Below are 112,493 nucleotides of genomic sequence, written 5' to 3'. Positions count from 1 at the left end.
TAAATGTCCGAAAGCATTAAACTCTTGATTAAAAGTGATTATCAAAGATTACCAAAGATGTCAAGTAAGTTAACCTAAGATAGATTGCTACTCTAGGTCTAGATTCAAGAGTTCGTGTCCAAATCATCTTGAATCTCATTGAAAGTATTAAGAACAAGAACAACAACAATATTGAATATAAAATTGCTAGAACCATATATTTAGAGATCAAAATATTACATGTTAGAAAGATCAAGTACCTCTTATCCCAACAAAGGATATTTAGCTACTCATCATCATGGAAGCCTTGCAAGGATGGATTGAAAGAGAAAGATTCATTACAACTTGTGATGTCTCACAAAGGAGGAGGAATCCAACTTCTAAACACTCTCACTCTATATGCTCTTGCCCTATTTCTCCCTATAAAATATCTTACATGTGAAAGCTATGATAACCTAAGAGAGAAACTAAAATAAAACCTAACTCCTCTTCAAAGAATAGCAAGTGGCTATTTATAGAATTCTGCTCTGCCTTAACTCGCCATTGCGAGCAACATCACTCGCAGCTGCGAGTTCAGTTTTTGGACCAATGAGCTTGAGCCACGTCACCTTTTGAGGGGTCAAACCATCCTAACTCGCAATTGCGAGTAAATGAGCTCGCAGTTGCGAGTTGCTCGCATTGGCACTCGCAGTTGCGAGTTGAGTGCGAGTTGCTACTGCCTCCTGGATCAGCTTCTGCCATTTTGCACTTTTTCATGATTTTTGGTCTTTGATCAGTGTCTTGGGGTAAATTCCTGCATAAAAGGATAGAGTAAGATATATAAAGGGTAATAAGGCATTTAACACTTATTTCTCGGCTTTTCCATCAATAACTTGCAAAACAAGTTACAAAAAGTGCTTAAAATATAACAAGAAAGTATCACTTCCTAGCACTTATCAAACTCTCCCCAACTTAACTCTTTGTTTGTCCTCAAACAAAAGATTGAAAATCAAACAAGTTAAAAGAACGAGACACAAGTACAAAAGGCTTTGAACACTTTTTCAGATGAATGATACAAAAATGAATGCGCGGGCAAGTCTAAGTTTCCAACTAATCTAAAATTCTACTAAAAATATGAGATGAGTCCTAAGTGCAAAGTTCATGTCAAATATTTCAAGACAATAATACATTTATTCATGAACCACACCTAACACACTTCTTTGAAAGTAGATAAACAATTGAAATCAAATGAATGAGGGTTAAGAACACACATCCGGCAATCAAGTTAACATTCCAATCAAGTTATGTGTCCATCCAAATATTATTTCAAAAGGCATAAAAACATGGATCAAAAGGTTTTTGAGGGTTATAACTTGGCTTGGCTACAAAAGAAATGTCATATGTGGGGCAATTGAAATCAAAAAGTCTATCAAAGAGGAACATTCCTTGTATCAACCATTAAATTCCACAATCTTCCCTACCAATCATTACAAACCCTTGGTGTTCACACAAGATACACTTTGATCTCGACAACTTATTCTATTTTTAGATTTTTCTATCTTTTTCTCTTTTTCTTTTTCTTTTCATGTACACATTGTTTTCTTTTCTTTTTCTTTTTGTATTTACAACACCATGTTGTCTTGATCAAAGATAAAATTACACCATTGTTCTTGACAAAAGATTTACATCTACCTTCTCTCCCCAACTTGAATCAAATTATACCCTATTTGAATGTTCCCCTACTCTAAGGCAAAAGGGACAAATAGCAATGAAAGTTTAGGGTTCAACAATTAAAAACATATCAGAGTCCTAAAGTGCGTCAAGAATGAACTGGATATTGAAAAATTTAAGGACAAGTTCATCAAGCATTGTGCTTATGAATTGACAGTTCATAATTGATGACTCCGATTCATTTGGCTCAAGTGGGTTAGCAAGTACTCGCTCTTCTCACAAGGTAGGCTATTTGTGGTCAAGTATGTTTCACTCATTAACAAAAATGTGCCTTGATCACTTTCATGCCTTCACACAATTTAAAACAATTATTGGATTTAAAATAACACAATCGAGTTAAACAATGAATCCGGTCTCCTTGCATATAGTACAAACACTTGAGGTTTCCTCACTTTTAGACTAGAACTAAGTGGTTCGCAAATAAAAACATTATTGCGGAGAACTAAATGAAATGAAATTTGCACAAAATACTCGTTCCATATTTGAGTAAAAACCTAGAAAAACTGGAAACTTGTACCTTGACTTTGCGCTTTAATCACAACTATGAATCATTATCAATCATCTGAGAATTGAAAATTAAGCAAGAGTGATACAAAAGAAACTTCCACAATTTTCAAAATAAAACAAAATAAAGTACTTATTTAAACCAAAAGTGCTAACACATAACAAAAATACTAATTAAACGATACTAATTAAAATACGAACATCACGATATTAATTGAAAACGATTGTCACCATACAACAATATCCAAAATACTTAAACAAAGTACTGATAACATAAAATAAAATATGAGTCCATGTGCTAAAATGAAACAAACAACCGAAACAAAATATTGTTCAAAGTAGCAAAAGAGAAAGCATATAAAAGATAAATGAGAAGGTAAGAATTGACTGAAAGCTTGATAATATATCAATAAAAAGAATGAGCTTTCAAGTCTTTTCTTCCTTCTCAACCCTGCATGTCATCATCATCCGACCCATGGTGGGTTGAAGTAGCACTATGCACAAGCTCTAGATCATCCTGCTCATTACCATCACCTACATCTTCCTCCATGTTTGCATCCTCATGACCTATATCTATGATATATAAACACCATTCCCCGGCAACGGCGCCATTTTGATGAAGTAGATTTGCATCAAACAAGATAAGTATTTGTGTATCGTCTCCACAGGGATTAGTGCGATATCAAAGACAGTTTAACATCAAATATCATTCCAAGTATTAAGAGTGCTTGTTTGTTTCAAATGTAACTAGCTAAACTAAGTTGCAAAAGTAAAAGTGGAGATTAATAAGGCTTGAAACTTGTTAGGAGTAGAGTTCCTTAACCAAGCGTCACACGTAACCTAATGATCCATACGAATTCTATCTTTATAACCAATATTATCACAATCATTTCTACAATATCCTTCGTGCCCAAAGCGATATCATTATCTCTAAGGTATCGTTTAAACATTCGTGTCCAAATCCCTTAAACGATCACAAAGACAATCGGATAACTTAATCGACCGTGTCCAGCCTGACTAAATGTCCGAAAGCATTAAACTCTTGATTAAAAGTGATTATCAAAGATTACCAAAGATGTCAAGTAAGTTAACCTAAGATAGATTGCTACTCTAGGTCTAGATTCAAGAGTTCGTGTCCAAATCATCTTGAATCTCATTGAAAGTATTAAGAACAAGAACAACAACAATATTGAATATAAAATTGCTAGAACCATATATTTAGAGATCAAAAGATTACATGTTAGCAAGATCAAGTACCTCTTATCCCAACAAAGGATATTTAGCTACTCATCATCATGGAAGCCTTGCAAGGATGGATTGAAAGAGAAAGATTCATTACAACTTGTGATGTCTCACAAAGGAGGAGGAATCCAACTTCAAAACACTCTCACTCTACACTCTATACACTCTTGCCCTATTTCTCCCTCTAAAATATCTTACATGTGAAAGCTATGAAAACCTAAGAGAGAAACTAAAATAAAACCTAACTCCTCTTCAAAGAATAGCAAGTGGCTATTTATAGAATTCTGCTCTGCCTTAACTCGCCATTCCGAGCTACATCACTCGTAGCTGCGAGTTCAGTTTCTGGACCAATGAGCTTGAGCCACGTCACCTTTTGAGGGGTCAAACCGCCCTAACTCGCAATTGCGAGTAAATGAGCTCGCAGTTGCGAGTTGCTCGCATTGGCACTCGCAGTTGCGAGTTGAGTGCGAGTTGCTACTGCCTCCTGGATCAGCTTCTGCCATTTTGCACTTTTTCATGATTTTTGGTCTTTGATCAGTGTCTTGGGGTAAATTCCTGCATAAAAGGATAGAGTAAGATATATAAAGCGTAACAAGACATTTAACACTTATTTCTCGGCTTGTCCTTCAATAACTTGCAAAACAAGTAACAAAAAGTGCTTAAAATATAACAAGAAAGTATCACTTCCTAGCACTTATCAGTAGTGCCCGTCCAAACGCTAGTATAACATAACATATGATCAATTTCCCCCATTTATATTTGTTAAGGATTTTGACGAAGTTCGGTTCTACCGCTTACAACTTGACCCATCTACATATATTTCTTACTTAAATCGTTGATTATGTACATTTATGCTCATTTATCTTCATTTTGCTAATAAGTTAGTGTTATTTTTTACTTATCTTCCTCTCATTATGTTGTTGTTCTAGGTTAGAATGTTTTTAGTTATTGAACAATTTGAAGCTGAATTCAATATATGAACATGTGGTTGTTAATTGAAATACGAAATATATTGATCAGGTATGTTGTTATTTAAAGTTAGGGTGCTTCAGTTATCTAAATACCAATTACTAGTGTGAAAGTTAGTTTTGTACTTTGTGTTTGACGAAATGCTCGAATGAATAAATAATTTGTGTTGTTAATTGTTGTATATATGGCTGACAATGTTGGTAAGGCGAGACTTGGCAAGATAACCGAGCACAACTTTGTACGTAGAAAACATGTTGCAATTATTCCTCCTCATAAATGGAACCGACGTAGGTGGGATACATGCGACACTAATGAGGTAGTATGGACATGTTTATACCATTATGAGGCATCTCTCTAACGTAGCATAGTTGAATGTATTTTAGGTAGTCCACAAATTCCAAGATTTTTTTGTAGCATGTTACACTTGGAGATATGTGAGGTCTACTTGTGGAGGCTGTTTTATCTTGGTTTTCGGGTTTCAAACATTGATTACGTTTGAACCTTTTTAACCTTTGATATCTCATTTTTTCTTGGGAAGGGAAAAAAATAAGCAAAACCCTTGAGAATCGAGGTCCGGGAGTTGTTTTCGCTACGGGAAGGTGTTGGGCACCCATAACGACTATAGTATCTTATAGGAACCGTCTTTATTTTCTACGCGCGCGCTTTATTTTTAAATGCTATTTTGAAAGTGGTATTTACACGTAAGATTTTACTAAGTCAAGAATTGGAGGGAGAAAAAAGTGTTTGAATTTTTATTTTATTTGAATTGAAGGAATATTGGTTCCTTGCCTACGTACCCTTTTAAGGGATCAAATCCACCGTAGTTCTCTTCCAAAAATGTTTTTGTTTTTGTTGGTTGATTTTAAGTTTGAAAATTGGAATTTTGAAGAATGAGAGAGAGAGGCCTCAAGGGCATAAGATTGTGAAATTGTGAGGTTGGATTAGCTATTTTGCAAAAGAAAGTCTAAGTATGATTAAAATTCATTAAAGTTTTTGTTTAAGAAAATAAAAGGAAAATCAATGGGATTTTGATCCCAAAGTTTATTTAGAAAATGATTTGAGTGATATTGTTCATATTTATTTGAAAAATGATTTTTTGTTAAGTTTCAAATCCTAAACATATGTCTAAAGCATTCAAACCCTAAACATACATCTAAGACATGCATATCCTAATCATACATCTAAAGTATCTATGTGATGTGTGTGCATGTGTCGGTGCTTGTGTCGGTGTACATCATTAGAGTCCATTGTCCTTTACATCATGCCCTAATTACATGTTATGGTCTTGCAAGAATTTAAAATTGCATAAAAGTAAAGTACAAAAATTCCTAAGTGTTACATTCTAATTTTTGCATGAATTTTGAAATAAAGACCAAAAATAGAAGATGGAGGATGAGATGCTTTATGGATGAATGAAACATGAAGTAAAATGGTTAGTAAAAATAAGGCATAAAATGATAGAAAGATAAGCAAGGAAATACTAAACAAAGAATAGCAAAAATAACAAGAATAAAGTGTCAAAGTGTAGTAAAAATTCACCATAACCTCTCAATATGCACATGACCTATAATTCTCCTATCATAACAATTTTCTAAGGCTTCATTGCATTATGAGTGTGAGAATTATAGGGCATATTCAAGTCAAGGATCATGATATATTTTTAGGGACACTTGGCACTTTATTTTCACATACTAACGTTTACATGACTTGTAAAGCAAGAAACTAACAAATTGCATTCACAAACAGTACCCAATAAGCTAGGGACAAACATACCACAAAGTTGATTCATTAAGTATCAATCATCATGAGATCAAGTATTGGAATCAAATTATACAAAAAACTTCACACATGTTGACAAAAAAACCAAAACATCACAAACAAGATCACCTATGTTTTCTATCCATTTTTGACCATGTAGAATCATCACAAAATGTCACACATACTTCAAGAAACACATGGGAATTATTTTTGGCAATTTTCACAAAGTTTTTAATGAAAAAAAAAGAACATATTGAACTAACAAAGGGCACCAATATTTTCACCTATTTCTCAAGTCAACATTGACATATAAAAACATCAAGAACACCTAGAAACATCAAGAAATACACTGGTAATTTTTTGGAATTTTTTGCAAGAAAATTTAAAAAAAACATAAGGGTTCAGATATCAAATATATGGGTGTATATAGCAAAAAACACAGGAAAAACGAAGGAAAGAACCCAAGCCCAAAGGAAAATGGATCCTGGATCATCCAAACGCACCAGGGACGTTGGATTGATCCAGTTCCTGAAACCCTAGATCAGACGGTGCAGACACAAGATTCAGGAGTGAACCAGAGTGGTTCAGGTGAACCGGTCTGGTTCGCACTCCTTTAAATACTTAAGAGGCCGGTCCAATCTCATTCTTTACCCCTCTTTCTCTCTCTTCTCTCATTCTAGTGAGAGAAGCTCTCACTTCTCTCTAAAATTCCGTCGTCTTCTCCGACGAGCACAACGGTGCAGGTACGGTGGCCCGCCGGTGGCGCCGCCGTACCTGAGTGTTTTTCTGAAAATTTTAACACCGTTATCTTCGTCTTTGCCTCCTGTTTATGATTCTAAAACTGATTTTTTGAAACGAGGCTTTGATAGGAGCAAATCTACGCTTGAATCCTTCGGTTTCTAAGTTTTCGAATCTCTTCGTAACTTCTTGAAATGAAACCCTAATCTACACTATTTTCTTTACTGATGATGATTATGAGCCTGGATTTACGAAATAAACGGTGAACCTTTGAAGATTTACATTTTTAGGGTTTCGTTTCGAAGTTTTTCGAATCTTTTCAAAGTTCTTCTTCGATTCACCGTTTATCTGTGTTTGTGGATCTTCGTTGAGCTTTTGCGATGAAAAACGAAGGAGTTTTAAGGAATACCTGGTTTTAATTCGGAGATTCGAACGAAAGATCCTTGTGAGTGCTTCTAGTAAGTTCTTGAACTGAAAATAAATCAGTTATTCTCTTCTTCTTCTTCACTGATGTGATTCTGCTTCGATTCTCTCTTCTTCTCACCTCCCCGAACTGTGATCGTACGAATTCTTCGAATTCGTGCTTGAATTGCAGTTTCTAAAGTTCGATGATGATGATTCAGTGGTGAATATCTGAGAACTGTGAAGAAATTGCTTCAATTCGAACTTAATTGGATTCTGGTAAAGTTAGGGTTTGATGAACGTTCTTCATGTTCTTGGTTATTTCTGGATTTTGATCTAACTGCCAAGAGAGAGAAAGTGGCTACGTGTTTGTATGATGTGGCTTCTGATTATTGATTCATTCTGACACTTGTGATGAGTTGGCTTGTATTTATAGGCCAGCTTGTGATTTCTGATCCAATGAACATACGACACCTGTGCTTGGACTTGAGAAATTCGGCCTTGCTGAGTTTTTGCTTTGGGGACCTCTTTGCAATTCTTGAAAATTTGGGACCAATCTGTAAATTTGAAAAAAAGGACTGGACTGCAAACTTTTGGACTAAAGGACTTAACCGTAAATTGAAAAAAAAACTTAAAGGACTGAAATAAAAGAAATGGACCAAAATGCAAAATAAAAAAGACTTTAGGGACTAAAATGCAATTATTAGGAATTTGAGGACTAAAATGAAAATTACAAATAAAATTGAATTAAAATTGGGAAATGGAAAATAACATAAAGTGAAACCAATAAAAAAAAGGGTTAATTATGTTTCTAGTCCCTATAAAATAGCGACCTTGTAAGTTTAGTCCTTACTTAATTTTAATAGCATTTTTAGTCCCTAATTTTGTTTTTTTGCCCTGAGTATTAGTCCCTACTCAATTCAAATTTGTTTAATTTATGCTTAAACTCTTAAATTTTTGAACAATTTTTTGCACACATGTTTAGAACATTACTAAAAGTTCCTCCACAAAAAATTATCGCAAAATTTGATTTCTACATTCAGATTTTATTACTTTTTATCTTTAACTTTTGTCGTTTTAAAAAATTCATATTTAATTCATTTCATGTCTGAAAATTCTAAATTTTAGTAAACGAACATTTCATAGTGTTCTAATTTTGTCTCAAAAAAATCGTTCAAAAATTTAAGAGTTTCAGGATAATTAATCAAACTTTGTTTTAGCAGGGACTAAAATTATAAGTAATTTGTAATATCCCGCTTAACAGTAACAGAATATTACCCATTAGACGCGTCAGAGGACAAATAATCATGGAAATGTCTATTAATGGCATAAGTCAGGTATGAGCTAGATATCAGAGATTAAGTGTTATAGAACGTCAAGTACGACGGAAGATGTTTTTATGAAATATCAGTCAAGCAGGGGTTTATGTATCAGTGTCAGGTTAAGCGCGACCAAGACGAAGGGCATTTAAGTAAACTCGCACAAGGGAGTATATAAGTGTTTTTGGGGCCAAAATATTCATTTTCCCATTTCACTTCTCTCTCTAGGTTTTGGAAAACCTTTCTCTCCCCCTTCTCTCTAAGAATTGCGCCTCCCTCTCCTCTATAAGTCATCCAAACTTCTTCAATACATGATCAAGCATGGCTTAGCAAGCAAGAAACAAGTAGAGGAAGAGATTAAAGTATGGTTTGGTGAAAAAAGGGCTAAGGATCAAAAGCTAGGGTTTGAGCTTGGAACTTGAGGAATATGCAAGGATCATGTTAGGTGAGTTCCATAGATAGTTTACCTTCCCTTGGTTGTGTAAATTCATGCTAGAAAGTAGTAATTTATGTTTATGAGGGATTTGGAACCCTAATGGACTTTTGATAAATTCTTGTTGATTTGATGTTAAATTGCCATGAAATATGTTTATAAATGTATATATATGTTGCTGGATGTTTTGGTGCATTGCAGGAACCATTAGAATGAGTTTTGGGTCAAAAATTGGAAAATTTGTACCACAGACCCGAAGAGCTACGCTATTAGCGAAATCTACGCTAATAGCGAAATTGACAGGATGAGCCACGCTCCAGGGGCGCTATTAGCGCAGCCCTCTGGACCAGCCAACATGCTTTATGGCTGTTGGCTCAGGGTGGGTCCGTGGTGCATTCCGATGTTTTTCTTTCAACGTTTTACAACTTTATAACCCCAAAACAACATCTAGGCAATGCACATAACATCGAACGATTCTTGAAAAGAAAATCATGGCAATCTTAACATGAGTGGCAAGAGTGATTCAAGAGAGTTTAGCCGAGTTACTCGGGTAGCAAAGAGCTAGGCATGGGATGAAAATAGAGCCTTGACATAGCTTGTCAAGAACTAGAATAGTTAGTAAAGAATAGAATAGAAGGTTAGACATGAGTTGTAAGCTTGATAAGCCGCGAAGTGACATAGAGTTTTCTCTTCGCATAGAAGCTAGAGTGCCATACGAGTGTGGCAAGACGTGAACTGATTAGATATCTCTTCACATAGCAAGTTAAACAAGCATGTAGTTTACCTCTAGTTGGATCGTATAGGCATCCGAGGTAAAAGAGATAGCTAGTATAGATTTAATACTCATGCATATTTATAGACCCAGACTTTAAAGTTAAAGGTGCCATGTCTCTTGTGTCCACACTAGGTTGGCTCAAGAGGTTTCCATTAGGTGAAACGGGGTTAGCCGTAAGGAACCCGCATGTCACTTAGTAAGTAAGATGTAGTGGTCGTGTCTCTTGTGTCCACACTAGGTTGGTTCAAGAGGTTTCCATTAGGTGAAATGGGGTTAGCCGTAAGGATCCCGCACGTCACTGCAGGAGTGCCGTTGGTTATACCTTAGATAGGTTTCCATCGGATAGATAGGGATTGCGCTCGGGGTTACTCCACTCGGGGCTTTCCGTAAAATGAACTCAGATAATGTTTGATTGTTAAACGCTAACTTCATGAATGAATCTGACTGTGCATATTTATTAGATATATTTATGTTATGTCATAGAGCCTTGACGTAGATCGTCAAGAATAGTAGAGCCTTGACGTAGATCGTCAAGAATAGTAGAACATAGACGTAGATCATCAAGAACTAGTATGATAGCAAGATAGAATATGTTGTTAGATACAACATAGCTATGCATAGAGCAAGTATAGATAAAGATATGCCGATGACGATCTTAGGTTTCCCTTAATCGTCCGGTTTAGAATTGTGTCATGATTATAGTATGCTTAGGCCTTGATGCGTAGAGCGTATTCTTGGCATTGCGGTTTTAGATTCCCCTTGACCGCCATGACACGTATAGGAAGTGAAGCCTATAACAAGTGAGATAAGACTACGACGGCCCTAGTATGCACACCGTCTAAGTATGCAAGTCCCCACACACGTATAATCAACCGGCAGGTTGTATTCTAGACACGTGGTGACCGTAGGTTTCCCCTGAGGTTACCTATAGCCTAGGATTTAGGGGAACTCACTGAGACATTATGTCTCATCCCAATCCTTTTTGTTTCAGATAAACAGGTTGGATTAGCAAGCTAGTAGCCGAATGGATGATGCGACAAGTGTTCGTTCGTACCCGCTGCAGGATGAGATGGATATTCGAGGATGTATCTATTATACTTTAGTAAAGTTGAGTTGTATTATTATGTACGAACGCATTTGGTTGTATACATATATATTCATTCGTAGTTGTTTTGTTGTAAATTTTAATGTATCCAGTACTAATCTAACGCACATGCTAGACTTTCTAGATACGTCTAGTATGGGTGTTACATTTGGTATCAGAGCAGGTCGATTCAGATCGTGCCTTGGGTCATTAAGTTACAACAAAGGTAGTGGGACCATTGGGTTCCGGGTAAATGTTCTAGTTGTTGTTGTTAGTTGAGCCTGATCAACTCAATTTAGCATTCGACGATTAGAATGGATGCCTGAGAGCTGAATAGGACCCTGGAGGAACGAAGTATGTGATGAAGATTCACCGGAAGTGTGAATTTAGAAGCAAGAACTCAGAATGAGTATTAGTAAGAAGTTGATCGTGCCAGTAGGTGGCCGGTGAACTAAGCAAGTAAGAAGTATGAATCCTCCGGCAATGTAAGACAATGTTGAGAAGGGTCGTTCCGAAAGTGCTGGGTAAGTTGTTAATGAAACTTCGTATACCCGTAAGTGAAGGATATGGAAATATCTCAGCAGGACCTGAAGCTTCAGTAAGGGTCATAGTTAGAATGGAATTGTATTCCAGAAAGTAAGCGCAAGGCTACAAGATAGAGAGCAGTCGACGTATGTTGACGGAATTAGTGGACTCTCAGGATTAGTGTTATGTTATTGAAGTTACGGACTTGAATGTTCAAAGTGAACAAGGTTCTAGTGTTCGGGAAGCTACGTTAAGCGGTAACGCAGAGAGTAAGCTACTCGTAGTAGAAAAGGATTCAGTGAAAGTTTTAGGTTATCAGGAATGAAGCATCAGTTTCTAAAGTGCCGAGAATTGTATCGAATTAGGTTGATGCTTGCCATGCATATGTAGTAGAATATATTTTAGATTTTGGGAATGACTGATGTGCATTGATTTACTTGAGAAAAAAATATATTTATGCAAAGTATGTTTTGAAAAATTGAGCTGAAGAAACTCATCAATAGCGAACCCGGAGCGAAATTTTCAATTCGTCTCTAGGGAATGCAGTGACTATTGGAGAGTTGTCTTCACCATCTTCTATGCGATGAAAAATTGTTTTTTTTATATTGAGTGACGAATGCATATCACCCCCCTAAAGTTTTCAAAAAGGGAAAAAGGCATGGGCAACCATCAACGAAGATCGATTCGGTTTAACGTGACTTTGGAAGTTAATGTGTCAAGAAATGAGAATGAGTTTGGATCAAGAGTTTAGAGGCACCAATATCTAGAATGGAAGTCACAGATGTGAAGGCATTAAGTAAGGGGTTAAAGTGGTGCAGAGTCATACGAAATCACAAGGATGTTGGATTTCGCGAAGTTATGAGTACCCCTCGAATCTATGTTTTGCTTGATGAACTTGCGAAGGCTCGTTAGGATGCTAAGTTGTAAAGTTTACATGATTTTAGAAAGACATACGCATATGGGTGGTTGAAGTTGACATTTTTGAAATTCAAAATGAAATTTTGTAGGTACCGGTTTGTTACGACTCGCGTAGTTTGGGCTAAACTCACTAGGACTAAGATTTGATGACACATACATGTTATCAACTCGTCCTGGGATTTTAGAGTAACGACTGGGACCTAGATTCAGTATATGTTTTATATAGTTGAAAATCATCAACGTCAATGACCCGTGTGCTAATTTACGAAATTTTATTAGAAAGAAAAAGTAACGAGCAAGCATAGGAAGGATTGAGCAAAACATAGTATGCGAGATACGAAGCTACAATGTTAGATGCATAAGGAAGTATGTCCGAATGCAAGATTAGCCTACCATGGGAGGTTGTAAGAGCATTTCATGGAATAGTAGTTATGTAATTGCAAATATGTGCTCCTTGAGTTAAGTTGCTCAGGAATAAGAATAAGTAAGACATTGATATGTCCAGGGGTAAGTTTCCTTGAGATTCAATCTTACCAGCAAAGAGTAGAACGAGGTTGCAGAGTAGCATGCAACATAGAAGTATCGAACAGAGTTCAAGTAGATATTAATGTAATAATAGAAGAAGAATAAAGTCACTCGTCTCAACGGATCAGAGTATTGGTTGAGGCCAACCGGTGGAAATCAGAGTAGCGCAACGGAAGTTAATTACTTAAGTTGCGAACAGTAGCCATGGAACATGGAAAATTGGTAGTAAGAAACTTCGTGAAGAAGTTCAGGATAGCAATGCAGCTTTAGTGAAAAGTATTATGTGGAAAGCGAGGAGTTCTCGTTATGTAAGTAAGTATAGATGCTTATGCAGCCAGTAATGATTAAAGTAAAAGTTTAAAGAAAGCATCTTCACTCAGGTAAGATGAGAAAGACTAGAGTTAAAACAGATGAATTAATCGAGTTGCCTTTTTGGTGATGTCGAATTCGTAGAAGAGCTGTTGGTTAGTCAGAAAGAGTATGTGCTATGTTAATGGAGTATGATTTATGAGTTATGCCTCACGAAGTACATACCCTCTTATACCATACTTGTTAAATGATAACGATACTTTCTAGAATGGTGTCAAGCCACGATTTTATAACTTTTAAAGATAAGATTGGTATTGAGGAACTTGGGAACGATGTTTATTTTAAAAACATGAAATTTCACATTGTTAAAACTGATGAGATACGTCGTAAGCGAGTAAGCTCACTTAAGACGTACAGACTTCAGGACCAGCTTGTTAGAGACAAGTGTGAAGGAGAGTCATAAAACTTTTTTTTTTCAGATATAGAGACTCGTCCTGTGGTTCTGCAGTACTAGTATAGACTCAGTTTTAAAATGATATTTTTCTAGTCATGTATTTATTCGTTCCAAGAACCTATGTACCAAAGTTTAGAAACTCTTAGAAACAAAAGCTAGAATGAGTATCGTTATTAACTAACAAGCAATGGTGCTAGAAAGTATGCCAATACTAGAAGATACAGTTTTTATGAATGAATGACAAGACCCATGTGATATTAGTGTCATACGGGATGCACAGATTTGTGCTAAGAGTGTTCAATGCAAGTGCAAAAGGACTTAGTAGAAAGTTTCAAGAGTATGTGAACCGCCAGACAGGTTAATAGATTGCCAGATGAATCAGTGTAGTTGAGTTCACTTCTTCATGCCAAGCTAGACAAGTTACCCATGAATTGCAGTACAGGGAGATTACGAAGAGATAGAAAGGTTTCATAAGACTATGATTAGAGATGAGTAGAATCATCAAGATAAGTAGCAACAGTAAGTAGCATAAATCGCAATGTGCGGTAAAACAGATTATGTATGCATGATAAGATGTATACATGGAAGATGTGTTAGACACACGTAAGCACTGCAGGGCAAACCTGGATATCAGTAGAACTCCAGTTTAAAGGCAAATCCTGAGTGATTCAGATAGAGAAAAGTTACGTAGATGCAGAGTTCATGCTAAGCAGAGAAGGAATAGATCCGAGACAAGCAATCCTCTTATAACAAAAGTTAGTTTTAATCACTATGTTCTCAGACAGTTCTGTGATTTTGATAAAGATAGTAAGATTGAAGAGACCATATTCAATCATATGTAGAATAAATAAGAGGAAGAGTTACATGTATTGATAAGGAAAGTATGCTTCGAAACTCTTCAGAGTGAGTTTGATAAGATATTCTATGACTAAAGCCAAAGAAGGCAGGATTTAGATGCAATCATATGTAGATAATTTCTAAATTTCGAGGACGAAATTTTTTTTAAGGGGGGTAGAGTGTAATATCCCGCTTAACAGTAACAGAATATTACCCATTAGACGCGTCAGAGGACAAATAATCATGGAAATGTCTATTAATGGCATAAGTCAGGTATGAGCTAGATATCAGAGATTAAGTGTTATAGAACGTCAAGTACGACGGAAGATGTTTTTATGAAATATCAGTCAAGCAGGGGTTTATGTATCAGTGTCAGGTTAAGCGCGACCAAGACGAAGGGCATTTAAGTAAACTCGCACAAGGGAGTATATAAGTGTTTTTGGGGCCAAAATATTCATTTTCCCATTTCACTTCTCTCTCTAGGTTTTGGAAAACCTTTCTCTCCCCCTTCTCTCTAAGAATTGCGCCTCCCTCTCCTCTATAAGTCATCCAAACTTCTTCAATACATGATCAAGCATGGCTTAGCAAGCAAGAAACAAGTAGAGGAAGAGATTAAAGTATGGTTTGGTGAAAAAAGGGCTAAGGATCAAAAGCTAGGGTTTGAGCTTGGAACTTGAGGAATATGCAAGGATCATGTTAGGTGAGTTCCATAGATAGTTTACCTTCCCTTGGTTGTGTAAATTCATGCTAGAAAGTAGTAATTTATGTTTATGAGGGATTTGGAACCCTAATGGACTTTTGATAAATTCTTGTTGATTTGATGTTAAATTGCCATGAAATATGTTTATAAATGTATATATATGTTGCTGGATGTTTTGGTGCATTGCAGGAACCATTAGAATGAGTTTTGGGTCAAAAATTGGAAAATTTGTACCACAGACCCGAAGAGCTACGCTATTAGCGAAATCTACGCTAATAGCGAAATTGACAGGATGAGCCACGCTCCAGGGGCGCTATTAGCGCAGCCCTCTGGACCAGCCAACATGCTTTATGGCTGTTGGCTCAGGGTGGGTCCGTGGTGCATTCCGATGTTTTTCTTTCAACGTTTTACAACTTTATAACCCCAAAACAACATCTAGGCAATGCACATAACATCGAACGATTCTTGAAAAGAAAATCATGGCAATCTTAACATGAGTGGCAAGAGTGATTCAAGAGAGTTTAGCCGAGTTACTCGGGTAGCAAAGAGCTAGGCATGGGATGAAAATAGAGCCTTGACATAGCTTGTCAAGAACTAGAATAGTTAGTAAAGAATAGAATAGAAGGTTAGACATGAGTTGTAAGCTTGATAAGCCGCGAAGTGACATAGAGTTTTCTCTTCGCATAGAAGCTAGAGTGCCATACGAGTGTGGCAAGACGTGAACTGATTAGATATCTCTTCACATAGCAAGTTAAACAAGCATGTAGTTTACCTCTAGTTGGATCGTATAGGCATCCGAGGTAAAAGAGATAGCTAGTATAGATTTAATACTCATGCATATTTATAGACCCAGACTTTAAAGTTAAAGGTGCCATGTCTCTTGTGTCCACACTAGGTTGGCTCAAGAGGTTTCCATTAGGTGAAACGGGGTTAGCCGTAAGGAACCCGCATGTCACTTAGTAAGTAAGATGTAGTGGTCGTGTCTCTTGTGTCCACACTAGGTTGGTTCAAGAGGTTTCCATTAGGTGAAATGGGGTTAGCCGTAAGGATCCCGCACGTCACTGCAGGAGTGCCGTTGGTTATACCTTAGATAGGTTTCCATCGGATAGATAGGGATTGCGCTCGGGGTTACTCCACTCGGGGCTTTCCGTAAAATGAACTCAGATAATGTTTGATTGTTAAACGCTAACTTCATGAATGAATCTGACTGTGCATATTTATTAGATATATTTATGTTATGTCATAGAGCCTTGACGTAGATCGTCAAGAATAGTAGAGCCTTGACGTAGATCGTCAAGAATAGTAGAACATAGACGTAGATCATCAAGAACTAGTATGATAGCAAGATAGAATATGTTGTTAGATACAACATAGCTATGCATAGAGCAAGTATAGATAAAGATATGCCGATGACGATCTTAGGTTTCCCTTAATCGTCCGGTTTAGAATTGTGTCATGATTATAGTATGCTTAGGCCTTGATGCGTAGAGCGTATTCTTGGCATTGCGGTTTTAGATTCCCCTTGACCGCCATGACACGTATAGGAAGTGAAGCCTATAACAAGTGAGATAAGACTACGACGGCCCTAGTATGCACACCGTCTAAGTATGCAAGTCCCCACACACGTATAATCAACCGGCAGGTTGTATTCTAGACACGTGGTGACCGTAGGTTTCCCCTGAGGTTACCTATAGCCTAGGATTTAGGGGAACTCACTGAGACATTATGTCTCATCCCAATCCTTTTTGTTTCAGATAAACAGGTTGGATTAGCAAGCTAGTAGCCGAATGGATGATGCGACAAGTGTTCGTTCGTACCCGCTGCAGGATGAGATGGATATTCGAGGATGTATCTATTATACTTTAGTAAAGTTGAGTTGTATTATTATGTACGAACGCATTTGGTTGTATACATATATATTCATTCGTAGTTGTTTTGTTGTAAATTTTAATGTATCCAGTACTAATCTAACGCACATGCTAGACTTTCTAGATACGTCTAGTATGGGTGTTACATAATTTTTTTTTATAGGGACTAAAAATGCTATTAAAATTAAGTAAGGACCAAACTTACAAGGTCGCTATTTTATAGGGACTAGAAACATAATTAACCCTAAAAAAAACACAAAATGGACTAAAATGAACCAATTACTTAAATGAGGTACTTCAAAGTAACCTCTATCTGTCAAAATTTTGTGTGAAATGACTAAAATGCCCCTAGGGACTAAAATGACTCAGAATGACTCAAATGCAATTTTAAAATGGTTTTTAACAGGGAATTAGAGCAAGAGTTTATACAAACTAAATGAAAAGACTCAGAGACAAGTTTTAGGGATTTAAACAGAGTTTTAACACAGGAAATTACTAAAATGCCCCTTGGGGCTAAACTGGCTCAAAATGACTTCAAACGCAATTTTTGAAATGGATTTTAACATGAGATTGAAACAAGGACTTATACAAACCAATTGAAAAGACTCAAACAATTTTCAGGAATTAAAATGAGCTTGAATGCAGGAAATGACTAAAATACCTTTTTTCATGAATTTTGCAAATAACTTTGAAGTAAGATGCAGAGAAATATGCAATTGATCAGAGACAAATTCAAATGACTTGAAATGCAAGAAAAGAAGAATTGAGCTAGTATTTTTAGGTCCAAAATTAGGGTATAACAGAGGCACTATGGCAACTTGTACATGGTTCTATTTCTTAGTTTTATAAGGTATTTCATCACAATTTATTGGCTCCAGTCGAGGGAAATCCGTCTAAGCTAGAAAATGTGGAGGTTTTTTATAGAGGACGAGCATGCCAATGATTCTTAAAATATTTTGCAGATATACAAGCTGGTCAGGAACATGGCGTTGGGACTTGGGTGGGATAGAAAACAACACCACTTACAACGATTTATATGGTACTATGCAGCAACTCGCCTATGAAATAGAGTTGGTCACTCAACATCAAATTTCACGAAGGCAAAGGACGTTCCGATAGCTTTGATGACTTTATATGTATTTTTTTTTCAACTTGCTTCTCATGAATGATGTATATTGATATTTCAACATCTAAACAGTTATGACTCTGATGATTTTGATGGCTTTTTATAACCCTGATGACTTTTTATGTTGAATAATTTTAGGGAAAGGTTAACCTGTGCCCTTAGGGCACAAGATAAGGATCTTAAAATATAATTAAACAATAAATATTGTATTGAAAAGATAAATTTTCAAGTTTTTAAGGTTGTAAATGCACAATTTCTAAGATTAAATTTCTTTATTTAGTTTCTTATCTTGTGCCTTTAGGGCACAAGTTAACAAGACCCATAATTTTATAATGGGATTTCAGCCATTTTGTTGGGTATTTGTGTTGGCTGCATTGTTGCTAAAACAAATATCATTGTTCTGTAAGTTGGAACCAATGTTCCAGCATGTGGTTAGGCAGCTCTGTGAGATGTTGGATACAAAGTTCCAACATCCTGGCACGGTTCAGTGTGCCTGGGTTTCTGCCTTATCTGTACGCGCGTATTTTATCGTTTAAGGAAACCATATTTCCTTTACTTACTGACCAAGTAACGCGCATATCTTATAAGAATCAGCTGTGGAATATTACTAAAATAGATATTTTATTTTAGGAAATATTTGTTACGATCAGAAATGTTTCTAAATAGGTTCCGACATATTAGGACTTTCCAGAATTGTTTCTGATTCTGTTTTGCAGGTTTGCTGAACCGATCTGCAAGTTTACTGAAGCCCAATGATTATTTAGCCCAAGCTGCTTCAGTATAAAAGGAAGACTTCAAGACCTAATTGCTCATTCAAGCCGTCATACTAAAAAGTTTAGATCTTTAGGGTTTGAGTCTTCATGTATTCTGTTCTTGTGTCGTTTGTGATGCAAGTCTAGAATCTTTTGTGTGTTCTTTCTAGTGTCATGTTAGATACTTGTTTAGGACTGGTTTTGTGAGTATTGATACTCTTGTGCATCAAACCGAAGTTGTGAAACAAGGTTTGGTTGTTTGTGTTGGAAGGTAACTTCTAATCTTTTGTGTTTGAGGTCTGATAGGTCACTGGGGCATTGACTGACCATTAGGATAGTGAGATGGGATCTCAGATCTAGGAGTTCCTAGGTTGAAGTCTAGACGGGTAGGTCCTAGGTCATATAGTACAAACGACGAGTTTGCTGAGAGCTATTGAATAAAGACTACACTAGTGGATTTCCTTCCTGGCTTGGTAGCCCCTAGATGTAAGCGTGTTGTGCTGAACTGGGTCAACAAACTTCCTGTGTTCTTTACTTTTCTGCACTTTATTTTCTTGTTTTATTTCTGTTTATCACATGATGTTGAAACATTAATCGGAACATCGCAAACGTTAAAACATCTGACAGAACATATTAAAACAAGTGCGCTAGAATTTCACATTTGTTGAATGATTTTTAAATTTAATGTATATAAACATTGTGTTCAAATTTAGTTGGATCAAGTAGAGATTTTATGATATTTTGCATGTTGAATGAATTTTGACCGTTGAATGTTGAAGATGTTGTGTTTGATTATGTTATGACAAAACATTGTATCACAAACCCCTTTTTGGTCTATGTTCAGAACATATCGCTTCCTAACTCTCGATCCAGTATCACTTCCAAACTCCCGATCTTAGATAGGTTCATAACTCCTAAACACCAACGGTCGAGAGTTACGTCCTAACATGGGCATTTTTGGAAATTTAAAGAGTATGTGAGCATTTTAAGGGGCTTATTAAGCAATTTTCCAAAAAAAAGAAGGCCCCATCAACTCAAATCATCAGCTGAATCAAAGGAAAAAAAAACAGCAGCTTGCACTTGACCATTTTATCAGAAACAACAAGATAGAGTCGTCACACTGATCTCAACTCACCGAAAAACGCTGCCGGAGTTGATCCTCAACTGCCGGAAACAGCTAGAAACTCCGCCACAAGGTTTTTCCTTTTCAATTCTTTTCCGATTTGTCACCATGATGCAATTCCACCGCGATTTATATCATAATTGTAACTTTCTCATTCCATGATTTATATCATAAAACTATTTTCATTTTTTAGATCTTGTATGTTGAATTGTATGATTTTCGTTTTTAATTGATCTATAACTTTCGAAAACAACTTATGGTAATTTTCATAAGCTTTTTTCAACTTATTTTCGTAAGTGCCCTTTTAGATTTGACTTATTTTGAGCTTATGCAAAACAGCTTATGGCTTTTATGTGTTATTCATAAGTTTGTCAATGTAGTTTATGAAATAGCATTTTATGAAGATACAATTTCCGTTAGTGAAAACTTATAAATTAACATAAAAGCTTATTTATTTGCATAAGCTAAAAAAATAAGCCAATTGAAATGAACCCTAAGTTCTCCAATATAGCTTATAAGCAAGGTTTTAAATAATGGTCGCGGTTGCGATCGCGGTCGCGTTAAGGTTCTCGCGATTTTGGCTATAACGGACGCTACGATACAAATAACTGTCTTTGGGGTGTGAAATAATTAAAATGTTTCATAAAACTTATTAAAACTATTTATATTATCATATAATAATGTATAATAACTAATATTAATACTTTTTCCATAATTATAACATTCATTTATAAACTTTGTAATGTTTGAAAATTGGTATGCAATGTTTTGTTATAAATAATTTGATGCTCTAAGAAATGCATGATAAAATCAATTCCAAAAATATATGACTTTAAACCTTAGTTGTTTGCACCAATTTTTATGATATTTAATTCTTAGTCTAAAATGTAACTATTCTTTCATTATTGGTTCATGCTCCTTTCATGAAGATATAATATTCATAAACTATTTTATAAATCATATTTGATGATTAAAATTGTTGAATTATGCTTTAAGTTTTCAGAAGACATGTTTAAGAATGCATTTAATATGAATTAGTGTGTTCTAAATTCAAAAAGGAGCTAATGTTGTATAAAGTGGAATTTCTGAATAATATTCCCTAATTTTACATTTATTCTCTAAGATATCTTTATGAATGATAAATGATTCAACATCATTTCGACAAAATTCATTTGTCTGCATTCTTAATGAAATCATTATAATATTCTTAAAATGCATTTCTAAATAAGTTCTTGTTGTAAAATGCAACTTTGATCATTCTTACTTTTAATGGTTCATCTAAACTTTGTTCCTAAGATGAGATATCATGATATGCCTTAGAATTGGATCATAAAAATACTTTAATTATAAAATTTCATAACCGTATAAAATTTGATGATGTTCATAAATTTTGTTCTAGTTTACTCATTAACATATTCATTTCCTGATTCTTAAGTGATATATTTTGAAAATGATTTTTGCAAATATGTTAATATGTATTATGAAAATTTCATTCTCCAAACATGTTTTTAAATGGATCCTAATTTAGGATTTATCTTTGAAAGATTTTCAGAAGAAACACATCATTTGTTCTTGTCCTTTTTATGATGTTGAGAATATTTTCATCACAAAGATCAATTAAAATTTGCATGTATAAGCCTAATGAATTAACACTTGTATAAGTTCATATTTTTTAGGCAAAACTTTAAATGTATATTGATTGCATTATTAATCAATATCTTGTTATGTAAATGTGTTTCTATATCTTTTATAGAAAATGCATCCCTGATCATTAATACTCCAAAACTCCATGAGTTAGTCTCTTAATCATAATGGATGATAGACATGAGATTTAGAACAAGAAAAATGTCAAAATATCATGATTTCGATAATACAATAGTTGTCATATGTTATTCTTACATAGGTATTTTCATGAATTGATTTTTGATGACTTATCTAAAAATCATATTCAATGTATTTCAATATGAATATTTTAATTGAGTTTTATCGTTGATAGGATTTCAACAAAATAAAATAAAATAAAAATCATATTTAACAAGAGAATAATTGTGTGAATTGTTAATAAATTAACAATAAATTCAAAATTGATCTAAAAAGGGATTTACATATTTTGTTCCTAAACTAATATTGAACATGTTCTTAGCATGAATATTTTGTTTAATCATTGTTGAATGTCTACCTTGTTGCACTTGCAAAATTTGGAGACAAAAATAGAGATATAAACATCAATGACATACTAGTATATGTTTGTGCATAAACATGTTGCATGAATACTTCTCTTCAAACTCATCTTATGTGTTTAGAATCTCTTTTAAGCATGAAAACTTGAAAGATAAGTACATATGAGAACTCACACAAGCACACTTACAGATAAGTATAAACACATACTTGATTATGAACATGTGTGTTTTCCAAATTCTAAATACATGTAGTTGATTTCTATTATAATGAGAAAATCATATTGCATATTCATTTAAAGATGTTTACCTATTGAAAATATTTAGAAAAATCTTCAACATGAAAATCTTTGAAGAGAGAAATATTTTTGACATTGTGTCAAATGACTCTGATTTCATCGCTTCCACTAATGAATTATTTTCTCTCGTTTTAAAAAATTGTTGAAAATGATCAATTGATCATAATTGTCATTATTCAAATGATAAACTGAAATGCATATTAATCATGATACATGCTTGATTATGTTTGATAAGAGAATATGTCTTCGCAAGAAAACATGATTCTTATGTGCAATATATTTTTGTTGTTTCTTCCCACAAAAAGGGGGAAATTGTTGAAACAAAAATCTTTTTTGTGAATGTTTTAATGATAACAAACCTTATGGAATAAACACTAAGTTTTATGAATGGTGATCTACTAATGTTTGCACTTAAGTCTTTTCACAAAAGTTGACAAGAAAGAAGTCTCTTACAAGTGCATATATATACTCATTGGAAGAATACCAAAACAGTACTATCACAAGCTCAAAGAAAATATAAAAAGAATATTGTTTGAATCAAATAAGTGTTGATTGAAGATTTAACAAGATGATAAATTTTATGATCAATTGACACATCCTCGTCACTACATGGTTTTCATCAAAGCCTTAAAGATTCGAGGAATAAATGATTAAAATTTGATAGGGAATTATCTTCAAATAGCTTCTAAAAAGAGTTTAAGGTAAAGGTACAAAAGTTTCATTCAAAAGAATGATTGAATGTACCTTCATGATTACATGCATGCCTAAAATAAAACATCTCAAAGATACTCAATGGAAAGAAACATTGTGTGCAATCACCAACATGAACTATGAGATAAATTGCATCATCAACAAAATAATTAAATGTTAATTAACCGAGAATGTATTGTCATCCCATATAGAAGAGAACATTATCAACTCCGATGAAAGAATGTTCTCATGATGAGGATTGATATTACACTAGAAATTATTCTCATCATTTCATCAAAATGATTAGAATCAGCTTTAAAGAGAAATCAATTCATGAATGAATTATTTATTAAGTCATTCATTTATGATATTGATCGGAGAATGATCAAAGAAGACAATTCATGATCATATGCTTTGAGATTCTATCATAAGATACTTATGATGGTCCAAAAATCCTCTATCACTATTCAAGATTTGATTTGGAGAACAGAAATCAATCAAAGGAATTTTGACTTTGAGAAAGGTTTCCCATGTTCCTACAAATATCATTTTGGTCATACAAAATGAAGAAAACATCCTCATTTGATGTTTTAAAAGATAACAAAAATATTACAATTATTATTTTGTTATCTACTTGTGTGTTTTGTGAGAAATGTTTCATGAGAATGTTCTTGTTAAAGAGAAGAACATTCTAAGATTACAAGCGAAGTTGAAAACGTCCTTATCAAAGCAAATAAGCAAAATGACATAAATGAACTTTGTGGTACAAATCCAAGAACAAAATATTCCCTATGTCTCACTAAAAGAAGATACTTTGATATATGACATAAATGGAAAGAATATAACATGATTACATAAAGGCTTTGCATTTAAAGAAATATTGAAAAAGCACGTGCCTTAAAGAAAGAAGAAAAATAGTTTTACAAAGAAAGAATGTTCTTGAGAACATTCTGGTAAAACTACAAAGGGATAAGGATGATGTCATTATGTCCCATCCTTTTAACACAAGATCACAGCTGGATTATTACATCATGTGTTCTTAAAGAAAGAAGAAAAATTGTTTTACAAAGAAAGAATGTTCTTGAGAACATTCTGGTGAAACTACAAAGAGATAAGGATGACATCATTATGTTCCATCCATTTACAACTAATCATAGCTGTATTATTACAACCTCACGTGGGTTGTCTCAAAAGGCTTGGAAAGAAGAGAATGTTCTTCAGAACATTTTCACTTGGAATAACACATTCTTTTGCAACCTTGCGCATCAAGCAACAAAGCAAATGCACATGGGATGTTTTGGAACGTACAAACAACAATTGTATGTTTATGTATATTTCAAGTGAGCTTCAAAGACTCCAACCATCTATAAATATAGCAACATATCAAGGCAATTGGCAAGAGCTTAAAATACAAAAGAATTCAATCTCTCTCTCTCGTGAATATTTTTCATAATTCATATTCAATGTCTTTCAATATGAATATTTTTTCTGGTCCCTTTATTACTTTATTTATTTCAGTCATATATTCCAGAATTCTCTAGTCCTTTTATTTACTTTATTTTTAAATATACAATCTAGAATTCCCTGATCCTTTTATTTTTAATTAACAAATATTTTTATTTGTTTAACTCTTACCAAGAACTTTCTTGAGTATATAAACTTAAGGAATAATTTTTAAAAGGGTCACAATTCAAATCCCCCTTTCCACTATCACCTTCATAATTGTTATTTCCACTTCCTCCAAAGACATAATCAAATAATCCAGAACTTCTTGGTGGTTCTATTTTTGGTAGTCATATGAAGAATTTGTTGATGAGTCATGGTGGTAATTCACCAACAAAATCACAATCACAACAACATATACAATCAAAGTTCTAACATCAACCCAATTTTTTCTCTAAAGTTTCATCTAGTATTTGTTACCTAAATACTCAAATTAAGAGTGTCAATTTAACATTACCTTGAACTTAATAAATAAGAGATTTTTTTTGTTGGTGTCCGGGATTTGAACCCCAGACCTTGCATATATTAGAGTATTACTTTTCCCACCTTATGCCTTTCCTCGCGCGCCCTATTTTTTTTTCAATTTTACCCTCGGGACATTCCGGATTATATAATCCGGAATGCACCAGTGCACAGAACTGAAACAGATTTGCATGTCATTTCTGGTTTTTATCATTTTTTTTCCAATAAATCATTATATATGTTTGTATAAAAGACAATTAACTTAAATATTATATCAAAAAATGATTATATATATATATATATATATATATCATTATACCAAAAAAAGTTGAATTTATATCATTACACATTTCAACTAATGATATACATTTCAACTAAACTAATGATATATATCTAATCTATGGCGCCGAAAGATCAATGAGACTATCATCCACTTCAACCTTCACACCAGGAGCAGGCCCAACACCAACCCTCTCATCAGGATCAAGATTTTCAACAATGTACAATTCTTCATCATCTTCTATGACCGCTACACCCGCCACCCGACTTAGCTCATTATAATCTGCCATCCGGCTGACATATCTATCAGGCCAGGTGTCTGCTTCCTCTCGATGGTATTGTCTCCATAGAGCGGAAGTGGGAGGAATCGGACAACCATCCTTCAATTTCAAGGCCATAAAATGGTTGTCATTCACATATGCCAGACATATCAACGGATCGATAGTTGGAGGCGGCGGTGGACCACATAGAGGGAAAAAGGTTTCTGATTTCCCAATGGACAACACAACAACCGTTTGGCTGAATTTCTGTGCGATGAGGAACCCCATATCCGGCATTGTCATCCATTTATCCGGTGGTGCATTGTCAATACCGGAGTAGGATAGAGTGTCTAAGACCTCGTTATACCGCCTATCATCATTAATCATCCTCCGATAGCGGCCATTTTCTACACCGATAAGCTCTTTGTAAAGGTTGTACCGGACTAATACGTGATCATCAACAGTCAAGTTACGTAGGACCGCAACTGCTCGGAACCCACAATGGCCATCACCGGGTACATCCGTAACCTTTTTAATAAAGCCATGCATCCAAATTGGGATTTGGTCTTTGTGTGGTATGTGGACTTCAACGGGTGTTGGCTTCTTTGGAATTTTTGGAATTAGCTTAGGAGGAGTAGGAGACATGTTGCTTTTCCGTGCACTCTTTCTACTCGTCCTTGTTGACCGTGTCTGTGAACCCTGTGTTTCTTGCTCCTGGGAGTCAACAATCTCCTATAGGGAAGGGGACCGCCTTGTCCATCGAATGTTTTGCTTATCTTTCTTTGGAGCTTCTTTGGTGGTGACCTTATTTGGCGGTGGACGCATAGAGGTGGTTTCCGGTAAAACAAATTGTCGAAATTGTTCTTTTAAATGCACCTTCATGTTGTAATTGGCGTCCTTGAATCGGGCCTACAATGTGTAAAAAACTGTCATTATTGTTGTTGATGGAAAACTGTCATAAAATTGCATTCTGTTACTACTAGTGATACTGTCCGAATTATATATTCTGAATTATATAAGGTAATCCGGATTATAAAATCCAAAACTTCCCGATACACCCTATGAATGAGCCTTAAATGCACTTGTATGGGGCGTAAATGCTACCTCTCCGGATTATATTTTCCGGATCCCATCAATTATGTCCAGATTATATAATCCGGATTGTACCAGTACAGAATACAGAAACAGAAATCCTGGGCAGAACTTAAACAGAGACAGTTTTGAAAAAAAAAATACCTGGAGAATATCCCATTATGGCAATAGAGAGATGTCTTCTTTTTGAAGCTTCGGGTCAACCTCGTACTCGAACCTCAACCTCTTCCAGTGGGTGTGAATTTCTTCCAAATGGATGGCGGTGTTGTTCTTGATCTTCAAAGCTATCATACACGCACACGGTTATCCGTAAGTGATCAAACTCAAACAATCACATCTTGATTTATCCGTACCAATTTCAAGTGCTTTATTGTACTCCACTACGAGATGATGCAAAGCTTCCATTGAAATGTTCCAGATCAACCTAGACCACAACACCTGGTCTTTGAACCGATGTTCAAGCATAATAATGCTCGTCTGAAATGAAGCATGTATTGCGGTATGTTGCAACTCTAGCATGTCATGAACGGATTTCCAGTTTGTGCTTAAATCACCCATACTACTACTCATATACTTTTTCAACCGAGCGTGTTCAGATTCAGCTCTGTTTGTTGTAGTATTCCCCATATGAAGGTTTTTGTCAACCCAAAACCTCACAAACTTCTCCTTAACCGGATCCAAAATTGTTTTTTCAACATATTCCAAAAACTTGGGAAATTTTGCGCATACAACTTTGAACCGGGTCCAATTATCAATATATGCTTCCTCCGTTTCGGAGTCCACAATATCCATCCATGCAGCCATCACAGTCTTCACCACCGAAGCAGGCTTGATCGCTTGCCCATTCTTGCCTTTGAGATCCGTCACTTTGCAATCCAATTTACACTTTGCTCTCACATTTTGTCCAATGTGATATGAGCACAACAAAGTAGTAGCTTTAGGGAAAACCTTTTCCACAGCATTGATCAAAGCATTGTCCCGATTAGTGACAACTACTTTGGGATAAAGATCTTTGGAATGCAACATCTCACGACACCTCTCAAGAGCCCAATAAACATTGTCTTGCCTCTCAGACAGCATATAGGCAAAAGCAATAGAGTATGTTTTCATGGTAGAGGTATTACCGACAAACTCAAGCAATGGAAGACGATACTTGTTTGTCTTGTATGTTGAATCCAACACAAGCACCGTGGAGAACGTGTTAAACAACTTGATAGAATCTGGATGTGCCCAAAAAACATCACTGACTTCATCAGAATCATGATACTTCCTACAATGATAAACGTAACCATTATCAACCAAAGACTTCAAGAGATGTTGCATGTCATTCCTCGTACCCCTAATGGACCGCCTATACCTATAAGTAGCATTATAAACGTGTTTGATGGTAGTTGAAGTGGTACGGTTCCTCTTCTTTAAGTTGGTAAGCATTTGCCTCGAAGGAACGTTTGATTCCACCATCTCTTCAAGGTGAACACGTTCATTTGGGTTTAGAAGACCGGCGGTTTTATGACCTTTCAACACATCTGTCATGCCATGGTTGTGTTTACCATCACCAACTTTGAGGCTCCAATCACCACCAGTCAACAAGTGACCTCTCAGCCTAAATGGACACTCGCATTTAACCGAACCAGCTATCTCACGCCGAATTTTTCTCTTGTACTCGGTGTATGAACCTCCCCTTTCACATATCAAAGTAACAAATGCGTTTCCTCCATTGCCACCGTTATCGGATTTACCAATAACAGTGGAAAAACCAAGCTTCCTAGCTTTCTCCTGAACCCACTCCAACAAATCATTACGTGTTGCAAACCTGTGTTTGGTGGTAAAATGTTCTCGCTGGTCAATACAAACAGCAACAACTAGAGCTGGTACAACATGAGGAATAGGAGGAGGAACATCCTCTACTTTCGGGGGTGGTGGTGGGGGTTTCTCTGATTTGGCATTTCCGGAATCATGTGCATCTTGAAGTAAAAGAAGCGGCAACACAGCATGAGGTTCATTCTCAGGTAGATTATCATTTCGGGGATCAACAGGAACAACCATGACTGAAAACAGTGTGAAGCAGAGTCAGAAAATGAACACAGTTTCTGCACTGGTACAGTCCGGAAAACGTAATCCGGCACACATGAATGCAGTCCGGATTACATATTCTGGAAAAGTACTGCAAAGATCATACAACGTGATCAAATGTTAATCGCCTAAAAATCGACTAGGGAAAGGTTTATATACACATTACCTTTGCATTCAGTCGAAAATAATGATGTTAACACCCCTTGATCGCCAGATTGCTGCTCCAAACCATGATTTCGTCCAAATGGAGTGTTTTTTTAGAGGTGTAGGGAGTGTTTTAGATAAAGGTGGTATGCTTCAGCTAGGTTCTGGAGAACTATATATAACCTAGCTGTCCGGATTACATTTTCCGGAACAAAACAACTACTTTTCCCGCCCGGTTTAAATACAGGGCATGCGGATTCTCTTCTCCGGAATACAATCATTGTGTCCGGATTATGTGTTCCGGATTGTATTCACCCTGACCAAACCCAAGTTACGCAAGTCCCATGGGGTAGGGTGATTTCCTAATTGTTTCGGATTATATGATCCAAATATTTTCCAGAATATATAGTCCGGATAAAGGGTATTTTGGTCAAAACAATAGGGCGCGCGAGAAGGCCATAGGGTGGGAAAAGTAATTCTCCATATATTATGCATTATCCCTACCAACTGAGCTAAACTCACGGGGATACTTAATAAATAAGGGCTTAAATATGCAATTCGTTCTGGTAATTTGGGAGTGTTTTGATTTTCGTCCTTGTAAAAAAAATTAAAAACATCACTGCAAAATTTTGCCACGTGGCATTCCACGTCATTAAAAAATTTTAATTTCTGAAAATAATTTTTTAAAATAAAAAACTGAAAATAAATAAAAAATATAAAAAATTACAATTTTTTTTAAATATGAAGAAAAAATTGGAAATTAGTTTTTTTTTTTAAAATCTGGAAATTAATGTTTGAAAAATAAAATTAAAAATTATATAATCTCAAAATTTTTGAAAATATAATTTTCAGTATTTTCGAAAAAAATGTAATATATAATTTTCAAATTTAAAAAAATTAATTTTTCAAAAATTTAATTTTCAGTTTTTTTCAAATTTTATTCAGATTTTTTTAATTTAAAAAAGGTTTTTATAGAATTTTGAAAACAAATAATTTTTTAATTATGTGGCATGCCACATGGCAAAAGTTGCACAGTCAACAACTGCCACGTGGCCAAAACTATGCCAAATCATAATTGAAGTGGTATCAGGACCTTTTTAAAACAAATTTTTTTTTGCAAGAATGTTTTTAAATATTTTTTTTTACAAGGACAGAAATCTAAACGCGCCTAAATTACAGGGACGAATTGCATATTTAAGACATAAATTAGAGATGAATGCACACTTTTTTTTGTTTGAGTTTAATAAATAAAAATATATGAATAAACAAATAAACCATCTAAAATAATTATTAATTATAATTATTATTAATTTGCTCAAAAAAAAAAAAAAACACAACAAAATGGCACATCGCAAACGGCAAGAAGCAGCAGGAACAAACTGAAATCGCAAACCTGAACAAAGAGAGTGAAGCAGCAAGAAACGGCAACACCAGAATCGCAAATCGCTAGCAGGAAGAGAAGTAAGTAATCGCAAATCGCAAATAAGCGCTTATCAATAAGCGCTTATCATGATAACTGTTTTTTCCAAACAAACCCTATGGTTTGGTGTTGTTTATTTACTATGAATAGTTTATGAGAATTTTGTGTTTGATAGCAGGTGGAAGCAATAAGGAATGGAGTTTATGTGTTTAATTGTGACTTTCACTGTGACTTTGGTGTTTGGGTTTTTCTTTGTAATCTTCATTGAAGCTTATAGAAGAAGAAATAATCATCAGTATGTCCTTATTTGAATCTTATTTAATCGCTTATATGAACTGTTTGATTGTTAGTTTAATGTTGTGATTTCAATTTTTATGAAGGCACATTGAAGTTCCGGCGATTTTTGAGGATCCTAATTCATTGAAACAGGTAAATGATTGATTTTGAGTTTTGGTTTTGATCTTCTGTTGCGACTGAGTATGCTAAATTTTGTGGGAAATTTATATTTGTTTGTTTGGTGAAGGAGAGGAGGGTATTTAAGAGTTCTAATTTAGTGAGATATGTCTAGTCTTATCGACCTTTGGAGTCCGTTTTTTTTTTTCTTCTTTCTTTCTATCCACAACTTAATTTTCTGATGCAAAATTGCGACTTTGTTGCTAGTTGTAATTGTAAAACTTGTAGTCAATGAAGGGTGTGGAGACATGGCCTAACATATGTTTCCCATTGTCGTTTTACCCCGCAGAATCATGCGTATTATATTACAAATTGGTTGATGATAACATCATGACATAGTCGATAAGTTAGAGGAAATTGTTTGAATTATGAAGTTTGGATACTTGTTAGTGTTATTTGTTTGTATAATCTCCGAATATGGCTGGACTCAAAATCTAAATAAAGTACAAATATAAGGTTCATTTATCAAAAAAAATGATATACAGTTCCTAAAGTAGCTGGAAGATATGCTTCATGAGAATGATTAGGGAATGATTCACTTTTATGTCATAAGTTAATGTGCATATCATCAGTGCCACAACAGCTGAAGTTACTGCATCTTGAGTTAATCCATAAATTTAAGTTTTGTGTGGTTCATTTATTTCAATTTTAAACTAGGCTGCAAAGTGAATCTCATCAATCTCCTTTTGCGTCGAGTTTATCATTTATATTACACACCTTGTAACACCATGATTTGCAGTTCTATAGTTTGTGATTGTCTCTAGCAGTAATCTTTATCTTATTGAAATTATTCAAATTTTTCACTGTCTTTCTCTTTTATCTGCAATCTCCACAATATTATTAAGCCAGGGTGGTGGGCATTTCGTGATCTATTCTTAATTTCTACTTTTATAAACTGGTTTTACATTTTAATCCCAATTTCAAGAGGAAGGATGTCATCACTAGTCCATTTCACATAAATCTTTGGACACCTGGCATGCAAGGACATCCCAAATTCAGCACACTGTGCCCTGATATTTTCATACGTGCCTTCATTGTGTATATTAATATAATTTACTCTAAAATGTATAGAAATGTAATGTAATATAATTTTAGTTATCAATTTATCAATCAAGTTAATGCATAACTTTTTGAAGATAGCTCCCAATCATGAACTGGTTTTGACTGATCACTGATTTAATTCTTTTTTCATTTAGGTTCCTTGCCCACATGTTGTTGATCCTGCCTCAAAGTATATCTCTTTGATAATTCCTGCATACAATGAGGAGCATAGGCTTCCAGGTGCCCTTGAGGAAACTATGATGTAAGTCAAAGCACACCATTTTCACCAAGATGAATGCTTTTGCTGTTCATATCAATATGTTAAAATGTTTGATCTCCCCTTCCTAGAAGAAAAAGAAGTTGAAACAGTCACAGTATGTAGCCAACGAAAGGGAAAAACCAAGCTTGTAAAGATTAGTTAAATTTAAATTTCATGCACTTTTCTGTTGGCACCGTTTATTTGAGTAGGACATACTTCATACATAGAGCAGTGGTGTGCGCAGTTGATAGGATGCCCAATAGGCCAGAGGATGTTTAGTGGGCTCAAATTCGAGCGTAAGAAAAAGAGAGGAGAATAGGGGAGAGGTGCCTAGCTGGAAGTTAGTTAGAATATGGAGGAACTATCACTCATGCCATGAATGTTCTGTTACAATTGAGTGGAGAAGCAGAAGATGGTATCTTTCTGTGGATAGCATTTGCTTGATTATCCATTATCCACTGTAGTGAGCTCAGTCTCTTGTTTTTCTTCAAATTACATTACACTTGCATTCAGTTTCCTATACCTGTTCATATTATCTCCTCTGCTCTATACTTAACTGCTGATCTTGCAAAGTAGCATATCATTTATTGTTTAAAGTTGTTACCTTCGGCATAATTTTATTTATGCTTTTGTGTTGTAGTTATCTGCAACATCGTGCTTCAAAGGATCCTTCATTTTCGTACGAGGTACCTCCAGTTCCATTCTCTTTGAATGTTTGTTTAGAATCTGGCTAGCTTATTGTGTTGAGAATATAAATATACTATTTAGAGAAGTAAAGAAAACTATATATTACACCATGTGAAACAGCCTCTATTTCACCCATGAACTTTACTAATGTAAACTGAAATTACACTCTATCCATTAAAATCTTTTGGTCTGATATACTTTATTCTAAATGTGTTTTTACTTTATATCTTTCCGTGGATGCACTCTTTATTCTTTTATCAATGGACACTTGAGCAGGTTGTAATTATTGATGATGGAAGTGTTGATGGGACTAAAAGAGTAGCTTTCGAATTTGTAAGGAAATACACAGTAGACAAAGTAAGGGTCATCCTTCTTGGAAGAAATCATGGCAAGGGAGAAGCAATTAGAAAAGTGAGTCCAATTTAAACTATAATCTTCTAAATTCTACTTTTGCATTGAATGGCTGTGTCACATTATGCTTGTGGATCATTAATTTAGGCTTTCTTCTTTCCTTGAAAGCATGGTTTTACAGGGAATGTTACACTCACGCGGTGAATTACTTCTCATGCTTGACGCAGATGGAGCAACCAAGATCACCGACCTAGAAAAACTTGAAAATCAGGTTACTGGAATGTTATGACGTGCAACTTCTACATATATACAGATATATAACAGTATTTTACTTCATATTTCTAGCCTCAGATATTAATATGCATTATCTACTGTTTTGCTGTCAGATTCTAGCTGTTGCCAAAAAGGATGGAGATTCAAGTGGTAGTGATTCTAGCTTTAGAATATCTGACACCCCTGTTGTTGTATTTGGTTCACGAGCTCATCTAGAGGAGAAAGCTTTGGCTACAGTTAAGCTCGGTCTTCTCCATTCTCTGTGTTATTGTTCCCATGTGTATACATCATAATGGTTGAATAACTTAGCTTAACATCTGCAGAGGAAGTGGTACCGTAATTTTTTGATGAAGGGGTTCCATCTTGTGGTTCTATTGGCTGCTGGTCCTGGAATTCGTGATACACAGGTAATTGCCTACTTCATTAATTTTTGACCTTGCTTTCTGATTTCAGTACCCTGTTATTTAGTGCTTCACTGCTTCCTTGATGCTTTTGCTTGAGCATGTATATTTGATGTTTGGTTTTTATTTTATCTGATATTGACTTTGCACATTCACAGTGTGGTTTCAAGATGTTTACTAGGGCTGCAGCTAGGAAACTTTTTTCGAATGTCCGTTTGAAAAGGTGATTGTTCTTAGCACTCTATAGAATGCAATAATTTCTTAAATTTTCTATGGGAGTTCATATTTTAGAAATACTAGAAAACTGATTTTTCTTACCTTATTTTGTCTTAAATTATTCAGACAATCTTGACCTCTTTGGTGTCATTTTTTGTCACTACTTTTCTGCATCTTTGTGCCATGTCTTATTTGTTGTATCATTAGCTATGCTCCTGTCTATAGGTTCTAATATGGCAATGAAAAATGTATCTGCGGTCCTTTTCCTTTATATACTATATATATGAAAAAAACTGAACTCATGATTCCTTCGCCTAGTCTATATTGGACTTGGACCATAATTATTTGTTTCGAACTATTTGATATTTATTAAAAGACAAGCATTTTTAATCAAGAAAAGAAAGAAAATTTTGAGTTGTCATAATATCTGTCACCATTAAATTTATCTTTGAACCACGTTATGAAAATAGTTTTGAACAGTATTGTTAAATGGACGCATGGCGATGCCATTGCAGAATGGCGTGGCAGATTTTTGACAACCTGTATGTCGTCTTCTCATAGATAGAAAAATAGAAGCTATTCACCTTCCTTTCCTCTATTATTTGTTATAATCTTTCTTGTAAAGCCTGTTAATAATATCGGGTCTATTATGATAAAAGTAGGCTGTTCCATCATCATTTTTCTATAGATTTCTCGCAAAGAATATGAAAGATAGAATATTGTGGAGGAAATCATCTGATCTTGTTTTTTAACTTTTAAGGGATACTCTTCAATCTTTGCTTCTGGAATAGTGTCTTGAACTATAAATTTAAAATGAACAGTGTCTTAATTTTAAGGAAATGATGACTAATTATAGTGATGTGTTTCTAGTTCCATGAAATTAGTGTGTTGTTTTCTGGGAAGATAATTCATGTATGAAGTTTCCTTAGTTGTATATGATTAAATATAACTGTCATGTTTAGCTTCTTCTAGTATACTAAAATTTAGATTATCGAGGAAGCCTGGTCTGAGAATAATGCAATTGACAATTAATGAAAGTAAAATTTAAGTATCTTCTAGAAGATATAAGATATTCAGTTTATGTTTGGAATATTACATTTGTATTTTAGTGGTCAGAAAGACAAGTTGATTTAAGTTAGGGTATTTTTGTTCAATCAAGCTTACTGCTATTTATACCTACCTATTCTGTATGGTCATATGAAAATATGGTGAAAACTTTATACTTAACTGTATTTCTCCGCAGGTGGTGCTTTGATGTTGAATTAGTCTTTTTGTGTAAGTGGTTTCGGATCCCAATTTCAGAGATTTCTGTAATTTGGTCTGAGATCCCGGGATCAAAGGTGAACCTTCTGAGTATACCAAACATGGTGTGGGAGCTTCTGCTCATGTCTGTTGGGTACAGGATCGGTATATGGAGAATTTCTAATTCCACATGAGCTGCAATGATCGATTTTGGGAAGAAAGTTGGCATTTTCATATCCAAATAGTGAGATCATAGTGATACATTTAAAGTTTGTAGGGCTAACCATAACCTTCCGGATTGTGCTGTTCAGATCGGGTCATTGAGGGTTTGGGTTTTTTCATTTTTTACTGTTATTTATACTAGGTAAATGTATTAAACAATCAATAGTTACAATTGACTGAGAAAACCATCTGATCACAAGTTTGTATTTCTTTTCCTATCAAGTTAACATATTCTACAGATAACATTTCATTCTCAGGCCATTTGAAAGAGAATATCTAACTATGGCGAGTTATTTTGTTTCTTTTTAACTCACCATTCATGGCAGTAAATGGTATGGCCGTCTGTAGACTGTTGTAATTCATATTAACTGAGCTGCGTATTGCTTTCATAAAACAATAAGCTGCATGATTATCTACTGGGTTGTTATGCTAATTGTATGATACATATACAATATATTATTGATTTATGGGTTTATGTGTTTTGTCTTGTCATGTTGAACAAGATTATGTACAATACTAATGATTGATTTATTGTTACAACACAATTTCATAGAGTCTTCACATCGTATCTTCAAATCTTGTAGCACTTGTTTGATCCACAATAACTCATAAGTTCATAGTGCCATAGCTCTAAATTATGCCTCAATGCTTGATCAAGCAACTACACTTCTTACTCTTCCAAGCAACAAGGTTCCTACACATGAAATGTCCAATAGCCTAAAGTAATTCTTCTATCACTCATCGAACCTGCATAATCAGAACTAGTTAAGTGTAGAAAAAGGTACAAGATACTAAAATCTTAAGACTCACCATAAGCAAGAACATCAAATAAATTATAAAATGGTCAAACTAAAGTAAACCTCAAAGTAGCATCGACCTTAACTATTTTCTTTCATTGTAGATTTATAGTACAACCTTCACATTGAAGACTGAAGAGTACGTGAGAAGCAGCATCAGTCTCAGTTGCCAATGTTTTCTCATTCTTTTGCCTAAAATTCTTTAGAATCTCCCTTTCGCCTTAGTTCTTCTTCTTTGTTTCAATTTCGTTTTTTCTTGTCAATTTAGGGCAATGTTTAGAATATTCTTTATTTCAATAGTGTTTTATTTTGCTAAAAGAGATTTAGGGTAATGTTTTAATAATACAAGAGCTGTTTTATTTAAATAGATAATAATCTAAACATAACATAACAAGTTTACTTATGTGAAGAATAGCTTGACCAAGAGTTGTTCTACTCAGGAATCGAACTCAGTTTTAGTTCTTCTAAACATTTCGTTCTTGATGGAACTCGTTAACCACTTAAGTCGAATTCCATAGTTAGTCTATATTTACTAATAAAATCTACCTTGACCTGAGCCTCCCAATAGCAAGAGCATTTTTTCAAAGCGACTATATCAAGAGTCAAGACCATATAATATATGAGATATGATATTTGTACAACCATTTTATGACAATTTTTGTGACAACTTTATCTTTAATACTCACCTTATGTTTTTACTTTATCTTTCTATTGCTTTGATTTAAGTTGTCAACCAAATAAATGATTGTTCAAATAACATATCTCATAATATATATGGTGATTTTTGGCATGAAATATGTGTATTCCTATTATACCCTTTTAAAATTTGAATGCAGCAGCAGTATCTATTGGAAGATGAAAGATGAAAGAGTAGAGAATTCAAAAGATGCACACTTTGGAAGTGGTTACGGAAGAGCTAAACCCTAAACAAAACGAAGAAGGAAGAAAAGTGTCAGTTACATTTTTCCTATTTTTTTCTTTGGTTTGTCTAACATGTGCAATTGCACATGTTAAGGCAACTAAAAGTAGTAAGTTTTCATTGAAAACCAACAAATGTTTATTAAAAACCTACATATTTAATATAAAATGCACAAGCTCCAAGTCAAAATTACTGCTTTAAACTTTTTAACATGTGCAAATTTGCACATGATAGAAAAACCTTTTTTTGAAAGGGTTTTGTTTTAGTCTCATAAACAAAACCTAAACATTAGTTTCTTGCTTCTTCTCTTAATATTGACTTGACAACTTCTTTTATTTACTTGAAAGAGATTATGCCAAAAAAAACACACGAAGGACGTGCAGTGGGAATAGACCTTGAAACAACATACTCGTGTGTCGCTGTGTGGCTTGATGATCGCGATAGAGTTGAGATTATTCACAATGATCAAAGGTTGATTGGTGATGCCGCTAAGAATCAAGCCGCCACTAACCCTGAAAATACTGTTTTTGGTAAATTTTTATTTCCATTTGTTCATGTATATTTTTATATGTTGAATTTTTTCAGATGCTAAGAGATTAATCGGCAGGAAGTTTAGTGATGTCGTTGTTCAAAAGGATGTCATGTTGTGGCCATTCAAGGTCATTGCCGGTGTCAATGACAAACCCATGATTAGTGTTAAGTATAAGGGCCAGGAGTAACAACTAAGTGTTGAGGAGGTTTCATCTATGGTCCTCACAAAAATGCGGGAGATTGCAGAGAAATTTTCAGTCTCCCATAAAGAATGCAGTTGTTACTGTGCCTGCTTATTTTTGTGATTCTCAGCGAAAAGCCACCATAGACGCTGGTACCATTGCTGGCCTTAATGTTATACGGATAATCAATGAACCAACTGCTGCTGCCCTTGCATATGGACTTGATAAGAGAACTCAGTTTGTTGGAAAAAAAAATATTTTCGTGTTTGATCTTGGTGGTGGCACTTTTGATGTGTCTATCTTAACAATCAAGGATAAGGTCTTCCAAGTTAAGTCCACTGGCGGAAACACTCACCTTGGAGGAGAGGACTTTGATAACAGAATGGTGAACTACTTTGTAGAAGAGTTCAAGAGGAAACACAAAGTGGATATAATCGGGAATCCTAGAGCTTTGAGGAGGTTAAGAACTGCGTGCGAAAGAGCAAAAAGGGTACTCTCTTTTGCTGTTATCACCACTATTGAAGTCGACTCTTTATTTCAGGGAATTAACTTCTTTTCTTCAATCACTCGTGCCAAGTTTGAGGAAATCAATATGGATATTTTTAAGGAGTGTATGGAGACCGTTGAGAGTTGTCTTACAAGCGCTAAAATGAGCAAGAGTACTATAAATGATGTTGTGCTTGTTGGTGGGTCTTCTAGGATTCCCAAAGTGCAACAACTATTGCAGGAATTTTTCAATGGAAAGGATTTGTGCATGAGTATTAACCCTGATGAGGCTGTTGCTTATGGTGCAGCTGTACAAGCTGCTTTACTTAGTGAGGACTTTAAGAATGTTCCAAACATTGAACTTCGAGATGTTACACCATTGTCTCTTGGTAAGTCAGATGTAGGAGATATTATGAGCGTGATGATTCCTAGAAACACTTGTTACACCGTTGTCTCCTTTCGGTTTTCCCTTTGCTCCTCGCGACTATCCTTTTGATACTATCCTTTTGATATATGTTTTTCTATTGATGAAAATGGTATTTTGACTGTTTCTGCTACAGAGAATTCCACGGGCAATATGAATGAGATTACCATAACCAATTACAAAGAAAGGTTGTGTCTACTGTAAGAAATTGAAAAACTGGTTCAAGAAGCTAAGAGCTACCATGTTGAAGATAAGAAATTCCTAAAGAAGGCTGAACTGTTGAATGCTTTGGATTATTGCGTTTACAAGATGAGAAATGCTCTAAAGCAAACAGATGTTAATTCAAAGCTATCATCTCAAGATAACGACAAGATCAATTCTGCAATTACGATAGCCTCAAGTTTACTTGATAGTAACCAGCAATTGATGTTCTTGAGAGTCAGCTGAAGGAGCTTGAAAGTATGTTTGAATCCATTACGATAGCCAAGAAGGAATAGTTTTTTCTTTCTTATCTTTTTAGTGTTTATTGCTGTTTGTTCTAGTGGTGAATGGAAACTGTCCTATGATTATCAAACCGTGGAGGTTTAATAAAGTTTGCACACCGAATATGTTACAAACATGATTTAGGTATTTCTCGTACCGTTTCAGTTAATTCATGTTTCACTTGTTTAGCTTACAAGTTTTTTTGATTAGTTTCATTCGTTGATTAACTTGTTGTTGGAATTGCGGTACTTGAGCACTCGTCGAAGTTGCATATGTTGGGGACTTTTGTTACCTCCCGTTTCTGTTGTTGTGTGCATGTATCTCTTTAAATGCACGATCAAATTCATGAGCATTATGCATTCTTTTCCCATTTACTTTGACATGACGAATGACTACTTGCTTGTTTGCCTACAATTTAACCAAAAGGGAATTTTGCTGGATCTGATCTTGTTTTGTAGAAATTTTTGGTTCCAAAAGCTAGACTTCAAAACTATAAAAAGTAGTTGGAATTTTGAGTTGCCTTATAATGCCTCGCAATGTATGCTGGTATTCTTCTCTTTTTTAGTCAGAAAAGACTGACACTGCTCTTAACCATTACTTAATCATCTGTTGGATCATCCTAATCAAAAAGTTCAGTATTGTAATTGTCTCCACATTTCAAAACAAAGTCTTCAAACATGCTTAAAAATTGTAAAGGGAATAGTAAATATAACGATTTCCTTCATACATTGAGTCGAAGTGACGTATTGTCGTGTTTCTGTCTAGCTGGATGAACACCATAGAGTGGAGATTATTCACAATGACCAAGGCAACATAACCACACCTTCTGTTGCTTTTACTGATGATCAAAGGTCGATCGGTGATGCTGCTTGGTAGCAAGCTGCAACCAAGCCAAAAACACCATCTTTGGTGTTTTTCATTATACATCCGTTGATTGAGGGAAGAGGTTACCGGGAAGAGGTTACCGACTGTTGGTTCACGAAAATCCTTCCATATTAGTTCCAAACCTGTAAACTTGATGTATAATGAGGGGGGAGGAAATAGAAACAGGTAAAACACCACACTTTGCACTACCACCAAGGGTATGTAGGCAGGGTGGAGCATCCACCTCTCGTGTTAATGATGACAAGTGGAAAGAAAAAATCGAAACATAAATCATGTGCCAAGGAGCGCAAATGGATGAGATGCATGCTATGATTTGGCCATGAGAAACTAACACATCAATGAGAGCCACATCCCTCCTTCCACCGGAATAAATATTTGTTTTCTTCACCGCTTACGAGAGCGAGTGCAAGGCATACTCAACCCCACGTAAACAGAATCTTGTATTGATGAAACTTTGAACACATTACAAACACTTTGAACAGTTTGAACACAATTGAAGCAACACACATTCAACCAAATTCACACACATTCAAACTCACTCATTCTAATATACATTCAATCAAAATAACTCATTGAACACATCAAACCGAATTCATACACATTCGAATTAAAACTCTATCAACATTCAACCAAATATGTGACATGAATACTGATATACATACATCCAGAACATGTTCAAAATAACCAAATTCATACATAATTTGTGACATACATTTTTTTTTTTGAAGAAATAATTTGTCGCATACATGTTGCAGTGTTAAAATACCAATATACATCAAAGTCATTAACCTCTCAGGTGGAAACAATAAAATGCATAAAAAGAAACCTAACTATCGAGTCACGTGGTCTGCATAACCTAAATACGTCTTCCTCCTACGACACTCTCGATATTGGATGACCTACTCCATTTCTTTGGCAATTAGTAACTCTCAAACTTGGCCGATCGGGAGTTACCCCCAAGAAGTTCTAGAGTTACAAACCAATGGGGGTAATTTTGGGATTTTGAGGGGCTATGAGCCATTGAAGGGGCATATCAGAAATATGTCTAGAACAGAATGTTGCTTGGATATATCACGACTGTGTAAGCACATACGAATACGATGTTTTTGTTTTTGTCCTTTGGGGTACTGTTATATGGATAAATTTCTGTTTTTTTTATTTTCCTTTGCTTATGTTATTCAACTGATTTTTCACTCATACAACACAAGATTAACACTTAATTAACCAATTGTTTTTGGTTTCAGAAGTTGATTGTGTAATTCAATAGTAAGAAATAATAAATTTTGCATACATACATATATATATATATATATATATATATATATATATATATATATATATATATATATATATATATATATATATATATATATCAAACGTGGTAATTTGATAATCCCAGTTAATTCATACGCAGAATGAATCAGTCAAAAAATGAACTCATCAAAATATTACCGAAAATAACAGAACAATTTTAAAAAACAACTCCTCATAATCACTCCAACATTTAGAATAATAACATGAACAAAAGATAACAAAAGCAAATAATAATGAATTTAAAGGGTTGCTACAAGTTGCAATGCTTCTGGCTGATTCACAACACTAGTCTTTCCCTTCAATAACCCTCTTTCTCTCAAAACAGTAGAAGCAGCTTAGAAGCACTTTCTGTGGACAATTGATGGACCAGATTCATCATATTCTGCCTTTGCAATCCACATCTGCACTCATAAGAAAAGTTTGTGTCATTACCAATGGAATATATATTGAGTCTGAAATTGTAGGACTTTGTTAATTTAGTTAAATATTTTAGAAAACCTTCTATCATATTAATCCTTTTGGATCAGTCGGCCCACTTTGAATAATTAGCTTAATTATGTTCTTTTAGTTAAGCACTTAACCATATAAGTGCTTGTATATAAGTTATGGCTATAAGAAAGATAAAATAAAGCAAAACTGATTTCATATGAGCTATAAATTGTTCTTCATAAGTTATCCTAGAGAACTTATGGAAATAAGCCAAAAATAGCTTATTAAGTTTTTTCCATAAGTTATCCTAGAGAAATTATGTCAGGTAAGTTCAAACAAGCTAATCAAAACAGACCTTAGTCTCTGAAATTGTCTTAACAAAGACTAATGTGATTGAGAATTTTCAAATTTAGGGATCATTTTATAAATTCCGAGTTTTAGGGGCCTAGTTAGCAATGCCATATAATAACATTATATATAGAGAAAGAGATAAACAAGAAAGGAACAAAACAAACCTGCTGGAAGGTGCTAAGAGATGCCAAGATGGAACCTCCAATCCAGACACTGTATTTTCTCTCAGGTGGTGCAACCACCTTGATCTTCATGCTACTTGGGGCCAAAGCAGAAATTTCCTTGCTCATTCTGTCAGCAATGCCTGGGAACATGGTTGTTCCTCCTGAAAGCACAATGTTACCGTACAAGTCTTTCCTGATATCAACATCGCACTTCATGATGGAGTTGTATGTGGTCTCGTGAATGCCTGCTGCTTCCATTCCTATCATAGATGGTTGGAACAGGACCTCCGGACATCTGAAACGCTCGTCTCCGATGGTGATCACCTGTCCATCAGGCAATTCGTAGCTCTTCTCGACGGATGAGCTGGTCCTGGCTGTCTCGAGCTCTTGCTCATAGTCAAGGGCAATGTATGAAAGCTTTTCTTTCACGTCACGAACAATTTCTCGCTCTGCTGAGGTGGTAAAAGAATAACCACGTTCAGTCAAAATCTTCATCAAGAAATCGGTAAGATCGCGACCAGCCAGATCAAGACGAAGGATGGCATGTGGAAGGGCATAACCCTCGTAGATAGGGACAGTATGGCTGACACCATCACCAGAATCCAACACAATACCTGCATAGAGACAGAAAACATATAAACGTCAAAAAGTTCATCACATGACATATGGCAGATTTAAGACAGTTTTTCACAATCACAGCTTCCGAATAAATCCTACTTCTCACAGAAGCTACTTCTTCCCATTCATCTTAACAGTCAGTGAAACAGCACAATATAAAGCAAAACAATTTAGGACCCATTTACTTCCTAACAACATTTTCATTTTCAAGTTTTACTTAGTATGTCTGTGGCTAGAATGACATTTGGTTGTAGATTTTCCTCTTCAATTATGATAGAGAATATGAAAGCTAACACTAGAGAGAATGCATTTTGGAAACATTGAAAACAATATTTTCAAATTTTACAGAATTTTAAAAAATATTCAATCTATTTTGAAAATGCATTTTAAAAAAATTTCATACCCACATAATAAAAAATCTAATCAAGCAGTTAAAAAATGACTTACCGGTGGTACGACCACTGGCGTACAGTGAAAGAACGGCCTGAATAGCAACATACATAGCAGGGGTATTAAAAGTCTCAAACATGATTTGAGTCATCTTCTCACGATTGGCCTTAGGGTTGAGAGGAGCCTCAGTTAAAAGCACTGGGTGTTCTTCTGGGGCAACACGAAGCTCATTGTAGAAGGTGTGATGCCAGATCTTTTCCATGTCGTCCCAGTTGCTAACAATTCCATGTTCAATGGGGTATTTAAGAGTCAAAATACCCCTCTTAGACTGTGCCTCATCACCAACATATGCATCTTTTTGACCCATGCCAACCATCACACCAGTGTGACGAGGACGACCTACAATGCTGGGAAACACAGCACGAGGGGCATCATCTCCAGCAAATCCAGCCTGAAAAGATAAATCAGAATCCATTTTCTCAAACTCAATTAGGTAATATAAATATTTATAAATTTCAATAAAACCAACTAAAGTACTGCATTATGATATGTTTCTAAGAAAACTTAATGCTATCAACCATGGTTATCAAATCGAGAATCAAATCTTATTATAAATTGTAAGTTACATTACTACTGAAAGTATGATATTTCTAAGTAAAAACAATTGACCTAACAAAATTATAAGCTAATATATCATACATAAACTTCAAAATAATTTAAGATTCAAGTCATAAATCAAATGACAAATCGCTGACTACCCAAAGTTGACAAAAACAAAAGGTGGGTTGGATACACTAAGTTTAGGTAATAATTCATTGGAATGAATCGAGATTCTTCATAGAGATACGATTCACATGTGTTATAAGATACTGATAACCATGCCAAAAACTATAAGATCATTTCTGTACCTTAACCATTCCAGTTCCATTGTCACAAACAAGAGGTTGAATATCCTCCGCGTCTGCCATCGTCTACTATCTACAGGATAAATGAAAATTAGTTAGTAGAAGTGTGCTGTTTCCATAAACAAGGCCAACTAAGTTTTCTCCCCTCCACTACCTCACTTACTATATCAATCCAAAAAACAATTTTCTGAAACCGAGAATTTATTGATTATAAAGTGATTGAATGTAAAAGTGAGTTGAACAATTAATTTGAGGCTAAAAAATAATTTGGAAGTCAAAAGCTCCAAATTCTAGTTTCAAATTAAAATAAAATCTAGAAGCAAAACCAATATTATTCGAACACATCCAAACATGTTAAAAACAATTTTACCTCATGCTAATGTAAAACCAAATATACACCTAGTTGATTAAACATGCACTATTAAACAAAATAGTTTGTAGTTAGGAGAGTGGGAAAACATGAAAGGGTCCACAAAACAAAGCATTATGGTATTTCCTTTTGGGAATCTATTCTTTCTAATTTTGATAAGCAGATCCACCAAATTTCACTTTTTACCTCAAATATCGCTAAATAATTGAATCATATCAAAAAGTAAACTGTTACATAATAATATTATGTTCTATCAACATCAAAACAACAATTCAGATTCTTTACACATACATCTGAAAACAACTTTTCATAGAACCAAGCTTAACAATGATAGATCCATCTCCATTAACTATAAAGAATCTCAAAAACATTGCTGGTTAATTGAATCATTAAAACCAATCAAAATTGTTTCTTTTTTGACCTTTCCAAATTAAACAAACACCTAGATCGATCAATTAAAATGACCCAAATAAAAATAAAAATTGATAATTCTATAATCCTCTCAAAAATGAAAACTTTATCATATACAATGGAATAAATCAAAATTTAACAATGACCCATTTGAAATCTAACTAATCAAGAACAAATGAACACAAAATATGACAAGAATCCAACTCAAATTCAATACTATTACATCAAATTGCTATTTTTATCCAAACCAACAAAAAAGGGTAAAAATGAAAATTTTGTTATGCACAATTGAATAAATCAAAATCTAGCAATGACCCATTTCAAATCTACCTAATCAAGAACAAATAAAACCAAAATCAAGAACACCATTCAATCAAATTTAGAAACAAGTCAAAATTCAAATGTGAAAAACACAAATATAGTTAAAAATGAAATTTTTATCATATACAATTGAATAAATCAAAATCTAACAACAACCCATTTCAAATCTACCTAATCAACAACAAATAAAATCAAATTCAAATGTGAAAAAACAATAACAGATCGAAACAAGAAGAAAACAGATCAATGAAAAGAAACATATACCTTTGGGAAGGAAAATGCCGAGGGTGATGGAAGGCAAAGAAGGAGAGAAAATGCACAGAGGCGAAGTGAGAGAGAGAGTGTGTGGGAGAGAGAGAAAGCGCAGAGAGAGAGAGTCTAACAAACAAAAAAGAGGAAATGAAAATGGAAAATGGGAATTGTGAATATAAGAAGAAAGAGATGAAATGTGAGCCGTTGGATTGTTATTTTGAATCGAAAATGAAAGTAACGCTTTCCATAGTGTTTGGCACTTATTTAGGTATTGCTATTATTGTTTTTCCTTTTTTTGTGGATACTTTTTCCTATTTTTTTAATAAGTTTTGCTCTTTCTTTTTTTGATTTTTTATGTGTGTGATTAAATTGGTAGTGTATTAATTTTCATGTACTTTTCTTAGCTTGATTTTTTTTTTTACTGCAAAGAGTTGATCTTTATTTAAGTTAGTTTTCCTTGTGATGTGTTTTTCATGTGTATTTTAATACTTTCTTTAGAATTATAACTATATGAATATGATGATATGATATGAAACTTTTATGTTTGTTTTATTAGAACTCTATAACTTACTAACATTGAGTAAAAGAAATTACTTAATATTGAAAGTATGATTTGTAATTTGTGTATTGTGGATAAATAAAAAAATGGTAGGGGAGAAGATATCATACTAAAGAGGATCAATTATGTTTTGAGAAAGAGTTGTTTAAAAAGAAATGTTTATGAGAAAGAGATTATAATTGTAAAAGAGTCGATGGATACTTTGCACCACTAATATAGGTTCAAAAAAGATTATATTTTGGAAGCATTTGACGCAAATTAAGTACTTAATTTTTAAAGAACTAATTAATCAGTCGAGTTCAACCACTTGTTTTTGCAATCGTTATTTATCGTTACATTAGTCTCAAATAGGGATTTCATTTGGATGTCATTGACTTTTTGTGTCATTGGTTCCTTTAGTGTATTTTAGAAGAGATAGAACAATGAATGAATGATTAGAATAAATTATTTATATGAGAGATGATAATTGGTTAAGAGGGCGAACAAGATTTGATGGAGTTACATCATGACGGTGTAACATATCTTAGTCGTCTGATCTCCAATCGGCGGATGAGAACGTTTTACTGTGTAAAGTCAATTTTAAAATATTAGTTGTTTAATCGCAATCAATGGTTAAGGTTTACAATATCGTAGAAGTTCATTAAGAGTCCGAGTATGAGTTTGAGTCATCTGATTTCAAATCAATTTAAGTGTATTTTACAATATGGAATATGAGTTGGTTAAGAGAGAGGTAAGAACAAAGACACCAAATACATCGATGGTAAATGACACCCAAGTGAATCCCCTCAATCAGAGAGCTTGGTTAATGAGCTGAAGGATATCAAATGTGAACTAATTTCTACGGTTCAAATCCAACAAACTAAAATAACTCATTAACATTTGCTTAAAAAAAATATCATTTGCGTCATTTAAATTATTTCAGTGATGTTTCAAAATATTATTTAAGAGATCAAACTCTTTAATAATTTATCGTCACTTAAATGAAGCAAGCAAACATATACTATTGATAATTAATTAACAAAAAACAACAAGATCGATGATTGCAAGGGGAGTAGAATTCCTTTTATGAAAGTCACGTTTCCAGAAAATTATGTTAATTGATAATGTGACTGCAATCGAGTTGAAAACTTCTTCAAGTAAACTCAAGTGTTGAATAAAAAAATAGCCCAATTGTTTTTTAAGTTTGTTGGCATACACACAAAAATGGTGATTAAAACGGCAGTTAGGGGAGCACACTATGCCCAAACGTTAAGCAATTTCACTCAATCACATTTACTCAACTAGTTACAATTACAATAAAGTTGTCTTTATAGTGAGACTTGGCTCCTTAAACATGTGGTCAGGGATACGTTTCCTGATTCATATGTATGGAAGAAATCCAGTTGTGAGAAGAGAACTCATCTTATATGTCTCATAAGTTTTTTGACAGTGATTAGTCACTATTAAACAACAGTAAAAATTTCATATATCAATATAATGGTAACAAAAAGAGTTTGTATATAGATTTTAGTGACTTCATGCAAATTTAAAGTTTTAGCCATTATCAATAAGAGGTGAAAAACTAGATTTGAATCCTTGGTGTCTTGTACTAATTGGTTTAGCCCTATTTGTTGGTCATGGCCATTGCTTTTTGTAAAAAGTGCACAAATAGACATGATGTGTGGATCTAGATAAAGAAAACAACAATTAAATTCATCAACAAAAAAAAAACAACAATTAAAGTGTTTAATTTTCATTTTTTTTCATACATTGTTGTAAGAAGCTTACAAATCACAATCATCATATGTGTCATTTATGAAATAGTTATAACTGAACGTTTATTATTGGCTGTCAGTGTAAACAATTTTTGTTACACTGTCAATGCCTATGAGTTATTTTTCTTTTTATGAACAAAAATTTGTATGTATGCAAGAAAATAAATATTTTTTTCTTTGACAAATGAAGTTGTGAAAGCTTAGGAATGAGTATATGAGTATTTCATTTAATGATTCCTCTCCCTGGATAAACTTCCTGCACCACTTTTTTATATTTTAAAAATTGTAATTTTGGAAATATTGTTATTTCTTGTTTATATTCATATTACATTTTTTTTTTCATATTACATGTAAATATTTAATAATAAAAACTTTCAACATACTTTTTTATGCTATTTTCTGTGTACAATTATGGCAAATGAGATTTAAACATATTACTCTATGTTATCTACTCAAATCTCTCCTACAAACCTAACTCACATGGCTAAAATCAAAATCATAAAGGACATTGCCACATTGGACTAAACTAACAACATAACTTTCACAAAAAAAAAAACAAGTGGATTGGATTTAGGAAGAAAATTTATTCAACAAAATGTGTGAATTTGAGAAAGAGTAGAATTTGCTTGGAGTCAATAACTTCTTACTCTCCTACACATAACAAAAAAGGAATGGACCACAAAAAGATAAAAGAACTTCTTTCCTCTAATCATGGATTGGCAACCATGAAAGATTCTATTTCTAGGTAAACCATCCCAATAGGATATGCAACTTTTTTTAAGATCAATTTTCAATTTAGTATACACTTTATAATTAATATATATGTAACCTAGCTAATCTTATTTGGGGGCCCTTATTAAGTAACTAGCCAACCAAAAATAGTTGTCTAGCACTACAAATTTCATGAATCCTAACTGAATATGCTCTGTCAAATCCTCCTAATGTAAGACTGACAGCAAATATTTGAGAAGGATTGGAAAGAAGGTGGATGAAGAAAACTCTTATATAAACACTTAAGTGACCTTGCACCAAAAAAATATTATTTGCCAGCAAATAAAGTTATTAGAATATAAGATATTTGTAAGCAAAAAAGATGCAATGGGGTATTACTTGTGCATGTCATTCCAATATGGTTGGCAATAGAATAAAATAAAATAAAAAATATTAAACTATTTCTAAAAATACTCATCTGAAATGGATGAAGGGAATATAGAATAGACAATAGAATAAATAAAATAGTAATTATAAATAAATGGATAATAAACATTATTAGTGGTCTTACAAATGGTGCATATTAGATTAACCAAGTTGTCTTGGATAATAAATGGATAATAAATATTATATGCAAGGGTCGAGGTTCAAACCCCAGACACCCCACTTCTCCACAATTAAAATACGTGAGCTCTAGCCACTAGGTTAAAATAGTATCTTAAATCCAAGTAATTCACATATATTAACTCTGAGAATGAATACATTATTCAGGAGTCAATCCTGAATTCTACTGTGTGCATGGTATCATGATATTGCAAGAATCTGGGATTGTAGGGAATGATGAATGGGGAAGAGGAGGAAATGAAGGAGAGAGAAACGGGAAACTTTTGATGAAGAGTGTGTATGATAAGATCTAATGGACTTTCATAATCTTTTTTTTTTTTTTTTTGGTACAGTGGACTTTCATAATCTAGTAATGTTCAAATTGAATAAAAGAGTAATTTATCATGGACAACATGATGTATTATATTAGCCAGTGCCACAATAGAATACCTTATTCTCTGTTTTTTGGTCCAACATCATATTTTATAATCTCAAACAGCAAGGTAGTGCTATCAGGTTAAGAGCACAAGAAATTTGCTTAATGATTAAAGAAGCGTACACACTAATTTATATATCTTAGGGACAGACATTTGAAAGAATTTATTTCTCTGAATCTCGAAAAAAATATTAATTTCACAAAAAATGAATATGGTAAGTACAATTTGAAAATTACCCAAAAACTTAGAGTTGGTCTCTCTTAACATTACATTCTGCTATTAAGGACCAATTTCATTTATTTTCCAACTTCGAAGTGAAATTTATTAGGCGACAAACGAACATGACTGCTCACACTTTAGCTAAGTGCATAACCCATTCCCCCATCCTCAACTTTTGGAGAAACCATCAAGTTTCCAATCTAGACTCTTCCATAATTAGTTCTTATTTGAGATTATTTACTAGCATAAAAACTAACAAAATTGTTTGAGAAAACTTATGAAAACAACTTATAACATGTCTGTAAATTTCTTACAACTTATTTCCACAAGTTCACTAGCATAACTTATATGAAAATAATTTGACTTTATGATATCTTTTGTTACAAAAATAACTTATACATAAACACTAAGATAGACATCTATGCTAAAAGTGTTTGAGCTGTTTATCCAAACAGGACTCTAATATCTAAAGCTAATATAATATAAAGTAACCGTTTGAGAAGAACAATCCTCTGCATCTCTGGTTTAATTGCACATAAACAAAAAAATTTGCCTCAAAACTTGCTCATCGTTACGATGTTAAAAAAATACCGAAACTGATCATTCTTTCTCGTCTAGTTTCTTCTTGGTCCCATCAACTCCGTCAATTGGGGGCAGCGTCTACATAAAAAACAATGAGTTAATAACAACATTAAATTGTCGATGTTCTTCAGAGAGTAAAGTGCGCGTGATAATTGATGATGAAAGAATCAAGGAAGCTCGACGGTTATACATCGATGACTACTTATGCAAGTGTTTGCATTTTATAAAATTATTAGAGTTTACTATTTCATCAATGGTTTCTCTCTTCAGTCTCAACAATGCAATGTGCAGATGAATAAGATTCAGAGTGAAAATAGATGATATGATAAAGAACATGAAGAAAGTTATAAATGTATATTTACAACTACAGTATCTTCATCACAATGTTTGGATAGAGTGACTTGAACACAAGCTTATATGAACTATCTCTTAATGTTTGAAATGTATTGTCAAGATGGTCAAATCAAAACGATGGCGGACCATGGTGGAAAGCCAAAATTCCATCATTTTAAGCCTCCTTAAAACACCATCCTTCTGAAATTGGCCATGGTGGTTGTCAAAAAATATGCCACCACAATCCATCTTGACAACATGGTCGATGTCTAATCTAGTCTAACTACAAGGCTCAAAATCAATCCCTTACATGACACACTTATGAACATAACTACACTTTTACGTAAACAACAAGCACACACGGTTAAATGTCTCAAAAAAACAAAGCAACACAAATTAACATTTTTCCCCGCCTCCTTTAGTTCTATGAAGAAAAAAAAGGGACAGCTGGTCCATCTTTACTTTATGACTAAAGCAAACACATAACTAGTTTTTTTTTTAATCTAAAAATGTGACCTAAAATCCTATCTGAATTTACTTATATATAATATTTTATTGTATATAATATGTTTTCCGTCTCGTTATCTTCATCCAAAAAGTTTGTATACATGGGGGAGCTAAATTCAAGAAGAGTTCATTAAATCTCAACTTTAAATTAAAGACTTACTACATGCTGAGAAACTCAGTAGGCTACCAAATTCGATCTCATTTCATAAATTTCACTTGCCAGGGAGAGTTAGACGATGAACGCTAGGGTCATTATTTGGTTGTGGTAAGTGTCTAATTTTCATAGGCAAATAATACCCTTCTATATTTGGTTCTGATGGATAATGAGGTTATTTTCTACATTTAACTGGTCCAGGTTTTTCTTCAGCAGTTAGCTATAGACAAGCTCAAAAAAACCGTTTTAACAGCAAATATAAACAACTGCAGCAGAAGCAATAATAACTGCTGATAAAAAGTTTTAACTTTAAACCATAACATTTACTTCTTCAACTTATTGAAAAGGCACTTGTTGATTTTCTACAGAAGTATAACTATGCTTATGGAAATCCATTAAGATTCTGCAGTTCACTTACCGTTATAGAAATGAGTAATGAAAAATGTGACATTTAATTTAATTATCGACCTTTAGCCTAACACCAATTGGCTTTTGTTTTTTTTTTTTCAACCTTTGATAAAGGAACACAAAGTTGACAAATATAGATCATGCTGATATAGAAGTCGTTATAGTAAATTCATCTCTCACTCTCCCCACACTCGATTTAAGAATTACAATGCTCTAATACCACTACCAAAGCTGATTATGATTACATACCTTCTCAAATATAAAGAATTATGTCGATCGAAATACCTTAAAACTCACTTCCTGCACTACGCAAAATCATGATTATAACCTTATCCTTCTAAATTTAAATCAACTAATTGACCGTATTGATGGCAAGGATAACATGATTGGTAAGTGGACTGTCATTATTACACTTGATAGCTCGGACCAAAATGTTAGAGTTAGCCTGGCCCAATACCTGAAGTTCAGGCCCAAAACTCGAACTCACATACCCCTGACTCGACTACCAGCTTTAGAGAATAGGCTTTGCATGTGTCCTTATACTTGGTCAACACACTATGGACTCCGGATACGGTACTAACGATTTAGTGGAGCCATATAAGGGCTTTAGCTCGTTGTATCATAGGGGAAAGAGGTTACACGACCCCTCTATGAAAGGAACAGCAACGATACACAGAAGGGAAGTAACTCATTAATCCTAAACACTCAATGTCCTCTGTACGGCGCCCAGGACTTTTCAATTCTCTATTCAGAGAACTACAACCTTATTCACACAGGGCCTTGAACATGGCGCGTTGCTAGCAAGGTCCACCATAGCTTCCACTTCAAGAACATGATGGCAATGATACAATGTCCATATTCTGCACTACTACTCTCATTCTATAGTAATATTTCACTACTTTGTGTAACAAGACTATTTTTCCAACCTTTGATAAAGGAAAAGTCAGAAGATTTTTTTTATAAATCTTAACTTTTTATATTCTTTTTGTGTCAAAATGTTATTGAAGCTGGTTCTTTTTTACTCCCTCCGTCCCGGAATAACTGACCCATTTTCTAGAAAAAAGTGTCCCAAAATAACTGACTCATTTCAATTTTCAATACAACTTTCATCATTCCCAATACAATATAACACTAAATAATACTACTTTTATCATTCCCAATACAATATATTCCACTTTCTCCTTTATTTATACACTTTTCTTAATCTGCGTGAAAAACCAAAGTAGGTCAATTAAACCGGGACGGAGGGAGTATATGATTTTAGTCATTTTAAATGTTTCTGTTTTCAATTTCAATACGGTCCACCTAAAACTCACTTTAATGTGCCTATTCTTTCATTTTTTGGGGATTCCTGATAATTTTGCTGGTATACAAAGCATTCTAATATTCTGTTAGATTTTATATTCTTAATGTATTTTGTTTCTTTTACTGAAACTTAGAACAAACACTCATTTTCAGGTTTGCCTATAAAATACCCTCATTGTCAAGGATTATTGTCTATGGTTATATATACAATTACTTTCAAAGAACATTTATGCATAGTTCAAAAATGCATTCTAACGAATATGAATGATGGACTAATTATTCATCACGGTTTGGTCTGACACAACATTCTCACCCTTTTGCATTAGATTGGTAAGTGGTAAAAATCGATCTAGTTCAGATTGGTCTAGAACTCCCGGAATCAAGTTTGGGGAAGTCAAAATTGATTTCAGTTCCAAAATCAATTCTACCTAAAAGCCAAATTTTTTAGATTCTACGGCAACAAAGAATCAATTCTCAATTTTATTAAAGTGCCAGACATATATACATACACAAAATCAACTTTGATCTAAACTATCCTGACATAAACCACTATACGTTCATCTCACTTTCAACCAAAATCAAGTGCATAAAATGAATTCAGTCAAAATCAAATTCATAACACATAGGAGTTGGCCTGGTGGTGTAGGCTTGAGACCGAGGAATGTGCTCCTCTCTATGTCTCATGTTCGAATACCTAAGGTGCAAACAATTCCTGTGTTAGGTCAGTCCATACAAAGTTTTGCTCTGCCTTCAATTTGACCCTACGCTAGTGGAGGGTGAGATTGATCCCCCGGATTAGTCAGTCCTTAGACCGAATAGCGAGTTTTCAAAAAAAAAAATATATAAGTTTTGAAATGAATTACATTTCAAATTTGTATGTTTCAATCAAGCACATAACCTCCCTGCCTACATGCTATGACATATGTAACATTGACACATTAGATCAAAGGCGTGTCCAGCGATCAATACATGTCAGTGTAGTGTCTGACACGGACACAACACTGACACATGGTTACATTTAATCACTTGCATTTTTTAATTGTTATCGACTATACAGACACGGACACCAAACACAACACTGATACATAACTAACTCATAAAAATGAATAATGAAAGAGTTATTGTTAAGAAAAAAGCTTACAAGGTTAGGTTTATAGATATTGTGAACAACAGAAGCACCAGCAAGAAGAGAAAAGATAACAACAACACAAGACAAAGGAAGTGAAGGTGTCCCAGTTGGTTGTTTTCCACCTCCAAATTTACGATTCATTCTTCTCAACTTTTCTGTTTCAATTTCACCCAAAATTCATTCAAATTCCAAACTTTGAAACTTCAAAATGCACAAATACGTAAGCAATAACGTTCAGTGCTGAGTTTTCTATATAAAAGCAACATATATCACTAAAGAAACTTTGTTTAATTTTTCTATATTCATGAACATAAGTTCCACCATTAAATTACTACTCTTCCACCTCTGCTAAAAAACTATGGCTAATAATAAAATTCAAATTCCAAAAATTAATAATAAACTTCAAACAAAAATTGAAGCGGTTACGTATTCAGATCTTAAAATTTTGAAAGCAATTTCCACAACAACAGATTGAAAAAACAGAAAAGTAGAATTGAAAATGAAAAGAAAGAGCAATGCAATAGTTGAACGATGAAGAAGAAGAAGGAGAGAGAAAAGTTACCTGAGTTGAGAAGCGAGTAACTCCGGCTGCGTTTTCCGGCGGCGGTTGAGTTCAGTGCTAAGTTTTATTTTTGGGTTAATACCGGTCCCGAGCGAATTCCGATTTTAGTCCTCTAAAAAAAAAGTTTAGATTTTGTGCCTGTAAAATCAGATTCTTCCACTTTAGATCCTTCACTTGAACTTTGTTCAGCATGCCACGTCAGCAGATTCTGCTGACAAGTTCAAGTGAAGGAGCTAAAGTGGAAGAATCTGATATTACATGGACATAATCTAGATTTTTTTTTTACAGAACTAGAACCGGAATTCGCTCATATTACAGGGATTAAAAGGGGTATTAACCCTTTATTTTTCAAGTGTTATTCCTTGTTTTTGTGAACGAATGATGGGCTTCTTTTTAACATGGGTAGTTTCATACGAAGTCCCGATACTTGAAAACGGAGATGTAGTCATATCAAATATATATCGGATATACACGGATACATATCCACGAAAGTATTATAATTAATAATTTTAATAAGAAAACTTTACTTTTTTTTATTTTGATCACATGTATTATTTTTAAAAAATTGTGACTTTTATAATATTATAACAATGAAGATACGTTGTGCTTTAATTTTTTTAAAGTATAAAAACTGAAATGGAATAAATTTAAAATATAACTATAACAAAAAATAATAAGTTAATAATACATATATTAAGAATATAATTTAATAATTCTATTAAAAATAAGAATGTTGAGGAGGTGTACGTTGATCTTTGTTATGTTTAAAATATTTTTAGTGCAATGTTATGAAGAATAAAAACTGAAATAAAATAATTCATGCTTTAATTTTTCATTAAGTCTAAAAATCAAAATGGAATAAATTTATAAATAAAATTTTAGCAAAAAATTAATTTAATAATATATAAAATATTTACTAAACTAATAAATTTAAATTACTAAATATATATCTTAAATATTAATTGATATCAATTTTAATATAAATTAAGAACATCCTTTATGTCATTTTACATTTATCAGCTAGTTGAACCGTTAATTTTATCAAACACTTTAATTAGCTTATCAGCTATAAGTCATCAGCCATCAGCTATTCGCTATAAGCTATCAGTCATCATTCATCAGCTATAAGCTATCAGCTAGCTTATAAGTTATCCACTATTTTTACCAAACAGAGCCTATAATTATTTTTTTGTTACCTTTTATAATATTATAATAATGAAGAGTAATCAATGCTGACTTTTTAGGGTGTGTTTGGCCTGACTTTTTTAGGGTCTAAAAGTTACTTTAAAACTAAAGTTAAAAGGAATATCTTTAAAAATAAAGTAAAAGTTGTTTGGTAATAATTGTCTTGTTAGCTTAAAAATTATTTTTAAAAGTTCCAAGTAGTTGTGAAATATTGAGAAAAAACATTGATTGTTGTCATACTATATTTTTTTGGTAATTTTTTTTGGTGATATTATCAATGACTGAAAATTTTAGAAAAGAAATATCAATTCTTGAAACATCTATATAAAAATGAATAATATTTTTTTTTTGAGGAAAAAAATGAATAATATTTATAATTCATTATATGAAAAATAATTGAATTTCCATGATATGAAAAAGAATTCATTTTCCATGAAAAATTATAGATTATTTTTTTATTGGATTTTTCACACCTCTCTTGATTGGTTGAACTCATCAAATAATTTACAAGAATAATTATTTAAAAATAATTTAGTAATATATTATCTATAGGTTATAACTATAATATTATATCTTTTAAAAAAACTATAATATTATATTTTGTAAAATAAAAAAAATATAACAGTGAATGGCTATTATTAAATAATTATTTTGTAACATTTAACCATTTTCTAAATATGACTATAACATTATATTCTCTTATACTATATTTCAAATTAAATATGATTGCATATTCTAAGTTATAATATCTTTTTTAAAAAGATAATACTATAACATAGTTCTTTATCACCTTAAAAATAACATAGTTCTTTATTATCATTTATAAAAAACAATCGTTGTTATAATATATATATATATATATATATATATATATATATATATATATATATATATATATATATATATATATATATAGCATAAGATGTGTATACATCGCTAGCAGAAAGTAATATCATAAAGAAAAAAGAGAGTTGTTTTTATTTATTGTGTATATGGTGTTAGCTACCAACGTTTCTAGTATTAAAATGAAAATATAAAAATAGTTGGAGTTGGGTATCGAAGGAGGATCAAAGAAAAAAGGAGGCGAAAGTTTTTGAAAAGTTGATATTTTTAACTTTTTTTTCAGGCTCCTTCTTCATTGTTTTTGTTCACTAAAAAAAAAGTTCCTTCTTTTCCGTAGAGCTTCTTTCAATTTGTGTTTGGCCCTCCTTTTGCTTTTAAGAAAAAGTAAAGGAGAAAAAAAAGTGGGGCCAAACAGGCTCTTATACTAAAAAGGAATCAACACTGACTTTCTTCAAGTATTTTACATGCATATAAGTTTTAGTATAAAATTTTTGTTAATGTATCTTAGCGGTATCGTATTCTAAATTTTAAAAATTCTCGATATCCGCATACTTGTATTGTATCATACCCGGTCTGTATCATGTATCCGGGCTTCATAGGTAGTTTCCTATTGGAAAATTGTTGTTAGGTAATTCCTCTCATGATCTTTCAACTACCTCGAAGCATACACCATAACTTGACCATTCTTTTTATACCAAGAGATATCAAGTTTTTTTATCTTTAATTTATTTTATCTATAATTTATTTTATCTATAATTTTTTTCATTCTTTACCCGATTAATTAGTACGACTTTTTTAGCTAAAAAAATTAATTCAATTTTTTAATATAAAATTTAATATCTTTCAATTTTTTTGTCAAGAAAAGAAAATAATCTAACATCAAGCTAGTATTATGTAAAAATATATATTTTGGATCATCGAGTGGAGTTGATATATGACTTTAATTACCTTCCACTTAAATCATCCATGACTTAATTTAACATTAAAAAAAATTACATTAAAAAAAGAAAAAACAATCATAAAAAAAAAAAAAAAAAAGTAAAAATTTGCTTTTGCCATCAAGTTACATTCAAACACCCTAACTACTACTGCTACTATATATGCGCTAAGGGTAGCAATTACAATTTACCACCCGAAATAATATTACTACTATATGCATTAAGGGGAGAGTGCTACAAACACTTCACCCTAATTATTTCTATATAGAGAGAGTGTTTACAAACACTTAAGCACCCTAACTACTTACTACTATATATGTGTCGTCGTAAATACTACAACCTCATCCAGTGTTGAGAATGGAACAAGCTATGCGCCTCCATAAGTGAACAATAGCCTGCAAAATAAATATTAAAAAATAAAATAAAATAACTAAAAAATTAGGAACTTATTGGAAGGGAAAATGAATCACTACATTTGTTAATTTGTCCAATTATCCGGTTACTACCACGGTTGCATGACATGTGGCATTTAACACTTTCAATGGCCTAGATTAATTGTTTCACGGAACATCTTTAACAAAGAAAGACACAATAACCCATCTTAAAATCATTTCGTCTCACCAAATTTCTCATTGGAATCACCACTCGTCTCGCTGATGTATGGTTACCGCTGCTGGTTACCGTCACCATGAGTATCGTTATTTTGTATATTTTCATTTTCCCTTTTTAATCATAGAAAAAAATATGTAACTTCTCAATTGAAAATAAACAAATTATCGCATAACTGAACAAATTTTGAAACATGTAACCGGATATCGCGGACATTGTTAAATAACGGATGCGTTTTTCTTTTCTTTTTTTTTTTTTGAAGGAAGGATGCGTTTTTCTTATACTGAGAAGAAACATTGTTTTATCGCAGATTATTGGGAAAAGAGAGCTGATACAAACACATAGCAAATTTGAACAATATTTTTTGCCGACAAATTATCGCTGAACTAAACAAATTATTGTTAAGAAATTAGTGAGAACAAAATAACGGATGCGTTGTTTCTTTGTGTTTTGGAAAAATTGTTTTGCAATAAACCATTTTGCAACATTTAACCGGATAGCTGGACAAATCATACTTATTTCTAATATGAATAACATTGCTAACAATTTGTGCCAACCCTAATCTTGATGGTTTTGGCTCCAAACTGTTCTGGCCGTTATATGCATCTGTGATGATCTCCACACAATCCATATGTTCCCAATAAACACAGTCTTTCAATTTCAGCTCACAACTGCATTGGTAACATACACGGTTCCTGTTACCAATAAACATCTTCCCAACTGCATTGAGACTCCGATTTCCCATTCATTTTTTATTGAATTGTGTTGATTTCTAGCATCTAAGATTTCTTTCACCGTCGTTTTCAGCCTCACAGGTAATCTCAGCGCCACCTTCCTCCGATAGCATCACCTCCTTCTTCCGGTGGGCGTCATATGCATCTATTCTAACGTCTTCTATCCTTCAATTTTAGCTCCATTCGGTTTTCTCTCAAAACCCTAACTCGATTCGGTGAATCACCTACCTCGATTTGGTTGCTCTGATTGATCACCGTTCATCGTGGTTTGTCTCACCGGTTTCGCATCTTCGTCCTCCGTCCCTGTCAAAGGTAAACTCGCTGTTAAAATGCCTTGCTTTCTTTCTTTCACCTTAGCTTTTCATGTTGAAAAGAATGGTTGAGTTGAACTGATTTTTTGAATTGAATTGTGTTGATTTCTAGCATCTGAGATTTGTCTTCCTAATTTTTGTGTGTACTGTCACAACATGTCTTTCTTAGGCTGCTGAGAATGATGGCAACTTTTCAAGTCAAAGCCCCTACACAAGCATAACAAGGTGGGCTCTCTAAAATTTCTCCTCTTAGTTTTGTTATGATAGTATTTTCTGTTATTTTACATCATTATAACTAATTTTCATTTTGCTGGCAGATCGAAACTTATGGTGTTTTCTCTTAGTTTTTTAATGATAGTATTTTCTGTTATTTTTTCATCATTAGTTTTATGATTTTGGCTTAACTGATAACTATTGATAATATTGTGTAGTTCTGAGTTTTACCAACCTGCACAATTAGTTAAGCTCCTACCATGTTAGATGTAAATGTAATCACAGTTATGTTGGAAGTGCTTACATGATTTCACAGTTATGTTGGAAGTGCTTAAATGTAATCACAGTTATGTAAATCACTATACTTTTTCGAAACATAACAGATGGGACAAGTATGAGATAATCTCATTGAAATTATATAGAGCCTATTAATTTGTAGTCTTTTTTCCCCATGCCTCATCTAAATTACAATCTGTCATTTGGTTCAATATGCCTTTTTCTTGAGATTTTTTATTTGGTATTGTTCTTTTTAACTATGGATCAATCTGAAGCATTTTTTTGACTTCATATTGGAGTATGCGTTGATGTCTAAGCTGTAACTCATTGGCATCTTTGAACCTAGCCAAAAAAAAAAAGTAGATTTTTTTTCTCTATGTTTGATATATGTACCAATATAAATGATAATTTGGAAGGAAGAATAACCAATGTAGCACCCTCACACCAACAGTGAGAGGTAAATGAGCTATTAATTATGTTTTGATTAAATTAGGAGCTAATGCTTGACTGCAAAATATGTATCTTGACTCTATTTGGTCTGTTTTTAAATTGAATGGGAAGTACTTTGAGATATTTGGCAGAAAAGTACCTTATGAAGTTTAAATGTTTTTGTGATTTATGTGTATTTTAGGATAAGGCTTCATTCATTGCTAAGGCTGGGAAGTTGAAGGAGGAGTATGAGAAGACAATGTGTGCTTACAATATGGGAATTGTAATTACTTCTATAACTTTTCTGTTACTGTGAATTTTTACTGCTCTTATTTTACTTGGATTTATATTAACTTTTTCCTGATTTGAACTGATTTTGATGTCTTGGACTGAGAAGACTGCTTCAGAGGAAGAAGGATCTGATAAGTCTAAGTCTGAATTTGATGTTTTAGACTGAGAAGAATGCTTCGGAGTTGAAGAAAATTATGGCTAATGAGAAAGTTCCTGAGATTGTTATGGCTGATCCGAAGCGGGCTAAGAGGTGCTGTAATTGAATTATTCAACGTTTTAGTTAGTAATGTCAATATGGATGGTAAATTTAACTTGGATATTTTTTTGGGTTATTTCAGGATTTTGGCTAACAGGCAATCGGCTGCGCGTTCCATTGAGCTTAAGATGCGAAATATTTTGGAGCTAGAACACAAGGTTCAGACTCTGAAGACTGAAGGGTTGTTTCTTCTCCAATTTCAGAATATGACACCTCTCTTGCTGAGTTTGCTTCAGCAATTGCTGAGTTATGAAGCCTAGAACCGAGAAAGCAGTGTTGGTAGCACAGATTCCAAATCTTTATTGATCATTTCTCTTGAAATCCTCTGATTACTAAGAAGCTAATCATGTGTTAAATTATTATGACAGCGGAGACCAAGAATTCGTTGTGCCGTTGCTAGGTTCTCGAGCACTCATTCGTGAACTTGCTGATGACCTGAAGTTCAAGATTACAGTCCCATATGGAGCTTGGTTCCACAAAGGCAAAGTATTATTTTTTTCAACAGTTTAACCATTTTCTTCATTTCGAAAAATAAGTTCAGTATTCTATAGTATGGTTATGAAATTTTTTCGCTCCAGTTTTCCAAATCAGCAGTGGTTTTTGTCACTGTTGTCAAATAAAGGCTATAGTGGCGCTATTGCGTAGTGGAATTTAAACAAATCATTATTGTTATGAGATACTCTATTTAGCAGTGCTATAGCATTGTAGCTTTGTAGAATTTAAACAAACCATTATTTTCTGCGATTCGTGGTTGACATCACTGGTTTTGATAAGTAAGAGTTGATTAATTGCATTGCATATCTATGTGTAGGATGGAGGTTTGGCAACTTTGAGTATGGAAATTTGTTAACTTTCGCCACCGTACGTGGAGCAGCTCACATGGTACCCTATGCACAACCTTCTAGAGCACTGCATCTATTCAGTTCCTTTGTGAATGGTAGGAGATTGCCAAACACAACAAGACCTTCAATTGAAGGATGAAAAAAAAATGGGATGATGAGTCTGCCAACCGCATATAACATGTGGAAATAGCAGATTGTATAGTCCAGTTGATTATTATTATTAGATTTGAAGAATTCATCGCAAAAAAGATGTAGCAATGAAAAAGAAAATTGTTAAAGAGTTTTGTAGGACCTTACCATACTGTATTTGGAAAATAAATTTATAAGGGGAATTGGGAAAATACATTAGTCCATTCTTTTTATTTTTTATGATATTTATTCACCATCACTAGTGCAAATCGGGGATACAAAACCTGTTTTTTAGAGATTTAAGACCGGATTTTTACCGGGGTTATATCAACAGGTGTTGTAAGTTTGACAAACGACACCTGTTTTCTATCCGGTGTGAAAAGATCCTTTCCTACCCTTTTATAAAATAAAACAGGTGTAATCTGTGTATATATCACACCTCTTTTACGAATAAATGGGTGTGAAAACAAACATATAACACCTATTTTTTAGCAAAAAACAGGTGTGAAATGTGGATTTTTTTTATAAAAAAAATATAGTAAATTATGGCAGTTAAAACTACCATAGTTGCACATTTTAGGTTAAAAATAATAACATATTTCTGGTCCAAAATATAATAGTAATATAACAAATTAATGGTACAAATTGTTCAAGACAATTTTACAATAAAATACAACAAATTTGAGCAGAAACATAAATCAAAATTGACTCCATAATACCCTCCTTAACTTACGGCCTGTAGCATAACAACACCTACAACACTAAATTCACAGTGCATAATTCCTCACATACAAACAGTGACACAAAAGGCAAAAACTTCTTGCTTGTACCTCAAATTTCATAATAAGAAAAATAAAACTTCTTGCTTGTTCTTAAATGCCTTCAGTTTGGATCAGTTTTCGACTTGAACCAATCAACAACATTCTTAAAATATAGTCTTTTAAATGATAAACGCATTTATGCACAAGCAGAAGTTTTGAAATTCATTGTTTACTTATGTAAGGATATAAAAAAACATTTGTGAAACCAGGTTAGCTATGCGTAAAGTTAATATAAAAAAACAATTTGTAAAAGCAGGTTAGCTATGCGTAGAGTGCAGCTATTATCATAAAAAGCGGCGACTCTAAAACCATTGCAGTTTTTAGGTTGTTTGTAACTTAAAGTATATGCATGAATATGCAGTTGATAACTCAATTCATTGCAAGAACGTTGATCCAATATCTCATCTAACTAGGATTTCCCCGGTTGCTCCTGGAAAATTTGTTATAACAAGTCGTATAGGCCATCCTACATCGGACGAGTATGCAACCCCATATGCTAACGAGAATCCGTATAGACGTATGTGCAACGATGAAATGAAGGAACCTTATGTTTGTGAATCAGTTTCGGGTATGGTTGGAAGCATTTTGTCGATTCTTGCTAATTTATTATATGTTGATTGTTTTTGTCTAAAATGTGTTTTTTGTGGCTGCACTACACTTCAAATGTTGTTTACAAAGAAATTTTCCGCAAATGAACTCAATTTTAATTGTATTTTATTAGTCACATTGTATTGGTACTAAAGCACCTTTTTTATTTTTTTATTTTGAATGATGTATTTGCCTTCAATATGACCCGTGCGACAGCACGGTTGCAAGCAATGATGGTGAGGGGAGTATTACCGGTCAGCAATTGCACTCAACAATTTACCAGTCACACGTCTTCGGTTTGATCGAACGATTTTAATTTAAGATCAAAATTATAAATAAAATGATTGGGTGTATTTTTTGTACATCTATAGCAATACACTGATTGGGTGCCCTCTCAAACCCTCATAGAAGGTGAGGGGATTGTGTAGGATTGATGCTGAGCTAGATGTGAATTAATGTTACTTTTTAGTTATCGTAAATAAAACTATGATGTGTTTTGTAATGAAATTCACAACCATGCAAGAGGTTAAACGTATAAAATTGATGGCAATTCTATATGTGTTGTGTCTATGATGTAACATTGATTCTAATGATGCAAAATGTTTTGTTCGGTAGGATTGTTAAAGGACAATCTCAAACTCCATGGAAGCACAAATCAAGCTTGCAATGAGCAAGATGAAGAAGAAAAGATGAAAATGAAAATTGTTTATTATGTCATGTGAATAACTGTCTTACAAAAGAGCTACTCATAGGTATATATAGAACCTATTATATTCTAACTCAACTATGGTTACTTAACTCTCAAGTAACTAACTACTAACTAACTATTACAGCTGTAATTTGTTGAGCTACTAATTAGTTACACAATGAAACTTGCTAAGCAAGTAACCACAACCAACTTAAACTTCACTATCTTTAACAAGGATCTTTAAAAATTGGATTGTGTTCACTTCAACTCTTACTAAAATGTTTGATGTCATTGATGAATTGAAAGAGCGCTTTTAAGTTTTAAAATAGAAAGTTGTAGCAAACAAGTGATATAATTTGTAACCGAAAAATAAAATAAAAATAAACAAGTGATATAATTGTGTTAATAAGTTAAGTTTTGCAAACAATCTTCCGTCTTATTTAAGGTCACTGTGATATACATTAAAATATCATTCACTATTATGGCATGCAATATGAATCCTTTTTTAATCATGTTAACCGGTGCCTTCGGGGAACTGGTTAAGACAACCAACAAAAGAAAGTTTTAAATTGAACAATGCACTTTGTTGATTTTTAAGGGATCGACAACATAATTTTCAATACAATACATACTATATTTGCTTCTTAACTAGTGTCTCAGGGGCACTAGTTAACATTTCTCATTCTTTTATAGTAAAAAATATAAATGAATAGTGTTTGGGCACACACACATTAAAAGATTTTTTCTAATAAAGAAAAAGAAATTGATAATAAAATGATTTAGTATTTCAAGGAATAGTTTTTTTTTTTATGTGTATGACCAAACATTATTCATTTGTGTTTGTGACTATGGAAGAATGCCTCTGGCATACAAATATTATTTCAAATGGAGAAAAATTCATTTCTTAGGAACAAAATATAAATTTATGAGAGACGAGAATGGAAAAACTAGAATTTATACTAGGATTTTGAGTCTTGAAATAAAAAAATTCTTTTCATTTTCAATTTTCTTAAGAAACCGGTGTGGTTTTCTCATTTCCATTGAGAATGGATCGATGGGTCATCTGTACAAAAGTAAAGGTTGTCTCCAACTAACCAACATAATAGAAGTAGACATGCAAGACATATTTTGAATTGCAAATATATGAATAAATCATGTATTTCAATTCAACAATCGCCAACGCATAGCATCAAAATACAATTCAACTAAAGATAATGCACATGATTCAGATTTCACCTCTCTGCAAAGCAAAATGTCCCATTGTTGAACAAATACCCCACCATTAGATAATAACTTCTTAAATTCATGTCTAGTACCCCTTCATTGGTTATTATTGTGAACACTAATGTATGTGTGAATGCTCTCACCTTAGTTAGTCATGAAAAGGTATCACTCACTCCAGTCAAGTTTGTTCTAATTCCATCCAATTTAGAGACGAGAACAAGGCCTTTGGTAACTATAAGCTACTAAAATAATATAACACCAATTCAAAATTATCACCTATAATCATTTAGTTCAGAAATTATGTATGTAAAATATGCAGCACAAATCACCGGCAAAGAACATGTGATAAACGGTGGGAGTGGGTCTCTTCGTGAAAAATTCTGATAAATATTTTCGCTATAAATAGCACTACTTTATTACATATTACCACAACACAATTTGATATTACATATGCACGAAGAAAAGCGTGTAGACTGATACCCTTATCTTAGCAAGAACAATTCTTACACTCTGCACACAACGATATTTATTGTACTATCTCTATACTTTCATAATTAATATTTTTTAAGAAGAAAATTAAATATTTACTATCTTAGTTTCAAATTTCACTTACTCATAATCTTTATTCAAGGCCTATGTTAAGGTATGATTCACTACTACTCTCACTTAATTATTTTCTTATCAAAATAAGACCAATTTTCTTTATAAGTAAACATAATTACTCAATAGAATTATAATTACTCGTTATAGGGTCTTATTTTCTAAAAGATAATGTGTTGTTTATGTGTCTTTCTAAAAGATGTTTGATGAGTCTTCATGCATCATATCATACTGCATAATGATATGCATGACGAAATGTATGTTTCAGTAACACACCTCTAAAATACATTATTATGAAGATAGGATCCGGCACCGGCATGCATGTAGGTCTAGGAATGATGTATGTTGCATATAGGTCATGATTAGGCGCACCGTGATATGTGCCAATGATGTAAATTGATGTGATTGTTAAAGGTGTGTGTGCATTACGATGTATGTATTTTATGACTCTATGTTGTGGATGGTGTAAAATTTATGAACGATGAATGATGACGACAGGATGATATAATTTATTTCTCATGTATCGTAAAATATGTTATAATGTAAATTCTCACCCCTTTTCTGTTGTTCGTGTTTTGGTGTCTGTACTCCTAGGGTACAAATACACATGAAGAGGAGATTTAGCTTTGCGGGGCACTTTGAAGGTGGCGACGGGAATATACCTCCATAACTATTTATCTATATTATTAAGTAGTTGAATAAATATGTGCTCTAATCTGTAACACTAAAGTTGGGGTTATATGTTGAATGTCTTTATTTTTTGTCGTTAAGGAACCATGATTTTTCTATTTCGTTTTTCAACAAATGCTGATTATGGATTCGATATCTTTAAATTATGAAATTTTATTTATTTGAAGTATTTTTTGAACTTGTTGAATACGATGTACTATTTATTTATTTATTTATTTATTTATAGTATGATAGATGAATGACGATGTGTAACATCTTTTTTAATTTAACAAATGCTTATTATTAAATAAAAACAACGTCGGAAATTAGGGTGTTAGAATATTGATTGGTTAATTGGCTTCCGAAAAGAAAATTCTTTTTTAAGTCAGGAACAAGTAAGACATTATGAAAGGGTAGTGTGACATTATTTTGCTTAATGAAGGAATCTCCAATACCATGAATTGGTAGATAAGAACCATCACCAATGAGCATATAATATGTTCCTGAATATAGTTGAATGTTACTCAACTTACTTGATGTACCTGTCATATGATTGAAGGCTTCGGTGTCCGAGGTCCATTCTATTTCAGCAACTGTGTTGTCCAGAGTGCTGCAAGTGCTTGAGGTATATCATTAGACCGTGTGGGTTTATATGGCACCCACCAACATATCTTTGTTATATGTCCCACAACATCACAATATTGACATTTTTCATTTCGATCGTGCCTCTGTTCTGTCGGAGTCATATGACGCTCTCCTGGTGGTGCAGGACGGCCCTGCTTTGTGGTCAAAGAGGGGCGATTTTTGTCTTGATTACTAGGTTGTTGAGCATGAAACCCTTGCCTTGTTGATGTGAATGCTTGAGAATTCCCTCAACGCCAAGAAATTTTTTGACGAGAGCTTTGTTGCTGTTCATAGAAAGCCATTTGAGGAGCATTTTGCATGTTGCTACGACTGGAAAACCAATTGCGACATTGATCAAGGCTTTGGAGTTGTGAGATAAGCTTAGAGTATGAAGGTTGTTGAACTAGTAGTGGTGTTGTTTGGATCTGGAGTTGTATATTGAGTGGGGAATGGGTCTTCATTTGTTAAAAGACTAACCAAATCTTGACTTTCTACAAGGGCTAAGGCTTGTTCACGCCATAATGGGTAATTTCTAGGTTTGAATTTTAGAGTGATAAAATTACCAACATTGAGTGATAGAGAGGTCATGATTGTTTGATGGCTGAGTGTTCATAAATAACAAGAGGATCGTGATACCAAGAAGAAAAATGAGAAAGGGATGGATGTTATATTTTATCAGAATTGTGAACACTACTGTTACAAGCGTTGGAACTGGCAATTTATATAAAAACAATGTTCAACAGTTCTGCACAATCATAACATGATAATTCCTAAAACATAGAAGTAAACCTTGGATCTCTATCTGACACAATGCTCGAAGGAACACCATGCAGCTTCACTATATCTCAAATATAAATTTCCGCCAACTGAGCTACAGGAAAACTAATGTTAATCGGAATAAAGTGAGCCGACTTCGTCAATCTATCAACAATCACCCAAATAACATCATTCCCTTTAGGAGTATTGGGCAAACTCGTCACAAAATCCATGGATATACTATCCCATTTCCACTCTGGCACATCTAAAGGTGTCATCAATCCAGCAGGTTTCTGATGCTCAACTTTCGACTTCTGACAAATCAAACAGGAATACATAAACTGTGCCACATCACGTTTTAATCCAGACCACCAAAACAACTTCTTCAAATCATGATACATCTTTGTAGCTCCCGGATGAATACTCAAGCTACTTCTATGACTCTCTTCAAGAATCATCTTCTTCATCTCATCGTTGTCTGGAATACAAATCCTACTCGAAATCTCAACACACCTTGATCATCGACCTTAAAGTCACTATCTTCAGTCTGATTATCAGCAACCAACAAGTCCACAAACTTAACATCAACTTTCTGCTCCTCTTTAATACTTTTAAAGAAGTCGCTATCAATCTTCAGCATTCCTAGTTTAACACTTTGAGACTACATCTCGCAGACCAAGCTCGAATCTTTAAACTGTTCCAGCAACTCAAACTCTTTAACCATCATAGCAGACATATGTAAAGTCTTCCTGCTTAAGGTATCTGCAACAACAATAGCTTTACCCGGATGATAATTCAAACCAAATTCATAATCCTTCAACAATTCAAGCCACCTTCGTTGTCTCATATTCAATTCCTTCTGATCAAACACATACTTCAAGCTCTTGTGATCACTAAACACCTCAAATCTCGAACCATACAAGTAATGTCTCCAAATCTTAAGCACAAATACAACTGCAGCTAATTCAAGATCATGACTAGGATAATTTTGTTCATGAATTCTCAGCTGTCTTGATGCATAAGCAACCACTTTACCATCTTGCATAAGCACACCCCTTAAGCCCAACTTGGACGCATTACAATACACCACAAAAGGTTCATCCGATCTTGGCAAAATCAAAACTGGAGCCTTCATCAAACGCTTCTTCAATTCATTAAAACTGTTATCACACTGAACATCCCACACAAAGGCTTTTCCTTTACAAGTCAACTGCGTTAACGAAAGTGCCAACTTAGAAAACCCTTCTATAAATCTTCTGTAATAACCAGCTAATCCCAAAAAGCTTCTAATCTCGGTAACCGACTTAGGAGTCTCCCATTGTGATACTGCATCAACTTTAGATGGATCAACTGCAATACCACTACCAGAAATAACATGGCCAAGAAAATTTACCTCCTTCAGCCAGAATTCACACTTAGACAACTTAGCATAAAGCTTCTTCTCTTTCAGCACTTGCAAAACAATCTTCAAATGCTCAGCATGTTCTTCTTCAGACTTATAATAAACCAAAATATCGACAATGAATACCACCACAAAACGATCCAAAAACGCATGAAAAATTCGATTCATGTACTCCATAAACACACCAGGCACATTACTAACCGCAAAAGGCATTACTTTTATACTCATAATGTCTATAACGAGTTCTAAAAGCTGTCTTCTGCATATCTTCATCCTTCACTTTAATCTGGTGGTAACCCGATCTCAAGTCAATCTTGCTAAACACCCGTGCACCCACTAACTGATCCATCAAGTCGTCAATTCTTGGAAATGGATACCTATTCTTTATCGTTACTTTATTCAACTGGCGATAATCAATGCATAACCTCATGCTACCATCTTTCTTCTTAACAAACAATACCGGCACTCCCCAAGGTGAAACACTCGGTCTTATAAACTTGTTATCAAGCAAATCCTCCAACTGTTTCTTCAACTCAGCTAACTCAGACGATGACATACGGTAAGGTGTCATAGACAGAGGCTTCGTTCCCGGAATAAGATCAATCATAAATTCAACTTCTCTTTCTGGAGGCACATCAGGAATCTCATCAGGAAAGACTTCAGGAAAATCGCATACAACCTGTAACTTGTCAATCATTGCTTGATTCTCAATAGACAAAAACACCATCAAGGAAAACATCAAAATTCCATCGCGTTCTAACTGTTGTGAAAGTGACTCAAAATTGGAGTTTGGAGGCCAAAATTGATGTTTGCTGGAAGACCCAAAATCGGGGGCCGATTTTGGAAATCGGGGGCCGATTTTGGCTGCAGGTTGGAGCAGTTTGGTTCTGAAAAATCGGCGGCCAATTTTGGAAATCGGGTCCCGATTTTGCGTGCAGGTTTTTTTTTCTTTCCGGAAACGTATTTTTGGGCCATATTTGTTACAATTTTATGGGAGTTATTTTACTATAAATATAGGCATTGTATCAGTGTAAACCTGGAGATAGAGGGGGCTGAAACAAGGGTTTAGAAATCAAACTAGGGTTTGTATAGAGTTTGTCTCTTGGCAACAAACAAGGGTTTGAAGGTTGATTCACCTTGGGAAACACTATTAGGATCGAGTCTCTTGGTTACGGGAAGAGGCTGGTATTTGGGTAGAATTAGGCGGGAGAGTTATTCTTGTAACACATTGATATCTCTTTTGTAACGTTACTCATCATATAGTGGAACGGAGGGCTGCTCTCTCCCCCAAACTAGGTCAATTTGGACCAAACTGGGTCAACAAATTCTTTTGTGTTCTCTCTTCTTGAGTGTAGCATCGCGTGACGACTAAAACTCGAGACAACACTCGGTTTAGCCTCCGCACTACATCCTAGAAAATGGTCATCGATGGGTTCGGTTATCTACGGTTCATAGCGTCATAGAACAATTAGAAGTAAAGTGCCTAAACGCAACAACACGCGCTGACAACATCACCCCCAAAATGCCTCAGCTATGTGGGATTGATCGCATAATCCAATACACGAGGCAACCCTCGGAATGAATTGTCGATTATATCCCCCCTAAACCCTAAGTTCACTCAGCCCGGGTGTAGGACTTTTGATATTCTCACCCCCACACGTTAGCAAGAATTTAAACATTTATTCACATAAGTAAAGGAAACAAGTAAAAACACAAGCGCAAGCGTGAAAATAAAGACTAGGCGTAACTCTCGAATCTCCCCAGTGAAGTCGCCAGCTGTTTTATCTTGGTTTTTCAGGTGTCAAACATTGATTAAGTTTGAACCTTTTTAACCTTTGATATCTCATTTTTTCTTGGGAAGGGAAAAAAATAAGAAAAACCCTTGAGAATCGAGGTCCGGGAGTTGTTTTCGTTACGGGAAGGTGTTAGGCACCCATAACGACTATAGTATCTTATAGGAACCGTCTTTACTTTCTACGTGCGCGATTTATTTTTAAATGCTATTTGAAAGTGTTATTTACACCTAAGGGTTTGCTAGGTTAAGAATTGGAGGGAGAAGAATGTGTTTGAATTTTGTTTTATTGGACTTGGAGAAGTTTTGACTTCTTGCCTACATACCCTTTTAAGGGATCAAACTCCATGTAGTTCTCTTCCAAAAAATGTTTTTGTTTTTGTTGGTTGATTTTAATTTTGAAAATGGAATTTTGAAGAATAAGAAAGAGAGGCCTCAAGGGCATAAGATTTTGGAAAATGTGAGGTGGAATTAGTTATTTTGCAAAGAAAGTCTAAGTATTATTAGAATTCATTAAAGTTTTTGTTTAAGAAAATAAAGGGAAAATTCAATGGGATTTTGATCCCAAGGTTTCTTTGGAAAATTATTTGAGTGAAGTTGTTCATGTTTTTTTGGAAAAGAGGATTTTTCTAAGTATCGTGATTCCTAAGCATACATCTAAAACATACATTCCCTAAACATACATCTAAAGTATCCATGTGATGTGTGTGCATGTGTCGGTGCTTGTGTCGGTGTACACCATTAGAGTCCATTGTCCTTTACATATGCCCTAGTTTACATTCTATGGTCTTGCAAGAAATTAAAATTTCATGAAGTAGAATACACCGCCCTAGGTTTTACATTCTAAGTCTTGGCAAAACTTAAAGTGCAAGAAACAAGAAACTTAAAATATAAGATGGAGGATGAGATGCTCATGGATGAATGAAACATGAAATGAAAGGATTAGTAGCATAAGACATAATAGGAATTGAAATAGAAGCAAGTAAAATAGCATAGTAAAGCAAGGAAACTTGACAAAGAAGTAACAAGTTCTTAGCACACAAAAATGGTGAAATGTGCCTAAACTTTGTCATAAAATTCACATAAACACAAAGCCTATAATTTTCATGCCATGACAATTTTCAAAGTGTTTTATTTCAACTATACCATGAAAGTTATAAGACAATGTCAAACCACGAATTATGACACATTTCAAGCATATTTCACACTTTGTTTTCACATAGAAATATTCACATGACTTGTAAAACAAGAAACTAACAAATCAATCCTCAAAACAGTAAAGAATAGCACCAAATCAGAGGCATACACATGGTAAACTCACATATCAAGGATCAATAGATCATAATGAGATTTTAGGGTCAAGAACATGTGAAAACTTCACAAATTTTAACAAAAATAGTAAACAATTAACAAGAAATATCAAACATATTTTCTATCATATTTTAACATGTGACAATATCACAAAGATGTCAAGAAAATTGTCAAGAACACCTAGAAATATCTTTAGGAATTTTTACAAATTTTTTTAGGCAAAGCAGTGGTAAAAAAATCAAAACACAGTGTTAGAATAGTAAAAAAAAAGGGAAAAATGAAACTACAACGAAATAAAGGCCCAGGCCCAAAGTTCTTGGCGAATCTGGATCATCCAAACGCCTCAGAGGCGTTGGATTGATCCAACTTCATCAAAACCCTAGATCCAAGGGTTTAAAACACACGTACCACAGCAAGGGAAAACAGGCACATAGGATAAACGTATCACAGCCATACACATCACCATCTGGCAGATCAAACGGTGCAGATCAAGGGAAGAGTGAACCAAAATGAACCGGACCGGTTCAGGTGTTTATATAAACACAAGCCTACCGGTCCAATTCATTCCTCCTTCTCTCTTCTCTCTCTCTACAACGTTTTAGAGAGAGAAGCTCTGCAACTTCTCTCTTCTTCTCTGATCATCTTCTCCGACGAACATGACGGCGGAGGTACGGTGGTTCGCCGGTGGCGCCACCGTACCTGAACGTTTTCTAAAAGATTTTCACATCGTTGTGTTCGTCTGAGTCTCCTCTTTATGGTTCTGGAACTAGTTTTGTGAAATTGTGGCTAAAACGGAGTAGATCGGGGGTTTAAACTTACGGTTTTTCAAGAACTTTTTAGATCTGAATCTTTTTTCACATATGTTTTCCAAAAAACACCGATCTACTTCGATCTAACTTCATTGATGTGTTTAAAGAAAAACTGAGGAGTTTTACGTGTTTACCTGTGTTTTGATTTGGAGATTCGAAGGAGAAGATGAAAGAAGCTTCTTGAATCTTTTCCCTGATCTTCTGGTGAATGCTGCGTTGTTGTTTCGAACTGAAGATGAATAGGTGAACACGTTCCTCTTCTTCTCTGGTTCAATTCGAATTCGATCCTTCTTCTTCTCACTCTTCGTCTCTGTGATCACACTGGTTCGTCTTTGAGATGGATTGGTGTTTGAATTGCAGAGAACGCAGTTCAATGATGAAGATTCACCTTTGAATCTCTGAGAACTGCGAAGAAATTGCTTTAATTCGAACTGATTTGATTAAGTAGTTGTTGGATTGAGTCTGTTTGTGATGAAATTGTTGTGGATTTGCGAGGAATTGATGTGGAATTGTGTTCTGGAAAGTTAGGGTTCATGATTTGGGGATGAAGTTCGTCACGAACTTCATCATGTTCTTGAGGATTTTCTGGGTTTGATTTCTAATCCTGGAGAGAGAATGTGAATTCTGTTTGTGTGATGTGGCTTGTGATCAATGGCTCTGACACTGTGCACTTATTTATAGCTGACATGTGTAGCTTCTGGACCAATGTATTGTTGACACCTGTACTTGGACTTGTTTGGCTCGGCCTTGGACTAATTTTGGCTTAAGGGCCTTTGTGCAATTTCTGGAAGTTAAAGGACCAATCTGCAGTTAAAAAAAATGGACTGGACTGCAATTTTTAAGACGAAAGGACTAAAATGTAAATTGAAAAAGACTTTAAAAGGGAAAATAAAATGGAAGAAAGGACTAAAGTGCAATTTTTAAAATCTTGAAGGACTGAAATGCAATTAATAATAAAATTGGAATAAAATTGGTAAATTGGAAAAAACGTAAAGTGAAACCAATAAAAAACACAAAAAGGACTAAAATGAACCAACTACATAAATGAGGTACTTCAAAGTAAACTCTCTCTGTCAAAATTTTGTGTGAAATGACCAAAATACCCCTAGGGACTAAAACGACTCAAAATGACTCAAATGCAATTTTTTAAATGGTTTTTAACAGGGAATTAAAGCAAGAGTTTATACAAGCAAATTAAAAAGACTCAGAGACAATTTTTTTAGGGATTAAAAGGAGTTTTAACACAGGAAAATGACTAAAATGCCCTCAGAGACTAAATTGGCCCAAAATGACTCAGATGCAATCTTTGAGATGGATTTTAACATGGAATAGAAACAAGGACTTATACAAACAAATTGAAAAAACTCAGAGACAGATTTTAAGGACTAAAATAAGTTTGAATGCAGGAAATGACTAAAATACCCTTTTTTATGAATTTTGCAAATAACATTGAAATAAAATGCAGAGAAAGATGCAATTGATCAGAGACAATTTCAAATAACTTGGAATGCAAGAAAGACCCTTTGGATGGTTTAAAATGCAAGAAAACATAAACAAAGTTACAATTGAAAATTTTTCAAAACAAAGGCAATAAAACATGCAGCTAAAACATAGTAAAATATCAGGGTAAACAATAGCAAATTGGCAATCTCTCAAGAGTAATAGACACATATCAGGGATGGAAAAATATTTTGAGCAAGTATTTTTAGGTCCAAAATTAGGGTATAACAACGTTTATGTTTGTACTTATGATGCTATAAGATGATGTCCTATGATTATATTTATGAAGATATATGAAGATGTTTATGATTGTATTTTGATGAAGTTTATAACTAATGTAGGGAGATTAATGATGCTAGTTAATGAAGTTTAAGATGTTAGATATAATTGTTGAATTATACGCCTAATATTATTGTTTTGTGAAATCTCACCCCTTCTGCTTGAAAATGTTGCTCTTCGTATGGGTAACTTGCAGGTAACCAAGATTAGTTGTGGTCGTGAGTGGACTCCTCACAAGTGTGTGTGTCTTAGGTGCTCTGATACGTAACGGGATGTGATTATGTCTTTACTTTCTGTTCCTTACGTATTACTTTATGAATCTTTCAAGAATTGATGTTGAACAAAGTTTTATGAGATTTTATATTGAGGCCCTTGTGCCAAAGATTATTTAAGTTGTCAAACTATTCCACTGCGAAGTTTTAAATATTATGTTGTTGACCGTTTTGAAGGATAAATTATTATTTATTCCATTTATGAATTTTAAGAAATGTGACATTCCGTTTTATGATGAAAAACTCTGATTTTATTTATGAAAATTTTACTCTGGGAAAACGGGGTGTTACAGCAAGTCCTAAAGCAACAACTTTACTCATTCAAGATGGTAGAGTCAAAGGCCATCATGGAGCTACTTGTAGAGTTCAACAAAATCATTGGTGATTTGGAGAACATTGAGGTGCGTCTTGGGGATGCGAGTGCTCTGATGATGTGGTGTTGTTTGGAGGATGAAGAAGGTGATGTGTCTCACCTTGGAGCGGTGGTCATCTTAAATATAATCATAAGACGTTAAACACTCAACATCAGCCTGGAGAGGCGGTGGTAAGAATAATCTTGATCTACCTGTTGAGGTGGAGTTTCAAGGTGGAAGACATAGTGGGATGTACTCATTTGCTAGTTGAGAGGTTGGAAGCTCAGATTTAGGTGGAGTTGAACACACCGGGAGTGGTACGACTATGGAGGACCTTGGGTGCTATGCTCTAGTGGTGAGCAAGGGATTTCTTCATGAATACGGAAGGCATTCCGGAGGTTGAAGAATGTATTGCACGACTTGTGGAATTACCTTAAAAGTCCAAGGGTGATTGGATGCAAGGTGATCTTCAAGGAAGCGGGAGATGTCTCATATTGAAGAGGTATGGTGAATGCTTGTGGAACTTCCTAAAACTCCTAGCGTAGTTGGACTGTAAGGACCCTTTGAGAAGGCGGAAGACATTCCGAGGGCTGAAGGGGTTGAGGTGTATACTTGTGGATTACTCTAAATGCCAAGGGTGATTGGGAACAAGTAGATCTTCAAGGAAGCGGGAGATGTCCCATATTGAAGAGGTTATGGTATAGTCTTGTAGAACTACCTGAAATTCCTAGCGTAGTTGGACTACAAGGATCTTCGAGAAGACGGAAGACATTCCGATGGCTGAAGAGGTTAAGGTGTAAACTTGTGGAGCTAAAGGGAAAGAGCAGCAAGTTGTTGATGTTAAATTGGCATCATCACTAATTTGGAGTCAAGGTGGTGGTTGTTGTGAAAGTGACTCAAAATTGGAGTTTGGAGGCCAAAATTGATGTTTGCTGAAAGACCCAAAATCGGGGGCCGATTTTGGCTGCAGGTTGGAGTAGTTTGGTTCTGGAAAAATCAGCGGCCGATTTTGGAAATCGGGGCCCGATTTTGCGTGCAGGTTTTTTTTTTCTTCCGGCAACGTATTTTTGGGCCAGATTTGTTACAATTTTATGGGAGTAATTTTACTATAAATATAGGCATTGTATCAGTGTAAACCTGGAGATAGAGGGGGCTGAAACAAGGGTTTAGAAATCAAACTAGGGTTTTTATAGAGTTTGTCACTTGGCAACAAACAAGGGTTTGAAGGTTGATTCACCTTGGGAAACACTATTAGGATCGAGTCTCTTGGTTACAGGAAGAGGCTGGTATTTGGGTAGAATTAGGCGGGAGACTTATTCTTGTAACACATTGATATCTCTTTTGTAATGTTACTCATCATATAGTGGAACGGAGGGTTGCTCTCTCCCCCAGACTAGGTCAATTTGGACCGAACTGGGTCAACAAATTCTTTTGTGTTCTCTCTTCTTTTCTCTCGCTATTTTCTACTTTTGGCTTGTGTTTATAATTGTTTCATACACTTTGATTTTGGTTGCATGATTATCCCTTGCTCCACACATCAAGTTTGTTATTGGTGTGTTTTCTCATCGAATTAGCAACACTAACTGTTTCAGCTGCTTATTAGACAGGAACTCTGCTCCACTTTCCTCTTCAGCAGAAGAGAAGTACACTGACTTACTAAAACAATTAATGTGAACATGGTTGTACTCTAACCAGTTCATACCAAGAATTACATCCATTCCGCTCAAAGGTAGACAAACTAAATCGATTTCAAAGTCTCTACTAAACATGGACAATGGACATCTTGAACAAACAAGAGAAGTAGTCACTGAACCCTTAGCTAGAGTTTCGACAACCATCTCTCCATTCATATTTGACATAACAAGACCCAACTTAGAAGCACAATCAATAGCAATAAAACAATGTGTAGCACCAGTATCAATAATAGCAACTAAAGGTTTACTATCAATATAACAAGTACCTCTAATCAAGCGATCCTCGTTCTCTGTTTGGGTACCAGCCAACGCAAAAACTCTTCCAGTAGTCTGAGCCTTCTTAGGCTTCTTGCATTGCGAACCAATGTGTCCTTCTTCATTGCAGTTAAAACACACAACATCATCAAACTTGCATTCAGTACTAGTATGCCCCTTCATACCACAACGGAAACACCGTTTCACCTCTCCAGTACAAGCATTACTCTTGTGGCCTTTCTCACGACAATTATAGCAGACAATCTCAACAGGAACTTCTTTCTTCTTGGGTCTCCTCTCATCATTAACTCTTTCCTTGCCCTTATCAGCAGGGGCACTATAAGGCTTAGGACGACTCTGCTGACCTTTACCTTTCCTCTCATTAACAATCTTGTAATGAGCCTTAGTATCCTCTTCATAAATCCTGCAACTGCTCACCAACTCAGAAAAGTTACGGATCTTCTGGTAGCCAATTGCTCTCTTAATATCAGCATGCAGACCGTTCTCAAATTTGATACACTTCGAAAACTCAGCAGTCTCAGCGTATTCAGTCACTGACATGTTTCCTTGTTTCAGCTCAAGGAACTCAATCTCTTTTTTCCCGCGAACATCCTCTGGGAAGTACCTGTCTAGGAACTCTCTCCTAAACACATCCCAAGTAACAACCGCACCATCTTGCTCTAAAACAGGTAGAAGACTCACCCACCAGTCATCAGCTTCCTTAGCCAACATGTGCGTACCAAAGCGCACCTTTTGATCCTCCGTACATTACATAACACGGAAGACTCTCTCAATCTCTTTGAGCCGCGTCTGAGCTCCATCAGGGTCATACCTTCCTTTGAAAGTAGGGGGATGATTCCTCAAAAACGTCTCCAACATCCTAACCTCAGCATTCGCACCAACATTCACATTAGGCTGTTGCCCCACAGCTTGAGCCACAGCTTCCAATGCAGCAACAATCACAGCATCATTTCTTCCAGCCATCTTAGTTCTCTGCACAACACACAACAATCAGAATAACATAATAATGGTATTCCAACTGTTAAACGACACGACTCGACTCAACTACTTGGCCGGATGAACCGACCTGCTCTGATACCAATAGTAACACCCCGTTTTCCCAACATAAAAATTTCTTAATAAAATCAGAGTAATTCATCGTAAATGGAATATCACATTTCTTAAAAATCATAAATGGATTAAATAAATATTTATCCTTCGAAATTCAACCAAAAAATTACTTAATAACTTGTAGCGGAATTATTCAACATCTAAAAATAGTCTTTAGCACAAAAGGCCTCGTCATAAAAGTCTCATAATAGTCTGAAACATCTCATTAGTTCAAAACTAGTAACTTAATCATAAATCTCGTGAAACAATACGTAAGGAATAGAAAACAATAGCAAAGTCCCCACCCCGTTACGTATCAGAGCACCTAAGACACACTTGTGAGGAGTCCACTCACGACCACGCCTAATCTTGATTACCTGCAAGTTACCCATACGAAGAGCAACGTTTTCAAGCAGAAGGGATGAGATTTCTCAAACAATAATATTAAGTATATAACTCATCATTTACATTTAACAACACAAACTTCATATAATTCAACAGTTATATTCAAATACATAGTTAACATCAATTCATCTCAGCAATATATCATCATATAACAGTGATAATCATCGTCACATAACATCATACAAATATTTCATCAATAGATACTTTGTTAAAACATCACGACTTAACGACTTGACCCGACAATGCATCTAAACTCGACTATGCAACTCTTAACGTCGTAAATCATCTTGAATCATCATGAAAATGCAAATGCATGTGGAACCAATCTAGGGCATAAGCCCTCGTCGCTTATGAGCATAAATATACTCCTAGGGCATGAGCCCTCGTCACTATTGAGAAAAAGCTCCTAGGGCATGAGCCCTCGTCTCTGGTTGAGCAAAAGCTCCAAGGCATGAGCCCTCATCTTTAAATGAGTATGCATGGACTCAACATCTTACGTCTTAGAAACTTCATGAACATCTTATAACTTCTTGACTTAGAACAACATTTACATCTTAATAAAGATCAACAACAACATATGCAACACTTATAAAGTCATATGGTATGAGCATCATAACATAACAGTATCAAATGATAACAATAGCATCTTAAACATCGCATCAACATAAACATCATAATTAACACATATAGTGCATAAATAACAATATCACATCATTAAATAATCTTAGTCATCTCAACTTAGGCTTCCTGGACAACTTCTAATATTCTAAACAACCTTCATTTCCTAATCCAAGTTCTTCTTAAAATAACACGTGCGAAAGGATCGCAAGAAAACAATTTGGACAGAATGCACTAGTTACTCGCGGTGGCGAGTGGGATTACTCGCGGTGGCGAGTTGCTTTGCTCGCGAGGCGAGCTCACTTGCTCGCGAGGGTGAGCAAAACCCAGCTCCTGGACCTCCTTCTCACTACCTGCTCGCGGTGGCGAGCGTTCTTGCTTGTGAGGAGAGCGACGGTTTAACAGGCTCGGGCAGAATTCTATTTTTCTCAATTTTTCACCTAATCACATGGTTCTAACCTCAAAACTGATTCTAATTATCATCCTATGGAATATCTAAGGTCTGTACATGATTATTACATCAATTCAGTGGTTTATCATCGTCTAATCATCAATTCTCACTCAAACCCTAATTCCTGATAATCTCACAAACTCATCCTAAAGAATGTTAGATGCAATCTAATGATTCACAGACTCAATATTAGCGAAAGATAGTGTCACCCTTACCTTATAACAGATGAAATCGGCAGCCTTCAGGGTTCTCTCTTCTTCTCTTGACTTAACTCCCTTTTTCCCCAACAACTTATCGTACGTTATTTCTTTCTCTAAACCTAACTTCTCTATTTTATAACACCTCTTCTATTCTTTCTATTTCCTCTTAACCACTAAACTCTCTAAATTTATAAAACAACCCCACATCTCAATAATTATTTTATTTTCAAATCTTATTTTATTTAATAATAAAATAGGTCACAACGTCTCATAACATCTCTAAAAATCACATAAATCACGTACATCTTATAAATTCTATAAAAATCATATAAATCATATAATATATCCTAAAACTCATTAAGTAATTAAAATGGGCGTTACAGAGACGATGGGTTGGTTTGACTGTGGTCATATTAGAGAGGGTTGGCAATTAGGATCAACTTGGTGGATAGGGGTTGGTAGGTCAGTTGGTTTGATGAAACATTGGAGAGCGTGGTGCAGGATGGAGTTAACATGCTATTTTGGCAAGATGCTTGGTTTGCGATGTGATAGGTTTACACGCTTTTTTGATTTAACAGAGAGCTAGTTATTGAGGTGTATACTCTAGATTGGGGGGTTGAGATGGGCAGGGAAGATGTTTGGAAATGACGGTGTCGATATTAGCTTGGAGATATGAGCGTTTAATTTATCTTTGTTGATGATGTATGGCATCGTCATATTCCTGTCAAAGTGTCATTGTTTGTGTGGCGTTTGTTACGCAATCATCTCCCAACGAAAGATAACCTGATGAGGCGGAGCATCCTTCATGCTAACGACCTGCTTTGTGTTAATGGGTGTGATGTTACTGAAACGGTTACTCACCTTTTCCTAGATTGCGAACTATCTCATACCGTATGGCTTCATGTCTGGAATTGGGTGGCACATAGTTGGTTACACCTAGGCAGATCCGTCATCATTTCATTCACTTCTCGGTTATGGCGGGAAGGCCGCGTAGTACTCAGTCTTTCTTCAAAGTTATTTGGTTTGCTGTTGTTTGGGTCATTTGGAAGGAAAGAAACAATCGCATCTTCAACAATACAGCGATTACTCCTTTGGTTTTATTTGAGAAATTTAAGTTATATTCCTTTTTATGGTTGAAAGCAAAACATGTGTCCTTTAATTACTGTTATCATGACTGGTGGAAACACCCGCTACCTTATATGGGTATCCATTAGTGTCTTGTCTGTTTGTTTTTGCGGGTGCCTCTTTCTTTGGCCTCTGGTATCTGTAATCTTTTGTAAACTTTGATCGGTGTTGTTCTTTCGCACTTCTTGTGCAGGGAGCATCATCGGTGTTGTTAATATATATCTCATTTTGATTTGTGCAATTTTTTTTTTTTTTTTATAATTTCTTCAAAACAAAATTAAAAATAAATAATGTTTCTTAGTAAATAAAACGGAAATTTCTTTAATTATATTGTTGGAAGATTTTCAATTTCCATATTTTAATAGTAATATTCTTTTCGTGTATTTGCACGGACCACGTAACATTGAATAAATATTAAATAAAAATTATTAGCATTAAGGTATTTTTTCGATTAATTTTTTTCTTTCTTATATGCAAAAATCCATTAAATATTTGCATCACCCCCATTGTGAATTTTATTTGCTTATATTTGTAGCTGCAAATTTTTATGTACCGATTTGATAAAATTTTGAAAACCCATGATTGTTTTCAAAGTATGAACATTAATGGAAACACTACATTTTTTTCCTTAAAAAAAATGTAGTGTTTCTATTAAATATATATTAAAACTTTGTTAAATATTTGCACAAAGCCCGTTGCACATTTGAAAGTCGATATGATATAATTTTCAAAACGTATAACTAATTCTAAAATATATATATATCAACATTAATGTAATGTTTCTAGTAAATATTTTTGTTATTTTATATGCAAATTGGCAAAAGTTATTATGCATAAGGAGATCCTTATTCACCGTGCATAATTGCTTTCTACACCCAACATAATTGCTTTCTACAACCCAAGTGAAAAGAATTATTTGGGTCCACTATAAAATCTATTTATTTGTGGGCCTAATAAAGCCCCATATTATAAGTTTTTTCTTAACAATTTATTTATGCAAAATAGCTTATTCGAAATAGTTTATTTATGCAAAACAACTTATTAGAATGATTTTTTAAAAACCGCTTATTCAAAACAACTTATTTATGCAAAACAGCTTATTCCGATTAATTTTAAAAACCAACTTATTCAAAATAGCTTATTTATGCAAAACAGCTTATTCGAAACAACTTATTAGGATCACTTTTTTTAAAACCGCTTATTCAAAACAGCTTATTTATGCAAAACAGCTTATTTGTTCAAAACAGCTTATTCAAAACAACTTATTTATACAAAACAGCTTATTCCGATTTCATTTTAAAAAACAACTTATTCAAAACAACTTATTTATGCAAAACAACATATTTATGCAAAACAACTTATTCAAAACAGCTTATTTATGCAAAACAGCTTATTCGAAACAACTTATTTATACAAAATAGCTTATTTGTGCAAAACAACTTATTTATACAAAATAGCTTATTTGTGCAAAACAACTTATTCAAAACAGCTTATTTATACAAAACAACTTATTCCGATTTCATTTTAAAAAACAACTTATTCAAAACAACTTATTTATGCAAAACAACATATTTATGCAAAACAACTTATTCAAAACAGCTTATTTATGCAAAACAACTTATTTGAAACAACTTATTTATACAAAAGAGCTTATTTGTGCAAAACAGCTTATTCAAAACAACTTATTTATACAAAACAACTTATTTGTGCAAAACAGCTTATTCAAAACAACTTATTTATACAAAAAAGCTTATTCCAATTAATTTTAAAAACTAACTTATTCAAAATAGCTTATTTATGCAAAACAGCTTATTCGAAACAACTTATTAGGATCACTTTTTTTAAAACCGCTTATTCAAAACAGCTTGTTTATGCAAAACAACTTATTTGTTCAAAACAGCTTATTCAAAACAGCTTATTTATACAAAACAGCTTATTCCGATTTCATTTTAAAAAACAACTTATTTATGCAAAACAACATATTTATGCAAAACACCTTATTCAAAACAGCTTATTTATGCAAAACAGCTTATTCGAAACAACTTATTTATACAAACTAGCTTATTTGTGCAAAACAACTTATTTATACAAAATAGCTTATTTGTGCAAAACAACTTATTCAAAACAGCTTATTTATACAAAACAACTTATTCCGATTTCATTTTAAAAAACAACTTATTCAAAACAACTTATTTATGCAAAACAACATATTTATGCAAAACAACTTATTCAAAACAGCTTATTTATGCAAAACAGCTTATTTGAAACAACTTATTTATACAAAAGAGCTTATTTGTGCTAAACAGCTTATTCAAAACAACTTATTTATACAAAACATCTTATTTGTGCAAAACAGCTTATTCAAAACAACTTATTTATACAATACTGCTTATTCCGATTAATTTTAAAAACCAACTTATTCAAAATAGCTTATTTATGCAAAACAGCTTATTTGAAACAACTTATTAGGATCACTTTTTTTAAAACCGCTTATTCAAAACAGCTTATTTATGCAAAACAGCTTATTTGTTCAAAACAGCTTATTCAAAACAGCTTATTTATACAAAACAGGTTATTCCGATTTCATTTTAAAAAACAATTTATTCAAAACAACTTATTTATGCAAAACAACATATTTATGCAAAACAACTTATTCAAAACAGCTTATTTATGCAAAACAGCTTATTCGAAACAACTTATTTATACAGAATAGCTTATTTGTGCAAAACAACTTATTCAAAACAACTTATTTATACAAAACAGCTTATTTGTGCAAAACAGCTTATTCAAAACAGCTTATTTATACAAAACAACTTATTCCGATTTCATTTTAAAAAACAACTTATTCAAAACAACTTATTTATGCAAAACAACATATTTATGCAAAACAACTTATTCAAAACAGCTTATTTATGCAAGACAGCTTATTCGAAACAACTTATTTATACAAAAGAGCTTATTTGTGCAAAACAGCTTATTCAAAACAACTTATTTATACAAAACAGCTTATTTGTGCAAAACAACTTATTCAAAACAGCTTATTTATACAAAACAGCTTATTCCAATTTCATTTTAAAAACAACTTATTCAAAACAACTTATTTATGCAAAACAACATATTTATGCAAAACAACTTATTCAAAACAGTTTATTTATGCAAAACAGCTTATTCGAAACAACTTATTTATACAAAACAGCGTATTTGTGCAAAACAGCTTATTCAAAACAGCTTATTCGAAACAACTTATTTATACAAAATAGCTTATTTGTGCAAAACAGCTTATTCAAAACAACTTATTTATACAAAACAGCTTATTTGTGCAAAACAGCTATTTTGCACAAAATAAGCTATTTTGCACAAACAGCTTATTCGATTCCTAGGTCGCCGATCCCAAACGGAATTGCAGATCATCCCTATTCTTCTGAGGTATGTGTGTATTGTAATTCGTGACAAGTTTGCGTGATTGTGAATTTGTAGAGATTTCAATTTTGAATTGCGTAACGCTATGCGTGAAAACGTGTAGATTTATAATTATGAAGATGTGGTTACTGATTGCAAATCTCACAAGGTTGTTGTTAAAGGAGAAAAAGCGGATCCATTGAAGGTTCTTGAAAGAGTTCAGAGGAAGAGTCATAGACAAGTTGAGCTTCTTTCTCCGATCCCAAAACCACCTTCAGAACAAGAGAAAAAAATTGAAGAGAAAGAGAAACCTAAGCCAGAGGAAGAAAAGAAAGCTGAAGAGGTTAATTAATTATTTTTTTCTTTTTAAATTTATCTGAATCTGTGATGGATCATTTTTATCATTTTTATTTTATTATATGGTGCAGCCTAAGGTTATGATAGTGATTCTGAAAGTTCACATGTATTGTGAAGCTTGTTCACAAGAAATCAAGAGACGCATTGAGAAAATCAAAGGTATGTTACTGTGTTCTGTTTTGATTGAAATTCATATTTTCTTCACTTTTATTTCATTCACTTGTTTTGGTTCAATTCTCAGGTCCCATCCTTTCAGGAATTTGTCAACTGTTACTACCGATGATTTTGTGTTTGAATTCGAATCTTGCTATGATTTTCAATTTTGGTTACATATATATGATGGGTTTGATTGGTTTGGTGATGAAGTTTGCTGGAGATTTTCAAGTTCCTTTGCATTCTTGATTTTTGGAAGAAAAAGGACGACGTTGATTGTGAAAGGACGACGTTGAAGAGGAGGAGAATTGGGAGTAATGAGTTGGAGGGATTAGGGATTGATTTGAATTGGGGAAAATTGATGATGGACTTGGTTTGAGAAATTGTCGAAATCAAATTGGGAATTTTTCTGAGAATTGTGATTATGTTGCTAAGAATTCAAAGTTGGTGCCTGAATCTGATGGTTTTGAAAATGTTCTGTTATGGTTAGAAAATTCCATATGTTTTTTATTTTTGATTGTGATATGCACCATGTTGGATCAAAGAAAACCATTAAGTACATCTAATGGTTTTGGAGTACAACTCACATAAACCATTTCCACAGCAAAATGGTTTTGGAGTACAACTAACAGAAACCATACCCATAGCAAAACCATTAAACAATTAGTTTGGTTTCGTGTAGAACACTATCAAAACCATTAAACCACACTTATGGTTTCAGTAATAGTTTTTATTTAAAATCATTTGTCAATAATAATTTTCACTATTCTTTTATTTTATTTAGCATTTGACAATTATTTTTCTTTCACATACAAGTCTATTAAAACCATTAAAGCGCGATTATATTTAGACAAAGTCAGAAATTCGTTTTACAACGTAAGAAATAAAAGAGAGATGACGAGGCTTTACAAAAAAGTGGTTACTTATTGATTAATTCACATTAGGTTATAAGTGTGTACTATTAATTGGTTACTTAATAATGATTTAAATGTTTATCACAATTTTTTTATTACAAAACCATTTTCACTGGAATTGGGAAATGATTCGATGTGAAATCTGTTGGTATAAGCTGGAATTCGGATTTGATGAATTACTGAGAATGTTGTGATGAATTGTGTTGTTTATGATCAATCCGGTTCGGATCTGGTGTTAGCATTACTCACGGAAACCATTTTCACTGCAAAATGGTTTTGGAGTCTAACTCACGGAAACCATTTTCACTGCAAAATGGTTTTGGAGTACAACTCACGGAAACCATTTCCACAACAAAATGGTTTTGAAACCAACTCACAGAAACCATAGCCATAGCAAAACCATTAGACAATTATTTTGGTTTCTTATAGAAGACTATCAAAACCATTAAACCATAATTATGGTTTCAGTAATAATTTCAGTGTATAACATCTTAATCATTATTCAAAACCATCTAACAATAATAATTTCATTAAAAATCATTACACATTTATCTTGATTTCACATACATGATTATCAAAACCATTAAACCATAATTATGGTTTCAGTAATAATTTCGGTGTATAACATGTTAAACAACGTTCCAGTAAAGAAACTCATAATCCATACTCATTTCTCTCTCTAACTCATAAAAAGCTTATTCAAAACAGCTTATTTTGTGCAAAATAGCTGTTTTGCACAAACAAGCTGTTTTTTATAAATAAGTTGTTTTGAATAAGCTGTTTTGCACAAATAAGCTATTTTATATAAATAAGTTGTTTCGAATAAGCTGTTTTGTATAAATAAGCTGTTTTGAATAAGCTGTTTTGCACAAATAAGCTGTTTTGTATAAATAAGTTGTTTTGAATAAGCTGTTTTGCACAAATAAGCTTTTTTTTATAAATAAGTTGTTTCGAATAAGCTGTTTTGCATAAATAAGCTGTTTTGAATAAGTTGTTTTGCATAAATATGTTGTTTTGCATATATAAGTTGTTTTGAATAAGTTGTTTTTTAAAATGAAATCGGAATAAGCTGTTTTGTATAAATAAGCTGTTTTGCACAAATAAGCTGTTTTGTATAAATAAGTTGTTTTGAATAAGCTGTTTTGCAAAAATAAGCTATTTTGTATAAATAAGTTGTTTCGAATAAGCTGTTTTGCATAAATAAGTTGTTTTGAATACGTTGTTTTGCGTAAATACGTTGTTTTGCATATATAAGTTGTTTTGAATAAGTTGTTTTTTAAAATGAAATCGGAATAAGCTGTTTTGTATAAATAAGCTGTTTTGCACAAATAAGCTGTTTTGTATAAATAAGTTGTTTTGATTAAGCTGTTTTGCACAAATAAGCTATTTTGTATAAATAAGTTGTTTCGAATAAGCTGTCTTGCATAAATAAGCTGTTTTGAATAAGTTGTTTTTGCATAAATATGTTGTTTTGCATAAATAAGTTGTTTTGAATAAGTTATTTTTTAAAATGAAATCGGAATAAGTTGTTTTGTATAAATAAGCTGTTTTGAATAAGCTGTTTTGCACAAATAAGTTGTTTTGTATAAATAAGTTGTTTTGAATAAGCTGTTTTGCACAAATAAGCTATTTTGTATAAATAAGTTGTTTCGAATAAGCTGTTTTGCATAAATAAGCTGTTTTGAATAAGTTGTTTTGCATAAATATGTTGTTTTGCATATATAAGTTGTTTTGAATAAGTTGGTTTTTAAAATGAAATCGGAATAAGCTGTTTTGTATAAATAAGCTGTTTTGAATAAGCTGTTTTGAACAAATAAGCTATTTTGTATAAATAAGTTGTTTCGAATAAGCTGTTTTGCATAAATAAGCTGTTTTGAATAAGTTGTTTTGCATAAATATGTTGTTTTGCATAAATAAGTTGTTTTTTAAAATGAAATCGGAATAAGTTGTTTTGTATAAATAAGCTGTTTTGAATAAGCTGTTTCGCACAAATAAGTTGTTTTGTATAAATAAGTTGTTTTGAATAAGCTGTTTTGCACAAATAAGCTATTTTGTGTAAATAAGTTGTTTCGAATAAGCTGTTTTGCATAAATAAGCTGTTTTGAATAAGTTGTTTTGCATAAATATGTTGTTTTGCATAAATAAGTTGTTTTGAATATTTGTTTTTTAAAATGAAATCGGAATAAGCTGTTTTGTATAAATAAGCTGTTTTGCACAAATAAGCTGTTTTGTATAAATAAGTTGTTTCGAATAAGCTGTTTTGCATAAATAAGCTGTTTTGAATAAGTTGTTTTGCATAAATATGTTGTTTTGCATAAATAAGTTGTTTTGTATAAGTTGTTTTTTAAAATGAAATCGGAATAAGCTGTTTTGTATAAACAAGCTGTTTTGCACAAATAAGTTGTTTTGCATAAATAAGTTGTTTTGAATAAGCGGTTTTAAAAAAAGTGATCCTAATAAGTTGTTTCGAATAAGCTGTTTTGCATAAATAAGTTGTTTTGAATAAGTTGCTTTTTAAAATGAGATCGGAATAAGCTGTTTTGCATAAATAAGTTGTTTTGAATAAGCGGTTTTAAAAAAATCATTCTAATAAGTTGTTTTGCATAAATAAACTATTTCGAATAAACTATTTTGCATAAATAAATTGTTAAGAAAAAAATTATAATATGGGGCTTTAATTTAGTGGGTTTGGTGGGAGCTTTTTTAAGTGGGCTTTGAAATTTGGGGCTCTATTGACACCTCTACTTATTAGATTTAAGCTTTCACTTGAGGTGTAGAAAGCAATTATGTTGGGTGTAGAAAGCAATTATGCACGGTGCATAAGGATCTACTTATGCACCATAACCACACCCATGCAAATTAGTGAGATGAATAGATTAATCGATGACATATTAGAAAAAAGATGGTGAGATTTGTGAGGAGAATAAATTGTTTTCCTATATTCATGCAATAATAGAAGAGAATAAATTGTTTTCATATATTTATATTTATGTCACAATACATTGTTTCTTTCGATTATTTAATAGAAAATTATCCATGAAGACCACGAAATTAGTGAGATGAAGAGTCTAAGCGATGGCATTTTAGACAAGGAGCCATGTAAGCATTCCTCACTTTCATCTCCCGTATGCTCGGTAAAGAATAGCATTTATCGATAGATATAGATAGACTCCTTTCATGATTTGAAGGCATATATTCATCCACTAAAAAATGCACTTGGTCAATTCGTGCGAGGATTGAATTTAAGAATAGAAATAGTTCATTGCAGTATCAAACATCGAACAAAAAACAATAAGATGAAAAGCTAAGTGACAAAACCCATGCACAAAATATAATTACACCACCAGATCAAAAGCTAAATTCTGGATTTTCGCCTCCAACTCCCAAAATGGTAAAGGTTTGACTTTGTTAAACAAGTGACGAACTGAGACCTGCTTAAGATGAAAAATAACAGGCTTAATTACACTTTTGGCCCCCTAAGTATCCAAAAGTTGCGATTTTGGCCCCCTAAAAAAAATATCTCTTTTTTGGCCCCTTAAGTTCACTTTTGGTTGCAATTTTGGCCCCCAAAGCCAATTTTGACCCAGTCAACAGACACGTGGGCACCACGTGTGTAACTTTTTTTTATTTTATTTTTTTTTATTTTTTTTAATTTATAAAAAATAAAAAAAATATTTTTGTAATTAAAAAATGTTTTTTTATTACAGAAATAAAAATGTTTTTTTAATTACAAAAAAATTTGAAAAAAATTTTGAAAATTAATAAAAAAATTGAAAAAAAATATTATAAAATTCTGGAAAATTGAAAAATTAATAAAAAAATTGAAAAAAAATAAAAAAATTCGGGAAAATTGAAAAATTAATAAAAAATGATTAAAATAATCTAAAAAATTATGAAAAAATAAAATTTCGAAATTTTCTAAAAAAAATTAAAATTCTGGAAAAATTCTAATTAAAATTTTAATGAAAAATAAAAATTCTGGAAAATATTTAAAAAAATTCGAAATTTTCGAAAAAATTAAAAAGATTAATCATTTTTAAAAAAATTGAATTTTTGAAATTTTCATTAGTATTTCTCGAAATTTCGAAATTTTCATTAGTATATATGTCGAGCTTAGGTTTTTTCAGTGTATTTTTCGAAACTTCTAAATTTTCATTAGTATTTTTTCCAAGAAAATTTTCATTAGTATTTTTTCCGGGAAATTTTCATTATGTGTATTCCGGTTTATAAATACACAAAAATTCCCGGAAAAAAATACTAATGAAAATTTCGAAAATTTTTAATTATTTTCCGTATTTTCCAGAATTTTCAATTTTTTCAATTTTCCAGAATTCCGTTTTTTTAAGAATTCCGTTTTCAAATTTTCCAGATGTTTTCGAAATTTTTAAATTTTTTTCAATTTTTAATTTTTTTAATACTAATGAATTTTCAATTTTTCAATTTTTTTTAATCATTTTTTATTTTTATTAATTTTTCCTGAATTTTTAAATTTTTTCCGTATTTTTTCAATTATTTTACATTTTTATTAATTTTTCAATTTTCCAGAATTTTTTAATATTTTTTTCAATTTTTTTATTAATTTTTCAATTTCCCAGAATTTTTTAATATTTTTTTTCAATTTTTTATTAATTTTTCAATTTTCCAGAATTTTTAAAAAAAAATTTCAATTTTTTTATTAATTTTTCATTTTTCCAAAATTTTTATTTATTTTTTAATTACAAAATAAAAAAAATATTAAAAAATACAAAAATGCGTCCACGTCAGCGTTGACTGGGTCAAAATTGGGCTAGGGGGCCAAAATTGCAACCAAAAGTGAACTTAAGGGGCCAAAAAAGAGATATTTTTTTTAGGGGGCCAAAATCGCAACTTTTGGATACTTAGGGGGCCAAAAGTGTAATTAAGCCAAAATAAAACTATTCATTTCCTTCCAAAGAATCCAAACACAAACTATCCAAATCATATAGGAAAATAGCTTGGATAAATTGGGACTCTGTGTGTGTCCCGAAGGAGGATAGAGGGTTGGGGGTCAGGAGGATCCTCACCACCCTCCCAAAAAAATCTTTTAAAAATAGATTCAATAGAAGAAATTATACTTGCGGGAGTCTTGAAAAAGGAAAGAAAGTAAATCGGAAGCGAAGACAAGACAAATTTCAGTAATACTAGGTGACCACCAAATGAGAGAAATTTATTATTCCACAAGGATAGGCGAGCCACAATACGGTCAACAACCGGTTTCCAAAAACTCATTTTCCAAACCCCCCCTCCCAATAGGAAGACCCAAGTACAGAAATGGAGTCGACCCCGTTCTAAAATTCATCACCATTGCCGCCTCTGCCAACCATGAATCAGATATGTTAACACCAGTGAGCATACTCTTATTGAAGTTCACTTTCAGCCCAGACATCTCCTTAAACAACAATAACACCGCACGTATTGAGCGCACATTCAGCCAACTCTTCTCACCAATTATTATTGTATCATCCGCAAACTAAAGGTGAGTAAGCTGCGCCTCCCCCATTCGGCCAACACCATAACCCTTATACATATGAGCCCCCTCCATAGCCTTCATCACAATATTAAACCCTTCAGAAGCCAATATAAATAAAAATGGGGAAAGAGGGTCCCCTTGACAAAGACCCCTCTCGATTGGAAACTCCTATGTCGGACACCTATTGACAAGAACTGAAGTCGTAGCATTTCCAACACATTATGACATCCACTTCCACCATATAGTTGGAAAATTCATAGAAGCCGATTGGGAGTGTGAGACCACACTACCTATAACCGCTCGAAGCTAATTAGCCAACACCTTAGCTAGAACCTTGTACATACACCCCACCAGAGAAATAAGCCTAAAATCATTTAACCGTTGTGGACTAGTAACCTTCGGGATCAATGCAATAAAAGTAGAATGAACCCCCTTCAACAACTTTCCATTATGGTGAAATTCAACAATAAATTGCATAAAATCTTATTTTATCAACTCCCAAAATTGTTTTATAAATCCAAAATTGATACCGTCTGGACCCAGGCACTTGTAACTATCAGAATGCCACACCGCTTGCTTCACTTCTTCCAACGAAAAATGTTTTGTTAAATTACCCGCTTCGCCAAAAGACAACTTTTGAAATGGGAGAATCCCAACTTCTGGCCGATCTGCACCATGAGATTTAAAGTGACGGGAATAATGGTTAAAGTCCGCCGTTCTAATGTTATGCACCCCTTCAATAGTGATAGCCGTCAACCTTGACCATATGAACATCATTACGGCGCTGACGGGAAGACCTAACACCATGAAATTTTTTTGAGTTCGCGTCCCCTTCTTGTAACCTCTTCATCCGAGCCTTCTGCCAATTTATACTAGTTTGATCCCGAGCCATTGTATGCAAATTTACAGATAAGTCATGGAGTTCACTCACCTCTTCATCAACAATTATTAAAAGTTAATTAGTATATTTTGTTAGTGTACAATTATTTTACACATGTATCCGTCCTCGTGAGCTTAACTCAGTTAGTATAGACAATGCATAAAATATGCAAGGTTCAGGGTACAAACCCCGGTCATCATCAATTTTTTTTTACACATGTATCCGATGATATATTGTCACACAATTGATAAATATAAAATTATGAATTATCATATTAATTAGTTATGGTGGCAACACATTTTTTTTTCTTCTTTTTGACGAAACAAAGTATATTTAATTAATTATTCATTTAACTTTGGGTTAAATATGTTTTTGGTCCCTATAAAATTGTGACCTTCTAAGTTTAGTCCTTACTTAATTTTAATAGCTTTTTTAATCCCTACAAAAAAAATTTACTTATAAGTTTAGTCCCTGCTAAAACAAATTTTGTTTAATTACCCTTAAACTCTTAAAATTTTTTAAAACGACAAAAGTATAAGATATAAGTAACAAAAATATGGACGTAGAAATCAAATTTTTGCGATAATTTTTTTGGAGGAACTTTTAATAACGTTTTTAACACGCCTGTATAAAATTATTGAAAAACTTAAGAGTTTAAGCATAAATCAAACAAATTTGGATTGAGTAAGGACTAATATTGAGTGCAGAATTTTTTTGTAGGTCCAGTTTGTTACGGATTAAAATAAAAGTGATTTTAACATAAAATAATTTAGTGATTATTTTTTAGAGATTTTATGAAAAATCAGAATCTATTTTGCGTTTGTTTACCGTAGTAAAAAATCATTTTTTTTAAAAAATAATTTAGTTTGTTTGAATACAGCTATATAAAAGTGATTTTTTTGTTACAAACTTAGTTCAATCTTTAAATCCATATTTTCTCTTTCCTCTAAAAAAAATCTATTTTTTGAGAAGCTGCTCTCAACAACTTCTCATTTGGAGCTGTTTTTTGATTTTTTTTATATTCTGATTTTTTTAAAAATCTGTAACAAACGGGTGCAAATATTTTTAAAAGTGATTATTTTCTTAAAAAAAGTGATTTTTTCCTAAAAAAAAGCTATAACTAACGGACTCTAAAAAAACTATTAAAACTAGCGAAAAGACGGGCACTCCGTGCCCGTCTTTCCGCTCTTTTTATTGCGCTAGCGTTTGAAAATTATGAACGGTATTTTTTTTATGAAATTTTGGTTTTGATTAAAAATAAAAATACAAATGTGTGTTGCTTTTTTTAATGACGCAAACAATAATCTTTATTATAGAATAAGCTGTTTTGCATAAATAAGCTGTTTTGAATAAGTTGTTTTTGCATAAATATGTTGTTTTGCATAAATAAGTTGTTTTGAATAAGTTATTTTTTAAAATGAAATCGGAATAAGTTGTTTTGTATAAATAAGCTGTTTTGAATAAGCTGTTTTGCACAAATAAGTTGTTTTGTATAAATAAGTTGTTTTGAATAAGCTGTTTTGCACAAATAAGCTATTTTGTATAAATAAGTTGTTTCGAATAAGCTGTTTTGCATAAATAAGCTGTTTTGAATAAGTTGTTTTGCATAAATATGTTGTTTTGCATATATAAGTTGTTTTGAATAAGTTGGTTTTTAAAATGAAATCGGAATAAGCTGTTTTGTATAAATAAGCTGTTTTGAATAAGCTGTTTTGAACAAATAAGCTATTTTGTATAAATAAGTTGTTTCGAATAAGCTGTTTTGCATAAATAAGCTGTTTTGAATAAGTTGTTTTGCATAAATATGTTGTTTTGCATAAATAAGTTGTTTTTTAAATGAAATCGGAATAAGTTGTTTTGTATAAATAAGCTGTTTTGAATAAGCTGTTTCGCACAAATAAGTTGTTTTGTATAAATAAGTTGTTTTGAATAAGCTGTTTTGCACAAATAAGCTATTTTGTGTAAATAAGTTGTTTCGAATAAGCTGTTTTGCATAAATAAGCTGTTTTGAATAAGTTGTTTTGCATAAATATGTTGTTTTGCATAAATAAGTTGTTTTGAATATTTGTTTTTTAAAATGAAATCGGAATAAGCTGTTTTGTATAAATAAGCTGTTTTGCACAAATAAGCTGTTTTGTATAAATAAGTTGTTTCGAATAAGCTGTTTTGCATAAATAAGCTGTTTTGAATAAGTTGTTTTGCATAAATATGTTGTTTTGCATAAATAAGTTGTTTTGTATAAGTTGTTTTTTAAAATGAAATCGGAATAAGCTGTTTTGTATAAACAAGCTGTTTTGCACAAATAAGTTGTTTTGCATAAATAAGTTGTTTTGAATAAGCGGTTTTAAAAAAAGTGATCCTAATAAGTTGTTTCGAATAAGCTGTTTTGCATAAATAAGTTGTTTTGAATAAGTTGCTTTTTAAAATGAGATCGGAATAAGCTGTTTTGCATAAATAAGTTGTTTTGAATAAGCGGTTTTAAAAAAATCATTCTAATAAGTTGTTTTGCATAAATAAACTATTTCGAATAAACTATTTTGCATAAATAAATTGTTAAGAAAAAAATTATAATATGGGGCTTTAATTTAGTGGGTTTGGTGGGAGCTTTTTTAAGTGGGCTTTGAAATTTGGGGCTCTATTGACACCTCTACTTATTAGATTTAAGCTTTCACTTGAGGTGTAGAAAGCAATTATGTTGGGTGTAGAAAGCAATTATGCACGGTGCATAAGGATCTACTTATGCACCATAACCACACCCATGCAAATTAGTGAGATGAATAGATTAATCGATGACATATTAGAAAAAAGATGGTGAGATTTGTGAGGAGAATAAATTGTTTTCCTATATTCATGCAATAATAGAAGAGAATAAATTGTTTTCATATATTTATATTTATGTCACAATACATTGTTTCTTTCGATTATTTAATAGAAAATTATCCATGAAGACCACGAAATTAGTGAGATGAAGAGTCTAAGCGATGGCATTTTAGACAAGGAGCCATGTAAGCATTCCTCACTTTCATCTCCCGTATGCTCGGTAAAGAATAGCATTTATCGATAGATATAGATAGACTCCTTTCATGATTTGAAGGCATATATTCATCCACTAAAAAATGCACTTGGTCAATTCGTGCGAGGATTGAATTTAAGAATAGAAATAGTTCATTGCAGTATCAAACATCGAACAAAAAACAATAAGATGAAAAGCTAAGTGACAAAACCCATGCACAAAATATAATTACACCACCAGAGCAAAAGCTAAATTCTGGATTTTCGCCTCCAACTCCCAAAATGGTAAAGGTTTGACTTTGTTAAACAAGTGACGAACTGAGACCTGCTTAAGATGAAAAATAACAGGCTTAATTACACTTTTGGCCCCCTAAGTATCCAAAAGTTGCGATTTTGGCCCCCTAAAAAAAATATATCTTTTTTGGCCCCTTAAGTTCACTTTTGGTTGCAATTTTGGCCCCCAAAGCCAATTTTGACCCAGTCAACAGACACGTGGGCGCCACGTGTGTAACTTTTTTTTATTTTATTTTTTTTTATTTTTTTTAATTTATAAAAAATAAAAAAAATATTTTTGTAATTAAAAAATGTTTTTTTATTACAGAAATAAAAATGTTTTTTTAATTACAAAAAAATTTGAAAATTAATAAAAAAATTGAAAAAAAATATTATAAAATTCTGGAAAATTGAAAAATTAATAAAAAAATTGAAAAAAAATAAAAAAATTCGGGAAAATTGAAAAATTAATAAAAAATGATTAAAATAATCTAAAAAATTATGAAAAAATAAAATTTCGAAATTTTCTAAAAAAAATTAAAATTCTGGAAAAATTCTAATTAAAATTTTAATGAAAAATAAAAATTCTGGAAAATATTTAAAAAAATTCGAAATTTTCGAAAAAATTAAAAAGATTAATCATTTTTAAAAAAATTGAATTTTTGAAATTTTCATTAGTATTTCTCGAAATTTCGAAATTTTCATTAGTATATATGTCGAGCTTAGGTTTTTTCAGTGTATTTTTCGAAACTTCTAAATTTTCATTAGTATTTTTTCCAAGAAAATTTTCATTAGTATTTTTTCCGGGAAATTTTCATTATGTGTATTCCGGTTTATAAATACACAAAAATTCCCGGAAAAAAATACTAATGAAAATTTCGAAAATTTTTAAATATTTTCCGTATTTTCCAGAATTTTCAATTTTTTCAATTTTCCAGAATTCCGTTTTCAAATTTTCCAGATGTTTTCGAAATTTTTAAATTTTTTTCAATTTTTAATTTTTTTTAATACTAATGAATTTTCAATTTTTCAATTTTTTTTAATCATTTTTTATTTTTATTAATTTTTCCTGAATTTTTAAATTTTTTCCGTATTTTTTCAATTATTTTACATTTTTATTAATTTTTCAATTTTCCAGAATTTTTTAATATTTTTTTCAATTTTTTTATTAATTTTTCAATTTCCCAGAATTTTTTAATATTTTTTTTCTATTTTTTATTAATTTTTCAATTTTCCAGAATTTTTAAAAAAAAATTTCAATTTTTTTATTAATTTTTCATTTTTCCAAAATTTTTATTTATTTTTTAATTACAAAATAAAAAAAAATATTAAAAAATACAAAAATGCGTCCACGTCAGCGTTGACTGGGTCAAAATTGGGCTAGGGGGCCAAAATTGCAACCAAAAGTGAACTTAAGGGGCCAAAAAAGAGATATTTTTTTTAGGGGGCCAAAATCGCAACTTTTGGATACTTAGGGGGCCAAAAGTGTAATTAAGCCAAAATAAAACTATTCATTTCCTTCCAAAGAATCCAAACACAAACTATCCAAATCATATAGGAAAATAGCTTGGATAAATTGGGACTCTGTGTGTGTCCCGAAGGAGGATAGAGGGTTGGGGGTCAGGAGGATCCTCACCACCCTCCCAAAAAAATCTTTTAAAAATAGATTCAATAGAAGAAATTATACTTGCGGGAGTCTTGAAAAAGGAAAGAAAGTAAATCGGAAGCGAAGACAAGACAAATTTCAGTAATACTAGGTGACCACCAAATGAGAGAAATTTATTATTCCACAAGGATAGGCGAGCCACAATACGGTCAACAACCGGTTTCCAAAAACTCATTTTCCAAACCCCCCCTCCCAATAGGAAGACCCAAGTACGGAAATGGAGTCGACCCCGTTCTAAAATTCATCACCATTGCCGCCTCTGCCAACCATGAATCAGATATGTTAACACCAGTGAGCATACTCTTATTGAAGTTCACTTTCAGCCCAGACATCTCCTCAAACAACAATAACACCGCACGTATTGAGCGCACATTCAGCCAACTCTTCTCACCAATTATTATTGTATCATCCGCAAACTAAAGGTGAGTAAGCTGCGCCTCCCCCATTCGGCCAACACCATAACCCTTATACATATGAGCCCCCTCCATAGCCTTCATCACAATATTAAACCCTTCAGAAGCCAATATAAATAAAAATGGGGAAAGAGGGTCCCCTTGACAAAGACCCCTCTCGATTGGAAACTCCTATGTCGGACACCTATTGACAAGAACTGAAGTCGTAGCATTTCCAACACATTATGACATCCACTTCCACCATATAGTTGGAAAATTCATAGAAGCCGATTGGGAGTGTGAGACCACACTACCTATAACCGCTCGAAGCTAATTAGCCAACACCTTAGCTAGAACCTTGTACATACACCCCACCAGAGAAATAAGCCTAAAATCATTTAACCGTTGTGGACTAGTAACCTTCGGGATCAATGCAATAAAAGTAGAATGAACCCCCTTCAACAACTTTCCATTATGGTGAAATTCAACAATAAATTGCATAAAATCTTATTTTATCAACTCCCAAAATTGTTTTATAAATCCAAAATTGATACCGTCTGGACCCAGGCTCTTGTAACTATCAGAATGCCACACCGCTTGCTTCACTTCTTCCAACGAAAAATGTTTTGTTAAATTACCCGCTTCGCCAAAAGACAACTTTTGAAATGGGAGAATCCCAACTTCTGGCCGATCTGCACCATGAGATTTAAAGTGACGGGAATAATGGTTAAAGTCCGCCGTTCTAATGTTATGCACCCCTTCAATAGTGATAGCCGTCAACCTTGACCATATGAACATCATTACGGCGCTGACGGGAAGACCTAACACCATGAAATTTTTTTGAGTTCGCGTCCCCTTCTTGTAACCTCTTCATCCGAGCCTTCTGCCAATTTATACTAGTTTGATCCCGAGCCATTGTATGCAAATTTACAGATAAGTCATGGAGTTCACTCACCTCTTCATCAACAATTATTAAAAGTTAATTAGTATATTTTGTTAGTGTACAATTATTTTACACATGTATCCGTCCTCGTGAGCTTAACTCAGTTAGTATAGACAATCCATAAAATATGCAAGGTTCAGGGTACAAACCCCGGTCATCATCAATTTTTTTTTACACATGTATCCGATGATATATTGTCACACAATTGATAAATATAAAATTATGAATTATCATATTAATTAGTTATGGTGGCAACACATTTTTTTTTCTTCTTTTTGACGAAACAAAGTATATTTAATTAATTATTCATTTAACTTTGGGTTAAATATGTTTTTGGTCCCTATAAAATTGTGACCTTCTAAGTTTAGTCCTTACTTAATTTTAATAGCTTTTTTAATCCCTACAAAAAAAATTTACTTATAAGTTTAGTCCCTGCTAAAACAAATTTTGTTTAATTACCCTTAAACTCTTAAAATTTTTTAAAACGACAAAAGTATAAGATATAAGTAACAAAAATATGGACGTAGAAATCAAATTTTTGCGATAATTTTTTTGGAGGAACTTTTAATAACGTTTTTAACACGCCTGTATAAAATTATTGAAAAACTTAAGAGTTTAAGCATAAATCAAACAAATTTGGATTGAGTAAGGACTAATATTGAGTGCAGAATTTTTTTGTAGGTCCAGTTTGTTACGGATTAAAATAAAAGTGATTTTAACATAAAATAATTTAGTGATTATTTTTTAGAGATTTTATGAAAAATCAGAATCTATTTTGCGTTTGTTTACCGTAGTAAAAAATCATTTTTTTTAAAAAATAATTTAGTTTGTTTGAATACAGCTATATAAAAGTGATTTTTTTGTTACAAACTTAGTTCAATCTTTAAATCCATATTTTCTCTTTCCTCTAAAAAAAATCTATTTTTTGAGAAGCTGCTCTCAACAACTTCTCATTTGGAGCTGTTTTTTGATTTTTTTTATATTCTGATTTTTTTAAAAATCTGTAACAAACGGGTGCAAATATTTTTAAAAGTGATTATTTTCTTAAAAAAAGTGATTTTTTCCTAAAAAAAAGCTATAACTAACGGACTCTAAAAAAACTATTAAAACTAGCGAAAAGACGGGCACTCCGTGCCCGTCTTTCCGCTCTTTTTATTGCGCTAGCGTTTGAAAATTATGAACGGTATTTTTTTTATGAAATTTTGGTTTTGATTAAAAATAAAAATACAAATGTGTGTTGCTTTTTTTAATGACGCAAACAATAATCTTTATTATAGAAAAAATTGTTTAAGAGTATAATTGGAATAATGAAAAAGTAAGTATAAATATAATCATCTAATTTGTTATACTTTTTAAATAATAAAGGAAAAAAAATAGATAAACATATATTCATATCGTGTTTGTTACATTTGTTTTAATATTTAAATTTATTCTTATCTATTTGTTACATGCGTTACTTGTATTTAAAATTAAGGGTATTTTTGGAAAGAAAAATCCAACCCAAAAATGTGCTGAAAGGGGTAGTTTCCTTTATATATAGTATAGATTAAATAATGACTAAACTTAGAAAGTCGCATTTTTATAGGGACCAAAAACATATTTAACCCTTTTAACTTTTGTATTTTACCAACCAAGAAACGAAAAAACATTGAAAGAAAGGAAATAACGTGCCCATGTATTGTGTTAAATGCAGTTATGCAACTTAATATTTGTTCACTTCATTCGTTAATTAATTTTTTTTTTTTTGAGGAATTCATTCATTAATTAATTGTTATTTGTTAAAGTGACACGTTTTGTCATTTGTATTCAAAATTGATCAAAACATGATATTTTCAATATTTTCAATAATTAATTTTACATGGAATTTGATCAAATTTGTTTTTTCATTGAATACACGGGTCGTGCGGTTGTAACTTATTTCCTTCCTTAACAATCACCATTTCACATTCGGATACTACGTACCATTTCTCCTATATAAGACAGGCTTATTCACTTCGAGAACAAACCCTAATACAGTTACTTTCAAGTTTCAACAACAAAAAAACCCTAGAACTTTTTCTTCTTCCTAATTCGTTTGACTTTGAGTTTTTATTTTCATGGATTCCATCAAAAGAAGAAAGATCATGGGAAAAGAATACGATGGACGTGCCGTGGGAATAGATCTTGGAACAACCTATTCTTGTGTTGCTGTGTGGCTTGATCAACACCAAAGAGTTGAGATTATTCACAATGATCAAGGAAACCGAACAACACCTTCTTTTGTTGCTTTCAACAATGAACAAAGGTTGATTGGTGATGCTGCTAAGAATCAATCTGCCACTAACCCTGAAAACACTATCTTTGGTAAATTTCTATTTCTATTATCTACTGCTACATGAATGTATTTAGGTTTTTTTTTGTTGTTGGTTTGAAAATAATTGCTTTTGTGTAAAGATTCTTGATTCAAATTTTTATTTCTTTATCATTGTTAAAATCATGTATTGAAATTGGTTTTTAAAGAAACTACTCAAATGCAGTTGTGTAAAGATTCTTGATTTCATGATTGAAAACATTTTTTTAAAACCCTGATTAGTATGCAATTGCTATTTTACAATTAATGTTATTTTTGCAGATGCTAAGAGGTTAATTGGCAGGAAATTTAGTGATCCGGTTGTTCAAAGAGATATATTGTTGTGGCCATTCAAGGTTATTTCTGGTGTTAATGACAAACCTATGATTACTGTTAAGTACAAGGGTCAAGAGAAGCAGTTTTGTGCTGAGGAAATATCTTCTATGGTGCTTACAAAGATGCGAGAGGTTGCGGAGGCATATCTGGGGTCGCCGGTCAAGAATGCGGTTGTTACTGTGCCAGCTTACTTCAATGATTCTCAGCGAAAAGCCACCATAGATGCTGGTACTATTGCTGGCCTTAATGTCATTCGGATAATCAATGAACCTACTGCTGCAGCTATTGCATATGGCCTTGACAAGAGAAGTGACGGTGATGGTAACCGAAATATTTTTGTTTTTGATCTGGGTGGCGGTACTTTTGATGTGTCTATCCTCACAATTAAGGGTGATGTCTTTGAAGTAAAAGCTACGGCAGGAAACACTCACCTTGGGGGCGAGGACTTCGATAACAGAATGGTGAACTATTTTGTTGAGGAGTTCAAAAAGAAGAATAAAGTGGACATTCGTCGGAACGCAAAATCCTTAAGAAGGTTGAGAACTGCCTGTGAGAGGGCAAAAAGGATACTCTCTTTTGCTTTTGCTACCACTGTTGAGGTAGATGCTTTATTTATGGGAATCGACTTTTCTTCGTCAATCACTCGTGCCAAATTTGAGGAACTTAACATGGACTTTTTCAATGCGTGTATGAATATTGTTGACACCTGTCTCAGGGATTCAAAGATATTGAAGAGTGATATTGCTGATATTGTTATGGTGGGTGGCTCGTCTAGGATTCCCAAAGTGCAGGATCTATTGCTAGAATTTTTCAAGGGGAAGGAATTATTCATGGGTATCAACCCAGATGAAGCTGTTGCTTATGGTGCAGCTGTTCAGGCTGCTTTTTTGAGCAAAGGCTTTAAGAATGTCCCCAACTTGGTGCTACGAGATGTTACGCCATTGTCACTTGGTATCGCAACATATAAGGAAAATATCATGAGTGTGGTGATTCCTAGAAACACTTCGATACCTGTCAAGAAGACAAATGGATATTCCACCCTTTATGATAACCAGTGCAATGTCAATTTTCTTGTTTATGAGGGTGAGAGACCAAGAGCTACTGACAATAATCTGCTTGGTTCATTTGGGCTTCGTTGTCTTCCAGCTCCCCGTGGCCATCCCTTGGAGGTATGCTTTTCCATTGATGAAAATGGCATCCTAACTGTTACTGCTAGGGAAATATCTACAGGCAATATGAACATGATCACCATAACCAATGACAAAGAAAGGTTGTCAACGTTCGACATTGAAAAAATGATTAAAGAAGCTGAGAAATATCATGTGGAAGATATGCAATTTTTAAGGAGGGCCAAGGTAATGTGTGCTTTAGATTCTTGTGTTTACAATATGAAGAATGCTTTAAAGAAGAAGGATGTTAATTTGATTCTCTCCCCTCAAGAAATTGCGAAGATCAACAATGCAGTTACTGTTGCTATGGATTTGCTTGATAAGAATAAGAAAGAGAAAGAAATAGATATTCTTGAGGGTTATCTGGAGGAGCTGGAAAGAATGTCGAAACAGCTTATATCCAAGGCTAATAATTTTATTTTTCTTGGATAAGATTCTAATTGATGTCTTGCTTTTGAAATTGCTGAATGCAGACCTTTAGTTTTATTATCATTAGCATTGAAGTTTATGTTAATGTTTGTGTTTCTCATGTTACTCTTTTTTCTTTCTTTTTCTGTTTTCTATATTGTAAACCATATGCTAACTCTATTCTAGTTTTAGCAGCATCCTTCAAAGCTTACTTTTGGATCTGATCCTTCTCAGACTCTATTCTAGTGTTGAGTAAATAATCTTTATGAATTGACTTGCCTAATCATGTTTATATGATTAATTACCTGGAAGTGACATTAATTCATTCTATTAATTATATAGAAACTGAACATCAAATATAAAACATTGACCATGACTTGCAGGGCCGCTAAGGTGTGTGTATATTCTATATTAACTGTAATCTTAATCAAAAATCTTGATCCAATGTCGCAATTATGGAAGTATAAGAAGTCACAAAACCTATAATATTAACATGGACACATTCAGATAACTTTTATATTCCGTTCGATAGATTTTAAAACAAACCAGAATCATTCAACAATGATATGTCTTTCTTTCTCTTCTGCAATTGGAATTTACCCTGGCAAAACCTACTCATGTGTAGCTATATGGCAGGGTCAAACTAATCTGGCTGAGATCATGCACAATGAATTAATAGATATTAGACACACACAGTGGCGAGGCAGAAAAAATGGCTTGGGTGGGATCACTAAATTATGAAACTTTTTTTTTACAGTACAAATGTTAATTGGAACAATTTTTAGTTGACATACAATATAAAAGAGGTTTGAAACCCCCCACAAATTAGAATTTATGTAATCCTCCGGTAACCAGTCAAGCATAGGCATGACAAAAATCACGTAAGCCACTTATGGAATCGCCGAAATCCAAAACCGTTGAAAAATTGTTTAAAATCTCACAAAATAGACCTATGATTTTTTATTTTTGGCTAAAGTGCACTTTTCCCTCCTAACTTTCAAAAACTTGCAATTTTGGTCCCCTGAGATTTAGCCTCTTTGGTCCTTTTGGTCAATTTTGACCAAGCCAACGCTTATTTGGCATGCCACGTGTGTAATTAACAATTTAAAAAAAATAAAAATGCAATATTTTAAATTGTTGAATTAAAAAAAAATGAAAAAATAAAATAAAAAGGAAATGAAGAAGGAAAGGCACGTGAGAGGTTCCTCAACCTCCTTCTTCATCAACTTCCTCCTTATTTTCATAAACAAGCACAACTACATCACAAATTAAACAGAGAAAATAACGAAACACCAGAAAAATATAAAAAGCAATTGCATTCATCACTTGGCGACCATTCTTGCGATGAATCTTCATAACGGATCTTCCCATCAGACCCAACATCAACTTCCCTAATACATTCATCAAACTCAGCAGGCTCAAGCTTCTCACCAATACTCGTCAAAATATGATGAAGCTCATTCACAAAAACAAATCCAGTAGCATCTTTATCGAGAACTTTGAGAGAAATCGAAAGGAGAACATTCGGTGACGATGGATTTGAGTTGGGCTTGGGTCGGGTTACCGCCGAGAGAAAGCAAAAAGATTCCGAGCTCCGATGGTGCGATCTTGCCGTCGTTGTCGGTGTCGAAGAGTGTGTATATGCTACTTTCATTGATGAGATTTGAAACTCGGGAGGTAAATCATACATGAAAATTTTCAAAACAACTTTCGTTTTATTGCTCTTGCGTTGTTGTTTGATATGGTGGTTGTTTCGGTTTTGCATATTGGAGTTTCTGGTGTTTGTGTTTCGATGTTACGGAATCTGAATCTTCGTTGGAGGTGGTGGAAACAAGCTGTGATTGAAAATGTTGTCCGGATCTTTCTTTTTCACTCTCTCTTCTCAAAATCTCGATTGTTATTGTTGTTTATGAGATTGTTCTTATTGTTGAAAAGATTCATGTTGTATTTTCTGGTGTTGATTAAGAAAATGAAAGAGAAGATGAAGGAGATTAAAGATGTTGTTGGGGTTGATGAACCTCTCAAGTGCCTCTCCTTCTTCATTTCCTTTTTTTTATTTTTTAAATTCAACTATTTAAAATGTGACATTTTTATTTTTTTAAATGGTTAATCACACGCGTGGCATGCCAAATAAGCATTGACTTGGTCAAAATTGACCAAAAGGACCAAAGATGCAAATGGGCTAAATTTTAGGGGGCCAAAATTGCAAGTTTTTGAAAGTTTTTTTTTTTTTGGGGGGGGGGGGGGGGGGGGGGGGGGGCTAGCCTTTATTTTTTAATTTTTGGATGGGCCACTACACCATTTTGCAGAGATTTTGATGTGCCGAAAAGCAAAAACATCACAAAATTGTTTAAAATCTTGCAAAATAAACCTATACTCGTTAATTTTTTAATTTCTCCGGGTGGGCCGTGGCCCACCCCAGCCCATAAAGGGCTCCGCCTTTGGACGCACAACCCTGACATTGAAAAAGTAAAAGTGATTGAAAGTAGCCACATATATCGGCACCATGCATATGCCGGTGTAGAACAATAACACGTTTCAGAAATTGGACATGCCAATGAAACATAGAGAAGTTTCCTTTATTTGTTGAGCTAAACATTCTAGTTAGTTGACTGATTTGAATGCTGCAAGTACAACTCTTTAATCCTCCAATGTCTCTTCATATATTGAGCCATTAATATGAGATTTCTCTTTGCGATAGTCTTGTGTTTCCTTTTCTGTCCCTTATATATAATTATTGTTGTCCAAGGACAAATGCATATTGTTAATAGAGTTAACTATCCCATCGAGTGTGTTATTTATAGTGAGAATATTGAAGATACAATGCATGCTTATTTATCTTTCCCTTAAACGATTCAGGTACGACGAGCAACACAACTAGGGGTTTTGGTGGAGCAGGCCTTGCATGTTTATAACAATACGACCGAGGTTGTTTTCACGTTACTACATAAACTCCCACCATCCCAATGTGCTTTGTTTGCGACCATTATATGGATTTTGTGGAAACGTTACAATTTAAAATTATGACAACAAATTGATGAAACAAACTCCCAGGTTTATTGATATGGCAATGCATATGCTTGGCGATGGTAAGATTTCACAAGAGTTAAGAAGGACTAATGTTATACCTACTACAGAAACTTTACTAGGGTCGAGAAACACTCACAACATTCAATGGCAGCATCCGACCCCAGGTAGACTTAAATGTAATGTTGATGCATCCTTCTCTTCATGTGAAAATAAGGTTGACATGTGTATTTGTGATGCCGATGACTGTTTTGTGCTAGTGAAAACCCATGGTTTTCTCCATTATGTTTGATAGATGTTGGTGACGCATTAGGGCTTTGTGAAGCGCTACAATGGGTGGTTATTTTGGGGCTTGATAGGAGGGATTTTTCTTTTGATTCAAAGGTCATCATCGATGCTTTCAATGGTGATAATAATACTAACAATGACTTTTAAAAGGTTTAAAAGAATCCCTGGCTTACAGTGACAAATAATATTGCCAAAGTTAATTCATTGGATTCATGGATCTAATTTAGTGTTTTTAGGAAAATGGTGTTTAAGGATGTATGTAAATAAAGGGAATTTGTGGTATAAGGTATTAGTGATGATGGGTGGGTTTGACTGTGGTCATATTAGAGAGGGTTGGCAATTAAGATCAACTTGGTGGATTGGGGTTGGTAGTGGTCAGTTGGTTCGATGAAACATTCGAGAGGGTGGTGCAGGATGGAGTTAACATGCTATTTTGGCAAGATGCTTGGTTTGCGATGTGATAGGTTTACATGCTTTTTTGATTTAACAGAGAGCTTGTTGTTGAGGTGTATACTCTAGATTGGGGGTGGGGGTGGGTAGGGAAGATGTTTGGAAATGACGGTGTCGATATTAGCTTGGAGATAGGAGCGTTTAATTTATCTTTGTTGGGTAAATGGTGTTGGAGGTTATTGGTGGATAAGGAGGGTTATGGTACCCCGTTCTAAAGGAGCGTTATGGAGAGTTAGGAGGGTGTCTGGATGAAGAAGGCAGGCATGATTCTTTGTGGTGGCGGATGATATGTAGAGTCCACCGGGGGGGGGGGGGGGAGGTGAGGGAGTGGGAAGTTGGTTCGACGACAATGTTCGTCGGATTGTCAGAGACAGTGGCACAACATTATTTTGGTTCGATAATTGGGTCAGGGAAACGCCTTTGCGATTAAAATTTCCTAGACTCTTTGATTTAGCCATAAATAAGGAGTGTACTGTGAAAGAGATGGAGAGTTTAGGTTGGGAGGCGGGGGGATTGGCGTGGGTTTGGAGACGCGGCTTGTTAGCTTGGGAGGAGAGTGTGAGGGAGTGTGGTGCGGTTCTTCATAACATTGTTATGCAGGTTGATGTTACTGATACTTGGAGATGACTTTTAGATCCTGTGCATGGTTATTCGTTGCGGGAATCCTACCGTTTTATCACATCTTCAGGTGTACAGGTGGACAGGCGCTTTGTTGATGATGTATGGCATCGTCATATTCCTGTCAAAGTGTCATTGTTTGTGTGGAGTCTGTTACGCAATCGTCTCCCAATGAAAGATAACCTGATGAGGCGGAGCATCCTTCATGCTAACGACTTGCTTTTGTGTTAATGGGTGTGATGTAACTGAAACAGTTACTCACCTTTTCCTAGATTGCGAACTATCTCAAACCGTATGGCTTCATGTCTGGAATTAGGTGGCACATAGTTGGTTACGCCTGGGCAGATCCGTCATCATTTCATTCAGTTCTCGGTTATGGCGGGAATGCCGCGTAGTGCTCATTCTTTCTTCAAAGTTATTTGGTTTGCTGTTGTCTGGGTCATTTGGAAGGAAAGAAACAATCACATCTTCAACAATACATCGATTACTCCTTTGGCTTTATTTGAGAAAGTTAAGTTATATTCCTTTTGATGGTTGAAAGCAAAACAGGCGTCCTTTAACTACTGTTATCATGACTGGTGGAAACACCCGCTATCTTGTATGGGTATCCATTAGTGTCTTGTCTGTCTGTTTTTGCTGGTGCCTCTTTCTTTGGCCTCTGGTATCTGTAATCATTTGTAAACTTTGATCGGTGTTGTTCTTTCACACTTCTTGTGCAGGGAGCATCATCGGTGTTGTTAATATATATCTCATTTTGATTTGTGCAAAAAAATTAAAAATTAAAAATTTCTTCAAAAAAAAAAATTAAAAATAAATAATGTTTCTTAGTAACTAAAACAAAAATTTCTTTAATTATATTGTTGGAAAATTTTCAATTTCCATATTTTAATAGTAATATTCTTTTTCGTGTATTTGCACGGACCACGTAACATTGAATAATTATTAAATAAAAATTATTAGCATTATGGTAATTTTTCGATTTTTTTTTTCTTATATGCAAAAATCCATTAAATATTTGCATCACCCCCATTGTAAATTTTATTTGCTTATATTTGTAGTTGCAAATTTTTATGTACCGATTTGATAAAATTTTGAAAACCCATGATTGTTTTCAAAATATGAACATTAATAGAAACACTACATTTTTTTTCCTTAAAAAAATGTAGTGTTTCTATTAAATATATATTAAAACTTTGTTAAATATTTCACAAAGCCCGTTGCATATTTGAAAGTCGATATGATATAATTTTGAAAACGTATAACTAATTCTAAAATATATATCAACATTAATGTAATGTTTCTAATAAATATTTTTGTTATTTTATATGCAAATTAGAGAGATGAATAGATTAATCGATGACATATTAGAAAAAAGATGGTGAAATTTGTGAGGAGAATAAATTGTTTTCCTATTTTCATGCAATAATAGAAGAGAATAAATTGTTTTCATATATTTATATTTATGTCACAATACATTGTTTCTTTCGATTATTTAATAGAAAATTATCCATGAAGACCACGAAATTAGTGAGATGAAGAGTCTAAGCGATGGCATTTTAGACAAGGAGCCATGTAAGCATTCCTCACTTTCATCTCCCGTATGCTCGGTAAAGAATAGCATTTATCGATAGATATTGATAGACTCCTTTCATGATTTGAAGGCATTCTTCCACTAAAAAATGCACTTGGTCAATTCGTGCGAGGATTGAATTTAAGAATAGAAATAGTTCATTGCAGTATCAAAACACCGAACAAAAAACAACAAGATGAAAATCTAAGTGACAAAACCCATGCACAAAATATAATTACACCACCAAAGCTTAAGATCAAAAGCTAAATTCTGGATTTTCGCCTCCAACTCCCAAAATGGTAAAGGTTTGACTTTGTTAAACAAGTGACGAACTGAGACCTGCTTAAGATGAAAAATAAAACTATTCATTTCCTTCCAAAGAATCCAAACACAAACTATCCAAATCATATAGGAAAATAGCTTGGATAAATTGGGACTCTGTGTGTGTCCCGAAGGAGGATGGAGGGTTGGGGGTCAGGAGGATCCTCACCACGTACCCTCCCAAAAAATCTTTTAAAAATAGATTCAATAGAAGAAATTATACTTGCGGGAGCCTTGAAAAAGGAAAGAAAGTAAACCGGAAGCGAAGACAGGACATATTTCAGTAATACTAGGCGACCACCAAATGAGAGAAATTTATTATTCCAGAAGGACTGGCGAGCCACAATACGGTCAACAACCGGTTTCCAAAAACTCATTTTCCAACAATCCCCCTAATAGGAAGACCCAAGTACAGAAATAGAGTCGACCCCGTTCTAAAATTCATCACCATTGCTGCCTCTGCCAACCATGAATCAGATATGTTAACACCAGTGATCATACTCTTATTGAAGTTCACTTTCAACCCAGACATCTCCTCAAACAACAATAACACCGCACGCATTGAGCGCACATTCAGCCAACTCTTTTTCACAATTATTATTGTATCATCCGCAACCTAAAGGTGAGTAAGCTGCACCTCCCCCATTCGGCCAACACCATAACCCTTATACATATGAGCCTCCTCCATAGCCTTCATCACAATATTAAACCCTTCAGCAGCCAATAAAAATAAAAATGGCGAAAGAGGGTCCCCTTGACGAAGACCCCTCTCGATTGGAAACTCCTATGTCGGACACCCATTGACAAGAACTGAAGCCGTAGCATTTCCAACACATTCTGACATCCACTTCCGCCATAAAGTTGGAAAATTCATAGAAGCCATTTCGGAATCAAGGTAGTTTAAGTCAACAGAATCATACGCTTTTTCGAAGTCGACCTTAAACAATAATAGTTCCTTCTTCAAACGCTTAGCTTCGTCAACTACTTCATTAGCTATAAGGATTCCGTATAAAATTTGTTTTCCCTTAACGAAAGCGGATTGGGAGTGAGAGACCACACTACCTATAACTGCTCGAAGCTTATTAACCAACACCTAAGCTAGAACCTTGTACATACACCCCACCAGAGAAATAGGCCTAAAATCATTTAGCCGTTGTGGACTAGTAACCTTCGGGATCAACGCAATAAAAGTAGAATGAACCCCCTTCAACAACTTTCCATTTCGGTCAAATTCAACAATAAATTGCATAAAATCTTCTTTCATCAACTCCCAAAATTGTTTTATAAATCCGAAATTGATACCGTCTGGACCCTAGCTCTTGTAACTATCACAATCTCACACCGCTTGCTTCACTTCTTCCAACGAAAAAGGTTTGTTAAATTACCCGCTTCGCCACAAGACAACTTTTGAAATGGGAGATTCCCAACTTCTGGCCGATCTGCACCATGAGATTTAAAGTGACTGGAAAAATGGTTAAAGACCGCCATTCTAATGTTATGCACCCCTTCAATAGTGACACCCATCAACCTTGACCATATGAACATCATTACGGCGCTGACGAGAAGACATAACACCATGAAATTTTTTTGAGTTCGCGTCCCCTTCTTGTAACCACTTCATCCGAGCCTTCTGCCAATTTATACTAGTTTGAACTCGAGCCATTGTATCCAAATTTACAGATATGTCATGGAGTTCATTCACGTCTTCATCTGCAATTATTAAAAGTTAATTAGTATATTTTGTTAGTGTACAATTATTTTACACATGTATCCCTCATCGGGAACTTAACTTAGTTAGTATAGACAATGCATAAAATATGCAAGGTTCGGGGTTCAAACCCCGATTACCATCAATTTTTTTTTACAAATGTATCCGATGATATATTGTCACACAATTGATAAATATAAAATTATGAATTATCATATTAATCAGTTATGGTGGCAACACATTTTTTTTCTTCTTATTTTTGACAAAACAAAGTATATTCATTAATTATTCATTTAACTTTGGGTCAAATATGTTTTTGGTCCCTATAAAACTGTGACCTTCTAAGTTTAGTTCTTACTTAATTTTAATAGCTTTTTTAATCCCTACAAAAAAAATTTACTTATAATTTTAGTCCCTGCTAAAACAAATTTTGTTTAATTATCCATAAACTCTTAAATTTTTTAAAGATTCTTTTTATACAAGTTTAGAACACTATGAAAGGTTCATTTACTAAAATCTAGAATTTTTTAGCATGAAATAAATTAAATATTAATTTTTTAAAACGACAAAAGTATAAGATATAAGTAAGAAAAATATGGATGTAGAAATCAAATTTTTGCGATAATTTTTTCGGAGGAACTTTTTTAACGTTTTTAACACGCCTGTAAAAAATTGTAGAAAAACTTAAGAGTTTAAGCATAAATTAAACAAATTTGGATTGAATAAGGACTAATATTGGGTGCAGAATTTTTTTGTAGGTCCCGTTTGTTACGGATTAAAATAAAAGTGATTTTGACATAAAATAATTTAGAGATTATTTTTTAGAGATTTTATGAAAAATCAGAATCTATTTTGCGTTTGTTTAACATAGCAAAAAATCATTTTTTTATAAAAAATAATTTAGTTTGTTTGGATACAGCTATATAAAAGCGATTTTTTTGTTACAAACTTATTTCAATCTTTAAATCCATATTTTCTCTCTCCTATAAAAAAAAATATAGTTTGAGAAGCTGCTCTCAACAGCTTCTCATTTGAAGCTGTTTTTAGATTTTTTTTAGATTCTGATTTTTTTCTAAAAATCTGTAACAAACGGGTGCAAAT

At 33.5% G+C, this 112,493-nt stretch overlaps 7 protein-coding genes, 3 long non-coding RNA genes and 2 pseudogenes across 16 annotated transcripts; 7 read left to right on the top strand and 5 right to left on the bottom strand.

Moving 5' to 3' along the window:
- Positions 1-8,615: 8,615 nt before the first annotated feature.
- Positions 8,616-11,048, top strand: LOC146905232 (uncharacterized). Its single transcript, XR_015020319.1, has 2 exons — positions 8,616-9,066; positions 10,821-11,048. It is a non-coding gene; the product is annotated as an uncharacterized LOC146905232 (long non-coding RNA).
- A 3,060-nt stretch (positions 11,049-14,108) lies between these two features.
- LOC146905231 (uncharacterized) lies at positions 14,109-17,152 on the top strand. Its single transcript, XR_015020318.1, has 2 exons — positions 14,109-15,181; positions 16,936-17,152. It is a non-coding gene; the product is annotated as an uncharacterized LOC146905231 (long non-coding RNA).
- Positions 17,153-25,579: 8,427 nt separating this feature from the next.
- Positions 25,580-28,864, bottom strand: LOC146905230 (uncharacterized; annotated as a pseudogene).
- A 1,532-nt stretch (positions 28,865-30,396) lies between these two features.
- Positions 30,397-35,874, top strand: LOC146905229 (Nucleotide-diphospho-sugar transferases superfamily protein). 2 transcript variants are annotated; one of them, XM_085729701.1, is made up of 11 exons: positions 30,397-30,490; positions 30,628-30,744; positions 30,830-30,878; positions 32,099-32,205; positions 32,843-32,888; positions 33,166-33,300; positions 33,422-33,511; positions 33,627-33,749; positions 33,837-33,920; positions 34,073-34,137; positions 35,374-35,874. In XM_085729701.1, the coding sequence occupies exons 2-11, from the start codon at positions 30,644-30,646 to the stop codon at positions 35,564-35,566; spliced, it is 993 nt and encodes a 330-aa protein (XP_085585827.1). In that variant the 5' UTR covers positions 30,397-30,490; positions 30,628-30,643; the 3' UTR covers positions 35,567-35,874. The 2 variants fall into 2 exon arrangements, with proteins under 2 accessions (XP_085585827.1, XP_085585828.1); XM_085729702.1 differs by having other exon boundaries at positions 30,625-30,744.
- A 1,788-nt stretch (positions 35,875-37,662) lies between these two features.
- Positions 37,663-39,505, top strand: LOC146905228 (heat shock cognate 70 kDa protein-like; annotated as a pseudogene).
- Positions 39,506-41,749: 2,244 nt separating this feature from the next.
- Positions 41,750-45,975, bottom strand: LOC146905227 (actin-11). The gene is made up of 5 exons (XM_085729699.1): positions 45,839-45,975; positions 44,476-44,545; positions 43,625-44,018; positions 42,560-43,173; positions 41,750-42,016 (listed from the first exon to the last, which is right to left on the bottom strand). Exons 2-5 carry the CDS (start codon positions 44,533-44,535, stop codon positions 41,951-41,953), a joined length of 1,134 nt encoding a protein of 377 aa, XP_085585825.1. The 5' UTR covers positions 44,536-44,545; positions 45,839-45,975; the 3' UTR covers positions 41,750-41,950.
- A 4,409-nt stretch (positions 45,976-50,384) lies between these two features.
- LOC146905226 (uncharacterized) lies at positions 50,385-55,242 on the bottom strand. The gene is made up of 3 exons (XR_015019142.1): positions 55,090-55,242; positions 54,540-54,682; positions 50,385-50,769 (listed from the first exon to the last, which is right to left on the bottom strand). It is a non-coding gene; the product is annotated as an uncharacterized LOC146905226 (long non-coding RNA).
- A 3,923-nt stretch (positions 55,243-59,165) lies between these two features.
- LOC146905225 (bZIP transcription factor 29-like) lies at positions 59,166-62,357 on the top strand. 5 transcript variants are annotated; one of them, XM_085727283.1, is made up of 7 exons: positions 59,166-59,710; positions 59,879-59,934; positions 60,830-60,910; positions 61,080-61,168; positions 61,257-61,453; positions 61,548-61,660; positions 61,986-62,357. In XM_085727283.1, exons 3-5 carry the CDS (start codon positions 60,887-60,889, stop codon positions 61,432-61,434), a joined length of 291 nt encoding a protein of 96 aa, XP_085583409.1. In that variant the 5' UTR covers positions 59,166-59,710; positions 59,879-59,934; positions 60,830-60,886; the 3' UTR covers positions 61,435-61,453; positions 61,548-61,660; positions 61,986-62,357. The 5 variants fall into 5 exon arrangements, 4 of the variants coding, with proteins under 4 accessions (XP_085583409.1, XP_085583408.1, XP_085583407.1 ...); XM_085727282.1 differs by having other exon boundaries at positions 59,167-59,710; positions 61,543-61,660; XM_085727281.1 differs by having other exon boundaries at positions 59,171-59,479; positions 59,576-59,710; positions 61,257-61,660.
- A 6,419-nt stretch (positions 62,358-68,776) lies between these two features.
- LOC146905224 (uncharacterized) lies at positions 68,777-78,514 on the bottom strand. The gene is made up of 4 exons (XM_085728489.1): positions 77,794-78,514; positions 69,943-70,216; positions 69,719-69,834; positions 68,777-68,877 (listed from the first exon to the last, which is right to left on the bottom strand). The coding sequence occupies exons 1-4, from the start codon at positions 78,512-78,514 to the stop codon at positions 68,777-68,779; spliced, it is 1,212 nt and encodes a 403-aa protein (XP_085584615.1).
- A 6,315-nt stretch (positions 78,515-84,829) lies between these two features.
- On the top strand, positions 84,830-86,374 carry LOC146905223 (uncharacterized). Of its 2 annotated transcripts, none has more exons than XM_085728166.1 (4): positions 84,830-85,117; positions 85,215-85,433; positions 85,519-85,606; positions 85,814-86,374. In XM_085728166.1, exons 1-4 carry the CDS (start codon positions 84,845-84,847, stop codon positions 85,894-85,896), a joined length of 663 nt encoding a protein of 220 aa, XP_085584292.1. In that variant the 5' UTR covers positions 84,830-84,844; the 3' UTR covers positions 85,897-86,374. The 2 variants fall into 2 exon arrangements, with proteins under 2 accessions (XP_085584292.1, XP_085584291.1); XM_085728165.1 differs by having other exon boundaries at positions 85,689-86,374.
- A 14,700-nt stretch (positions 86,375-101,074) lies between these two features.
- LOC146905222 (heat shock cognate 70 kDa protein-like) lies at positions 101,075-103,531 on the top strand. Its single transcript, XM_085725173.1, has 2 exons — positions 101,075-101,511; positions 101,780-103,531. Exons 1-2 carry the CDS (start codon positions 101,265-101,267, stop codon positions 103,432-103,434), a joined length of 1,902 nt encoding a protein of 633 aa, XP_085581299.1. The 5' UTR covers positions 101,075-101,264; the 3' UTR covers positions 103,435-103,531.
- A 6,526-nt stretch (positions 103,532-110,057) lies between these two features.
- Positions 110,058-111,347, bottom strand: LOC146905221 (uncharacterized). Its single transcript, XM_085728488.1, has 5 exons — positions 111,213-111,347; positions 111,070-111,123; positions 110,496-110,777; positions 110,322-110,375; positions 110,058-110,216 (listed from the first exon to the last, which is right to left on the bottom strand). The coding sequence occupies exons 1-5, from the start codon at positions 111,345-111,347 to the stop codon at positions 110,058-110,060; spliced, it is 684 nt and encodes a 227-aa protein (XP_085584614.1).
- Positions 111,348-112,493: the final 1,146 nt, after the last annotated feature.

This window comes from Medicago sativa, chromosome 7, assembly GCF_051527215.1.
Source record: "Medicago sativa cultivar Bolivia chromosome 7, Bolivia_mono, whole genome shotgun sequence".
Taxonomy (NCBI): domain Eukaryota; kingdom Viridiplantae; phylum Streptophyta; class Magnoliopsida; order Fabales; family Fabaceae; genus Medicago; species Medicago sativa.
The sequence above is the reverse complement of the archived record's forward strand: the minus strand, read 5'-3'. Positions and strand labels throughout refer to the sequence as shown.

Coding starts and splice junctions, on each gene's coding strand:
- LOC146905229 (XM_085729701.1), top strand. CDS start 30,644: ATGGAGTTTATGTGTTTAATTGTGACTTTCACTGTGACTTTGGTGTTT. Junction 30,745..30,829: donor AGAAGAAGAAATAATCATCA/GTATGTCCTTAT, acceptor ATTTTTATGAAG/GCACATTGAAGTTCCGGCGA. Junction 30,879..32,098: donor ATCCTAATTCATTGAAACAG/GTAAATGATTGA, acceptor TTTTTCATTTAG/GTTCCTTGCCCACATGTTGT.
- LOC146905227 (XM_085729699.1), bottom strand. CDS start 44,535: ATGGCAGACGCGGAGGATATTCAACCTCTTGTTTGTGACAATGGAACT. Junction 44,019..44,475: donor ATGGAACTGGAATGGTTAAG/GTACAGAAATGA, acceptor TTATCTTTTCAG/GCTGGATTTGCTGGAGATGA. Junction 42,017..42,559: donor CTCTTAGCACCTTCCAGCAG/GTTTGTTTTGTT, acceptor TTATGAGTGCAG/ATGTGGATTGCAAAGGCAGA.
- LOC146905225 (XM_085727283.1), top strand. CDS start 60,887: ATGTGTGCTTACAATATGGGAATT. Junction 60,911..61,079: donor GTGCTTACAATATGGGAATT/GTAATTACTTCT, acceptor TTGATGTTTTAG/ACTGAGAAGAATGCTTCGGA. Junction 61,169..61,256: donor GATCCGAAGCGGGCTAAGAG/GTGCTGTAATTG, acceptor GGGTTATTTCAG/GATTTTGGCTAACAGGCAAT.
- LOC146905224 (XM_085728489.1), bottom strand. CDS start 78,514: ATGTTGGCTAAGGAAGCTGATGACTGGTGGGTGAGTCTTCTACCTGTT. Junction 70,217..77,793: donor CGAGGATCGCTTGATTAGAG/GTACTTGTTATA, acceptor TTGAGAATCAAG/CAATGATTGACAAGTTACAG. Junction 68,878..69,718: donor TAAAAGTAATGCCTTTTGCG/GTTAGTAATGTG, acceptor TTGTTGTTGCAG/ATACCTTAAGCAGGAAGACT.
- LOC146905223 (XM_085728165.1), top strand. CDS start 84,845: ATGCAAAACAGCTTATTCGAAACAACTTATTTATACAAAACAGCGTAT. Junction 85,118..85,214: donor ATCATCCCTATTCTTCTGAG/GTATGTGTGTAT, acceptor GAAAACGTGTAG/ATTTATAATTATGAAGATGT. Junction 85,434..85,518: donor AAGAAAAGAAAGCTGAAGAG/GTTAATTAATTA, acceptor TATATGGTGCAG/CCTAAGGTTATGATAGTGAT.
- LOC146905222 (XM_085725173.1), top strand. CDS start 101,265: ATGGATTCCATCAAAAGAAGAAAGATCATGGGAAAAGAATACGATGGA. Junction 101,512..101,779: donor CCCTGAAAACACTATCTTTG/GTAAATTTCTAT, acceptor TTATTTTTGCAG/ATGCTAAGAGGTTAATTGGC.
- LOC146905221 (XM_085728488.1), bottom strand. CDS start 111,347: ATGGCTCGAGTTCAAACTAGTATAAATTGGCAGAAGGCTCGGATGAAG. Junction 110,778..111,069: donor GTTGTCTTGTGGCGAAGCGG/GTAATTTAACAA, acceptor GTTCTAGCTTAG/GTGTTGGTTAATAAGCTTCG. Junction 110,217..110,321: donor GTGTTGGCCGAATGGGGGAG/GTGCAGCTTACT, acceptor TTGTTTGAGGAG/ATGTCTGGGTTGAAAGTGAA.